This window comes from Capra hircus, chromosome 25 (assembly GCF_001704415.2).
Source record: "Capra hircus breed San Clemente chromosome 25, ASM170441v1, whole genome shotgun sequence".
Lineage (NCBI taxonomy): Eukaryota > Metazoa > Chordata > Mammalia > Artiodactyla > Bovidae > Capra > Capra hircus.
In genome coordinates, this window is record NC_030832.1 from 36,927,920 (window position 1) to 37,061,099 (window position 133,180).

A 133,180-nucleotide genomic window follows, 5' to 3' on the forward strand; every position below is an offset into this window, starting at 1 on the left:
ATTGCTTATGTCTAGATGCTTGTATGAGCAAGAAATAGCCTCCCATTTCAGTAAAACCGCTGTTTGGGTTTGTTTTGAAGTAGTTAAAAAGACATCCTTATGAATAAAGGGCACGTGTGAGAGAGAAAGGATGCAGGTATTTCTGCCTCCTCAGACTGGACGTGATGCCGTGAAGCCGGGCAGCCTTAAACATGGCAGGTGGTTTGCGGGGAGGATAACAAGTGCAGGAAACTGACCTGTTCTTCTGGAGCCAGGAGAGAGGTTGGAAATACTAGTCTGGGAACCACATGTGCGTATATGATTATTATAACCTTCAAAAAGGTATGATCATTCTGGAAGGACACATAAGTGCAGAAAAAAAAGGAGTCTAATTAGCCAAGTATATCATGAAACGCTGAGAATGCAAATGATCATGATAATTATGACCACTGCTGAAGCACTTCACTATGAGCCAGGCAGGCTCTGAGCTAAATGCTTCAAGTGTGTCAGTTTAATCCTCAGGATAACCCCTTTGGTGGATACCATTAATCCAATTTTACTGAAGAGAAAACAGGCTTAGTGGATGACAGAGCTGGGATTTGAACCGAGGTCTGCTGCTGCTGCTAAGTCGCTTCAGTCGTGTCCAACTCTTTGCGGCCCCCTAGACGGCAGCCCGCCAGGCTCCCCTGTCCCTGGGATTCTCCAGGCAAGAACACTGGAGTGGGTTGCCATTTCCTTCTCCAATGCATGAAAGTGAAAAGTGAAAATTGAAAGTGAAGTCGCTCAGTCGTGTCCGACTCTTAGCGACCCCATGGACTGTAGCCTACCAGGCTTCTGTCCATGGGATTTTCCAGGCAAGAGTACTAGAGTGGGGTGCCATTGCCTTCTCCGAACCGAGGTCTGATCGACTTCAAAGTCTACGTTTCTAATCTTTACTCCATAAATCTAAGCATAGCTTTTTGGGGTTTTCTAAACTTATTTTTAATTGGAGGATAGTTTCTTTACAATGTTGTGCTGTTTTCTGCTGTACAACAACATGAATCAGCTATGAGAATACATATATCTCCTCCCTTTCGTGTCTCCCTCCCACCCCCGTCCCCTAGTGTTGTATTTTTTTTCCCTTAACTTTTGGATGCAGGCATATAGAGTTATCCAAACTCGTCAAACTGTAGACTTGAAATGGGTATGTTTTGTTATATGTAAATTACATGTCCATGAAACTGGTCTAAGGGCTTCCCTGGTGGCCCAGTGGTAAGGAATCCACCTGCCAACGCAGGAGACACAGGTTCAGTCCCTGGTCCGGGAAGGTCCCCTGCAGAAGGAAATGGCAACCCACTCCAGTATTCTTGCCTGGAAAACCCCATGGACACAGGAGCCTGGTGGGCTATAGTCCATGGGGTTGCAAAAAGTTGGACACAACTTAATGACTGAACAACAACAACAAGATCTAAAAAAATAGAAATGTGATTTCAGAGCTTTCATTGTGCATGCCTCAGGGGTCAATAACTAGTTGTTAACAGGACAGAATATAAACTTAAAATGTTAGCAAGTGATAAAGGTTAGAACTGAAGGAAGATTTTTGTAATTCCCCACCCCCACCCAGTCTGAGTTAGAAATAAGAAGTCTTACTGTCACACTCAAAAAAATACAAAAACTCGTGGATGAAATAAAGCTGTTAGGTTATACTATAGGAGTCTCAAGGTACCATATTCTAAAGGTTAAGATACCCTAACTCAGGGCTGCTCAACTGCAAGACTCAAGACTTTGGAGTGCTGTTGACATTTTAGACCAGAGACTTCTTGCAGACCAGGTGCTGGTGGGGGAGCTGTCCTGTGCCTTGTAGAATCCTTAGGCAGCCACTCTGGCCTCTACCTGCCAGATGCCGGGAGCAATTCCATTCTCAGTTGTGACAAACAGTCACAGATACCCCTTGGGGGGCTAAATCGCCCAGATGAGAGCCATGCGGTTAGCACATCACTTGGTGGTGGAGTCTCCCCGTGGGCTACAACATGGCGTCCACTGGGCCCATCGCAGGTGCGGGCATCCCTAGGTCACTTTCTGGCCCCCTGAGCTCTTCACACTTGCTCTCCTGGGAGGGATAGAGTTTCCTCCTTGGCAGGATGCATCTACTGCTGCGCCCTATCCATCTTCTCCCTGCACTGATCTGGTGGTTCGATGCCGTTTCTTCATCTGCACCTCCAGGAGCGACGGCTGTCCCCTCTGCTGTCCCCTTGAACCCTCCTCCACTGCACACACTGCAGAGCCCAAGTGGTCGCCCCTTCCACAGTGTAAAGAGCCATGGTCTGCTGGTGGACGGGGCAATGCCCCTTCTCCCAAAGAGCCCCCTGTCCCCCACTTCAGAATGGCAACGGAAGGCAAATCTTCCATCCATCACTGGAAGGGTGGGCTTGGGGCAGGCCTCTTTCGAAGCAGTGATTGAGGGCGGCAAGGTTGGGTGGGCAGCCTTCTACTGTTTTCTTGGGAAGGAGGTAGATAATCCCCACACTGACCCCAGAAGGGAATTCTAGAAGTTGACTTTCCTTCCCACTCCGGGTGTATGGCTTTGCCTCGGTACAAAGTTCCTACTAGGAGCTGTCTTGTTTCTCTTGTCTTGGGACCTGCTAGGTGGGAAAAGTGAAAGTCGCTCAGACGTGTCTGACTCTTTGCAACCCCATGGACTATACAGTCTATGGAATTCTTTAGGCCAGAATACTGGAGTGAATAGCCTTTCCCTTCTCCAGGGGATCTTCCCAACCCAGGGATCAAACCCAAGTCTTCCACATTGCAGGTAGATTCTTTACCAACTGAGCTAGGTGGAAAAAGAAGAAAAACGAAGGAGAGGAGAACTTTCCCCCACAAACCTTACCACTCACCCAGCCCCCACCTCAAAATAAAGCAGGGCGGCATCCTCCAGTTTTCAGATTTCCTTATCTCTAAGAAGACCAACCATGACAATTTTATGACCCAAATGCAAGGATGCATTTTTTGGTTATTAAATGAGCCAAGTGATTTCAGATCTGAGTGGGCAGTGAAATAAGTAATATATGTATATTTAAAATTTTCCCTCTGTTTCTAATTTTCCCGGAAAGTCTCCCTCATGACTCTGAAATCTCTGGAATGTGTACATCTCGCCATTCCACCCATCCCTGGGCTTTAAGGCAGGAATGTCAAACACAATCAGCATAAGGTCACCACTTGGTCAGTGGAAATTTTTGAAATGGTGGTGACACCATCTCTGGTGCCTCCAGCCTGCTATTTCTGGCTGCCAGCCATTTTTGGTGGCAAAAGACTGCCCTGGGGTGGTGGCAGAGGCCAGTGGGTGGCCTGGATGAGTCCCCAGGCAACAGGCTCCTCACTTCATCCTGAGGGCAATTCAGAGATGGCAGAGGAACAGTGGAAGCTAGACCCTCTGGATGGGCTGCCCCTCTGAAGGTGCATCTATTGGGGCACCTGAGTATGACTAGCAAGAGGCTCTTAACTCTTTGTGCCTAAAACGGTAGAGGCCCCTTGAGGGAAAAACCAGGCATTAGGGAGTGTGAGTTATTGTGAGAGTCCTTTGGACAGCAAGGAGATCCAACCAGCTGGTCCTAAAGGAAATCAGTCCTGAATATTCGTTGGAAGGACTGATGCTGAAGCTGAAACTCCAATACTTTGGCCACCTGATGCAAAGAACTAACTGACTCCTTAGAAATGACCCTGATGCTGGAAAAGACTGAAGGCAGGAGGAGAAGGGGACGACAGAGGATGAGATGGTTGGATAGTACCACTGACTCAATGGACATGAGTTTGAGTAAACTCCGGAAGCTGGTGATGGGCAGGGAGGCCTGGTGTGTGCTGCAGTCCATGGGGTTGCAAAGAGTCGCACACGACTGAGCAACTGAACTGAGCTGAACTGAAAAAAAGACCAGAACCGCTCGCTCTCCATCATGTGAAGAGACAGTAAGAAGATGACTAGCTGGCTGCAGGCCAGTAAGAGGCCTCTCACCAGGAATGGACTCGGCCAGCACCTTCATCTTGGACTTCCCAGCCTCCATACACATCTGTTGCCTAAGCTATCCAGTCTATGGTGTTTTGTTATGGCAGCCCATGCTAAGACACCAGAACACTTTGGGGTACAATTAGGGAAATATACATATAGCCTGGATATTAGATAAGATAAAACCTATTGACATGAGGAAGTAGAGACCATTAACAGAGAATGGCAGCTTTCAAAACATCAGGTGCAAGATAATCTCGTTTTGTTAAAAAACATATATGCATAGGAAAAGTTCTGCAATGTTACACAGGAAGCTGTGAAATGGTAACCTCTGGGTGATGGAAATACGGTGTTTATTTTTTCTTTTCAGTATTTGGTAACTTTCTACAATGCATATATATTGCTTTGTAAAAATAAAAGGTTATTTTAAATTAGACAGGGAGTGTGACCTGGGAGGGACTTCCTAGACTGTGTACTCACAACCCTCATTTTTTTTTCAAAGGAGGAAAATTTTTGACTCATCACACTGACTTTTAAAAACACAACACTTTTTATTGTGGAAAATTTCAAAGAGACTCAAGCATAGACAAAACATTCTACCAGCCTCAACAATGATCAACTCATGGCCATGCTTGTTTCATCTACCGCCCCTCCCCCATACTTTCTCCTTTCCCTTTTTATTTTGAAGCCAATTCCAGACCTCACATAATTTATCTCATTAATGTTGCTGTACTGTCTCTTTAAGGACTCAAAAATATACAACCACAATACATTATCACGTCTAAAATAAAATAATTCCTTAATATGATCAAATAGCCAGCCAGTGGTCATAATCCGGATTGTCTCATAAATCCAAGAAATCAATTTTTAAAAGTTTATTTGATTGAACCAGGATCCAAATAAGGTCTGTAAATTGTAATGGACAATATCTTTGTCTTTGAATCTATGGGTTCTTTCTCCATCTCTGTGTTTTCCCTGGAGGAAGATTTGTGGAAGAATCCAGGTGGTTTGCCCTGAGGTGTTTCCCACAGTCCAGCTTTTGTTGATGGTAGCCCCTGATATTCAATGCGTTCCTCTCTCCTCTGTATTTCCTGTAACTGGTAGTGGCATCTTGAGGCTTGATCATAGTCCTTGGTTCGATTTTGGAGGGGCAGAACACATCATAGGTGGTGGTGCCTTCTTCTAACAGGACATAGAGAATGTCTGATTGTCTCTTGTAATGTGTGTGATGTATGGTGTTAGTTGTTAAAACTCAATGCCTGGATCCATTCCTTCATGGTGATACTCCAATTCTACAATTCTGTCTTCATTTATTAGCTGGAATAGTCCCCCCAAAAAAAAACTCCTCTTCAGTGGCATCATGGAGGCAGACAGATGCTTGACTTTTCCCTTTACTAACAAGTTTTCAAAATAACCAAGTGATGCTCTAGCGTCGTCCACAGGTGAGCAATTTCTTGGTCATTACTCATGAATGAACTCATGAATTTAACCATATTCATCTTTCAGTCTTTCGCAGTTCTTACCCTTCTTGCTGCTCAAATTATTCCATCCTTTGGCCACTGGGAATCTATTCAGGTTTGCTCCTGAGTCTTTTTGACATGATCCTAGTAATCTTTGATAGAAATCTCCCTTCAGAGGTGAAATATGATCTCAGTGGGCAAAATGGGCCATGAAAAATAAGGCAGGGTATTATTTCTGAGGCCTTATTTTTCCCCTCCCCTTTGGTTCGAAAGCATTGAAGGTCTCCCCCACTCAGCTCCTGTCTCCTTGACTCCAATGTTCCAGAGCCCTCTCACCTTTGACTGTGCTGCCCAAGAGTTCCCTGCTTTGCTGGCATTTCAAAAGTGGGAAGTCAGCATTGGAAGTGCCTTAGTGACCCCAGAAAGGGATGTGGAGTCCCAGGTGAGTTTAACAGGCGTCATGTAGGCAGGTGGAGAAGAAAATGGCAACCCACTCCAATATTCTTGCCTGGAGAATTCCATGAATAGAGGAGCCTGGCAGTCCATGGGGTCTCAAAGAGTCGGACACAACTGAATGACTAACACACACATGCAGGCAGGGCTGGGTCCAGGCTGACCTCGCAGGGGATAATCATTCTTCCAGCCGCTTTGCGAGGTTTATAATTCCAGTACACCCTGTTCTTTCCACTTCTAACTCTTTGCAGGCCTCTGATCTTGCAGAAGGGTTGCGTGCATGCTCAGTCATAGTGGACTTCACTGTTTGTGACCCCATGGACTATAGCCCGCCAGGCCCCTCTGTCCATGGGATCCTCTGGGCAAGAATGCTGGAGTGGGTTGCCATTTCATCCTCTAGGGGATCTTCCCAACCCAGGGATGGAACCGCGTTTCCTGCATCTTCTGCACTGGCAGGCGGGTTCTTTACCGCTGAGCCACCTGGGAAGCCCAGAAAGGCTGTGTAGCCCTGGCTCAAGTCAGCCTCAGCAGCCCACCTTTGACTGAGCCCCTCATACCCCGACTCTGTCCAGTCCTGCCTCTCACTTCAGGTTCTAGCTTCTTTCTCATCTCCCTCAGCTCCGTCTCTATCTCTATGCATCTGTCTTCATCCTCAAAGGAGACCCTGCGCTTTCTTATTCAATCTCAACAACCCTCTCTAATTGTTCCCATTCTATAGATGAGGAAAGTGGGAAACTTAGATGTTCGTGCTGACCTGGGATTTAAGCCATATGTGCCAGGTCCACAGCCACTGACACCTCGTGCCTGCTCTGCCTCTTGGTGCTGAGCACTACTTACTTTTCTTTTTTAAAAATAATATCTCTGATTTTGGAGTGAAGACATACACATAAAATACAAGCAGTATAAATTTTATTATTTTTTTGAAAGTAAAATTAAGTCCCTTCTCTTCTCAGACCTCAAAATTATCACCATCAACCATTTGGTATATTTCCTTCCAGACTTACATAAATATTTACAAATAAATGACTTTTTAAAAATGTGCTTTCTTTGTACTTTTCTGCACATTGCTTTATTCACTTATTAATGTATTGGGAACAGCTTCTTGTGTTTAGAACATCTATATTTCCTGCAATCTATTTAACAGCATCAGCTTTCCATTGTTAACAAAAATCATTTAGTTAGTGCCATACCGGTGAACTTTGGGGTTGTTTCCCATTTTTCATTATTTCAAACAATGCTGCAATTAGCACCTTTGTGCATTTAGCTTTGCACACTTGTCTAAGTATTTCCGTAGGATAAATTCCTGGAAATGGAATTTCTGAGTCAAAACCATGCACATTTAAAATTTTCACAAATATTTTTAAACTGACCTCCAGAGTCTATATTAGTTTACATTTACACAATGAACGTCTGTTTTCTGCATACTTGCCAGACTGATGCTGTGAATCTTTTTCAGTTTTGTCTGATAGGTGACCAGTATTTTATTATTGTTTTATCTTGCATTACTTATTGTTAAGGTTGAACACGTTTGTTGGTAATTTCTCTTTCTTGGGTGGATTATCTATTCACATCCTTTGTTCACCTTTGTTGGGGTTGTTTTTTCTCTTATCAGCTCACAAATGTTTCATACATATCATATCAATCTTTTTCATATGTGTTAGAAATAGTTTCCTGGTTTATGTTTGTAGTTTGACTTTGCCATATAGAAGTTTTAGCTGTGAATGAAATCAAACTTACAAGCCTTTTGGTTTATTTGTTACTTTAAAAAAAATTTTTATTGGAGTATAGTTAATTTACATGTTACCGGTCTTCATATCATTTTAGAAGGGCCTCCTCCCTCCCAAGGTTGTAAGAACGTTCACCCACTTTTCCCTTTTAATAATTTGCTTTTACATTTAAGTCTTTTGATGCAATGAATGGAATAGAAATCCAGCTTCCCACACTCTCCCTGGACTATTCAGTTAACAATTCTCAAATAATCTTTTCCCCACCATTCAAGTGCTGCCTTTATCAGAAGCGTGCTAAGTTCCGGCATGCATCTCCTGCTCTTTCTGAAGCCTTCTGATAGGCCGTGCCAGTCCTGTGCCAATCCCAGCTCACACGCTCTCAGTATATGGTAGGCCAGGTCCCCCCAGTACTCGTCTATTCAGAAAGGTCACTGACCATTTTCATTTTTCTCCTTATCATTCTGGATGAACTTCTGAACTATTTCGTCAGATCTCCCAAATTATCCTTTGGGGACTTAGAGACTGCATCAAAATCCGTCTAGTCAAGGCTATGGTTTTTCCTGCGGTCATGTATGGATGTGAGAGTTGGACTGTGAAGAAAGCTGAGCGCTGAAGAATTGATGCTTTTGAACTGTGGTGTTGGAGAAGACTCTTGAGAGTCCCTTGGACTGCAAGGAGATCCAACCAGTCCATTCTGAAGGAGATCAGTCCTGGGTGCTCTTTGGAAGGAAAGATGCTAAAGCTGAAACTCTAGTACTTTGGCCACCTCATGCGAAGAGTTGACTCATTGGAAAAGACTCTGATGGTAGGAGGGATTGGGGGCAGGAGGAGAAGGGGATGACAGAGGATGAGGTGGCTGGATGGCATCACTGACTCGATGGATATGAATCTGAGTGAACTGTGGGAGTTGGTGATAGACAGGGAGGCCTGGTGTGCTGCAATTCATGGGGTCGCAAAGAGTCAGACATGACTCTGCGACTGAACTGAACTGAGGGAAAACTTACATCTTTTACCTTATGGTTTGGTAATAACTAGTAATAAGAACTAGTTATTACACTGTAGAACTAGTTATTACTCTGTTTATTCAAGTCTTCCTTGGTTGAGTAACTCAAAAGACTTTATAGTTTTTTATTGATTAATCAAATAGAGGTCCTGTACTCTTATTAAAATTACTCTTAATATTTTATGATTCTAGTTGCTCTTATAAATGAGATAATTCCTTCCATTAAATTCCTAACTATTAAAAAGCTATTGAAAATCCTGCCATTTTTGATAACATGGATGGATCTCGAAGGCCTGATGCTAAGTTAAATAAGAAATACAGAGAAAGGCAAATACTGTACACTCTCACTTATATGTAGAATCTGGAAAAAAAAAGAAAACCAAACTCATAGATACAGAGAATAGGTTGAGGGTTGCCAGAGGTGGGAGGGGGCGGTGGGGAAAAATGGGTAGAGGTAGTCAAAAGATACAAACTTCCAGTTATAAGATAATTGAGTCCTGGGGAGGGCATGCACAGCATGATGACTATAGCTAACAACACTATATTCTATGTTTGAAAGTTGTTAAGAGAGTAGATCTTGAGTTCTCATCACAAGAAAAATAATTCTAACTGTGGTGATGGATGTCAACTAAACTTATCGGCGATGAGCATTTCACAAAATACACATGTATCAAATCATTATTTTGTACACCTACATTGTTATATGTCCATTATACAATTTTTAAAAATGTAAATAATTTAAAAGCTATTCCTGGTTCTTAACTCTTATCTCTTGTCCACAATATCTCTATAGAGCTCAGTCTTAGCCCTGAGTACCATCTTTATGTTGATGACTCCTAACATCCACATGTTTGTCAGCCCTCTCAAACCATCATTTTATCCCTAACTTGGTGTTTCCTAAATTTCAAATATTCTCACACCAGTGTTATAATTTTTCATAATCTGAGTATCACCTGTACTATTATTTCTTTGCTTACTATTTTCTTTAAACCAACTCATTAAAAATATATTTAGCCTCATCTTGTGCATGCAGTAATCGACATGAAATAACAAATAGTCTGATGTGCTGATTGTCATTTCTGTCAATATGCATGAAAAGAAATACAAAACTATTAAAAGTTTTTCAAAATGTTCTTCATATCACTTAAAAGACGTCTCTGGTATCATCCATTATATTTTTGAATCTCTGATCTAGCTGGTAACAAACCTGAATATTTGCCGTTGTTCAGAATCAACATTCTTCCTCAAAGTCCCTCTCAACCCCACTTTCCATGGGTTGTCAAGCTGACCAATTCCTCAGTCATCTGAGTGCCAGCCTAGGGCTTCATGGATTCCCCCTGTAGCTCCTTGGTCTCTAACTGGAAGATGTTTTCTTTCAGCTGCGTCTTGCCATCTGTCCCTTGCCCGCCATTCTCTGAGACTCTCTTTGTAATCATCCTCCCTGGATTCCTTCTTGAGGACCAGCCTCTTGGGCTTTGAGGCCCCTCTTTCTGCACCAGCTTCATCAAGGTTGACCCACTGCCATCTGCATATTTAAACACAATTGCTGCCCCCACCCCAGCCCCGCAGACAGTCATGTTGTGAGCTTGGGACTTTCTCCCTGCTCATCCAAACCTTACCTGTACTTTTAGGTGCACTGTGCAGGAAGCCTTGTCAGAAGAGTCCAGCCCTCTCCCTCTCTTAGTCCTGGAGCATTGTCAGCAATCTCATGCCCCTGAACAGACTACAAGCTGCTGGAGGGCAGGCTTCAGTCAGAATGTTCCTGCTGCCTTGGCACAGGGCCAGCACACATCAGATGCGCAGTTAATATCTGTGGAGTCAGTGCACGGTGGCATTCCCAAAGACTTACCTGCAGCTGCACCTCTCCCGCTCACTTGCCATAATAACCCTCCCTGCACAACCTCCAGCTCCCACCAACCAGGGGCAAGAGGGAAAAGAAAATAGGTGTAAAAAAAAAGGCGGAGCGCACTGAAATATAAGAAGCCACTTCTAGGATCGTTAGTCTTTTAATATATTATTTCTGAAAAGAAAGGAATTAAAAAAAAGTTCCTGACATCTCTTCTGGGTTTTTTTTGTTTGTTTGTTTTAATTTAAATAAATACCCTGCCCGCCCCCCCACCCGCGAAAATTCCCCTCTTTCCCCATCATCCCGCCCATCCCTGGTGCTAGACCCTCACCCTGGAGCTAAATAAGATGCCCGGTTCGGAGCAGGCCAAGCTCACTACCCAATACTGGCGACCGGTAAATACTGTGAATGAGCCCTCTGGCCCTCCTGACTCGACTCTCCACTCTTACAGCCCCTCCCTTCTGCGGCCCCACTGCTCTCCAGACCTGTCTGTCCCTGGCTTGGCGGGGAGTGGAGGGGGCGGGGAGGGCACAGCGTGGATGGCGGGGCCTCTGGGCACTGGGGAGAATGCCAACTTGGTTCCCTTTACTTGCCCGCGATTCCCCACTCCTTGTTCAGGAGTGGATCAGACGGGCCCAGAATTGTCCACCAGACCGAAATAAACAACAAAATAATTACCACCTCCCCCACTCTCTAAGAGAGCCCCTTCTACCTCTCACTCTCTGTCCCTCGCTGACCCGACCCCCTTTCCTCCCTGACCCTTCCCTCCTCCCCCATGCTGGCCTGGGGTGGGGAGGTCTACTTTGCTCAGAGGGGAGAGCAGCAAGAGGCCCTCACTCCCAACTTCAAGCAACCCCTCCCTCACTTTCCTGGGGTTTGCGGCTTGGCACCCCAGGCCGACTCCCCGTCTCTGGGGGACGGGGGTTAGGGTGGAGGGCAGCGGGGGCTTCTCCCCGGCGGCTCTCTCTCACCTGGTCCTTAAAGCGCCCCTCTTTCGAGGCCAGTCTCCGGGAGAGCCGGGAGCCCCGCCCGCCCCTGGGCCCCGGCCGCCCGCCCCCCTCAGATGGCCGTGTCCCAGAGGACCGTGTGCTGCCGGCGGCAGGGCGGCGTGCCGGACTTGCGGGGCTCCGGCCCGCGCCGCCAGCTGGGGAGGATGGGCATGCTCTCCTGCTTGCAGAGGCCGCGGTCGGGCCGGTGGCGCGCCTTGATCTCCTTGCACACGCAGCGCTTGCGCTCTATCACCTCCAGCAGCTTGCCGTCGCGCTCGCGGGCGGGCTGGGGCGGCAGGGGCAGCGGCAGCGGCAGCGCAGGCTGGGTCTGCACCCTCTCCTCCCGCCGCCGGCCCCCGACGGGGTGGGGTGGGGGAGGATGGAATGAGGGGGGTCAAGGACCTCAGAGTCACCAGGCCCCGACCCCACCGCCGAGACCCCACCAAGATCAACGCGTCGCCCAGAAACGAGTCTTCTCTTGCCCCCAAGGCCTCTTGTCCTCTCCCCCTGCCCCCTGGTGCCAGGGAAGGCCTGTCTCCCCCAGGAAGGGCTTGCCTCTTAAAAACTGTCTTCCCAGTAGAACGAATCCTTCCACCGCGGGAACGTCTTTTTCTAAAGGCACCAAGGCCCACGGCGGCCAGTGGTGCCAGCCTGGCTACCCACGTTCACCCCACCCCCTCGTTCTCCATCCATCCGTCCCTGTCGCCAGTGAGTCTGTGCCAAGGCCCCAGCCTGACCTCTCTCCTTTCTTCCCACACCAGGGTCTTCTTCCCTACCTGCTTCACAAAGAAAAAGCCCAAGCCCGTCTCCATCCTCACCTGGCTCGGGGCATCCCTGGGCTGGCTGCAGGGCCGGGGGGTGTGGAGCGCAGCCTGCCGGACTCCGGAGGTGGAGGCAGAACGCCCCAGGCGGTAGCCTCCAGTGAAGTCTGAGGCAGAAGATTGAGGGATGAGAAAGGAAGGGGGCACCAGGTTCCCCTCTCCCAACGCCCTGAGGATAGGAGAGGCCCCGTCAGACTGACCCTAGCCTCATCCAAGGAGGGGATGAGACCTGGTATTAGGGTTATGGCCCAGAACCTGGGTCCTGGGAGATTCCCCCAGCCCACCCATCTGTGTGCGGGGGCAGATGGTGTCACCTCCGTTGCGGTGGCAGGCGGGGAAGGTCTGGCAGGGTATGGGCAGCGCCGTGCGGCCTCCTCCTCGGTCCCCTCCGTGGTGGATCCTGGCCAGCAGGCCCTCTGCCCCCTGGCTCCTCACCGGGATCCCTGATGCCACAGGGCCTCTGTCCTCACGCTCCACCTTGCCTATACCCTCAGCACTGCCATTCCAGGCCCGGGCACCATCCTCGATCTCTGCTGGGTAACAAGGAGAGCTCAGAAGCTGTACAATGGGAAGGGTCTTGCTATCCCCCCAGCTACACGCACCACGACCTGGCTGGACCAGGACAAAGAATTGCCCCGTTGCAGGTCACAGCTGGGAAGGCAGGGCCCCGACATCACACTTCACACACACACACAGGAGGGACGCCAGCCCTGGCACCACCCCTGAGCTGAGAATTGTAGCTATTTACTGCTGCCAAACCCTTTTTGCTGTTCAAGGGGTCTCCCCTACCCCAGCTTTAACTTCAGAACCCCTCCAGCCCCCTACAGGGCCGGAATGATCTCTGAAGCGGAGAGCAGCGGAGGCTCTTCCCTAGCAGAGGGGAGAATCCCAAATTCTGAGCTGGGGTAATGTGAAGGGGGGCCTTGGGGGAAGGGCTGCATGTGAACTAAGCTCATCTCTGAGTAGGCCTGGCAGAGCATTGCGTTGCCAGGCAACGGTAGGGGCCTCCCTCTCCTCTCCCTCCTGTCTGGATGGGTTGCCATGGTAACAGCTGGGAGGCAGCTGTGTTTAGCTCCTCGTGTGCGCACACTCACAAACACACACACCCCTGCAGCCCAGTGGAGGGAGGGGCAGGGAGTAGAGCGGGACAGGACCGGAGGAGGAGACCAGATCCTGCCCCCTCCCCACTCCAGGTCTTCCGGCCCTGCCAGTGCACACACGGGGACCTCAGCCCTTCAGTCTGCTGCATGCCCCCATCCCTCTGATCTCCCAGAAAAGTTCCCAGTTCAGGACAATAGGCTGTGGCTTCCAAGTAACCCCTTCAACACCTCCACCAGATCATCACAGACATCCCCCGGGCCTCCCCATTCCCCCTCCTCACTCACTGTCCAGCTCCTTTGCCTTCCTCCCTCCATACAGGACCTTCCGCTGCAGAGCCCAGCCTGCCCCAAACATCGAGGCGCCCATCTCCTCTTCCTCCTCCTCTGGCGTCCCTGCACTGGCGATGACGTGGGCACAGGAGATGCTGGCAAAGGCCCCCCCATCGGTCCCTTGCTCTTGCAGCTGGATCTTGACCATGGGGGACGGAGCTCCCATCCCACAGCCCTTATTCAGCACCCCCCCAGCCTTGAGGCTCTCATAGGCAGGGGGTCTCTTGAGCCCAGCTACTGCAGCTGGGTAGGTCCAGAGGGGGGTCAGGGGGCCTGTGGTTGGATCCGGAAGGCTGTGTGGGGAGGCCAGGCAGGCGCGGTGGTGGAGAACCCCAGCTGCTGCACCCAGAGCCCCGCTGTGGGGGCTGGACTTCCCGGGCACAGGGGGCCTCGAGCTGGTGCACAGCATCCCATGGAGGACTGCGATTTCCTTCTCCGTCTTTGGCTCCCCAGCACCCAGGGGCGGGCCAGCTGGCAGGACGGAGTGCGTGGTCACCTTGACTGCTGAGTACACCATGGTGTAAGACACGGCCTTGTCCTTGGGGGCGCCGGGGAGCAAGGCAGCCGGGGCAGGAGGGGCTGCTGGCGCCCCTACCGCCTTGGGGCAGATCATGCTGTGGGAATTGGGGAGCTCCCGCTCCCCCCGGGGCTGGCCAGAGCCCTGGGGCGGCAATGGTGTTGAGTGGCTCCGGGCTCGGCCCGAGGGTCCCAGCAGCAGCAGGTTGGCAGCGGGAGGCGGAGGCGGTAGGGGAGGCGTCTCCCGCTCCCGGGCAGGCACTTGGGGAGCTGGGGTGGAGCCAGCTGGCTCCTTGGAGTGGCAGAGGACCGGTAGCCTCGAGACCCCGTCCCCGGGGGTTCGGGAAGCAGACTTGGCTTGGGGGAAGGCCAGGAGCGGAGGCCGGTGCTGGAGGAGGTTGGGGAAGGGCGGGGGAATTTCACAAGAAGTGGTCTTGGTGGGCGTGCCATCCCTTCGGCTCGGGAGGGCTGAAGCTGGCCGGCGGTGGGTGTGGGGCTGAAGGGCGTGAGGCTGGTGTGGCGTGGAGGCTGCAGTCAGTGCAGGGACCCCATTGGCCCGGCCTTCCCCGGGCTCCTCGGGCAGCGGGTACTTCATCTCCTCATAGATGGCCTCACTCTCATCCGAGTCCGAGTCAGCGCCAGCCGGAGGGGTCGGGCCCCCACCCCCCAGAGGGGGCCCCGTCAGGCCTCCTCCACTCCGCCCTCCGCCCTTGAAGACATCGCCCACCATCTCGATGTACACGGGCTCTTCTTCCTGGGCGCCCGCCTCAGGGTCCCCGGCCACACAGGAGCCCCTGCTCAGGCGCTGAAGGGGCAGGTTCCCCCCTCGAGGGGAGGGGGCTGGGGGACAGGACTCATCGAAGGAGACCGACAGCTGGGTGTTGGGGCTTCGCCTGGGCTTCTGCGGAGGGACCTTCCGGCCGGACTCGCGGCCCTCGGGGGTTGGCTTCTGAGAGCCTGGGCAGGATGGGAGAGAACGAGACACCAGGCTCTCAGTCGGGGAAGGAAACGGGGAGACCCACTGTGGCCTCTTGACTCATCTGCAAGGATGAGTCCCCAGCTTTCCTCAACTCACAGCGCCAGTGGGTTCCTTTCCTACCAGTTGGCCTTGGCGCCTTCTAAAGAACTTTCCAGAGTCTGTAGCTCGCACCCTCAATTCTGCCCCCCGCCAACGCCCTTCAAGGCCCCTCTTTTCCCAAGAATGAACTTTTCAAGGAGCTTTTCCTGCCCTTGAATGGTTCATCTGAGGCCCTTGCTAAAAAGAACCCCCCCCCCACATTCCCTGTGAGAATGGAACCTTCCACTTCCTGGGTTCTTCCCTGAATGAACCCTACAGGCAGGCCTCCCCCGGCCCGCAGTGGATCTTCCCGGTTCCCCCTGGCTGGGATGGTGGGGGCGGGTGTCTCACCTGCTTTCTTGCTGGGGGGCGTCTCTGCCCCCGACCCGGCCATGCTAAGCTTGGTGCTGGGGTGCCTCCGGGGCTTGGCCGGGGGTCTTCGGGTGCCGCCATCCTCAGTGAGGCCCCCGCCGCCCCCGCCAGGCCCGCTCCCCACACTGTCCATGCTGCCCACCGAGTGGCAGGACAGGGATCGAGGGGCCATGGCGCTGCGGCAGGGGTGGGGGGTGTGCTCCTGGGAGGCGGGCATCGTCATGAAGCCCATCCTGAGAGAGCGGCGCAGCGAGGCGATGTCCCGCACGCGGACACCCGGCCCTGGGCCAGCCCCGGGCCCCGCCGCCGGGCCTGTGGGAGCCACCTCCTTACTGGAGCTGGGGAGAGAAGACCCAGGGGGAGCAGGGGTCGGACCTCAGGCCTGGGCCTTCCGCTTCTCTTCCACCTCAAGAGCGAGGAGGAGCGGTGGGCAACCCTGGGGCCTCCCAGGGAGGAGGGCGGGGGCCGGGGTGGGGATGGGGAGAGGTCGGGGAGAGGTCGGGGAGAGGTCGAATCCCAAGGCCCTGAGAAAGGGAAGGAGACTGGGGACAGGGATGAGAGAAGAGGTGAGCCCGTGTGCAGGGGGACGTCCCTGGAGCTGGTGGGCCCCAGCATGGGCACCGCACATGTGGACGGCTCACAGACGGAGAGAAACGCTGGCCAGGGCAGCACAGCTCTGCATGGCACATGCACCTGCCGCCCGAACTCTGTTCCTTCTCCCTCTGACACGGGCCCACGCCCGGCCTCTGGCCTCCCCTCTTGTCCGGCTGCTGCTGCAGCCTCCGCTCCCACACCGAGTGGGCGCCTCCTTTCCCAGGCCCAGGCTGTACCGCCCGCCGCATCATCAGAGAGCCTCCCCCGGCTGATCTCTTTTTCCTCCCTGCCTCTCTCTCTCTTTCTTTCCCTCTTCCTCCATTGTCATCCTCTCTCTGTTACCCTCCCAGGCTCACCCCAGTTCCCTTTCACTGTCCCTGAGTGTGAGTGAAAGGGGGGCGGCTGGCAGGGAAGAGGGGCGAGCCCTTGTGGGGTGGGCTCTCATTAGGGCCCTGTCTACTAACCCTTCATTAGGGAGAGATCACTGCAGTGATAGCTCTGATTAATCTAATTAACAACAAGAATTAAACTCCACAGTTTCGAGGGGGGAGAAGGGAGCAAGGAGGTGGCTCTGACTCAGGCTCCAAGAGGATGTGCCATCAATGGGAGTGAAGAAGAGAAGGGAGCAAGACGGAAGAGGCCAGGCGCCAGGTCCCTGGGGGGACAAGGGAAGGGGGCAAGCAGTGTGTGGGGGGTGTCAGTTCCAAGCCCTGCCTCTTCTGCAGGGCCCAGCCTGCATGTCCCCCACTACACACACACACACACACACACACACACACACACACACACAATCCTGTCACTGGGAAGGGGCCAAGTGGATTGTCTCTGGTGCCCCTCAAATGACTCCATCCTGGACCATGAGGGCAGCAGGGCCTGCCCCTTCCAAGGTCAGGTGACAGGGGAACCAAGAGCCAGCCCCATACTGTCAGAGAGGAGATCACAGGCCAGAGGTGATCAGGAGGGAGTGACCTGGGCCTCTGGGGATGGGGAAAAGCCAACAGGGGGCCCCTGAGCCAGAAGCCCCCTCAGAGGCCAGGGCAGGGGCTGGAGCCAGGAGCCATGAGCAAGACAGAGACAGGGCGTGTGCAATTCCAGCAATTCTGTACTGAGCACAGACTCTGAGATCAGACTGATGACCAGGCTGCTGGGCTCAGGAAGGACAGAGAGGGATGTGGCCCAGCCGGGTTGGGGTGGGGGAGAGAGGACGTGGGACAGGAGAGGGGGCGCTCTGGGGCTGCAGCCTTACCTCCTCTTGGCCTCCTCTTCCTTGTGCTGCCTCCACTCCAGCTTGGTTTTTCGGTAGAGGAGGTTCATGTCGTGGGGCAGGAGGTGGGGGCTGGGGGGCCCTGCTCAGTGCCACCAGGCCCGGGGGGCGACCCTCCCTGGGTCCCGGATCCACTTGGTGGAGAGGGGAAAGGAAAAAAAGAAATATGTGGGGTGGGTCGGGGCCAGGAATGAATGAGAGAGAGAGAAAGGAGCAGAGATGTGACTCGGGTCCTCAGAGAGAGGAAAACAGATGCAGGCACAGAAAACCCAACTCCGCCTCCAGGACCCACAGACAGACAGACATGTATAGAGTCACACACCCTGACAAAGGTGTCAGAGCCACACACACACTCTGGAGTGATCAGACTGATACAGCTCCCCATCCTGTAAATCCAGCCTGATCCACCACTCAGACAGGCCCCACAGACCTACAGCAGCCCTGCAGGCACACAAACACACACACAGACGCCCAAACCACCGGGTCACGGCCCCATCTCTACAAACAGAGGACCAGACACACAAACTGACATAGGTAAACACAACCTAGATCAGCCAGACACAGAAACATAAACACCCCGACACACCCACAGCACACACAGACCTCCAGATACACACAGATCGGCTGCACCGAACTGGACGTACCTATAGACAAGGAGTTATGCCGGGGCCTACTTGTCTACACTGCACCCGGCTGGGGAAGGGGGAGACAGTCAGACTCCCTACCCCTTCTTGGGACCTGAAGCTGGGGTTGGGGGGGGGGGTTGTCATGGGGGCAGGGCGGGGACGCTGGAGAAAGGGTGGAGGCACTCTGAGTTGGGCACCTACAAGACCACCCATCCATGTCTCTCCATTCCCTGCCGACCCCCTCGCCAGACCTGTGCCTGGGGCCGGGCTTCTATCCACCCCTATTCCTGTACCCTGGCCCCTCAGCGGCCGTCCCCGCCTCCCTCGCTGATGGCCCAAATCACCTTCCTCCTCCAGGATCTGGGAGGCTCCCGGCTTCCTTCTCCCAGTCTCCGCCCCTCCCTCTCACCCGGGGGTCTCCAGTCTGGCCCCATAGCTGCCTTCGGAGCGGCGGCCTCCATACCTGCTCCGGTTTCCCTTCCCCCAAACACACTCTCCTCTGCGCCTTCAGCCTCGCCTCTCCTCCTGGGCGCCCCTCCTCACTGCCGTCCTCTCCCTCCCCTGTCTGTTCTAAACCTGGTCGGCTTCACCCCCTCTCCATCCGAAGGCCCCAGGTTCCCGGGCACCCCTCCCCTTCCCCTTGTCCTGCTACCCTGGGTTTCTCCGTCTCTTGCCCCGCCACTCCTCCCTACCTCTTGTCCCCCCATCCCACCTCCCGGCACCAAGCCTCCCCAATTTTTACATCACCGTACCTGGCTTGCCGGGCGCCGGCCCCCCCATGCCGGGCTCCGCCCGGAGCTGGAGGAGGGAGGAGGAGAGACAGAGACCAGGGGGAGCCGAACAGGGCCCTGCCGCAGAGACAGCCCCGCCTCCGGGTCCGCCCCCAGACCCGCCCCCGGCCCCAAACCCACCCTTCCACACCCTCCAAGGACGGAGTGGGAGCGGCGCGGCCGCGCTGTGCTGCTAGGCTGGGGTGGGGGGCATGGAGCCAGCGGAGCCCGCGGGGGGCAGTCGGAGATTTGGGGGACCTGGAGCCAGCCCGCCCCGCTTTGGGGCGTCCGCTCCTCGCCGCCCCTCGCCCCTGCCCGGCCGGGCCGCGCTGAGTTCGATGTCCAAGGCCCCGGCGGAGCAATCGGGGGTGCGGGGTGCCGCGCGCAGCGGCGCCCCCCAGCGGCGGCCCGGGGCCTGCACACACGCGCGTACCCCGTGCGCCCGGCGCTCGCCGGGTGCGCACCCCGCGTCCGGCCGGGGCGAGGCTGCGGCTGCGGGGCCCGGAGTGCAGTGAGGCGGCGAGGCCGGCAGGTGGGGCCGGTTTCCGGGCGGAGGGGCTCTGAGAGTCGGCAGCCGGACCATCCGCGTCTTTGTCCAGCAGGGGGCGTGCTCCCTTGTCCGCGCGGCGTCTTCCAGCCGCCCCCCAGGTACAGGAGGGCAGCGAGGCTGTTTCGCTGGGTGCTCATCGCCTTATCCCTGCAGCTTCCCAGGAGTCCAGACCTTGTTTCACCGCCTGGGCTAACGTCTTCTGCCCATCCGCCCCCATGGCCCAAGTCATCCTCCCAGTAACCTTTGACTCCACCAAATCATGAATACAGCCTTGTAGGTCGTAAATTGCCCCACATTTAATAGAAGGCATTATAAATGCCCCTGGGAGAGTTAACTCATCAAAATACGTAACTATGGTTTCATATTTACACATCTTGGTGTGAATGAACTTTTATCTATTCACTCAACGAACATTTCCACAAAGACCATCAATGTCCCTGGGACTGTAGACACGGAGGAGCCCAAGTTGATGCCGAGTGTCTGAGGTGGTGGGAAGGGGAGGATTCAAAGATAAGTTTGAATAGTTTGTAGCTAGTCATCGCGGAAGGAAGGAGGCTCTGGGGGCGGAGCCGCGGGGCTGTGTTGTGAATTTTGCCAGAGGGGAGAGAGTGGGGTGAGGGGTTGTGTGGGAGGCTGCTTCCTGGACCTCACCACTTGGGAGGCCTCGGGATCTGGCTGTGGTAGCCGTTGTTGCCATGAAGAGAGAGAGAGGAGTGCAGATGCATGTTAACAAAGAGATAAAAAAGAAATATATAAACTGGGGGGAAGGGGTTTAGGTTTGTTTTTGCTTAAAGGGTGGTTAAAATTTTCCATGAGCTAACCTGAGGAAGGAAGGATGGGTCAGCTAGTCTCAATGGCATCAAATGCTAACTCTGAGGCCTTGGGCAAGTAACCCAAGCCTCAGTTTCCTCAGCTTAGACACTGGAGCTCAAAACCCACCCCATGTCTGCCCTGGGCTGTTTTGAGAATCCATGAGCTAATTATGTGAAATGGACAACTTTGAAGAATTTTAATATGCTTGGAAAGAGTTCCATCTGACGAACCTGGGAGTGACAGCAGATGTGGTCATTAAATCCTGCTTTTGCTGAAACAGTTCGCTTCAGAATGTTGCCAAGCATATGAAAGTGTGTTAGTGGCACAGTCTTGTCAAGCACACAGTAGGCACTTAATGAGTGTGTGTGGCTTCTCCATAGTGAGCAGGGGATGGGAAGGGTGAGAGGTGGGGGTGAGAGAAAGGGTCAGGGTTTGTGGCCAGCCAGGTTCCTCCTCCAGGCGGGCATATCTGTATGGGTGCTCATGTGTGAACAGCGGTTGGTAGAGAAAATGCAAGTCAGCACCTTCCTTAGCGCGTCTTCCTGGTTTCTCCCTATCTAGGGAGCCAGACAAGGACACACCTGAGTGAGAAGTGTCCCTGCGCCACCATTGACAGCCTTTTTGAACCTCCTGGGTCTCCATTTCCACATCTAACAAGAGGAACAGTGCGATGTTTGGGGTTTGATGCAAATACTCCAGCACAATACCACGAGAGATTTTGAGGGTATAGATGAAACAAGTTCGGCTGTGAGCTGAGAATTGTCGAAACTGCATCTCGGGTCCTTTAGGAGTTCCTTTTATCGTTTCCTCTACGTAGGGGCATGTTTGAAAATTGCCACAAAGATCCACTTGAAAAAATAAGAGCAGGGGAGAAAAACGGTATCTCCCTCTTTCGGTTACTGTGAAAGCCAGCGAAGATATGACAATAGCAGCTGCAGCAGCACCATAACCAACTTACTGGGCGCTGATGGGGTGGCAGGCACCCGGCAGAACCCTGGTTAAGTTCCTTCCCACTCCTCCGCGCGTCCCGTAGGCCAATGGCAGCAAGTGCCTACAAGTAAGGGAATCCCTGGCCTCCCCGCAAACTCCTCCCCCTTTCTCTCCGCCCTCCGCGGCCCCTCCCTCCGAGGAAGCGCTGGGCTGAGGCCCAGCAGGTGTGGGGTTAAGGCAGCCTGTCCCGCGGCCCCCGCAACAGCAGCAGCGGCCGCGGCGACTGCACCAGCAGTGGCGGTGGCAGACCTGGCCCCGCGCCAGCTGGCCGGGAGCCCCAGGAGCGAGAGAGGGCGGAGGAAGGGGAGGAAGAGGGGAAGGAGGAGAGGAGCAGTCAGCAGGCCCGAGGAGGCAGGACTTCCTGGTGTGGGGGTTGTCAACAGCCCAGAAAGAGAAAGACCGAGAGGAGCGGAGAGAGACCCATCAGTGCCACGCGGGAGGAGACTTGGGAGGGCCCGTCGCCGCGACGACCACCGAGGCGGCAGCACCTGTGGGATCGGGGGGAGGAGGCTGAGCCGCTCCTCTCTCGCTTCAGTCGGCCGAGCCTGGGGACCTCAGAGGCCGCGCCTGAGCTCCGCCAAGGAGGCGGGAGTTCCTTCTTTTCTGGACAGCAAACTTTCTGCGGAGATGCCTTGCGGGGCGAGGTGCAGCCCCCGTAGAGATCCCGACAGCCTCTGATCGCCGCCTGCGCGCCCCCCACCCCCACCCCAAGCTGCTGGGGCCAAGGAGGCCCTGGGGAAGGGACAGTCCCACACCTTAGGCGGCCGGGACCCCCGGCCCAGCTTGGTAGCCGCCGTCGAGAGGTAGGACTCTAGGCTGGGAGGGGCACCGGGGCAGAGCCTGCCCGGGGGATGGGGGAGCTGGGGTGTGGGGGGTTGGGGGAGTGGTGCTGGGGGAGCGCTCGGAGGCCCAGCGCAGGCCTCCCCGCGGCCTGGCCGGGCTGAGGAGCAGCTTCACCCCTGTTCACCCAGACCTTGGAGCCCTTGCTCTTGCAACGACTTGGGTTCGCACGAGTTTGAATCCCAGGGAGAAATGCCCAACTTTGGGTCTGAGCTGCCTCTTCCTGTTCTCTGCTCCCGCCCGGATCTGCTCGGGTTCTCTGTCATTTCTGTCTTTGTCTTGGGGTGTCTGGCGATTTCCCCTTCCTCCCCCATTCTGCTCCCCAGAGAGGAAGCCCCAGAGGTAGCCTGCCCACCGCTTTCTCACACACACACACTCTCTCTCTCTCTTTCTAGTTTGCAAACTCAGCTCTGGAGTTCAGCAACGACAGCAGCAGGAAAAACCTGCCCCTGCCCCCCCACTCCTGCAGCCTCCCCTGCCTTGTTCTCCCTTCACCAACCAGGCACCCCCCAGTTCCCGCAAGGCCCTCCTGCCATGTCGGACCCAGACATCCGCAGGGGCCCTGATGTCCCCGCCATGTGGCCCCCCTGCTCCAGGGGTGCCTGAGCCCCTTGAAGAGCCACCACCAACCCCCTGCCTACTTTGGCCCAGTCCTGAGCCCCAGGGACCATGAGTGGGGGCAAGAAGAAGAGTAGTTTCCAAATCACCAGCGTCACCTTGGACTACGAGGGCCCAGGGAGCCCAGGGGGTTCAGATGCCCCTGCCATGCCGGCACCCCCTGGGCCACCGGCCCCTACAGGGCCATCAGCCCCAGCCCCCACCGGGCCGCCACCCCGCCTGCCCAATGGGGAGCCCAACCCCGAGCCAGGGGGCAAGAGCACCCCCCGGAACGGGTCCCCGCCGCCTGGGGCCCCCGCCTCCCGTTTCCGGGTGGTGAAGCTGCCCCAAGGCCTGGGAGAGCCTTATCGCCGAGGCCGTTGGACGTGTGTGGATGTTTATGAGAGAGACCTGGAGCCCCCTAGCTTTGGCCGGCTCCTGGAGAGTATTCGAGGGGCCTCAGGGGGCAACGGGGGCAGATCTTTGGATTCCAGGTTGGAGCTGGCCAGCTTGGGCCTGGGCGCCCCTACCCCACAGCCAGGCCTGTCTCAGGTCCCCACCTCCTGGCTCCGCCCGCCCCCCACCTCCCCTGGACCTCAGGCCCGCTCCTTCACCGGGGGACTGGGCCAGCTGGCAGTGCCCGGCAAGGCCAAGGTGGAGACACCCCCACTGTCGGCCTCCCCACCCCAGCAGCGCCCCCCAGAGCCCGGGACCGGGGATAGCGCGGGCCCTTCCCTGGCTGCCACGCCCCTGCCCACCTTGAGGGTAGAAGCAGAGGCAGGAGGTTCCACTGCGGCGGCAGCAGCGGCGGGAACCCCTCCACTGTCCCGTGTGAAGGATGGAGCCCTGCGGCTGAGAATGGAGTTGGTTGCTCCAGAGGAGATGGGACAGGTAAGAGCTGGGTTCCAGGGTTTGGGCAGACACCCAAGGGGCGGTGCTTGGCCCCCACCTCTATACTGACCTTCTATACTGACCTCTGCCTGCTCCCCGGTCAGCTGTCTGTCAGATCAGACTGCCTGCCTTTTTTCTTCCTGCCATCTCACCTGGAAGCCCATTTCTGGTCCTTAGGTGGCCCTGTTTTCTCTCTTAGGCTTCCTCTTCCCCACTTTCTGTCCTTTCTTTCCCTTTGGCCTTCCGTGTGTTGCCTTTGACCTGAGTGTCCATCTCCACGTAGCCCAGTTCCATCTGTTGTGGAGATGTGGCCTCCTCACTTTGGCCTTCACCTTCTGTCTTGGTCTCACTTCTTCAGGCTTTGAGGGTGGAGACTCCAGGCAGTGCTAGGGTAGTTGGGCCTCTGAAAGCTGCTGAGGCTGGGGAACAAGAAAAACAGTAGGCACTCCGCTGTAAATCTCTCCTCTACGGTCCCCTCTCCAGGTGGGGAAGGGGATCTTCTTTCTTTTTACTAGCCACCCTCCCAGCCCCATCTCTAGCTTCATCCCAAGACATTGAAGAATTGGGTGGGGGTGAGGGAACCTGTTACAAGGATGGGACTTGGGCTGGTTTATCCTTTCTACCCCCAGTTGTCTGAGCCTCTCCAAGATCAATCACTGGGGGTGGCCACCATGGAGCGGGAGAGAGGTGGGAGGCGGCCAAGAAAGAGCTCAATCCTTTGCTCATTCTGCTTGCTGCCTCCTAAAGAGGAACAAGTCTGGGCTGGGAGGCAGGATGCCTGGGTCCTTGGGGGGTGGGAGGGGGTGGGCAGCCAGTGGCGGGGGAGGGGGGTGTTGGATGCATCTGTCCTGAAGGAGAAAATAACACCTTGGACGCAAGGCAGGGAGTGTGAGGATGAGAACTTTTCCCCTTCCTGGCCTTGGGCACAAACCACAGTATAAAAATAACCTGAGACTGTGTGTCTGGGCCTTGTCAGGACCAGTCAGGACCGGCTCCCCCCACCCCCTCCTGGCCTCAAACTCACATCTCTCATACCACCCCCCGCCCCAACTTTGCTTGAGTTCTTCCATTCAGTTCCTACCCCACAGGAGATGTGTGTCCTTTACTGGTCCCTCTCCCCAAGCGCTTCCAAAACAAGCCCCCTCTGCCCCTAGCCTCTGCTCTCTCTATCCTTAAGCCCTGCCTGAGCGTCCCCTGGGCCTGCCTTCCCCTTCTGTGCGCCCAGCTCCCTTTCCTGCCCGCAGATCCCCTGGGCCTGCCCTCCCTCTCTGCGCCCCCAGCCCCCTTTCCTGCCCGCACGCCCTGATCTCTTCCTGTGTGCAGGTATCCATGCTGCTGCTTCCCAGCCCCCAAGTCTGTCTCCATCTCCACCCCCCCCCCATGCCTCTTCTCCCTGGGTTGCTTCGAACAGGGGCCTGAAGGAGGGCCTGGGGCACCACCTGGGCCCCCTTCCTCTGTTTAGTGCGGCCAACCACCTTGGACTCTCTGTTCTTGACTTTTCCGAGAAGCTGGGGCCTCCTGGGGCCTCACAGAGGCGTCTTGTTCCTGTGGCCCCCGCCCTTTTGCAGCCACCTCTAGCGCCTGTTGGGCTGTGTGGGTCCACGCCCAGGCTCCACCTCCATCCGTCTCCGTCTCCGCAAGTTCTCCCCTGACCAGCCCCCGAGAGCCAAGCTCAGGAGCAGAACTTCACCTGAGTCCCTAGAAGTTTGAGAGGAGAGACTAAAATGGGCAGAGGCGGGGTGAGCGGGGAGGAGGCGGAGGACCAGTTTCTGAGGATTCATTCATTCTACAAATAGCTATTGAACAAACTATAAGCTCTGCCCTCTGGAGCTTACCTTCCAGCAGCAGAGAGGCAAAAATAATTTTATTTCAGATAATAGTAGGGACTATTAAAAAAAAAATAGAACAGCTTAGTGGAACTCACAAGTCAAAGGATGCAGAAATGCCCCTCTGAGGAAGTGACGTTTGAGTTGCCTTAAGAAGTCAGGTGACAGAAGGCATACTCTCTGACTAGCCTCTGATTAGGGGTCCTGGCTTAGGTGGGGGAAGGGTACTGGAGGGCAGACCAGAGCCCCTCTGTGACACCCCATGAGCCACTTTTTGGAAGCCAGTCAACCCAGTCCTCAGGATGGCCCCTGTTTCCCTTGCCTCCAGTACCTGCCCAGTGCCTTCCTCAGAGCCAGGGGAAGGAGGTCTGTGGGAGAAGGACGCCTGTGTCCTCAGAAGACAGAGGGGATGAGTGGGGAGAGCTGGGGAGGGAGGAAGACCACTAGGCAAGTTGTAAGGTGGCTGGATCCTTTCTCTTGCTCAATGTGACCGTTCCTACCTGTCTGTCTCTAGGTACCCCCGGTCGACTCTCGCCCCAGCTCCCCAGCCCTCTACTTCTTCCCCGATGCCAGTCTGGTTCACAAGTCTCCAGACCCCTTGGGAACAGTGGCTGCCCAGAGCCTCAACTTCGCCCGCTCCATGCTGGCCATCAGCGGCCACCTGGACAGTGATGATGATAGGTAGGTGGGCTCCGGCTCCCCCGACACACAGCACCTGGGATAACTGCGGGGAAACTGCCTGGTAGGTGTCCTGCCCCCCAGCTTGAACTTGGAGAGGACTTCTTAAACAGAGAAGTCTGGCCTGGGTATGAAACTAGGCAAAGCTGATTTGAGACCTACTCCCCTCTCTGTGGAGAGAGCTGGGTGGGACTCCCTGGCTTAAGACTCAAATTGTAGACTTTTTTTTTTTTTTTTTTTTAGTTTGAAGGGAGTCATTGTTGTCAAATTCCAGAGCTCTTGCAGATTTAGCGATCATCTGGCCAACCCTAAGAATTTACTGGCAACTGTGCAGGAGACCAGAATGGGGAGCTGGTCTCCTCCCCACTCCCCCCCTCCCTTCCAAGGGCCGTGGGACTCCTGACGGTGGAGGTGACATCCTCGGACTCCATGCAGACTACTTTAGGGTCCCGGGACCTCCGGTGCCAAGAAAGCAGGTCCCTAAGTTTCTCTTCTCTGCGCTAGGGTCACCCTGGGCTCTGAGCCCTTCCCAGAGGCCAAGGCCAAGCCCGAGCCGTGGAGAGGCTGACTGTCGGTCACAGGGAAGGCACAGCAGAGCAGGATCTGCTGGGGTTTGCCCTTCAGGAGAGAGGATCCTGTTCATGGCACGGTGGGCAGAGGGCCAGGTTTCAACATAGGAATGTCAGCAAACCAAAAGGGGAGGGACAAAATGGAGAGTCAGATGGTCAAGCGACTGCCTTCTGGCTGTGGACTGACAGGAGCCCAGGAAAGGGGCCAGGGAGTCACCACTTCATTTTGGAGGGAGGAGTGGGACTTCCTGTTTGAAGCCCTTGGGGGGGAGGGACTTCCTGTTTGGAGGCCACCAAGGGGCAGGGCATTGTGGGTGCCTGGGGATTTGTTCCAGAGGGGAATCTCTCCTTCCTGACTTGCACTCAAGTGGTGTCCCCCTCCCCTTGAATCAGGGACCGAGTGTTTGAGGTGGGGGCAGAGAGGAAAGAGAAGGGGTGATAGCCAATGGAACGGAGGGGTGAGGGGCCTGCTGGGGGCACCTGGAGAATGAGGGACAGAGCAGGGGTGGGTCGGCCGCCTCTGGGTTCCCTCCTCTAGGGAATGAGTGAGGTGCGAGGTCGGCTGGGAGAGTCACCTGCTCTCATGGCTGCTATTCTCAGCGTTTCCCACCCGCTCCCCCTCCCACTCCCACTTGGGAGGTTTGCTGGCACGGAGGGCTCCCTTCCCTCCTCCACCTCTGTTGATTTCAGAGGCCAGCCTCCTTCTTTCTCTTAGCGAGTTGTGCTTCCAGAAGCCTCCTGAGCTCCATTCTTTTGGGCTGTTTCTCCCTCCCTTCCTCCCACTGTCCCACCCCCTCAAACACCCCAGTCTGACCGGTCTGCCTCCCAGCCTCCACTTTACCCTGCTGAGCTCCAAGCCTCTGGGGCTCAGGCCCAGCCCAGCCCCTCCTGCTCCACCCTGCTGGGCCAGCGGGTTTGGGTTGGGCTACCTCCTTGGCCCCCTGGAATGGGGTGTGTAGCCCCCATCTCATTTCTCTGGTGTGCCTGGAGCTGGCAGAACAGGGTATATGAGTGGCATGGGGCCTCCCTTTTGATTAGGGACAGTGGGCTGGGATATTACATGCCTGAATCCCAGGTGGGGAGTTGGGGGTGCCTGACCATTCTAGAAATCTGGGGATGGGAGAAATGAGGGTGCATGGTGAAATCAAATTGTTCACGTGCTCCTGGGTTGCAAGAACCTTCCTACCCCAACAGGGCCTGGAGGTTGAAAAGTACTCGAATAAATGAATGGATGAATGGATGAGGGGATAGGTGGATGGTTGGATAGATGGCCAGCATGGGGGATCTGAGTATTACAAGGAATAAATTCTAGGAACTCAGGAAAGAAATGGTGCATTTGTTTATTTAGTGCTTCCTAGGGGTCAGATTCTACTTCTTATCTCACATAATTCTAAGAGCAACTCCATGATCCCTCTTTGTAGATGAAGAAAACTGAGACTCTGAGGAGGGAAGTTTTAGATACTTGTCCAAAGTCATCCTGCTAGTAAGTGGCAGGCCTGCTGTTGAAGCCTGGGTCGGCCCCCAAAGCCACTTTCTCTCCACTCTCCTACTGAAATGCCTGGGTCCCAAGAGGAGAGGTGGAGACAGCCATCTCTGGGATGCCCTTTCTCTCCAGGACAGAGGCAGAGACGGCTCTCCCAATCCGGGCGAGGAGCCATCCTCCGCTCTCTGGCCTGGCCCCACCCCAGAGGCACCACAGATCTGGGAGGGAGTATAGACAGGGCAGCCGGATGCCACTTCTTTGGCCTCTGGCCCAGCCCCTGGGGCTCCTCAAGACACAGTGAGGAGGCAGGGCTGGCCCTTGTCCTCAGCATCGGAACGCCCCCCCCCCCCCCCCCTCTCCTAGGTGTCCAGTTTCTTCCTCCGATCCTCATTTTGAGGCTGTTTCGTTTGACCTTCAAAAAGGAGGACTAGCCTCACTGCTATCCTTGCCCCAGGACCTAAGAGTCCTGCAGGGCCAGAGTCCCCTGTTAGGTACTGCACAACTCCAGGGGGCACCACTCAACGCTTGAAGTCACGACAGTTTTCTAGAAGATGGCGATAAGTGTCTTGAAAAATTTTATTCTGACTCACACAAAGTTGCTTTGGTGGCTTGTGGTGAAGGCTGATCCCATCCAGTCAACTTCAAGCTTCCCACTCCAGACCCTGATCAGGAATTCCAGCACAGTGCCAGCGGTCCCTCACTCGGGGGTTCTCAAAGGGAGGGCTTGGGTTGCCAGAGTCCTGGTCCCTTGAAATGCTAATGTTAGAAAGTGCCAGTGGAAAGTGCTGTCAAAACCTCTCCAGCGCTAGACAAACAGGAGATAATCATCTATCAGCCAACAAATGTTTATTGTATTTTTCCTTTATTTCTGGCAAGAAGGAACAACTTACTTGGCATCTTTACCGAGCGTCCGCCAGGCAAGGCCAGTGTCCGCCTGTCCCTGCGGACCTGCCCTCTTTGCTCTCTGTGTGTCTGTGTGTACTGCTGGGGGTGGGGGTTCTTGGGTGGCGCAGTCTCCACCCAGGTGTCTTGGTTTGAAACACCTTGAAAACTGCTTAGATGCTCCAGCCGGCTGGCCCTTCCTCTGCTCTTAATCTTGTCCTCTGCCCGCAAACCCTGAGTGTCCCAGATGTCCTTCCCCTACCTCACCCTATCCTGCTCTCGCAGGCCTGGTCACCCTGTTGGTTACTCCACCTGTCAGCGGCTTCCGCACCCAGAGCTTAGATGGGAAATGGAAAATTCCCAGTGCCCTCGTGCTCTCTTCCTGGCTGCAGGGCCCCATGCAAGGGTCACCTTGGGTTGAGTGCTAATTCCCCCCACGGGGAAGCAAGTTAGAACTGACAACCAGGAGAGAGGGCTTGTCAAGGGAGCACAAGGGCGAAGCATTCAGCATGTGGGGGTATTGGGGCCACCTTTCCCTGAGAGGGGCAAAGCTGGGGGCCAGAGGTCAGGATTGGGGCTCCTGCGGTACTGGAGTGGGGGGTGGGTATGGGTAGAGGGCTGAGGTGGCCGAGGCAGAAGCCTGACAGGGCGGGTGGCGAGCCACGGGGTGAGGAGAGGGAGCCTTCGAGGAGAGGACAGGGTGCAAAGGACAGTGCAGGCCCTGGGCCATGGAGAGACCAGCTTGGGGGAGAGCCAGATTCTGGGACCCAGAGCCTGGCCCTGGGGACCATTGAGCCAGGCTTGAGTCGACCTCTGGTGGCCACTTAGTAAACTGCAGCCAGACCTGCTCTCCCCTCCCTGCCCTCCGCTCCCAGGAATCTTCAAAGCACCTGCACCTCTTCCCCAGGATCCCACCTCCAGCCTCCCCTTCCCACCTCCTCTTAAGCTCTTGCTCCATCCGAGATCCCAGATAGCAGACCCAGGTTCCGGGTCCATAGGCTGGTACTTGTCTTTCAGGCTCTTTCTGTTGCCGTGGTAACCTTTCCCATTCCTCCTCGCCCTCACCGTAGGAGGTGTGGGGCACCCTCTGGCTGGGCCCCAGGGGCCACCCCTGATGTGGCCTTCGTGCTTCAGGGAGGAGCTTCTAGTCCAAGGGAGACCACATGCACATCAGAGACGCCCCCCTACCCCATCACCTCCACTCCCTTTCTCACCTCCCAGCCGAGAGCAGCTGGGGCCTTGAGGGAGGCCAGTGTTCATCAGAGGGGGCAGGATGGGGTCAGAGGTGGAAAGAGGCCTCCCAGGGCCAGGCTCCCCCTTCACAGCCCTCCCTGACCCAGGCTTCTGGCCCCACAGCCCCTCCCCCGACTCGGCCCACCAGCTGACTGTCCTCAGCTGGCCCCCTCCCCTCCGCGCTGGGATTGGTGCCAGGGTGAGAAGGGGACACTGGCGCTGACCGTGTCTGGGAATTCCCGCCCACCATGGAGCCGGCGGGAGGGGGTCCCCGTGTCTTTGAGGAGCCAATAGCAGCCAGGCTTTGCCCTGGGGGGTGGTGTATATCTTTCACGCCAGCACCCCCTAGGCACTGTCTCCCTTCTGCCTGCCTGGCACCAGCCAGACTCTGCTCTGCCCCGGGGGGCTTTGAGCCCCCCAGGCGGTCCTTCTGCTGCAGCCCTCTCTCTCTGGGGAGGCCGGAGGACCCTTTCCCCTCGGGCATGGCCCAGCCAGGGGTGTCTGTCAAGTCCCTGGTGTCCTCCTATGAGACCCGAGTGGTGGGGATGGCTCCGGCACCTCCCCGGAAAAGGGGCTGTGTCTCTTCTCCTTGCTCGCCTCGGGGAGTGTCCCCCATCCGAGGGGCATCTGGACCCCCACCCCACCGGGGCCTCGGGGGGCCTGGGCAGCGGCCCTCATCCCGCCGGGGGATGGACAAAACCCTCCTGTCCCTGATTCTCTACTGTCACAGGTACAGGCAGGGGTCTGGGTGGGAGGCTGCAGCAAATGGGGCTCGTGGAGGACGCCAGAGCCCATGCTGAGGAAGCACCTGGAAGGCAGTGGGCTGGGCTGTCCAGACATCTGGCCTGGCACCTCTTCCTTCTCACCTCTCGTCTCCCTGTGTCTCTCCAGTGGCTCCGGAAGCCTGGTTGGCATTGACAACAAGATCGAACAAGCCATGGTAAGAGAAGCCATCTAGATCCCAGCAGGTCCCAGTCCGAGTGCTGATGCCCAGGCCCTGGCCCCGAAGCTCCATCCCCTCCATCATTAGGGATATACTGACTCCCAGCTGCTCGACCTGCTCCCAGCTGGGTTCCCTTGGATCCTCCACCCCCTCTTGTCTCCACCTGAACCCTCAACGTACATTGGTTCCTAGCCTGCTTCAGGCCTCCATCTCTGTCTTTGAGCCCTGACCTTGCCTCTGTCCAGCGTCCTTACCCACCCCTGTCCCCCACACCCTGCCCCTTCCCTGGCTGACTCCTTCCCCAGCACTCCCCCGTCATCTGGGAGCAGGGGCATCTCTTAACACCCATCTCCTCAAGGCACTGGGCAGGGGCTGAGGGTGGGGTGGTGGCCTGGGACTCCTGACACTTTTTTGCCTGTCCCTGGACCCCCCAGGACTTGGTGAAGTCTCACCTCATGTTTGCGGTCCGGGAAGAGGTGGAGGTGCTGAAGGAGCAGATCCGGGACCTGGCGGAGCGGAACGCGGCACTGGAGCAGGAGAACGGACTGCTGCGTGCCCTGGCCAGCCCCGAGCAGCTGGCGCAGCTGCCTTCCTCGGGGGTCCCCCGGCTTGGACCCCCAGCGCCCAACGGGCCCTCAGTCTGAGCCTCCCTTCCCTCACAATGTGCCTTTGGGGGGCCACCACAGCTGCTAGGCCTTGTGCCAGCTGCCTGCCCCCTCTTCCTATGCAGCTTTAATGCCCCCTGATCCCCGGGGATGGGAGTCGAAGGCTGAGAAGGAGCCTGGCCCCACCCTTCCTTGATGTCCCTGCAATGCCCGGGGACTGGGCTAGGGCATCCCTGCACATTGACGGAGGAGGGAGGACATTGGGATGGGACGTTGAACAGAGCCCCCCTCCTCCCTTCCCAGCCGTCAGCGTTCCGGGACCCCCAGTGATAGATGGCTCGGGGGAGTTGGAGGCTCCCTGGCAGCCGTCCCCACCTTGTTCCCTGGAGTGCGCCCCCCCCACCCCCCCCCCCCGCTCCTCTGCCAGGAGAGGGAGGACGGACAGTGTATCTGAAAGTTCTGGGATTCAGGTTATTATTGAAATAATAATTATAATTAAAAAATCCGAAGAGACTTGAATCTGGAGGTTGGCATCTTGTTGCTTGCGTCCAGATGGGGGACCAGCACCACCAGTTTCCACTTGTGGGAGAAAACCAGGCTGTGGGCTCCTCTGAAGCTCTTGCCCAGGCCGGGGAAGGGAAAGGTGGCTCAGCGTGGAAATGTGGGAGGAAAAGGGAGCCCACGGCCTGGGTCCTGGGAAGGGGCAGGCCAGGCAAGGCAGAGGGAGTGGGGAAGGGGGGGCGATGGCCCACGTGCTGGTGGGGGACAGGGGAACAATGGGGCCTTTGGTGATTGTGCCGGATCCTTCCCCCCCCACCCCCAGCTTCCCAGCGTGTCCCCTCTGTGGGCTGGATCCGGGTGGCTGCTTGGGGGCGGGGCAGGGGGCCCTGAATGGGCCCCTTGTCTCAACGCTGGGTGTGGGCCAGGCTCCCCGGGCACACTGTGCCCTTGCCAGGCCTGGCCAGCCTCCATGGCCTCCCCCCGCAGCTGGCTGACGCTGGGGCCCTGTGGGTAAGCAGGCCCCTCCCTGACGGCCTCAGCTCCCGTCCCAGACAGAAGAGGCAGGTGGGGAGAAAGACCCCATCTAGTGGGGAGGCGGGGAAGCAGCAGCCACCACTCGGGAGGGATCTTGGGGTTTGGACTCCCTGCCCTGTGGCTCCCTAGATTTATGACTTCAGCAGGCTCTCCTGGTTTCCCCGAATCTCAGCTTCCTCCTGGGTGAAATGACCCTGACAAAAATGCCTACCTGAAGGGCAGCTGGGAGGGGTTACATGGCCCCATACATGGGAAATGCCCAAGGAGCACCAGCGTTGTGTTCACTGAGTTTCCCTTCCTTGGATTTGGGGGAAAGAGGGTCTAGGGTACAGGGATTGGCTCTGGGGGTCCTGGAAGGGCCTCGGGGGTTGGGGTCAGGGCCAGGAAGACTCTCACAATGGTCTAGAACTCTCTCTCCCTCTGGGTTCTCATCCACTTTTGACTCCTCTCCCTGTCTCAGGGAGGGGAGGAAGGGCCTAGGATGACTCACTGCGGCGATCTTTCCTCCTGGATTCCCTATTTCTTTCTTCTCTGCTGTGCCTGAAGTTCCCCAGAGACCCCTTAGGTGGCGGCCGCTGGCCCGCAGCCTCTCCCCCTCCCCGTCCCCACTGAACTAAATGCTCATTCTGTCCCCTTCTTGGGACTCGTGTAATCGGGAGAAATGGCCGTGGTTATTAAGTTCTTCCGATGGATTTGGCAAAAGATTAGCCGCTGGGTAAGTTTCAGAGCCCCTTTCTCCCAACGTGCTGGGGTGGGGGATGCTGGTCAGTGACCTCCAGGTCACAGAAACACCCCACTCCCTCACCTGGCCTCATGCCCCTCCTGGCCTCTGGTGGCCACACAAGCCGGGGAGGGAGGAGGTGAGGGGTGGGACAGCTGGGGAGGAGGCCGGGACACTCGCTGCCCCTTCTCTGGGCCTTCCCTTCTCCTGACAGTTTTCTCTTGCTCTGCCGCCTCACTTCTGTCCCTCCTCTCCCTGTCTCGGTTCGTAGGTTTTCTTCTGGAAACACAAAACTAAGTCAGTCATCACGGATCATACTGACTCCAAGAAAAATGAGTTGAAGGCGGAGAAGGCTTTCAAGGTGTCTGAGACTTTCAAGTTGGTTGAGCCCCCCAAGGAGGCTAAGGTCTCCAAGATGGATGTGTCCCCAAAGGTGGTCGACCCCTGCCTGTTAGCCAAGACCACCACGGATGGGGCTGCGGTGGAGGCGGGTCGCCGTCGGAGATCACTGTTGCAGCTGCCCCAGGTGGCCGTCAAGTCCGTCTCCATGCTCATGGCCTCCGCCCTGCAGTCTGGCTGGCAGATGTGCAGCTGGAAGGTCAGCACTATGTCCCCTTTGTCCCCAGCAGCCCCTCCCTCCCCTCCTGGATCCCCCTTGCTCATTCATGCCGGTGGGAATGTAAAATGGTGTGGCCACTCCGGAAAAACACTTTGGTCACTTCTTATCAGACTAAACATGCAGTTATTGTATGGCCTGGTGATTGTACTCTTGGGCATTTATCCCAGATAAACAAAAATTCATGTTCACACAAAAATCTGTACATGATGTTCATAGCAGCTTGATTCATAATAGCCCCAAACAACCCACATGTCCTTCAAAGAATGAGTGGTTAAACTTCGCTATATCCATACTCTGGAATGCTGCTCAGCCATGGAAAGGAACAATATTGATACATACAACAACCTGGATGGCTCTCAAGGTGAAAACAACAAATCCCAAAAGCTTGTATATATATCATATGACTCCACTTACATTATATACCATTCCCGAAATAACAGAATTAGACAAATGGTGATCCGATTAGTGGTTTAGTGGTTTCCAGGGGCTGTGCTACAGAGAAGGAGTTGGGGGAGGTGGATTGGTTATAAAAGGGCAACATGAGGAATCCTTGTGTGGATGGAAATCTCCTGTATCTTCACTATGGTCGTTGGATACATGAACCTGCACATAGGATATAAAATTGGGTAGAATCCAACACACAACAACACACAAATGAGGGCCAGTAGAACTGGGGAAATAAGGGAAAAATGCAGATCAGTGGGGTGTATTGATGTCAATATCCTATGAACTAGAGATCTGAAAGATTTTACTATTGAGGGAAAATAAAGGGAATAAAATATTTACAAATAAAATCTTTACAAAAGATTTTACTATTGTAAACAGAATAAGGAATTCATTTCTCACAAGTTGCATGGGAGTCTACAGTTACCTCAAAGTCAAAATTTTAGTTTAAAAAGGGAAATGTCGAGCTCACTATCAAGTCAATTTATTTTGGTTTTGAATAATGTATTACTACATTAATAATAATTTTTAAAAGTTCACCTTGGGAATTCACTGGCAGCCCAGCGGTTAGGACTTGGAGCTCTCACTGCTAAAAACTGGGTTCAGTCCCTGATTGGGGAACTAAGATCCACAGTCAAAAAATAAAATAAAAGTTCACCTGGCACCCTGTGGAGGGAGGTCAGAAGGGGCCAGGAGCAGAGAGGCAGGAAAACCCACTGGAGGTGCCTGCAATTCAGGTCAGCAGGGAAGAATGTTCTGGATGCGGAGGGAGGCATCAGGTAGAACAAATTAATGGGTTGGAGGGATATTTAAGAGGTAGAATTGTTGTGCCAAGTGCTTGATTGGGTGGTGGTGAGGCGAGAGGGACAGAGGTCAAAGCAGGCTGGAGCCGTTCACTGGGAGCAGAGCTGACTTAGGGAAGAAAGTGGTGAGTTTAGGGCGTTGGGACAGGATAAGTTGAGATGTCAAAGTACATCTTCAGGGAGATGTCTAGGAGGCAGTGGGAAATACAGGCCTGAGGTCAGGCGAGAACTTTGGGTTGGAGACTGTCCTTCATTTCTCCATCAAACTCTAGTGGGGACTCAAAGGTAGGTCAGACATGGTCCCTGGCTTCCAAGAATTTGCATGCTGGTATTGAAAACAGGTGAGTCCACAGAACAAATCGTGTATAAAATGTGGTGTAACGGGGCAAACCCGAGAGTAGAGATAGCCCCAGAAGGCTTCCTGGAGGAGGCAGTACCCAAGCTATCACCCAACAGAAGAGGCGGTATTAAACAAGCCTTGCTGTTTATCTGCAGGTGTTTTCACCAGCAGGTTCTCCCTAGATCACACTGTTCACCTGTGCTCATCTTCTCTCTTCACAGTCATCTGTGAGTTCTACCTCAGTTGCCTCCCAGATGAAGACCGGGTCCCCCATGGAGTCACAAGAGGCTGCGATGTTGAGGGAAGTGTACCTGGTGCTTTGGGCTGTCCGGAAACAGCTGCGGCACCTGGCCCGCCGGCAGGAGAGACGGCGCCAGCGGCACCTCCGGGCCCACATGGGCCCCCAGCCTGACCCAGTTCAGGGTCTGAAACAGGATGCCCGGAGTCCCCTCTAGGGGGGAAGCCCACATCCTCAGAAAGCCCCCGCCTCACTCTTAGGTAAGGTTGATGGGAGAGGTTAGAGCAGCAGGCCAGGAGTTGTGGGTGAGGAGAAGTTGTCACACCGTCACCTCTCATCGAGACCTGGAGGCCTGGCCCGGGGCGGGGTGGGGGGGGGCGGTCCCACATACACTCCCCTTCATTCCTTTTATTCAATTTGTAAAAAGAATTATCAAAATGTTGGGAAATAATATCAGATATTTCCGAGTAGATGTAGAGTCTTTGTGGGTGGCCAGAGGCCACGAGGGGAACCTGGGTGGGATAGGGGAGGGCGGCCTGAGGCTCCAGCCTGGACACCTGTGGGAGTAATCTCTGGACCTGCTGCGCCGGGTGGTGTGTGGCGGTGGAGGGGCGTCTGGCCCCGGGTCCACAGGCTTCTCAAGGCTGGAGGCCTTTGGGGACTCTGCCCCACCCGTCACGGTACCAGGTATCGGCACCGGTTCATTGAGGACACTCTCCCTGGAAATCCTGCAAGACTGACTGTTGCAGATGCCTCGGGGCTCGTCCAAGGCCCCTCGCCGAACGAGACCGCCGAATCTCCGCCTCTGCAGCCAGCCCACTTCTCGGCCTCTCCGGCCCTCCTGGGCCGGGCCACAGCGAGGGTCAGGGTCCCGCACTTGACAGCCGCGGACACGCGTCAGGGCCGGCGGCCACCCCGCCACCCGCTCCTGCCAAGAGCTGCCGAAAACTACATCTCCCAGGGTTCCCGGGGGCGAGGTGGGGCCGCCGCGGGGAGAGGGCCCGGGCCCGGGCCCGCGGGGTCGCGGGCGGAGGGCTAAGCTGGATGTCCACCTGCGCCTCGGGACCAGCGGCGGGAGGAGTCCGCGGCGATGTGACACGAGGTTGAGGCGCGGGAGGCCACGCGAGCTAGGGGAGGCCGTGGAGCCGCAAGTCCCTTCTCCCTCCTTAGCTTGCCCTCTTGCCCGGCCACGCGAGGGCGCAGAGGTGGCTCCCCAAGTTAAAGCAGCGTATTTTGCAAGGCGACAAAATTCAGGGATGCTTTCTTGGTGGCCCAGACGGTAAAGAATTCGCCTGCAATGCGGGAGACCCAGGTTCGATCCTTGGGTTGGTAAGATTCCCCTGGAGGAGGGCATGGCAACCCACTCCAGTACTCTTGCCTGGAGAATCCCATGGACAGAGGAGCCTGGTGGGCTGCACTCCATGGGGTCGCAGAGATTCGGACGCGACCGAGCCATTAAGCACAGAGTCCCCAGGCCTTGGAGATCGGGGAAGGAGCAAAGGTTGGCGACCGCGACCGAGCCTAGGGGGCCGCAGAGGCCCGAGGAGCGGGGGAGGGACGGCTGTGAGGCGGGTCTCGCTCAGCCAGAGGTTAGCTGCGAGTAGGAGGCGATGGGCGTGAGCAAAGCTGGGAGCCGGAGAGCTGTCCCAGGAACGGTCTTCGGGAAGAACCGAATTCACTAAAAACGGCAGCAAACTCCTCCTGCCCGCTCCCCATCCCCGGCAGCTCTGGCAAAGTTGGGCCCCTTGGCGGGGGACTCGGTGGCCTTTCCCAAAAGTCGGGAGCAACCCCGGGCTGCTCTGCCCTGTGTCCTGCAGTGCTGCTACCCTGAGCCTGTTAGCTGTGCACCACACCCTAACGTTTACAGCCCTGGTGATGCCACCCACCCCTTATTAAACACCCACTGTGACTATTTTTATGTCTTGTTCTAAGTAATTCTCACAAATGGCTGTTATGATGACATATTATCACTTCCATTTTTTAGAGAGGGAAACTGAGGGACAGGTCGTGTTTAAGGTCGTGTCGCTCGCTGTCATTCATTGAACGAATGAGTCTAGCGCACAGAGGACATGTTACATGCAAGTTACACACAGGTACATGTTACATAGCAGGTGTTCCATGTGTGAATGCCGTGACTTCTCCAGGAATGAGTCCTGAGTTTAGCCTGAAGCCAGGCAGGGACTCAAAACACTAATACAGAGTGGCTCAGTTCTGGGGCTCTCATCACATCTCCATCACGTGCCAGGAACTGTTCTGGGGTGGAGCAAGCCATGGTGGGTCTGGGTCCCAGGAAGCCTGGAGCCACCCCATCCCCCCACCACCAAATCCTAGAAATGAGCTCCTCCTCCTGTTGGGGATCTAAGGTTTCAGGGATGGGCGGGGAGGATGAAGGACAGTTGCCCCTGAGGATCACTGGTAAATAACCTTGCAAGTACCTACAGGCCCGGGAGCCAACGGGCTTGTGGCTCTCGGAAGGAATGCTGCTCCCATTCTTCTGTCTTTAGAATGTGAGGGGAGGGAAGGAAGAAGATGAGTTCAGCCAGCAGCCAAGGGAGGGGCTGGCACCTCCCACGGTCTCTCCCTCTCCAGACTTGATGGAGTCCTGTCTGGGCTTGGCCAAGCGGAGAAAGGAGACTTATGGGAGAGAAGGGGGTGGGATGGAGGGGGAAAGTCCATGGAACTGACTTTTCCTCGATGTCTCAGTGCACCCAGGCGACCTCCTTCCTCCCCACCCCAAGTAATCCAGTCCAGAACCATGGAGAAGGCCTATGTTGGGATGTGAGAAAGAAGTCCTCAACTCCAGGGAAGGCATACAGGATCTCCTGGGGTAGAGATTTGTGTTGGGGGGCGGGGGGGTGGGATTCTTACCCACTCAGCCCTTTCCTGTAGAGAACAGTGGGTAGCAGTGTGACCCCTGGAGAAATCTATCTCTTGGTGAGAGTCTTGAGCAAAAATCTCACCTTGGTCAAAGAAAAGAAAGAAAGAAGAAAAAGAGACTTCCCTGTAGTCCAGTGGTTAAGACTCAGAGGTTCTATTGCAAGGGGTGTGGGTTCAGTCCCTGGTTGGGGAGCGAAGATCCTGCATGCTGTGTGGCATGGCCAAAAAAAGAAAAATCCCACCTTGGACACCTTGCCTTCCTGTCCCCATCAGACCCCAGGCATTTCACCTTCCCCCAGGCTGCTAGACTCCATGAGGCAGAAGTGGTAGGGCTATGGATGGCCCCAGTGGGGACCAAGGGTCTTTATTTTGAAAACCCTATGAGATTGATTCGATGGCATCATTGACTCAATGGACATGAGTTTGAGCAAATTCTGGGAGACAGTGAAGGGCAGGGTAGCCTGGCGTGCTGCAGTCCATGGGGTCACAAAGAGTCAGCCATGACTGAGTGACTGAACTACAACTCATCCTATTAGAGAGGGGGCGCCCTGGAAGTGTGGGGAGCAAAGGAGAGTGCTGGTCCCAGATGCTCCAGCTCTGTTCCCACTTCTGCCCCATCTCCCCTCCTCCCTTCATCCTCAGACTTCCTGAAAATGTTGATCTTTTCTTCCCTGGGATCCCCTATAATCTACTCATTACACAGCAAAACATGTCACTCCCCTACATAAATTCTCCAATGGCTTCCCATCACCCTTGGGAAGAAGCCCAAACTGTCCCCTTTGTTTACATTGCCCTTCTCTCAGATCCTGGCTTGGTGGGCTCCTTACACCAAGCCAGGATCTGAGAGAAGGGCATTGTAAACACTCAATACAAATGTGGCTACAACTTCGTGGACTCTCTCTGACCACACCCAATCTAGAAATCAGGAGAGAGCCACTGTCAAGGTCATCCTGTCTCACCATGATTTAGTTTTTCACAGTACTTATCAGTATCTGAAATTATTGTCTTGCTTTGTTTCCCCGTGTACTAGGGTGGCAGCAGTGGAAGTGGTTTACACGAACACTTCCTGGACGTGCAACCTTGATTAACTTCTCTGAGCCTCGCTTTCCTCATTTGTGAAGTGGGCATGGCAGTGGTGCTGGTGTCACAGGTCTGTCACGAGGGTCAGGGAGATGACTGGCACACCATAAGGGCTCAATAAATGTTACCTGCTATTATGATGCTATTGGCTACGATCTACAGCTTATGATTACTATCTCCGTGGCCTAAAACAGGGCTGGGTGAACCGGAAAGTAAACCTTCACCTAGAGTGAGGGAAGCACTTTCCAAACAGCCCTCTGGTGGAGGGAACACCACTTTCGGAAGTGACAAAGAATGCCCTGGGCAGTGAGTAGCAGGAAGAGCACTTGAGCGAGAGTCAAGAGACATTGGTCCTTGGACCTCCCTGAGGGTCCAGCAGTTAAGACATCATACTCAACGCAGTGGGCCCAGTTCTATTCCTGGTCAGGGAACTAGATCCTGCATGCCCCAGCTAAGAGCCCCCATGCCCCAGTGAAGAACCTGCCTTCCGCAGCTAAGACCTTTGTTGTTCAGTTGCTCAGTTGCGTCTGACTCTTTGGGACCCCATGGACTGCAGCATGCCAGGCTACCCTGCCCTTCACTGTCTCCCAGAGTTTGCTCAGACTCATGTCCATTGAGTTGATGATGCCATCCAACCATCTCATCCCCTGTTGCCCCATTCTCCTCCTGCCCTAAGACCTGGTGCAGCCAAATAAATTAATTTAGAAAAAAAGAGAGAGACCTTGGTCCTGGTCTCAATATTGCTGCCACTTTGCTACAAGACTATTGAGTCCATCTGCTTCCTTGGGCCTCAGGCTCTTGAAATAGAATGATGGGTTGAATTGACTCATTGCTCAGCTCCCTGCCAGCTTCCAGGGGGTCCAGTCAAGTCCTGTGCTCCCTTTATCCACTGCAGACTCTTCAGAGTTGGCGACATGTGGTGCCTTCAACTCCCCCAGCTCTGCTTCCTAACAGTTCAAAGTTCAACGGGGAGAGTTGACTTGGGTAAAAGATTCTCGGTTTAAGCCTTTGAACCCAGAGACAGAGCCTCAGCCCTGGACCTCAGATCTTCTTTCTACCCCTGTCCTTCCCTCCCCTTCAGCCTCGTTCATCTATTTATTTGAGCCCCAAGGCAGGGAGGAGAGCCAGCCCTGCCTGAGCCACACCATGGGCTGGGAGCAGGCATGAAGGCCTTGGCCTGAGACGGGCAGGCAGGGTGTGTGTGCAGCTGTTTAAGTGCACACGAGCAGGTGCCCCTGCATGCTGCGAGTCTCTGTAGTTACATTTTAACTTGTTCTTGTTTTCTTCTCATGAGCGACAGGACTTCGATTCACTAGAGGAGAAGGTACTAGGATGGCGGGGCTGGCATTCTCTCCCCGAGGGAAGAAGTCACCTGCCAAATGAGGTGTTAGTCTCTAGGACTGCTGTGGGGCTAGCTTCCTTGGTCTGCCTGCCCCCTGCTCCCCAACTATGCCCGTGATCCACCAGGACTTGGGGGGGAGGGGGATGGGAGGGGTCACCTCTGGGACCCAGAGGGCTGGAGCTTTTGCATGGGGCCAGGAGGGTGGCAGGCCTGGGAGCAGGTGTTTCTGGCGATGGCTTCATGCTGAGCCAATTTGCCACTGCTGTCCACTCCTTCCTGGAGCTGCCTTTCTGCTTACTGGGTCAGTCCGGGGGCTGGGTAGGCGGCTGGGAAGATCTCCAAGTTGGGGGCTCTCCCTTCCTGTCTCCATCTTCTTTGTTTCGGAAGCTGAGCCCCCCCACCCCACACCTGTCTCACCTGGGATGCTGTGTCTGTCTCCCCGTTAAAGCTCAGGCTTGGCCTTCTGCCCGTCTCCCTTTCCCTCAGTGCCTCCTGGAACAGGTGGCTGTAAAGGGGAAGGTTTTGGAAGGCGGGGCTTGGTCTTGAGGGAGGAGTCTGTGCCTTCTGTAATGAGATGTGGCCTGAGCTGGGCAAGGTTGGTTCCCTGGGTGCAGGGAGGTCTGCACCTCTCTTCTCTGATTTTTCTCCTCTAAGTTGAAGACCCATTCACTTTTCCTTTACTGTTTTTTTTTTTTTTTTTTTTAGATATTTGAAATACAACTTTATTCTGATTCTAAACGAACAGGAAGGGAATGACAGTAACAAACAAGATTCCACCTCTCAATATTGTCATGTGACTATAGCAGTCTTATATTTGAAACTCAAGGAGGAAACAACTGTGTTCCAAAACACCTCAATATGCAGGTCCAAAAAATGAAGGTATTTTTTTTTTAAACTGCCACATTCACTCCAAAGCCCATCCATCTCCTTCAGCATCCAAAGATTAAGCACATGTTCTGCTTAGCTATATAATAAAGTGGCGAACAGGCTGCACCACTGACATCACAGGGCAGTTGCCTATAAAACTAGACTTCTGACGCTGGGCCCCAGCTTCACTTTCTCACAGGTCATCATCTTCATCCGGGAGAGTAGTTGTCTGAGCAACCTCTAAATAGTGCTTGTACTGTGCTGCCAAGGCTGGGTCCATGCCCACCTCTGGCGGGGCAAAAGCAGGCATGGCGGCAGACTCCAAGTTAGGGTCTCCAATCAGTTTTCTAGCAAGCCAGAGGAAGGGCTTTTCAAAGTTGTAGCTACTTTTGGCAGAAATGTCATAGTACTGAAAATTCTTCTTTCGGTGGAAGACATTTGACTTTGCCTTAAACTTTCTGTCCTTGATATCCACTTTGTTGCCACACAACACAACTGGGATGTTCTCACACGCTCGTACCAGATCTCTATCCCAGTTAGGCACAGTCTTGTTTGTAAGTAACTCTTGATGTTACGTCAAACATCATAATGGCACACTGAGCTTGTATATAATAACCATCTCTCAGTCCACCAAATTTCTCCTGACCAGCTGTATCCCACACATTGAACTTAATAGGTCCTCTGTTGGTAGGGAACACAAGAGGATGGACCTCAACACCCAAGGTAGCTACATACTTCTTCTCAAATTCACCAGTCAGATGACGCTTCACGAATGTAGTTTTTCCAGTACCACCATCACCAACCAAACCAAGTTTGAACTGAACTTGGGGTTCTCCTTGGGCAGCCATCGCGATGTTACTTCCAGAAGCGTCTCCATGCCCATCTGACTGACTCCTTGACTGTTCATACGCACTGACAATTCTTCCACTGGGTTGTGGATCTTTGCTAGAGACCTACAGAGTTTGAGTTTGTATTCTGGAACCAGAGTGCTGGGTTTTGAATTCTGGCTCTGCGCTTACTAGCTCTATGGCCTTGGGCAAGCTGCTTAACCTGTCTGTGCCTTGGTTGCCTCACCTATAAAACTAAGATGATGTGGGAAGAATTGTTTTTTTAGAACGAGAATTTTAAAAATGTTTATTTCTTTATTTGGCTGTGCTGGGTCTTAGTTGCAGCCTGTGGGATCTTTTAGTTTTCTTCTGATCTGTATGCCTTTTATTTCCTTATCTTGCCATTTTACGCTAAGACTTTCAGTATAACATTGAATCAGTGTGGTGAGAACAGACATCTTGCCTTTTCCTTTCATAGGGGCCAGGTGCTCAATTTTTCATCATTAAATGTTCAGTTCAGTTCAGTCGCTGTCGTGTCTGACCCTTTGCAACCCCCTGAATTGCAGCATGCCAGGCCTCCCTGTCCATCACCAACTCCCGGAGTTCACCCAGACTCACGTCCATCGAGTCCATGATGCCTTCCAGCCATCTCATCCTCTGTCATCCCCTTCTCCTCCTGCCCCCAATCCCTCCCAGCATAAGAGTCTTTCCCAATGAGTCAACTCTTCGCATCAGGTGGCCAAAGTACTGGAGTTTTAGCTTTAGCATCATTCCTTCCAAAGAACACCCAGTACTGATCTCCTTTAGAAGGGACTGGTTGGATCTCCTTGCAGTCCAAGGGACTCTCAAGAGTCTTCTCCAATACCACAGTTCAAAAGCATCAATTCTTCAGCGCTCAGCTTTCTTCACAGTCCAACTCTCAACATCCATACATGACTACTGGAAAAACCATAGCCTTGACTAGACAGACCTTTGTTGGCAAAACAATGTCTCTGCTTTTTAATATGCTGTCTAGGTTGTTTATAACTTTCCTTCCAAGGAGTAAGTGTCTTTTAATTTCATGGCTGCAATCACCATCTGCAGTTAGCTATAGCTTTTTTGCAGATGCCTTTGATCAGCTTGAAGGAGTTGATTTTTACTCCTAGGTGGCTGGAAGTTTTGTCATGGTAGATGTTTTGTCAAGGTTTTTCTGCATCTATTTATATCATTAAGTGATTTTCTTTCTTCAGTCTTTTAGTGTGGCAAATTAATTGATTTTTGAACCACTCGTGCTTTCACGGAATAAACCCCACTTGATTGAGGGGCACTGTGATTATTGCTGGATTTGACTTGCTAATATTTTGTTGAGGATTTTTTAATAAGTAGTGGTCTGGTCCTAATTCTTTTTAAATAATTTTATTTGTTTATTTTTGGCTGTGATGGGTCTTTGTTGCTGAGGGAACTGTTCTCTAGTTGCGCACAGCAGGGGCTACTCTCTAGCTGCGGAGGGCTGGCTTCTCATTGTGGTGGCTTTTCTTGTTACAGAGCAGGGGCTCTAGGGTATGCGGGCTTCAGTAATTGGGGTGTGCATGCGTGCTAAGTCGTTTCAGTTGTGTCTGACTCTGTGTGAGCCTATGGACTGCAACCTGCCAGACTCTTCTGTCCATGGCATTCTCCAGGCAAGAATCCTGGACTGGGTTGCCATTCCCTTCTCCAGGAGATCTTCCTGACCCAGGGATTTAATCTGTGTCTCTTATGTCTTCTGCATGGGTAGGCGGGTTCTATACCGCTTAGCCACCAGGAAAGCCATAGTTAGGCCACATGGGCTTATTAGTTGTGGCTTGCAGGCTCCAGAGCACAGGCTTGGGATCTTTTTTTTTTTAGTTGCAGCATGCCAACTCTTAGTTGTGGAAAGCAGGATCTAGCACCCTGACTAGGAATCAAACCTGGGCCCCCTGCCTTGGGAGTGCAGTCTTAGCCACTGGACCACCAGGGAAATCCCTAATGTGAGAATTTAATGAATTAATGCATCAAAAATAAAACAGAACAGTACTTACTACATATTATATGTTGTATACATGTTTGGTTTTATTATTATTTATCTGGAAACTATGTGAGGGACATCAGCCCTTTATGATATGAGTTGCAAATATTTTAACACAGTCCTCCATTTTTGTTTTTACTATTTATTTTGAAATAATCTGGACTGATATGCAATCGTCAAAAATAATGGAACTCTCGTATACCCTTCATCCAGTTCCCCCCAGTGGTAGCATCTTGCGCGACTATAGTACAATATCACCACCAGGAAACTGACATTAATGCAATCCGCTGACTTTTTTTTCAGGTCCCATCTTTTTAAGAATTTTTCACAGTTTGTTGTGATCCACACAGTCAAAGGCTTTAGTGTAGTCAACGAAATCAGAAGTATATGTTTTTCTGGAATTTCCTTGCTTTCTTTAGGATCTCTGTGATCTATGCCATCTCCTGCAATATATATACATACATATATATCTGTAATACTTTGTATGTAATATATATATATATGTGTACTTTGTTGGAGATGTCATTTGCAAATATAATCTCCCAGTCTGTAGCTGTCATTTCATGGTCAACACTTGTTATTTCTTGCTTTTTGATTATAGCCATTCCAACAGGGGTGAGGTTATTTTTTTTTTTTAACGATGCAGATATATATATATTTTTAAGTTTATGGGGTTAGATAGAGATTTTAGTGTAACTCGGAGCATATCATCACTCCATTTAAGATCTTCTCAAGGGATCCTGTAGCATTTAGGATGAAATCCAAACTTCAGTGTCTGGCCAAGGAGCCTGCCCTCCTGCCTGGCCTTAACTCTCCAGGTGTCCCTTGCGGTCACTTGGTCACTTCCACTGTGCTTGGCTAGCCTCAGTTCATTTCCTCTTGCAAATGCTGACTGTTCTGCTTTGAAAGTGGTTCCACCACATTCTTCACTGGCTTGCTCTCATTTCTCCTTCAGATTTACTGTCTGCTTCAGAGAGCGGTGCCTTTCCTGAATCCCCACCCCCGTCCCCTGGGCTTTGTTCAGGGCCGTGTCCCAGGGCTCATCTGGGTGCCGGGGCAGTAGTGTTTGGGGGAGGGAAGGATGACTCAGGCGGGAAGGACATCCCCACTGCGTCCTAGCCTGCCCACCCAGTGAGTTCAGACTCCCTCCCTCCCAGGTCCTGTCTCTGGCTCCCCAGCTGTACTCCCTTTCCAGGCTGTGCTCCCCTCCCCAAGGGAATGGTTACGACCCAGGAGCCAGTGAGGAGAAGCAGAAAGCTGGGGGCTGCGAGGAAGAGACAGAGGAGAATGTGCAGTGTCCTGAGCGAGCTGCTGACCCCCAATCTCTGGCCCACTCCATAGAAGTGGAGGTTAGGGGGTGACAAGGGAGAAACCCAGGTCTGATGTAGACGGGAGTAGGAGGTCTGGAAGGGACTCCTCATCGCAAACAGCCCACCTAGATTTGTTATTTTCTTCACCACCCGGCCCTTCACCTGAGGCCCCACTGAGATGTGGTGCTCACCTCTCTACCCCATCCGCAGCTGTGACTTGACCTGTGTGTCCTTGCCAAGGACAGGCTTCCTCAGGGGCTTGCCCGGGCAAAATCTTCAGGCAGCACTGACCAGGTGCCCTGGCGCCTGTGTGGCACCACCTCTCCTTTCTCCTCTGCGGACCCAGTGGCCCTGCCTCTCTCCGGCCCTTCCTGCAGCACCCAAATGCCCTTTCTTCTCCTAGTTCCTGAGGGTCATCCAGGAGACCCTGGAGCCAATCAGAGAGAAGTCAGGGGAACTTCCACTCCAAAGTGAGGGACAGTGAAGGAAGGAGGGGTCAGGTGAAAGTAAAAGGCGCTCAGTCATGTCTGACTCTTTTCGACCCCATGGACTATAGCCCGCCAGGCTCCTCTGTCCATGAATTTCTCAGGCAAGAATACTGGAGTGGGTTGCCATTCCCTTCTCCAGGAAATTTTCCCAACTGAGGGATCAAACCCATGTCTCCTGCATTGCAGGCGGATTCTTTACCGTCTGAGGTCAGGACCACATGAGGAACAGGCTTCTCTAGTCTCTCTTTATGAACTCTCTGGGCAGAAAAGCTGGTACCCAGCAGAGTACTGGTCCCCAGAAAAGCCAGTACCCTGAACTCAGGCTTCAAAATGCCTGGTTGAGGTTTAGAGACAGAACAAGCCCTTGGGAAGGGATAACTAGCAGTGCACAGGAGGCTTGGCCAGTTGAGCCTTTGGATTCAGAAAGACCTGGTTCTGAACCTACCCTTCCTGTCTATGTGACCTTGAGCAACTGAGTTAACTTGTCTGAATCTCACTTTCCTTATCCTGAGAATATGGTAAACATTTATTTCACACAGCTGCATGAATGTGAAGTGCCTTCCACAGGAGCTTGGTACCCAGTGAATCAACAACAGGTGGAAACTCTTCTCCAGAATGTATCATTAAAGAAGTGGTACTCGAGTGTGGTCCTAGACCAGCAACCTCAGCATCCCCAGGGAAAGGTAGAAATGCAAACTCTCAGACCCCACACTTCAGACCTCTGGAAATCAAAAACCCTGAGGGTGCGGCTCAGCAACCTGTTTTAACAAGCCTGCTGAAGTTTGAGAACTCCTGCTATTTGAATACGAATGTCAACATTCAGATTCTGAAGCCTAGGAGACTTCAGAACCACCAGAAAGCTTGTTAAAAGTTCAGATTCCTGGCCTCAAAGCCAAGGGTTAAGGTGGGGCCTGGGAATCTATATTTTAACTTGAGATGAGTTTGATGAGGGACCTTGCACCAGAGGCTGCCCTGGGGGAAGATCACGGAAAGCGTTTCGGGTCATAGCCGGCTCCAGCCTGCGGAGCTGAGGGCTCCCCACGGGTAGAGAAGGGGGATTTCTAGCTGGAGAAGGGAGGAATCTGGACTTTACCCTGAAGTCACTGTGGAATGGGGAGGAGGAGTGTCCAATGAGGGAAGGTCGTGCCCTACGTGGACACCTGCCCAACTCTGACGTCACCCTGAGAGGGCGACGCTCCGTCCGAAAGGGGCGTGGCTCTGGGAGGCGGGGTCTCTCCCGCCTCCGCCCGGGGTCTGGTGGGACATGCCTCCTCGTTCTGTGGGTGTGGGTGGGAAGAGGCCTGGCCAGAGGGAACCCAGTGCTGGGTGGGGGCCTTGCGGGGGTGCCCCCACCCAGCGGGGGGCGACAGAGGGGCGGCGGGGTATCCGCGGCACACTGCACGGCCGGCCACCCCGCGGTCCTGAGCTCCAGGAGGCGCTGCGGCGCGCTGACGCCGTTATCCCCGCGGCGCCGCCATCGCCCTCTGGTCGCGCCTTCCTGGGCCTGTGGATTAAGAGTTCCCTGCCTCCTGGCAGGGATGGCGGCGGGGGTGGGGTTGCGTGGCGGTGTCCGTGAACAGGAAGGCCTACCTTCGCGAACCCCTGAGCCTGGACCGAGGGCCTGTCTGCCCCCAAGCCCAACCGCCAGTCCCGACGGCATTAGCCGATGGAGGATTATAGAGGAGCCCCCACCCTGTACCCTTAAATACTGCGGCTCACCCATGGTGACACGGGCCACTGGCGACACAGGTTTCACAGGACAGTTAATTTCTAGTTAAAACAGCTCCTCAACAAGCTAGTGAAACCATGTCCGTGGATCCGGGAACAGTCGGCCTCTCTCTCCCTCTGTCAGCTCTCCGTGTCCGGTTACTATGGCCGGTTCACCACCATTGAGGCACTTGTCGAGCGAGCTTTGTGTCGCTTTATTTAATCCTAAGGGAACGTCAACTCGCCCTAAGAGCATCCTCCCCATTTTCCAGATCAGTAAGTGATGGCTTAGAGGGGTTCAGTAGCTCCTGCAAGTTTCCAGTTAGTGACACTGGAGGGGAAGCAGGTCTGCCAGGCGGGTGCCCTTATCACAGGCCACTGCTTTCACCACCTCTCTGAGCTTCCTCCTCCATCCCTCACGGTCACCCCTTGGCACTGTGCAGGTTGTATGCTGCACAACTCCACAGTCCACCAATATATAGAACCTCCAGAGCAGTAAAGAGCTTCGAGGAAGGGGCATAATTTTCTCATTTGCACAAAACAGGCTTTGGAGCTGGCCTGCTGTCCCTGCAGCCATCTCCCCACGTTTCTTCTTCCTCTCTCTGGCACAGAACTTGTTGCTGGCAGAGGATCTGACCTCTTCCACTCCTTAAGCTCTCACTGCATCCAATTTATGCTGCTAGGGCTTTCTTTCCTGCCAAGGAGCAGCTGATCTTCAACATCCAGCATCCCCCAGACCTGCCACTTCTGAGCTGTATCAGGACACCTGCTGCTTCCTGCTGTGTCTGGTAGACCTGGCTGTTGTGGGCATGCGCTCTCTACCCTTTATCCTGAGCTGGTGCTGCTGGGAGTGAGGCTGGAGAGGGCTGGATGGGGAGGCCATCTTGGGGGAAGAGGGCAGATTCTGGAGTCCTGGGGAGAGTGGGAATCCTGGGTAAGAGAGAGGAAGGGGCTGGCTGCAAGAGATGCCAAGGAGAGGGGACTAGCCCCAGGGTGGTGGCAAAGGACTGAAATAAGGGGTGTGTGTATGATATTGGGGGATATTGTCTGAAACAGAAGCTGCTCAGAGATAAACTAGAATAGCCTTCACCATCCCCCCCCTGCCCCCCATTTTACAGATGAGACTGAAGCCCAAAGAGGAGAAAGGGGGTGTTGCTGGGCTGGGGGGTGGTGGGATTCTCTGACCTCTGGCCCCAAGCCCAGTCCTTTATGGGATGTGAGTCCTTCCTACTCCTCTCCCTGTCCCCCAGGAGCAGATTTTGGACCTGGGACTGCAGAGGTGGTCTGAGTGCTGTGGTCACAGCACACTGGTCACTGGCGTAAAAGGCCTTTTTCTTCACCAAGTTCACTTCCTGCTGGACTACCCAGTCCCTGCCTGCAGCCCCCTCTATGCCTTCAGCCAAGAACCAACCCAGCCTCAACCTTCTGTTGCCAAAGTAAACAGTGTTTCTTCAGTCTGGGGTGCCAGCAGGAAATGTACTGGGCATTGAGGGGTTTTCTCAGGTTGAAGGACTGGCATTGTGTGTGTGGGTGGGTGGGGGCATGGAATAACCTGTTGGGAGGGGGCTGGGTCCTGATTCCCAGGGCTCTCTAGCAGCTTAGGTTTTAGGAAACCTACGTGCTAAGGCCCCTGTTTCTTGAGTACCCTTCTGGGTTGCATGTCATGACACTTGTTGAGCATGATTGGTGACCAGCTAGGTGGTCATACTCAGAACCTTAAGATCTTGGGGGCCTCTGGGTGGGCATGGCTAGACACAGCCTTCCCTGTCGCCCTCTGCACACAGCACGCCTCCACAGGGCCGCCTCTCCATCTGTACTGTCTTGGCTCCTGCTTCCTTCTCCCCACAGAGGGACCCACAGTGATTATCCCTCTGTGATCCCAGCACCAGGCCTCCCTCCCCAGTGCCTCCAGCGCTCCTCCTGTCTCCCACCACCCAGGCTTTCTCCTCCTGCCTTGGCCCTGGTTTCCCTTGGCAATGCTCTGGGGCCTGGAGAAGCCCTCAAAGGAAGGATGGTCCTTCATGGCCAAATCTTTCCCACCATAGAGCCTCCAATCCTACCCCCCTAGGAGTGGAGATGCTGTAAGGTATGGATGAGATCCTGGGAGATTGTGGTCTGAGCCTGAGGTGCAGCCCAGAACTTTTCTTCAGCTGTATTAGTTTTCCGGGGCTGCAGTAACAAATTGCCACCAACTTGGTGACCTGCAACAACAGAAATTCATTCTGCCAGTGTTCTGAGCACATTTAAGGTAGGCTAGGCTAAGCTATGATGGTCAGTAGGTTAGGTGTAATATATGCATTTTTGACATATTTATATCTCAAAATAACCCCCTCATAAGTGGAGGAAGATCTGCAGTAGGAATGGGCATACTTTCTTATTCCTGACTTTAGCTGGAAATCCTCTAGTTTCCCCATTGAGATCCTTGAAAACGTTTGTAAAATATGGGTAACTATCCATTCTATCTGATCTTCCACAGCATTTCTTGGGAAGATAATGAATAGGAAAACAAATTAAAAAATGGTACACAAACATTTCTGTTGACTGTTAACCCATTTTGGGAGAGCCTCAAAAGTCTTGAACGCAGACTACTCTTACCCAAGAAGAAACAGGCTCAGAGAACAGAGAGAGTCTACCTCAAGGAACATGAGGGAAGGAGGTGAGAACTCCCATCTGCCCTGCAGTCCAGGAGTCCAGGGTAAATCCCTGAGCCTTTTTTTTTTAAATGGTACTCAACATAGATCTTTATTTTTTATGTAGATGAATATTTTTTAAAGTATTTAATTGGCGGCTAATTACAATATTGTAGTGGTTTTCACCATACATTGACATGAATCCTGGGTGTACATGTGTTCCCCATCCTGAACCCCCCCTCTCACCTCCCTCCCCATCCCTCAGGGTCATCTCAGTGCACCAGCCCTAAGCACCCTATCTCATGCATTGAACCTGGACTGACAATCTGTTTCACACATGGTAATATACATATTTCAATGCTATTCTCTCAAATCGTCCCACCCTCGCCTTCTCCCACAGAGTCCATAAGTTTATTCTTTATATCTGTGTCTCTTTCGCTGTCTTGCATATAGGATCATCGTTATCATCTTTCTAAATTCCATATATATGCATTAATATACTGTACTGGTGTTTTTCTTTCTGACTTACTTCGGTCTGTATAATAGGCTCCAGTTTCATCCACCTCATTAGAACTGATTCAAATGCATTCTTTTAAATACCTGAGTAATATTCCATTGTGTGTATGTACCACAGCTTGCTTATCTATTTGTCTACCGATGGACATCTAGGTTGCTTCCATGTCCTGGCTATTGTAAACAGTGGTGCGATGAACATTGGGGTATAGTGTCTCTTTCAACTTATAGATGAATATTTTAGCGGACCTTCGAAGAGGAAAAAGTCACAAAGGGCCATTCACCCAGGCCACCACCTAGGAAGGACCCTGGCTGGAGTCAGCGAGCCACGCCCTCACTCACACTGGGTCTGGTCAGAGTAGGGAGGCGATGGAACACCCGGAGATGCCGTGGAGGCACGGAGTAGGGAGGTCCAGTGCAAGGGCGCTGGGCCGTTAATTATAGGTGTTCCACTTAGCGCCCTGGCAGGGAGGACTGACACAGTCCGGATTCCAGCAGAAGCCAGGTGGTGACGACTGGACAGGGCGAGGAGTCTGTAACTCGTTTCGAAATGGAAAGGGCCCTAATGAGGACCCTTAGGGCTTCCGCGGGTTTGCGCTCTAAATCCCTGGCCTGGGGGGCGGGGCGAGGTGGTGCAGGCGGAAGCCCGTTGGGAGGCGAGGGAGGAGGCAACGGAAATGACGCTTAGGCGCACCAATAGGGCGGGTCAGGAGTTGGTCTCCCCGCCCCCTTGGGTAGGGGCTGACGGTTTCCGGTAGCGGCGTCTGAGAGGGCGGGGGAGAAGAGGTGGCGGTTCCGTGACCCTTACCCCGCACCCCTGCAGACGCCGGAAGATGATGGTCTACGATGAGTCACAGCTGGAGTCGGTGGGAGGGGGAGAGGCCGTGGCGGTCCCAGGGCCACCCCCAGAACCCCGCGCTCCCGAGCCCGGAGCCCCGGTGCCGGAGCCTGGCCTGGACCTGAGCCTGAGCCTGAGCCCGCGGTCCGATAGTCCCGGACGCGGAAGGCCCAACTGCAGCCCTGGACGGCGGAAGGGGCGGGCGGACCGGCGGGGCGGGGCCCGCAAGGGGCGGCAGGTGAGCGCGGGGAAAACTTGGCCGCCAGCTCGCTGACGAGCCCCCGGCTCACCCCTTCACCGCCCCGTTCTCTGCTCCCAGGTCCGCTTCCTCCTGGCGCCGCCTTCCCCGGTCCGGTCTGAGCCGCCGGCGGCCGCCGCCTCATCGAGCGAGAAGCCCGAGGCGCCGCAGGACTTGGGGGCGCCGGTGCAGCAGAGTAGCCTGGCCCTGAGCCTTGAGCTGCAGGCCGCAAGGGCCGCAGCCGGGGGCCAGTTCGATGCCGCGAAGGCCGTGGAAGAACAGCTGAGAAAGTCGTTCCAGACCCGCTGCGGCCTGGAGGAGAGCGTGACCGAGGGTGAGGGGGACAGGCGGCCGGCCGGGCGCGGGAGCGGGGGTGCGCGGCGCCGCTCACCTCCGCCCCTCCTGCGGTCTCAGGGCTGAACGTGCCGCGCTCCAGGCGGCTCTTCCGAGATCTGGTGAGTCTGCAGGTGCCGGAGGAACAGGTTCTGAACGCCGCGCTGAGGGAGAAACTGGCGCTCCTGCCGCCGCAGGCCCGAGCCCCACCTCCAAAGGTGAGGCATCTGGGCTGTCACCCCTACCGCTCCCCCCCCCCCCGCCCCCAAATGCCAGGGATTCAGCTCCCTTTGTTTGTGCTCCAACAGGAGCCACCTGGCCCAGGGCCAGACATGACCATATTGTGTGATCCGGAAACATTATTTTATGAATCTCCACACCTGACCCTGGAAGGTCTGCCCCCACTCCGGCTTCAACTCCGGCCCCGCCCTTCAGAAGATACCTTCCTTATGCATCGGACGCTGAGGCGATGGGAAGCGTAGACCTGGGGGCTCCCTGGATTGCTAGTTTGTATTTTTTGGTGTTGAAACTATTTATCAGAATAAAGTGGTTTTGCTAATAAATGGGACTCTTTTTTGGGAGCCTTAACATGCGGTCAAGACTCAGGTTGGAAGCGGTCAGAAAGTCGTTTTGGCCTCCTTTTAAAGAAACTTGGTAGTGATGAGAAGCAGAGCAGGCAGGTTCTTGCTAAGTCGTGTCCGACTCTGGTCCTAGAACTGCCTTCCTCTGGTTCCACTTCCTCCCTGGTTAACTCTTCCAAAGTCAGCCTGTTCCCAAAGCTTCCACAAAACAAATTTTGTCAGTGGGTTTTTTGGGGGGAAGGTAGATGGGTTCTTCAAAATTCACATTATACCCCCTTTTCCTGGCTTAGGGTTCTCTCTACAATTAAGTGTAAATGGCAACCCACTCCAGTCGCCTTGCCTGAAAAATCTCAAGCACAGAGGAGCCTGGTGGGCTACAGTCTGGAGGGCAGCAAAGAGTGGGACACAACCGAGCACACGTGTAGAGGGCTCACTGGCATCCAACAATCTTCCCAACCGCTGAAAAGTGTTCTCTTCCGTAAGACTCCAGTTTGGGCAGAGAGGAAGCCCAGGTTCTACCAGGAGCCACCATCTATGCCCCCTCAAACTACAGTGTGCCAAACACAGGTGTGGGGGCCGCTGCCCTAAACATCAAGTTTATTGTGCTGTTCTCACATTCGGAACCCAACCACCTCTCCCAGTGGGGGACAGCAGAGGGAAGGATTTTCACAGTACCTGCATGCCTCCCCACCGACATCCCCCTCTTAATCTTCAGCCCATCTATCCATGGTCTGTTGAAACGCAGCTCAGGACAAGGGCCGAGGAGAAAAGAGTCTCTCTCCTTGGGAGAACAGGAGGAAGAGGCCAGAGAACTTGATACCCCCCAACTCCCATGCCCTAGGAAATTAGAGGGCGGCAAACAGTCCATGCCATCCAGCCCAGTGGGCTGGGGGAGAGGAAGATGATGGTTCCAGCACAGCTGGGCTTGCTGCTTAGGTGCCAGAGGTGTAGGGAAGAGGCTGGGGCAGCAACACAGGAAAAGCTTTCTCTGCAGATCCAGGAGAGGAAACTATTTTTGGAGCCAGAAAGGAAAGACCTTGAGATACTTTCCTCTCCCCCTAGATCCTTTGGAGCAGCAGGCAGCTTCTTCACACTTTCTGTTCAGGGGGCCACTTAGTGGCTGGGGGATTGGGCCTTGTGGAACAGGTACACAGGACGCTGGAAACCTGAGGGAAGAGTGTGCACTCAGTAGGGGCTGACGGGGCCTACAGACCCCAACACCGGTCTGCACCCTGCTTCAGCACTGGCCTCCCTTCCTCCCCAGACAAAAGAAGCCAGCCTTACCTCTGGAGGTGTTGTTGGGTGTGGCCACGAGCTCATAGCTGGAGAAGCCCACCTCTGGGGATGTCAGGTAGGAACTGAACTGCTCTGGCTTCAGCTGAATTCGAAAGTAGTTCTTGTAGATTCTTTCCTAGGGAGAAAGGTAAGGGACCACTTCAGCTTACTGCCTTCTTGGCTAGTGAAGGTAGGCCCACTTGGGGGGCCCTTTTCACCTTCATCAGAAAGTCTCTCTGCTTCCTTGCCTCAACTAAAGGACTGCCCCAGTTTCCACAGAAACCCGCACTCACTGTGAGAGTCTTTCTCCGGCCGTAGGAAGACCAAGGCTGGGGCTCCAGGACTAGGATGCCCCCAGGACGTAGGTGCCGATAAATCCGGCGAAACATGCGCTTCAGTCCCTCGTCTCCCCAGTTGAGATGCACCCACTTGGTGAGGCTGAGGCAGAGCACCACATCATACTCAGGTTTCTGGGCCTCCACCAGCTCGTCTCGATCCAGCACATAGTTACCCTGAGGGCGAGAATTGGGGGTGAGGATGAGAGGTGAAAAAGAACCACCGCCCCTTCTCAACCCACTGTGCAGCCCCACTTGAGTTCTTGGCCAGGCTTCTGACACTCCTCAAAACAACTCCCAAATGGTGCCCTCTTTGAGTCTCATTTTCTTGCTCTGCATTGGTGGTAAGCCAATCAAACATAGAGGGAGCTTGAGTAATCTTAAATTGAGCAAATTATCCACAAGGCAGTCAAAGCTAAGTTCAAATTGCAGAGAAAGAATGCTGGGGTTCTCCGAGGATCCTGTCCAGTACTTATTCCCCACAGGCATTTAAGCTGAGAGATTCAATGTTCTGCAAAGGGGCCCAACTTAGGTTGAAAGGGAGACCTGTGGGTTCCTTCCCTAGGTGGAACTGTCAAAGTTTCAGGCCTATTCATTTTTTCCAGAGAAATGAAGACCTCCATCTCTCAGGAAACCTTCTAGATAATTAGCTCATTACCACCCCTCTGCAAAGTCCATTCTTCTGGATGTAACTGAATACACTGCCAACTATTCCTGTAGGTGGACTAACTGAAGCATTTTATGGGGACTGATGTGCAGTCAGGGGACAGATACTTAAGACTTGGTACTCTCCTGCACGGTTTCCCATCCCACCATCTAGGGTCAGTGTGGTGATGATCTAAGGCCAAATCGCTTGGGTTCCTGGCCACTGACAATCAACTCTGTGTGTAACACAAATGAGGTCCCTATCAAAGGACAGAACATAATTAGCCAGCCACTACCCTAATCCTCCGCCCCATCCCAAGACACTGAATGTCGGACACCCATCCCTTCAGGCACCTACAGAAGGCCGGAGAACAAGTTTTCATCTGGACCACATCCCCCAGTGAGTATGAGCAGCAGCCCCCAAAGGAAAGTGGATGGGTCTAGATTACAATACTGCCCAGGAGCAGAGCAAAAGGAACCTGCCCCTATCCTGGGGCTCGTCATGAGTAAGGACTCCAGGTACAGCCCCTGCCTTTCCAGGTTATAGGAGGGCAGATACACCAAAATGGAATCAATTGCAGATTCAGACCATTCTCTTGAGCACCTGGCTTCTCCAGGGAGGGGTGCATGCACAGGAACCCTCTGGGTCATAACCCTCCCTGCCATGTTCTCATTCACTCTCATCTTCATGCCTGACCCCTATTCCCAGGAGCCTGGGGACCCTCTTACCGTGACGAAGACAACGTTGTTGGGGAAGACCGCTGTGTCGGCTCCATCCAAGGGCACTTGGGGTGCAGCGATGGGACCGCGGCTGGCTGTCAGCGAGGCTGGGAAGTAGCTCCTTTTTCGGATGGCTGTGGTCCCTTCCTCACTCTCTGCTCCTGGGCTCCCCTCAGAAGTCTGGGGTGGCAGACGCAGTTCTTCAGACAGGTAGTGTCGGATGTTCTGGCGGGCTGAGTGGATGAGCTGGGCATCGATATCCAGGCCCACCATGCGGGATGGGCCCCACTTACAGGCAATGCTCAGGGTCAGGTGGCCCACATTGCAGCCCAGATCGAGGACGTCCCGACCCCGAAACCACTCAGGCTTCAATACCCGAAGGCGCCCATCCTCACAGGAAGGATTGCGGTACCCATAGTACTTGCAATAATTCCCATATTGGAACTTGCACTGTTGCTTTTTGAAGGTTGCAGCAGGTAGTGGCTGGAGGTGGTGGCGCCCTCCCCCAGTCCCTCTGCCCTTTTCCTTGGATCCCTGGCCTCCACCCCGAGCTCCTGCCTCTGACTTGCTGGAAGTCCTGCGTCGTTTGCGATGTCGTGAGGAGGAAGACGGGGGTGCAGAGGTAACTGAGGCAGCTGGAGGGGCTGAAAGGGAGCCTGAGGGACCCTGGAGGGCAGATGGAAGGGGAGACACGACCTCATCCCTGCAGTTGATGGCTGTGTTGAGTTCATAGGGTTGGGGGGCGTCCCGGTTCTGGCCCCCATGCTGCTGCGTGGTGCCCTCCCCGTGGAGTGAGGAAGTGAGGGGGGCTGTGGGCAGCGCGGAGTGGCTATCATTCCCTCCCGTTGCCTGCTGCTGCTGGTGGTGGTGCTGTCCCCGGTGTCTATGCCGCTTCCGACCAGTCTTGAGTGGCGAAGCAAGGACAACTTGGGCCTCATCAGTGCAAGTATTGAGACTGAGAGGGTCTGTAATATCTTTGGGGATGAGGATCTCCACTGGATCTCGCCCCTTGGCCGGAAGCGGGGATGACTTAGGGGTCTCCGCATTGAGTGCACGGCTCACTTCCTCATCCAGGAGACTATTCAGGTTCAGGGGATCAAAGATATTGCCCCCCAGGAGGAAGTTGGAGGGTAAGACAGAGTCACAGTCCGAATTAACCCGCCTGCGTCTCTTGAAGGCCGGATGTTTGAAGCCTCCACCACCTCCCCCTACATGACAGCTATTTCTCCTCTTGCCCCCACCTCCCCCTGGGGGCCGGTGGGGCTGATAGCCATTCCGGGGTCGAGGAGGAGGAGGGGGGCCCAGTTCTGTTCCGCCTCCTCCCCGTCGCTCCTCCCCCACGTCCGGGGGAGCGGCTCGCCCGTGCGGATCCGACAAGCAGGCCTCCCCGTGTGACTGCGCCTGGGGGCCGCCCCCTCGTTGCTGCTGCTGCGACTGACCGCCTCGAGGGGTGGATGCAGCCCCGGGGCTCTCCTTGCCGGCCATAGAGGCCGGGGATCCCGCCGAGTGAGCGCGCGGGCCCGGCGCACGCTGCGTCCCGCCGCGGAGCTCCCCGGAGGCGGCCTCTCGGTGCGGTTGCACCGTGGGGCCGCCCCCTCCGCCCGACTCATCTTTGAGCGGCGGCGGTGGGGCCGGCACCAGAAACGGCTCCTTCTCCGCCGCCATCTCGATCATTTCCTCCCCTTATTCCGTTCCAGTCGAGGGCAACCAGGGGGGCACCGGGGGCTTAACCCCCCTTCCTAGACCACGCTCCCTTCCCCCCGCCTCCTTCCCCGAATGCGCGCGCAGTGCTGCTCGTCTCCCCTGGTCTCGCGCCCAAGCGCCTCCCCGGAAAGCTCGCCCCACTCGCCCGCGAGACCAAAACAAGATGCCCGCGAGACCCGAACAACTCGAGGACTCAACCGCGCGTGCGCCGACCCCTTTCTCCTCTACCACTACCGCTCCGGCGCGAGCGCGCACGGCTGGGGCGCGTTCCTCTCTCCCTGGAATCACGCATGCGCACTCTGCCACCACCCTGATTGCGCGCGCATCGGAGTACGAACCAACTTAACGGCTCCGGGAGTTTAAATATAGCCCTTCTCAGCCCGCCCCCCACCCGCAGAAGCCCACCACCCCAAACTGACACCCTACTTCCCTTCGCAGCTATGTCCGTCCCTACTGATATCCTTTTGTCTCTGCCGCGCGATCCCACCCACCGTAGGCGGGGGACGGGGAGCTGGTGTGAAAAGGTCTCCTTGACACCCGACCCTTGTTCCTGAGGAATGAGTCTCAGCGGTCTCCGCCCGGCTCTAAACCCAGCAACCTCCCCACCCCGCCTCCTTCCTCCCCCTAGCGAGCAGCGCCTGCGCACACCCTTTTGGGCTTGCGCGGGTAGATGCAGCACGTGCTGGAGATGACGCCCCGCCCTCCGTGCTAGGGGCGGGGACTGTTACGTTACTTCCTAGGGTTTGGAGCACGCAACATGCGTCAGCACGATTCGGAGGGCCGTGGCTAATGGGCAGGGCGGTCCTTATGAATTATTCATGACCCAGTTGCCCCCCCTGTGCCCACCTATTTAGAAAGGCTTCCGAGGGAGCGGAGGGGTGCACCTAAAAAGGAGAGGAGGGGAAGGAGCGGAGCATACTGACCGTCTTCCTACGAACTGTTCTCAGTATAACACGATAGATCATTTTAACTCATCCCCCCCCTGGAAAACAGTCTCTGCTGAACTGGAAAAAGAAAAAAAAAAGCACTAAAACAGGCGATGTTGTCTTAACTTCCTCTTCCCCCTAAACAGCCGAGTCGTTCTCTCGCTCCCCGATCGCGATCACCTGGGGACACCACGCCCTCCTCTCCGCCTCCACACCCACCTCCCGAACACCAACGCCTCCGCCCACCACCCGACGCCTGCGCACGAGCCCCCCCCCAGCCCGGAGACAAGCTATCCGACGCCCACTACAGCTGCCAATAGCAGTACACGCAGCACCGCCGCCCCCCCCCGCCCCCCACTCCGTACACAGGCTTTCCCCAGCACACGCTGCGGCTCCGAGCCGCCTTATATAAAAACGAATGTGGGCGAGGAAGAGATTTCGGTCCGCTTTGGGGGCTCCCTGCCTTAGCCTATGGGGAGGAAGCTACTGGACAGCCTTTCCACTGGGTGTTTGGTGGCTTGATTTCCTTGCCAACAGCGCTTGGGGTGCGGGTCCTGTGGCTGAGAAAAGGGTGGAAGAGGCGAGAATGAGGTTAAGGATAGATCTCAAATAAAATATCAAAATAAGGGGATGAAGGATACTAAGAAGAATGCGAATGAGGGCACGAAAAGAGGACGGAAAAGGCAGTCTGGGGCAGAGAGAGAAGTCAGTAAAAGGAAGATGTGCGTCTTGAAACATCAGGCGCTACGGCTGCCACCTAAAAAAAAAAAGCGAGGCCAACGGGGATTATGGGATTTGTAGTTTTATAGGGTATTCGGTTGGAAGATGGCGGCAATGACTGCTGCGCAAAAGCAGAAACAGCCTCCAACTGCGCATGCGCATTAGCCCTGCGAGCACGCCGCCGGAGGAGGTGGAGCTTGCGAGTGGCCTCGCGCCTAGCCTTGTTGGCGGGAAAACTGGTTGGAGGTTCGCGCGGCTGGTGGAGTCGCTGCAGTAACTCTGTCTGCTCCTCACCCTTAGAGCCTCTACGCACCAGAAGGTAGTTGGTGTTTTTCCGCTTGCACCTGAAGGTTCTAGGCTTGGCCAGTCTTGGCACCTGTCGCCTGAGGAAAAGTTTTCTCCTCAGGGTGATGGCTAGCTCTTATCCCTCGCCTCAGAATCTCTAGCCGCAGACTTGCTCCAAAGAGAAAACCAAAACTAGGTCAGTATTACGGTGCGCGATGTCGAGCTGAGCGAGAATGAGAATCCTGGTGTCTCCGTGGGTTGAGGGTGGGAATGGGGAGGGGGAGCTGAGGGGAAATTGTCTCATGGAGGGTGTTTCTTGATGGTGAGGAGAGGTTAGAGAGCCACTGTTTTACCCGTAGAGGAGTCATGGACTTCTGGCTCTGTGGTACCTCCGGTCTGAATTGCTGTGCTTTTAAGAGAGAATTGGTGAGGAAAGAGGAAAAATGTGGGTGTCTCCAAGTTCTTCCCTCTGGTTTTAAAAGTGAGAAAAGTGAGATTAGGTCTTTTATTGTTCCAAATCTGGGCACTCTGTGAGGGGAAATGGTGCAGTGGTCTGGGAGTTCATGGGCATGGCCCCTTGGAAAGCAACACAGAATGGCTAGTTTGAGGTTGGCATTATTCCGGGCACCTGTGGAAGCTTTTCAGCGGTTAGATAGAAAGGGTCTGAACCAAGATCAGGGTACTAAAGAGTCTGTCTTGGTGATAATTGACCATGTCTCTCTGCTTCCTTGCACTCTCTGAACTTAAAGCTTTAGTCACCATTAATTTGAAGATTCGTAAAAGGTTTTACTTAAAGTAGTTACGACAGTAAATGTCTTGTTTCATTGATAAGTCGTGTCAGACTCTTTTGCAACACCATGAACTGTAATCTGCCAGGCTCCTCTGCCCATGGGATTTCCCCGGCCAGGATACTGGAGTGGGTTGCCATTTCCATTTCCAGGGGATCTTCCCGACCCTGGGATCAACTCACCTCACCTGCATTGGCAGGTGGGTTCTTTACCACTGAGCCACCAGGGAAGCCCCAAATGTCTTGTTAGGCAGCCTAGTATGGGTAATAAGGGTAGCTGGGATCAGTTTTTTTCCTTCTGTCTTGTTAAACGTTTAGAATCATGCTTGCTGAGCGCACATCAGAGAAGGAAGGTGGAAAGAACAAACTTATTGATGGAGGCATGAAAAAGAAGAAATCTACGTACCATTAGACATTAAGACAAAAAGAAATCAAACTCCAGCTTAAAGGAGAGTTAAAATATAGTCTTTATCTTATTTTTTTTTTTTTTTTGGAGAGTTATATTTTATTTGGTGGACATTCTGAGGAACTCAAGCCTGGGAGGCAGCATCTTAGGTAACCCTGAGAAAAGTGCTTCCTCTGAAAATATAATCTTTATTTATTTTACAATATATATATTTACTTGTTTTGATCATTGCCTAACTACTCCCACTAGAATGTCAGCTCAGTGAGAATAGAAATTTGATCTTTCTTTTTTTCTTCTCAAAATATAGTTTTTAAATACAATTTTTTGAGGCTCACAGAGTCTGTGTTAGAGGGCAATTCTAAAGGGCTTATTTTTGTTCTCTTAGACCAAGGATTCCAGGGACAATATAAAGAGGGAGTAACTGGATGCTTGGGAGAAATTTGTGAACACATTCCGAGTGGAAGGAGGAGGATTAAGGCTTTTTGAAAAATACTGACAAGACTGAAGTAAGTTACTTAGCTAAGTCAGCTCTCAAACATTTTGGTCTGGGAATCCCTTTATTTTTAAATTAAATTTACTTATTTATTTGTGTCTGTTCTGGATCTTCATTGCTGCACAGGCTTTTCTCTAGTAGTGGTGAGCAGGGGCTACTCTCTAGTTGTGTCTGGGCTTCTCACCGCGATGGCTTCTCTTGTGGAGCAGAGGCTCCATAGTTGTGGTGCAAATGCTTAGCTGGTTTTCAGCATTTGGGATCTTCCAGGATCAAGGATTGAACCTTAGTCTCCTGCATTGGTGGGCAGATTCTTTACCATTGAGCCACCAGGAAAGCACTGGAATCCTTTTTATTTAAGTTATGTTTTAAAAGGTTTTTTTGGTTGTTGTTGTTTGCCTGCATGGGGTCTTGGTTTCTGCACATGGGCTTTCTCTAGTTGGGGCAGCAGGAGCTGCTCTCCGGTTGCCGTGCATGTGCTTCTCTTTGCGGTGGCTTCTTGTGTTGTAGAACGTGGGCTCTAGGGCACGTGGGCTTCAGTAGTTGTGGCTCTTGGCCTCTAGAGCATGTGCTCAGTAGCTGTGGTGTATGGGCTTAGTTGTCCCACAGCATGCATGCAGGTCAGGGATCTTCCCTGACCAAGGGATCAATCCTGTGTCCACTGCATTGGCAGGCAGATTCTTACCCACTGGACCTCTAGGGAAATCCTCTGAGAATCCTTTCATACTCTTAAAATTTTTGAAGGACTCCAAAGATTGGTTTATATCTCTTTACCTGTGCATTGATACTTAAGTATTAGAAATTAAACTGAGAAAAATTAATCTATTTATTAATTTAAAAATGATGATAGTAAACCATTTACATAATGTTAGTGTAGATAACACTTAAATGAAAATATAATATCCTAAGTGAAAATTTAATATGAAGAATGGTGTTATTTTACATTTCTGCAAATCTCTCTCATGTCTGGCTTAATAGAAAACAGCTGGATTTTCATCTGTTTCTGAATTCAATGTGTTGTGATATCTTGTTTTGGTTGAAGAATATGAGAAAATCTAACACAGATAAGTAGTTGGAGATCTGCTGAGCTAGGTGATTTCATCTTCTAATCAGTGTGATGATTTTTGGTGTTCTAAATGAAAGAAAAGTATCTTTTGGAACACCTCATTCACCTTCCCTTGGGTCACTTTATTACTTCTAAGTTATTTCCCCCTCATTATTCGCCTTTCTTATGTCAGTTGAGGAGTTAGGATCTGGTTATGGAAGTTCTTTTACTTTGACATTTAAATTTGAAGCTTTATTGGATTTTTTTCCCAATATTTTTCATCTAAGGTAAGAAAAGAGAAACTAAAATCTCAAATGTTATTCCTGGGTTTAGAGCCCCCAGTCATTTCGTAGCTAACCAGGTAAAAGTTGGTGGTATTTTGTATATTTATTAACTATCTTTAAATTTGTCTTTCTCTCTCTGAAGTGAATTTCAGTATTCGTTACTGTGGAAGAAAATACTTCATCTGAAACAGAGGAGCAGAAATTTGTCAGACAGTGACTTCCAAACTTTCTCTTCTCTATTGATCAGGATAGAGATTTTCTTTAAAAGTAATGTTCTTCATCACACCCTCAACTCTGCATGCATGCTCAATCGTGTCTGACTCTTTGGGACCCTATGGACTGTAGCCTGGCAGGCTTCTCAGTCTATGGATTTATCTGGCCAAGAACACTAGAGTGGATTGCCATTTTCTTCAAGGGATCTTCCTGATCCAGGGATCGAACCCACATCTCCTTTTTCTCCTGCATTGCAGGCAGATTCTTTACTGTTTGAGCCATAGGGGAAGCTTATACATTTACTGCTGCTGCTGCTGCTAAGTCACTTCAGTGGTATCCGACTCTGTGCGACCCCATAGACAGCAGCCCACCAGGCTCCCCTGACCCTGGGATTCTCCAGGCAAGAACACCAGAGTGGGTTGCCATTTCCTTCTCCATTGAGTAAAAGTGAAGTCGCCCAGTCCTGTCCGACTCTTAGCGACCCCATGGACTGCAGCCTACCAGGCTCCTCCATCCATGGGATTTTCCAGCCAAGAGTACTGGAGTGGGGTGCCATTGCTATACATTTACTGCATCTTATTAACTTAACAGTGATCCACAATTTTATCTAGTTGGTTGGGGCTTCAGTAACACACTTTGGCCTAGAGAGGTCAGTATAGGTTTAGATAATGATTTAAACTTAACTCTTGGAAAACTTTTGCCTCTTTAGGTTGATCAAAATACTCTTTTTAAAATTTTATTTTAAAAATAGAATTTAAAAGTCGCTTTGAAATGGCAGTCTATGTATAAAATACTAGAGTTACACAAGAGGCTACAGTAGAGAGCTCGTTTCCACTCTCAGCTACCTGTTTCCACTCCACTGAGACATTTTTGTCAATTTCTTGTGTATTCTTCCAGAGATAGTTAAAGGATACTCAAACATATTGTATAGATGAAAATTGTTAAAAAATCAAATTTTGTCATCTCAAGTACACTAATTTCATTTTGCTTTCCTTGTTCAGTATAGTTTTGTAATTCTGATTATCTTCATAGGGACTTCTCATGGTCATTTTTGGAATTTTAGAGTCTGGGAGAAGATATGTTTGTCATTTATTATTATTATTATTATTATTCCCTTTGTGGCCTAATTTTATACAGTTTGTACCTTCTATTTAGGGTTATCATAAAGAAAGAGACCAGTTTGCTGTAGTGATTCTCCCCCAATTTCCTACTTGCTTTTTCTTTCATTGTCAAATAAGTTTGGGAGTTGGCGGTGAAACATTAAGATGGAAACCGTGATAAAATGTGCTCCTTAAATTGGGCTTTCCTGGTGGCTCAAATGGTAAAGAATCTGCCTGCAATGCGGGAGACCCGGGTTCGATCCCTGGGTTGGGAAGATCCCCTGAAGGAGGGCATGGCAACCCACCCCAGGATTCTTGCCTAGAGAATTTCATGGACAGAGGAGCCTGACGGGCTATGGTCCGTGGCGTCACAAATAGTGGGACACAACTGAGCGACTAATACACACTAGACGAGTATAAACGGAAAGGAATTACTGCAAACCAGCACATATCAATTATTTGCATTTATGGAATTAAGGATTTTTCTTAAAATACCAAAAATTTTTTAAAAGACATTATATTCAGCCATGCTGTGGCCACACCAAGTCAAGTCCCCAGTAACTTTTGAATTCATCTTGGAATCTGGAGGGTGGAATCCTACACCCTGAACAACTGAGTGTTTAAGTTGGCCATTTGAGGGTCATAAAATTTTCAGCCCCTTTAGAGAGAAAAATATATGAACCCAAAGATCCATTTTATGCAACTTTTGGATCTCTCTCTTTTTTATTACTGCTTACTCATTTTCTTTGTTTCTTTGTCTTTGTTGTCTCTAGTGTAATGAGCGGGGGCTACTCTCTAGTTGTGGTGCACAGGCTTCTCATTGTAGTGGCTTTTCTTGTTGCAGAGCACAGGCTCAAGGTGCAGGGGCTGCAGTAGTTGCAGCGCGTGGGCTCAGCAGCCGTAGCGCCCATGCTCTGGAGCGCAGGCGCAATAGTCCTGGCACCTGGGCTTAATCGCTCCATGGCATGTGGGATCTTCCCAGGTAAGGGATTAAACTGATTTCTCCTGCATTGGCAGGCAGATTCTTTACCACTGTGCCACCTGGGAAACCTCTTGGATCTCTTTATAGTGGGAGATAGCAGAGTTAAAGGATTGAGTTCCAGGTCCAAGGCCTTCAAAGTACTCAAAATCAACAGCCAGAAATCAGATCACTGAGAAGAATAGACATGTTATTAGAATTTAGAAGCCAAAGACCTGGATTCATCTTACTCTACCATGTATCAACACTGAGGTTTTGGCAGACCACAGCTGGGTAGAAATAATATCAGTAGTGGAAAGTGAAGACTGGAAAATGTATAAATTCTTGGAACATCATAAGATGAGTCTTGGCACCGTGCTGGGTCACAAATGACATACAGCTAGAGATATTAATCTTTTCAGCCTTTGGTGTGGCTGGAGGCCTCCCTCTCTCATTCCTCGGTTGTCTGTAGCTGTGAGCAGAGTACCTAGAACACTGTTTCAGTGTTTACTTTTAGTGTATGCTTTAGCTGTGTGCTGTGATGTTAAAATGGGTGTGAAGCACTGAACTGCTGAACTAGACTCCTGGGATGTACTGTAGCGCAGTTCATGATGCAAACATAGATCAGACAGATTCTAATCCTGATTTTACCATTTATCAGCTACTTAATATCTCTGACTCCTTCTCAGTGCCAATTTCCCCAAGTGTAAAATGGCATCAATCTCAGATTTATTGGGAGAATTAAATGAGATGACATATTCAAAGATTATAGTCGGTGCCCAATAAGTGTATTTATTATTAGTCACAATTTTGGTAGCAGTAATGAAACATACTGATGTTGTGTAGAACATATCTGAGTAGATAGCTACAGATAAACTATGGATATAGAATGAATATGCTAGATTCTTATTACTAGCTTCTCTGGAGACCTCTGTGTTCAGTCACTAAGTTGTGTTTGACTTTTTGTGACCCCCATGGACTGCAGCATGCGAGGCCTCCCTGTCTTTCACTATCTCCCGGAGTTTGGTCAAATTCATGTCCATTGAGTCAGTGATGCTATCCAAATATCTCATCCTCTGCCACCTCTTCTCCTTTTGCCTTCAACTTTCCCAGCATCAGTCTTTTCCAGTGAGTTGGCTCTTCACATCAAGTGGCCAAAGTATTGGTGGTTCAGCATCAGTCCTTCCAATGAATATTCAGGGTGGGTTTCCTTTAGGATTGACTGGTTAGATCTCTTGCTGTCCAAGGGACTCTCAAGAGTCTTCTCCAACACCACAGTTCAAAAACACCTGCTGGTTACTAAATATTTCTGAGCCAGAAAATTAATAATTTTCTGAATAAAAATTATTAATATAAGAATCTAGCACATTGGGAAATTTATTGGACTAGAAGATCTAAGTAAAAGGAAGATAATACATTATAGTGATGTTAAAAAGGGGGTTCTCTATGCGTAGGGATGTCTGAAATAGGTAAGTGAGTCTATAGTGTATTTGTTTTGAGTATTTAGAAGAACCTTGTGAAAGGTTATTGCTCTGAAAAAAAATCTCACTGTTTAACTCCAGGACTGTCTACACTCTAATGCCACTACTCTACTACTACTTTCACTTTTGGCTGTTAAAAACACATCTTGTTTTAATAAGAGGCACCTAATGGGGTTGCTTATGCTAAGCCCCCTATCACTAAACCAAGACAATTTAATTACAGTTTTGACTCTCAGAAATGGAATCTTAAACCAGTCAGTCAGGAATTGCCTGATCAGCACTAGTTGGGTAATCTGCCTGATAGACCCTTAAAGGAAAGTAACCTTGTATAACCAATTTGCTTTTTTCTTTTACTTTCTTTCTTTTTTTTGCCTAGTATTACATCTGTGTTCCTTATCTCTTCTGCCTGTAAAGGTGTTTAATTTTGTATAGCTCCTTGGAGCTCCTATCCATCTGGTAGATTCGATGCTGCCCAATTCATGAGTTGTTGAATAAAGCCAATAAGATCCTCAAAATTTACTCAGTTGAATTTTGTGTGTGTGTGTGTGTTTTTTTTTTTTTTAACAAATCACTACCACTGTCTTTTCCACCTACCTATAAGTGCCTACCTCATGTTGGACATAGTTCTGAACACTTAAAACACTAAGGATTGTTGCTAATCTTTAAAACAACTTTCATTATCCTCCAGCATTTAATTGGCACTGCCCAGGAGTATGATTGTAGTCAATAAGGCAGAAAATGTAGGTTAGGCATCCTAGGCAAAGAGACCCTGAACCCAAGAAGGCAAGAAGAGGAGAAAGTTTAAAACCATGTTTGATCAGTACTGTGTGTGTGTGTGTGTGTGTGTGTGTGTGTGTGTGTATTTAACTGAATCACTTTGCTGTGTAGCAGAAATTAACATTATAAATCAACTATGCTTCAATAAATAAATTTTGTTCATCAGAGCATAACAGTTCGTTTCTTTTTCAGCAGAGGCATAAAGAAAGTGTAGCTTCTGAGCTGAATGATGCCAACCTTGGAGAGTAAAGAAAGTGAGTCAAGAGTCATTTTCCTGTTCTTTCTCAGTCAGGTCGTCTGGACGCCTTTCCCACCAAAGGGAAGCTCAGTTCATTCGTATTTCATATTCACTTTGTTAAAGTTACTGCTTTTCTAGTCACTTTGAGTGAAATATATTTGACTTAGAACAGTCTTACTCAAGAAATGTATGAACTTGTAGGAAGAGAAGAGCCATTTAAATATTTATAAATAACTTTGAATGTGGTGATAGATTCAAAATATTATGGAATCTCCGAAGAAAGATACATTTCTTATGTCCCGGATTTCTTATGCCCGGGAGGATCAGTACAATTTTCATTGCATCCTTTGTAGATTTTAACTAATTTTTAAAAAATTTCCTCTAATTTCCCATAACACTTTGTGCAAAGTTTTTAAAAGCAAATTTTAAAAATTTCGTATTTGAATATTTCCATTTTCCGCATACTTTTATCACTTTTGAATTACTCAGTGGTTCCTAAACCTGGAAGTGCATCTGAGTAGCCTTATAAAATTACAGATTCTTGGGTCTCACTTCAGACTACTTCATTACAATCTTAGGGCAGGGGTAAGAAGGTGGGGGCCTGGGGAAGTTTGGTAAGGAGAGGCCTGGGAATCTGAATTTGTTAAAAGGTCTCTCCAGATAATTCTGATATTGTCCGTCAGTGTGCAGTGTTTGGCAATTTCTGTGTTAGATTCCATGTTTCACAAATTACATTTGATGACAAAATTTCTTTCAGAATGTGGGAAAGGACCAAAAAATACCTTTGCCCCGCCTGCACAAAAATTGCATAGCCTGATGCCCTATAACCTTAACTCATCGAAGGAGGAGATCCCGGAGATCAGTTCCCCACAGGCAGAGGTCAGGCCAAGCCTGCTAAAGGCTGGGTTAGAGAAGAAGAAGGAGAAAACAACCACAGAGAATGGCCCAGGCAGTGGCCAGGAGGTACAAGGAAAGGCTCAAGACAGCAAGAACACAAAGAAAGAAAAGGTAAAAATCAAAAGGATGGCTGTAGTGGGATAATTTCTCTTGTCATCCAGCCTGGGCAAACAAGATCTTTCCATTTCAGAAGACATTTAAATATTTATAACATAAATTTGAATATAGAAAATATCACAGGGGAGATTCATCCTATAGTTTCAGTGTTTTTTTTCTTGTGTGGGGGTGTCTATTTTCTCAAAGAGGTAAAAAATGTTTTAATGAAAGCATTTAGCAGGGAATACTGGGCAAGTAGGGGCTGAGGTGGGATGTAGGTGAGAGTAGAAGTAGAGAATTTATCAGTGTTTTCCTTTTCTTTGACTTCTTACTCCCAGGCGATCTGTGGTAGAATTTATGGCATCTTTAGGTTGACTTCATGCTCTCAGTTTTGTGAACTTGCTGCCTCATCCAAAGGAGGCTTCCTCCTTCCTAGAGAGGAGGAGTGGGGAAAGACGAGCAGTTTTCCTCCCCTACCTGTCTCTCTGCAGGAAAAATCAACTCTTACCGACGCAGAATTTGAGGAGATTGTCCAGATTGTGCTACGGAAGTCCTTCCAGGAGTGCTTGGGTATGGCTTTAGTGAAAGAGTTTCAGTTAGGTAAAGAAATTATCTGAAGGGTGGAGTAAGTTAATAGATTCTCTCGTTCTCTCCATCTTTCTACATAAGGAAATATTAGATGAGACTTCAAAATAGTTCTAAATACTCATCTTTTATCAACAGGACTATAGCTAAACCATCTTAAGACAGAAGGTATAGACTTTTATAAAATTAGATTACATTGACTTCAGAATATAAATATACCCTCATCTAGATTTTTAAAAGTAATTTAAATTTATTTTTATATGTTTACAATTTTCATAGAAAAGATAAATTATTTTTCCCAGATTTGAAGACCTTAGGTTCCATTTCTTGTTTATTTCTATTTCCAATACTGTTTTAACATCTGCTCAGGAATTTGATTTTTAGAATAAGAAACTCTGTAGTATAGGCCCTGAAGCCTTTCTCCATAAGGTCTTGAGGCTAAGGACAGTGGTTTGACATTTTCAGCTTTTCTTAGGTATACTTCCACTTCTAGAGAAAGCTTGAGGGACAAATGATATAAAAGACGATACCTAAAGTTTCTGTTATGTACCCAAAATTAACGTTACCTGACTATCCTAGAATAGGCAAATCCATCTGGAAAAGCTTTCAGAAAGATACAGATTTGTGGTTTTTCCTGAGAATTAAAAAACTTGAAAGTTCTATGGTATGGCAAAAGTCTAAAGGTAAGTTCTTCCAGGCAACTGATGGGAGATATGTTAATGAAAGGTTACAGTTTGGAAATAATGGAGTAGTTATTTTCTTTGGTTGCTTCTCTGCTTATAGTATTTTGTTTTGGGAGGATGGAATCTAGCCTTGATTTTTCAGAGACTTCCTGTACCCAGCCTACAAGATGTACCCAATTAGACAAGGAACCAGGAATTGCTTCTTCTAATACTTCTGATAATAATAATGCTGATGGGTAAGTTTATCCCAGTGTGGCGAATTGATCACAGGGTAGACTTTACTGATAAATGATTATCCATCTATCTGTCTTTCTATCTAGATGTTTTTCACATCTTGGTAGATTTCTCTCATCTTAGGAAAGATACTTGAACTGGGAAAATAGGCCAGTAAATGAATAAAATGACCCCAGGAGGCCATGGAGAACTTGCAAGTCTTCTGTCCTCCTAAATTTTACCCTTGGGTTTTTTCAAAAGAGGGGTACTAAAAATTTCCCTTTTCTATCTTTTAATTAAAAATCTTATTTGCAGAGACAGAGTAGTGGTACCTCCTATTCTAGAGATTTCAGCCTCTCAGGAAGATGGAATAATCCCTGAGATAAAGATATCTAAGCCAGGCCAGCCAGATTCTGCATCCTCTGAGAAGAAATTCAATAAACTCTCCTTAAGCAAAAGAAAGAAGGAACCTCGTAAGTATAATCCGATATACTTTGACATCTCAAGTACTTATTCCATGAAATTAGGGAATAGGACAATGGGCATACTGAAAATTTTTAGCCCAAGACTTAAAACTAATGAACTGTGATTCTTCTTCCTTCTTTTACTATCTACAAATATTCTCTTCATCTCCTAACCCTATGATGTTTTTCTTTTATCTTCCCAGAAGATGAGAAAATGGAGAAAGACCAAAGTGAACATGAGTACAGACAGGATGACCAACATAAGAAAACTATCCAGGATCATTCCCAGGACGGGGACCAACAAAAAGGAGAAGGAAATGGTTTTGGTAAGTTCAGCCATGGTTTGACAAACCTACTTGAACTTGAAAATTGGAGGTGGAGGAGATGGGTAACGACCAGTTAGGATGTTAGAGCAAATTCTGCAGACTATAGTTTATTTCACACAGCTACTTGTTAAGAGGATATAGTGCTGAGGAAGAGAGAGAGCTATTTCATTCATTCAGTTATTCAGTCATATAATCCATAGTTGTTGGAGGAAGTTTATTTTTTGGCAGTGCTTATGGGTTGAATTGTGATTGTAGTGAATGTGTAGGCCTCTTACTATCAGTGAACCACTCTTACAGTTTTTTTACAGTTGTCAAGGAGAGATGGGTACTCCTGGAGTAGGTAGTAGAAAGGGAATATCCAGTAAATAAAATTTGCTTTAAGTTCTGTCAAGGGAAGGAAAACAATGTCCTGAGAGGAAATGGTAGAGATCTAATTAAGATAGGGTCAGTCAGAGAATGCATTTGGAAGGAAATAATGTTTAAGCTGAAACCTGTAGCAAGAGTTAGCTAACTAAAGTGTGTAGGAGAAAGTTTTAGATAAGGTGAAGTTTGGCTTACTCTGGATACCAACAGAAACCTGGTATAACTGGGATTCAGAGAGCAAGGGAAGCAAGGCTGCAAAGTGGCTCTAGATAAATGTAACTGTTATAGCCACGCGTTCTGGGAAACAAACTCAGAAGGACAGTGCAGATAATGGAGTGCAGTTTATTACACCAGCAGGTCCAAGGCAGAGTCTCCCCTTAGCCAAGGACCCTGACCAGTTTTTGTGAAAACATTATGTACCCTAAGTGTACATGCACAAACCCACCTCCCTAAATTCCCTGAAACTAGTCTGAACAAAGGAAAAGAAAGATACAATCAAAGTTAACTCTGATTCATATGCCTTAGGCCTAAGTAGTTAACAGTGGACAATTATCAATAGGCCTGTGGTCATACCCCAGTAAACAATAGAATGTATGATTCTGTTCGGTTCCACAGTTAATTAGGGGAAGGAGAGTCTAGGTATGCGCCCTGGGGCTCTTCCTTCCAGGGGCTTGGTTTTCCAGTTGGTATGTCATTTCCATAGATACTGGGCATATAGCTCAAAAGTTCACAGTCCAGCCCAAGATGGAGTCCTGTTTCAAGATGGAGCCTGTTCTGTCTGTTTCCTCCTTCATAAGGAGGTAGCAGTGGCTAGCTCAAAGACCATGTTACAAAGTGAGAATTTCATCTTAAGTATAGTGGGAAGTCCCTGGTGGGTTTTAACCAGGGAAGTGAACATCCTCAAATTGATGTTTTAAACAGATCCTTTTGGTGATTAATTGGAGAATGGAGTATGAGAAGCCAAGAGTAGACCAGTTAAGTTAGTGATAGGATTAAATATTTTGGTAGCTTGGATTAGGATGATGAAGGAGATGAAAAGCAAATGGTTTTAAGATATGTTTTGGAGATAAGGTTGTCAGAACTTGATGATGAATTGAATATTGGAAAGTGAGAGAGAAGAGGGTTTGAGCAGTTGTGTGAAAGGAGCGGGTGAACAGCAGTTCTGTAGGATGAGATCAAGAATCTGGGTTTGGACTCACTGGGTTTGAGATTGTTGTGAGACCTCCAAATAGAGATGTCAAAGAGCAAGGTGGCTATAGGAACTGGGAGCTCAGAACAGAGGCCACTGGCATACATTTCTGTGTTGTCAGGTATGAAAATGGGTTTCAAACGGAGGATATGGGTGAGCTGACCTCCAGAGAAGTGCGGCATGGGAGTGAAGACCCATGATTAGGCTTTGGGACTCCAGTTTAGAGATTGGACAGAGAATGAGGTGAACCCAATTTGGAGACTGAGGAGGGAGTTACCAGAAAAATGAGAGGGGAGGGGGGAAAAGGGAGAATGAGAGATAATAGAACCCAAGGAAGCTAGTGTTTCAAAAATTAACAGTCAACTGAAATGCTCTTGACCTGTGTGTCTGTGACATCAGCCTTCATTAACACAGAGCCACACGTGAACTTCAAACAGTTTTCTAACACATCTTCTCTTCTAAGTTGTTGGAAAGGAAACTTTAAGGAACTGTATGTCTTTAAAACTGTCATAGAAATTTCATCCTAAACCATAAATACCTAGTTTTATAGCATTAGGATGATTTTTTTCCCCACTCATTTCCTCATGAATATTTATATTTTTATAACCACCATTTATTTTCTGGATCCCTGTTCTCTTTTATGCTCCCTGGCCCTTTCTCCCACTCTCTTTTCTAGCTTTGCCAGGTCGCCTCTGTAAACATCTACAACTGTCAGTGGCAACTCATTTCAAACTAATACATCATTCCCAACCAGTACTTAATTATTCAAAATAACTGAGAAAGTGATCCATAATATGAGATATTTTGAAAGGACCCAAATGTAAGTCATCTACTTTGCTGAGGGATGATTTTGGTGGGATGGAGGGCATCCCTTACGTTTCAGCATTTAAGGTAAACTGTCAGTGGGAGAGTGAACTTACTAGAGAAACATATTGGTTGGTATCGTTAACTGAATATATGGTGTACCTGGTCAGTGATTTTCTCTAGCAAAGCTCAGTTGAACAAGTGTAGGCATAGAAAAAGAGTGGGTTCATTCAGAATTGTGTTTGCCAGCTGAGTCGGGGGAAGGACAGGGAAAGGGAGTTGATGACGTCTGCAAGAGAATCTAAGGAAATCAAATGTGCGTAACTACAGAATAAAGAAAAGAGGTTGCTACTAGTTGAGAGGAAGGTGGGGCCAGTGGATTAGAGATCTAGATAAAGTGAAAGTTGCCATGAGTTCTTGGAGCAGGGTGGAAGGATGGGGCATTTTTATCAGAGAAGAGTTTAGATAAGTGATTCAGGGGAGTGTGCAGTCCCTGCAGATGACTAGGGGAGGGCGGGCATGCAAGATGGGAGTGGGTTCCTGAGGTGAAGGGCTACTGAGGTGGCATGGAGGAGAAGGTATGGGGTGCTTGTACATTACCCTTGTGGATATATGGTAATCTATGAGGGCAGGAGGCAGAGAGAAGGAAAAGACTGAACCAGGTAGCAGCATTGTCATTGCAAGGGAGATGAGAGGGCAGTGTAATCTCATGGCCTGGACCTTAAGGGAGGGAGTGTTTTTATAGAATGGAGGATAGTAATGGTCTGCAAGTGTCAGTGGGCGGAAAGGGTGATACTGACCCCACTTCCTGGCCTGGGGGATGTGAGAAGGACAGCGTCAGCATCACTAGATTTCTGTATCACCAGATTTCAAAAAGGAGGCAGAGCTTCAGAGAACAGGTTGAAGATATGTGGATTTTAGTTGCTCTTGCCTGGAATTCCAAAGAATATTAATTTCATTTTCATTTCCAAAGAATATAGTAGAAGAGTTTGGGAGGGAGAAAGGGCTGTGTGGAGCTTTGGGTTAACCTAGAAGATGTGGGGTAGAGAAAAGTGGGGATGAGAGTTTGGAATGTAATGGATAAAAAGAGTGTTTGGCCTTTGAGCAGGGCCTGAAGTAAATAGTTGACTGAGAAACGATAGGCTTAAACCTGTCTTTTGGTGAGGGGTGAACTCAGAGCTCTTGGTCCAGAAGGCTGCAACTTGGTGATTTGGTGACAGGTTTATTCAAATAGGATAGGTTAGTTCAAATAGGAACTCTGGATGCTGTGCACAAAAGAGATGCTGGTTAGTCCTTCAGAAGAACCTTTTTTGTTTTTTAATTATTTTGTTATTGAAGGATAATTGCTTTACAGAATTTTGCTGTTTCCTGTCAGACCTCAACATGAATCATCCATAGGTATACGTATATCCCCACCCTTTTAAAACTTCTTCCAATCTCCCTCCCCATCCCACCCATCTAGGTTGATACAGAGCCCCTGTTTGAGTTTCCTGAGCCATACAGCAAATTCCCATATATATGGTAATGTAAGTTTCCATGTTACTCTTTCCATACATCTCGCCCTCTCCTCCCCTCTCCCCATGTCCATAAATCTATTCTCTATGTCTGTTTCTCCATTGTGGTCCTGTAAATAAATTCTTCAGTACCATTTTTCTAAAAAATATGGAACGCTTCACAAATTTGCGTGTCATCCTCGCGCAGGGGCCATGCTAATCTTCTCTGTATCGCTCCAATTTTAGTCTGTGTGCTGCCGAAGCAAGCACAGTCCTTCAGGAGAACTTTTTAGTGGTGACATGCCAGCCGGGAAATGAGGCAGTAGCCCAAAAGATGCCAGGCAGCCTTTTAAAGAAATGTCAATACACGAAACACTCCTTTCTGCCCTGGGGGAGAAGAGATGATAGCATGGTTCAGGAAAACGACTGAGATGCGAGACCTGGGTTCCACGTTCAGCTTTGCCACCAATTTAGACTGATCTTTAGCAGTCAGTTATCTCCTCCGAGCTTTTGGTTTTACTGTTTGTAAGTCAGGGCTTGAACAAGTTGATCTCTAGGGCTGTGTAATTCTTGCAGAGGTGGTGGTGGCAGGGAGTATATTGATTTTAAATTGAAGAAGGAAGAACATATTTTTGAGTCTCTTATTTCAGGTTTCTTTGCTGTGACAGGTCAATGTCTAGTCTGGGTCCAGTGTTCCTCCCCACACTGTGAGAAATGGAGGCGGCTGCGTGGGAACATTGACCCCTCAGTCCTCCCAGATAATTGGTCCTGCGACCAGAACACAGGTAAAATGGAAATTTCTTTTCAGTTTTTATGTTCCTTTCTTTCTTTCTTTCCCTGCTTTCAACCTTTAGATTAAATATGACAAAAGTATAGTTATAACTCCAGGGGCCCTTGTAGTTAGCATTTGGGGAGAGGCGGGGATCTTGCTGTCTTTTCAAAATGAATTCGGCATAAAGGGATAGAGGAAGACACTCTGAAGAGTAGGGAGGGTCCTGGAATCTAAGTTTCTGAGTAAATTCCATCTTCTTCTGCATTGGTTTGACCCTATTAGTCTGACTAGACTTTCGGTATTGGGTTGGTATGGGATATAGGAGGAAAAGCCAGTGAGAGAGATTCAGTAGCTTAGAATTCTAGAATGTTTGAAACTACTTAAAAAAATTATGAAGATCTAGTCTAGCCCAACTATTTTACAGATGAGAAAACAGAAAAATATTGGAGAAATTACCTTCATGATGTTACACAGATGGAAGCAGGGTCAGACATGTGGGATGTAGGTGGAAGTTTGGGATCTCTTTCTATGGAACACAAAGAGCCAACACTCCTGCTTCTAGCTCTAGCTGCATTTCCTTCATGAGCCTTTATTCATTCTCCAGGCCCATCTCTCAGGTGTCCTTTTGGTCCTACCTGCTACATATAACAATTTCTTCTTGACCTCTCCTCTGCCCTCATCCAGATTTTCACCTCATGAGGCTCTTTCTTTCCCTGCACTCCTCCTCTCTTTTGGCAGACTTGCAGTATAATCGCTGTGATATCCCTGAGGAGACCTGGACTGGTCATGAAAGTGATGTGGCCTATGCCTCCTACATCCCAGGATCCATCATCTGGGCCAAGCAATACGGCTACCCCTGGTAGGGTGCCATTGTAGAGTCAGAGCATCCTTCATAAACTTGAGAGTGGTAGCTTCAGGCAGAGAGGGAAGAAAATGAAAGGGATTTATAATGGAAATGTTACCTGCCTTAGAAAGAGCATGGGTGAGGGAGAATATAAAGTACTAATCTTAGAGGCTTTGAAAGAGTGATTTCTAGAGATTTCACGGTGGACATGGTGTCTCCTTGGGGAAAAGGGCCAGCCAGTTCTACCCTGAATGGGTAGAAAGAGATGAGTGGCTCTAAGATATTTTTTTAGACATTAGGAAAGGAGAGATATACAAAGTAAAGAGAAAAGGGAAGGGTGGAAGAGTTTCTCTGGAGATGTCCCAAGTCAGAAGATTTTTGTTCTCAGGGTTGCCAGGAGGCCTAGAAGATAAGATATTTTTTAGTAGGAAGATTCTGAGCTTCTTTGTACATTGATGGAAGTTACCTCAGTCATTTGGTAGTGACCACTGTGGAGGGATGACAGAGGGGTCTATTTGGGGGATCCTTTATTTGCAAAACATACTGTCCTTTTTGTGTGCTAACTCATTTCAGTTGTGTCCTGACTCTTTGCAACCCTATGGACTATAGCCCTCTGTACATGGGATTCTCCAGGCAAGAATAATACTGGAGTAGGTTGCCATGCCCTCCTCCAGGGGATCTTCCCAACCCAGGGATCAAACCCAGGTCTCCCGCATTGCAGATGGATTCTTTACCATCTGAGACACAAGGGAAGCCCAGTGCCCTTTTATATACATGTATATTGACGAGTTTGTGTTCTGTTCATCTAACCCCTTCTCTTCCATCCCCTACGTCTGTCTGTCTTCTCCAGGTGGCCAGGCATGGTAGAACCTGATCCTGACCTGGGGGAATATTTTCTTTTTGCTTCTCATCTTGATTCCCTGCCGGTGAGTTTTCCTGGTTCAGGGTGGGTAGGTGCTCAGGGCAAAGTGATGAACAAATCCATCCTAATAGATACACAGAGATAGAAATACAGACATAGCCAGCAGACACAAGCAGAAACAGATTCTTAGCTAGAGTGACAAATGGATATAGAAACAAACAAATATCTAATTAAATATTTGTTAATTACTAGGACATTTGTGATTTTGACAAATAGGCTTTGGTTAGGATATCTGAGGTCAGGATGGAAAAACAGTGGAGTGAGGTGGGATAGATGGGTCAGGCTTAAAGGAACAGACAAGGCCCAGCACTTCCTTCCTTGTGAATTCTCAGCTCTTCTCCTGCCTTTTCCTGGCTAGTGGGTCAGAGTAAGAAGAAGGACAAGAGGCTATAACAAAGCTATCTTTTATTACAGTCCAAGTACCATGTGACATTTTTTGGAGAAACAGTCTCTCGTGCTTGGATCCCAGTCAACATGCTAAAGAACTTCCAGGAGCTGACCCTGGAGCTAAGTGGAGTGGTGAGCAACCTTCAGGGGTCATTTGTGATATAGGGAACTTGAGAAACAAAATCTTCCCTTTATTAAATGTGACTTTTCCTGGAGGAAGCTGTGCCAGGAGGAAGTCGCATGTCTGACCAAGTATGCCAGGATAAGGTTATTCATGAGGAACAATTCTTTCTACCATGATTGCAGCAGGAAAATGAGTTTTCTTAGTTTCATTCCCTGTCTGCAGATGGAGGGGCTTCATGAAGACCATGGTTTTCTGCAGGTTAGCCAAAGCAAGTGTGATAGAAATGAAGGCACAGATTAACTCAGGGTTTCTCAGTCTCAACACTGTTGACATTTTGGGTCAGATAGTTTTCTATTATGAGGGGCTGTCCTAGGCATTATAGGATATTTAGCAGCATCCATGGGCTCTAATGGCACCTAGCCAGTAGTAGCCCTCACCCTAGTTGTGACAACCTAAAAATTGTCTCTAGACATTGTCAAATGTCTTCTAGGAGAAAAATGAAGTCTCCCCTGGTTGAGAACCACTGAAGTAACTAAATGATATTTCCTCCTGGAATTCTCCAGGCAAGAATACTGGAGTGGGTGGCCATTCTCTTCTCCAGGGGATCTTCCCAACCCAGGAATTGAATCCAGGCCTCCCGCATTGCAGGCAGATTCTTTACAATCTGAGCCACCAGGGAAGCCCAAGAATACTGGAGTGTGTTGCCTATCCCTTCTCCAAGGGGTCTTTCCGACTTAGGAATTGAACCAGTGTCTCCTGCATTGAGGCAGATCTTTACCCGCTGAGCTACCAGGGAAGCCCGTAATCATTTTGGGCCTTACCAGCGAGGCCCAGGAGCTCAGGGACCTTAGATAATCAGGCCGTGAGTATTAAATCAAGCAGCTGGATGTGAAGAAACTTGTGAGAAGCTTAAAAGTACAGTCATCTGAACTCCTTTAATTTTGCCTTTACAAATTTCCATGGGCTTTACTTTGAGAGGATGCCAAAATGTTGGTTGAAAATACTGCTAGAAATTGATGAAAGGTTTGTTTGGGTACAAGGGAGGATTGTGTTTCTGAGCTCAAAAGATTAGGAATAGGAGTATCATATCAATACCAGTAGAAATAAATGTAAAGATAATGTCTGGTGAGTAACAGTATGTTGGAGTCACTTCCCTAATGTTTATCACTGACTCTAATCTTTCATTTCAGAGAAAGTGCAAGAATAAGGACTGCAGCCAGAAACTGGGGGTAGCCCTGATGATGGCTCAAAAGGCAGAGCAGATCAGTATTCAGGTGGGAAAGTTTAGATCACACCCCTCCTTCTCTTTGGGACTTGGGATGCAAAACAAGTCATACAGTCCCTCCTGTAGAAAATTGGCTCTCCTTCCCTCTTACACAGTCTTAGTTCTAGAACTAGTCTTTTCTTCCCAGGCCAAGTTCCTTTGACTCTTTAAACCATCCATTCTTTTCCCTACCCTTGGACAAATGGAATTTTTTCTCTGTCCAAACAGAGACAGTTTGTGGTAGAGGGAATCCCACCACCCTGTTTAACTTCAAGTCTCAGGTGTATGTACCTTATTCTGTGGAGTTAGTTTTTACCTTCAAATCCTGCCTTTGGGTAGGGGGTGGAGAATAATAGACAGTTAATTTCCTCTTCCCAGTTATTAACTGAATTATAAACAAACTGTAAAAAGAAGTTATAATAATATTGTATAATGTTATAACATACTATGGTAGTTAAGCTCTCCAAAAATTTAGATAAACCTAAATGTGAAGTTTCAAGTGAAAATGGTGTGGAATATGAATACAAACTCTATAACTAGAAACCTTGAAGACAGGGGACAAAACTAGCCCCTGGGAGACTAGTGGATGATGCTTTTGTTTCTTGGTTCCCTCAGGAGCGGGTTAACTTGTTTGGTTTCTGGAGCCGATACAGTGGACCTGACAATAATGGGGAAGAAAAAGGTAGGATAAATAGGAGGCTAAGGACCAGAGAGGGAGGGAAGGGATTCCTTCATGAGGGCAGCTACTGAAGCTTTTATTTTATATCCAGTGCCATCAACCTAGTTCGGATTCTATAATAGGAGGCTTTACATAAATGCCATTGAGCAAATGTCTGGGATGGATGGATGGACACATGGGTAGAGAGAGGAATGGAGAAAAAAGGGAGTAGGGAGGGAGGGTGCATGTTGACTAGTGATAGGACTTGGAAGAGGGTAGAACCATGATAATCTGACATCAGATTTTATGGAGAAAATATGACTTGGATATGAAAGACAGAGTTTGAAGATTGATTTTCTGGGATCAGTTCCACTAACTCATCACCTGTTTTGTTGGATAAATTATTTAGCCTTTCCTTCCTATTCCTGTTTTAGACTTATCGCTCTCTGGGACTAGCAGCTTAGATTCCTGCTTGGAGAAAGAAGAGAAAGAGCCAGAGTTGGAGGAGGATGAAGAGGAGGAACAAGATAAAGCAGTAAGATTGATCTTGGGGATTCCTTTGAGGAGATAGCTGTAGGGCATCTGGTTAGCATGGATTTGTATTTTCTAAGGAACTGTCCTGTCCCTACATCAGGGTAGCCCTGATGGGCTGGTTTTCTCTCTTAGGACTCTTCAGGGAAGAAGAGCCTCCTCTGTCCTCAGTTATTCTCTCTAATACGTCATATCTCTAGGAACTTATTTTTTGATGATAATCTCATTTCCTACTATAGTTCTTTGGTTCTTACTGGAGCAATTTTACAGACTAGCAGGTTGCCTCTCTTTACTTTCTTCCCTGTGTGGACACTTAGGATATTCATTATTTTATTTCCTTAGTCTCTTTTCAGGCATATGAAATGTAGATATTTTTCATCTTTAAAGACTTTTTAAAAGCAGTCTTCGGTTTACAGGAGAATTGAGAAGAATGTACAGAGAGTTTCCATGTGCCTCCTGCCCCCACGCATGTATAGCCTCCCCTGTTAGCAACAGCGTCCACCAGAGTGGTACATTTGTTTGCAGTTGATGAACCTATTCAGTACACTGACACATAATCACGCAAAGTCCATCGTTTACATTAGGACTTCCTCCTGGTGGGGTATATTCTATGGACTTGGACAAATGTGTAGTGACATGTATCCATCATTATGGTATCATATACTGGTACACAATAACTTGCTGGGATTTTGACTGAAGTTAGATCAGTTCTGTAGATGAAACTGGGAAGAATTAGCATCTGGAACTTAAGGACACCCATCATTTCTGTAGCATCCTACTCTATTAAATCACAATTATATGACTTCATTTATATTTTATTTTTCTCAGGATCCAACTTTGCTTAATCCCAAGCCAGCCAAAATTCAAACAAAAAAACCCAAGGCAAGAGGTAAGCAGGATAATTGGAAACGAGACATGTGTTCCTGTTAAGGCAGGGCAGAAGCAGAAAGTGCAAGGGGTCTGCAGGTGGCTGGGCCTTACTGACCTCTTGGCTCCAGAAGCTAGAAAATGGGCAAGACTCATGCTAATATGGTCAGGGAATCTGTAGCTTCTCACTTCTGTGAGTTGAATTACAAAATCTTAGGTTAAAGGTGGAATGAATATTTTAAATTTTTAGCCAAGAAGGATGACTTCATGGAGAAGGCAGGTTTTGAGGTGAACTATAAAGAGAAGACGACCCAGGGAGAAAAAAAAGAAATCTTTAGGGGAAAAGAAAGGAACCAGAAGGACTCACTAGATTGAAAATGAGCAGAAGACCCAGGGCAGAGACTAAATGCTTGGAGTTTGTGGACCCTAACCACACTGTCACTCAGAAATAAACCAATGTCCTTCAGGATTGGGGGTTGGGAGTGATGCCGGAGCAGATGAACGAGATGGGACCCTGAAAAGGAGAACAACAAAGAGAACTCTGTTAAATGAACCTGCACCTCCACCTGTGCCCATAATGGGAAGGAAAAAAGGGCATGGAAATTCAGGACCTGAGCAGCCGGGTAAGACCCAGACTTGGGGGCTGTGGGGAGTGAGGCTCACATCTGCAGCTTTCCTCCTTTGATCGTTCCTTAAAACTTCCACAGCTTTTCATTACTTTGGAAAAAACAAAACAAAACAAAAAAACACACAAAAGTTTAGCCAAAAGGGTGTCATCTAAATTGCAGAACACAACACACACTGTAGAAACATTTTATGGTTATTATCTGATTTTATTCAGGGACATACAGGGATACAAGAATGGTAAGGAGGTGAGAAGTAACATTTATTGATATTTTTGTGGGCTGGCTGGATAGATACTTCTATACTCGTTCCCTTAAGTTCTTTCAGTGTCTCTATCACTGGATATCTGCCGTTTTAAAGATAAAGAGACTGAGGTTCAAAGGGTTTAAAGTTTTCTTGAGGTCCATGGATCCAAGTCTTTCTGATTCCAAACCCCATTTTCTTTCTATAAAGAAAAGTCATCTTTTCCCAGAGATTGTTTTGGAAATAGAAGGTTTAGGAGTTGGACTTACACAAGGTTAAGGACAGATGACCCGATAAGACTCTCAGTTTTGTCACTTTTTCATTTAGACCCTAAGAAAAAATTCAAAGCTCCCCAAAGCAAGGCCCCAGGAAGCAGCCTGTCTGAAGAAAAAGAAGCTAGACTAGTGCCAGAAGTCCTGACCCCACCAGCTCCTTGTGGGGCCTGTCGTGTTGCTGGGGAAGAAGGGCCTGAACCCCAGGATGCTGGAAGTGTCCCTTCTGACGATGGAGCCTCCAGTGACCTGGATCTGGACCAGCTCATGGAAGATGTTGGAGAAGAGCTGGAGCAGAGGGAGGAGCCGCAGCACAGAGTGGACACGGGGGAGCTCGCTGTGGCCTTCTGTGAGGAATAGCTGTGGACTTGTGCCTCCTGCCTGCTCTCTCACGCCTTCCCGGGTGAAGAGCCTCTCGGAGGATCCTTAAGAAGCTGATAAGTGTTGGGGTTGTTCATTGGCTGTGAGGTGACCTGGCTAAAGTCAGAGTTGTGCAGTTCATGTTAATAAACCAGGCTGCTGGTTTCCTTGGTTTGGTTTGTCTCTAACTGCTTGCTCACTTTTGGCTTCTTCCTCTTCTCCTCCATGTCACTGGGCACATGGTGCCTTCTGGTGGGAGACCTGTCAGTATAGGGATCTGGGAAGGCGATGACGCCTGAGTCCTGGAGAAGGACATCGAGAGGGCAGGTCTGGGTTCACAACCTGCCTCAGCCACTTACTAGCAGCATGGCCTTGGGAAAAGCGCTGTGGCCATTCTGGTTCTTACCCTCTCAGATGGTGCATCCAGTGCCATATAGGGTGATTGATGATGCTGAAATGCGGCCATGCATGTAAAGCATGAACACGACACATGCTAGTTATTATCCTGAGGAAAGTAGAAGGGCTAGATTAGGGGGACAGACCTTGGGTTCCAGATTGATTACCAGCGTTTGGGGATTTATTTGTCTCTGGCCTGAGGCAGTCACTGAACAGAAGTACTAGGGGACGGATCTGGGTGTGAGCTAGCTATCATGGTTCATTTTTTTTAACTTCTGGAAAGACAGAAGTTGAAGGTGACATCAGCTTTCTCCTTAGATGTGTTGAGGGAAATTGTACAGGTAGTTTTATTTCTGTGGTGAAAGGCTGGGAAGTTGAAGAGGGAATTGGAGCGGTGGTTCTGTGGTTCTCGGGTCCTTGGTGGCCGTCAGCACCTGCCGGTTTCTGAGTGATCTGTGTGTGGCCGGGGTGATTGTGGGGAACTGAGATCCCTGTGCACAGCTGACTTGAAGGAGGTCCTCACTCAGTCCCACTGCTTAGGTCTTTAAGACAGAGTATAGGGTCTCTTCCTGGGGGCGCCCATGGGGAGGGGCCAAGGGAGGCGCTGCCACTGCTGGTGAGTTTAACCTAGAGAGGGCGAGGGAGGCATAGAGGACTCCTCCGCCGCCACCACCATCATCCTGGGGGAGAAGGGAAAGAGGAGGGGGTGAGACAGTTGAAGAGGGAGAGTCCCATCTCAGAGCCACAGTCCCACAGCTGATGCCCTGACTACACCACAGTCCCTCTATTCTTCCACCCCCTGCTTCTCCAGACTTCCTCCTCATCCTTTCAGGCCCTAATCTGCACTGCTTACCTTGGTATCCGGCTTGGGGTCTACATGTTGTCCTAGAAAAAATCAACATGTGCCAGGATCAGGTGACCAGGCAGCCAGGGTAGAGAAATGGGCAGGGGCTCCAGCAGTGAGGTCATCTCTAGGTCAGGACCAGGGTCTCAGGGGAGGGTGGGTGAGGCAGGGGAGAGGGGAGGATGCTGAGGGCACCTGTGTAGGGTGGGGGTGTGGGGAGGAGAAGGAAGGCCCAGGTGAGAGTGGGGACGGTGGCAGCAGGACTTACCTTCATTCCCGGTGTTCTCGTAATTCTCTTCCGTGTTTCTGAAGGACTCCCTGAGCGGGAACAGGAGGGCAGTGATGTGTCAGAGTCTGGGCAGAAAAGAGCTACCACCTGCCTCGGGCTGCTCCTCTCACTGGAGGCTCTGTGACCTGCCCGGTCACACTCGGAGATGAAGGCAGAGGTTTGAGGCTCTCAGACGGAGGCTGTCTGGACGGGGATGAGGGGCTGTTTGCAGTGTAGCCCCGTCCCTGAGAGCTGACTGGGGTGGACTCTTGCAGAGAAGCGGCTTTACTGAGGGGAGCAGGGAGGAGAAGCAGGAGGGGGTGCCCGCCCTCTGTGGCAGCGCCTGGGTCCAAACCGGAGCGTGAGAACCAGGGAGCTTCTCTCTGGTCCCCTGGGTGGTGCTCAGGCCTTGGTCCCTGAGGAAATGCCATCTGGGGAGGGGTCCCGGGAGGACACTGTCAAGAGTCAGGAAGGCAAGAAAGGAGGGAGGGGCTGTGAGAAGGAAAAGCCTGGATGTGGCAGAGAGGATGAGAAAGGAAAGCGGTGGGCGGTGAGGAGAGGGAGCCAGGCTGGGGGCCGCGAGGGAAGCCGCTCTGAGGAGAGACAGGGCGGAGCAGCCAGAGGCCCCGTGTCACAGGGCAAAGGACAGACTGGATGAGGAGCAAGAAAGGGGACAGAACGTGGAGCAGGCAGGTGTGTTCTGGAAGGACGGTGTTCAAGGGGGAGACAAACCTGGATGAACAGAGGGAGAGGCTGAGACCTGGGGATGGAAAGAGGAAAGGCGGGTGCCAGAGACAAAGGGAGACGTTCTGGGAGAGAGTCAGAGACAGTGCTGGGCCACGGCTCTGACTGTTTAAGGATCGGGAGCCTCAGGAAGTGAAGAGCCTGGCCTGTGGGGACTTGGGAGGATGTGGATGGAGGCCCAGGAGGGGAGGCCCGTGAAAGGCTCCCTGGTGCTGCGCTCCGGAGGAAACTCCTTGCTCATAAAATAGCACCGCCCCCCACCCCCCCATACTGGAGGACAAGCGCTCACCTGGCTGGGGTCCTGGCTTCAGTCTGCACACCTGCAGGAGGACCAACAGCGAGTCACTGTGCCATCCACGGAGGCCTGTTTCCTCCCTGCCTCTCTGCCCGGTCCCCTCCCTGGGAAGGGCCTGGGACTCAGAGCCGCCACCCTGCAGGCACCCTGAGGCTGCCCGCACCTGTCCTGCCTTGTCTTCACCATCAGTCAGGAGAGCAGCTCTTCCTGCACCCAGAGCCCCGTCACCTTCTGAACAGGTTGGACTTATCCACCTCCCCCAACTCTAGTGACCTCAGGCCCACTCAGTCACATCCTGGACTTTTTTTTCCCCCCCACTGGGACTAAGAACTCTGACATAGTAAACACTGGTATCATTTTTATATTTCAAAATTCCTTCCGGCTCTCTTCGGTCATCATCCCTCGGTACCTGTGCGTGACCTCGCTGCACTCCTGTGCTGATGATCCACTCTCTCAGGTTACCCAAGCCGCCTGCTGAGCCCTCTCCTCTCCACCTGTGCCCTCTAACGGGCTCCCGGACCCCCTGGGGCCCCGTGTGCTTCTGCCACACTTGCTGACACGTTTCCAATCCTGGCTCTGCCCTGGGGCAGAGGATGCTGTTTGTTTGCCCCATATCCATTCCCTTCTTATTCAGTTACAGAATGTTGATTTTATTTGGAGTGTCAGGGTACGCCCCCCACTACAGGCAGATGTGGACCTATGGTGAAACCTAGCTGATGATATGTTAATATAAGGGGAAGTTGTGGATAGGATTTTTCAGCTCAGTTCAGTTGCTCAGTCATGTCCGACTCTTTGCAACCCCATGGACTGAAGCACACCAGGCTTCCCTGTCCATCACCAACTCTTGGACCCTACTTAAACTCATGTCCATCACGTCGGTGATGCCATCCAACCATCTCATCCTCTGTCCTCCCTTTCTCCTCCCACCTTCAATTTTTCCCAGCATCAGGGCCTTTTCCAGTGAGTCAGTTCTTTGCATCAGGTGGCCAAAGTATTGGAGTTTCAGCTTCAGCATCAGTCCTTCCAATGAATATTCAGGACTGATTTCCTTTAGGATGGATCTCCTTGCAGTCCAAGGGACTCTCAAGAGTCTTCTCCAACACCAAGGTTCAAGAGCATCAGTTCTTCGGTGCTCAGCTTTATAGTCCAACTCTCACATCCATACACGACTACTGGAAGAACCATAGCTTTGACTAGATGGACCTTTGTTGGTAAAGCAATGTCTCTGCTTTTTAATATGCTGTCTAGGTTGGTCATAGCTAGTCTCTCAAGGAGTAAGCGTCTTAATTTCATGGCTGCAGGAATTTTAGGAAGACTCTTTAAAAGGAGGACAGACAGCTGGAGAATAGTCTTTTTGTCTTTTCCTCCTATGCCCTGCTTCCTGTTTAGATTCACAAATCTGGCATCCTAGCAGCTGTCTTGCACATAAAGCAACCTTCAGGATAGAAGTCAGTATCCAGGACAGTGAGTAGACTCAGTGTCTTAGTATCCTCTGCTTTCTGCCTCCAGATCCTTTTAGATGAGAGGGAAAAAAATCCCCTCTGTGTTATTTGCCCACTGTTATTTCTGTTCTCTGATGCTAGCAGCTGAACACAACTATCTTTTTTTTTTGGCCATGGCACAACTTACAGGATCTTACTCCCCCGATCAGGGATTGAACCCAGGCCCTAGGCAGTGAAAGCGCAGAGTCCTAACCACTGGACCACCAGGGAACATGGATTTTAATCAGTAATTTCTAAAGGTTTTAGTTGAATACTGCTGAAAAGGACCACAATCAAATACAATGATGCTCATACAGATTCACGGCCTCTCATCTGAATTGATCATCAAATACCATTGCATTTTCTCAGTGACTACATCACGGTTTTTTCTTCATCTCAAACCCTCGTCCTTAGTCTCAGGACACAACCACTATGGTTTTTGCTCTGCAGAATAAAATAACGATTTCAGAGTGACCCCAGCCTGGGCCCTCCACCATAGACTGTGTATCTGCAAGGCCAAGCTGAGGTGGCCACTTCTGCTTCACATTGTTTCTGGGGTCAGAGGCTCTGGGATGTGATTTCCAAGGTCGTCTTTTTTCATCTGGCTCTTCCACAGCCCTGAGCTACCTACAGTCCCTAGAATGCCTTCCTTCCCCTGGAAAGACAGTGACCTCTATACCACCCTCACCACCTGGCTATTCTTCTTCATTCTTTGATAGTTTTGCACTTCCTCTTCAACGTCTTCCTTGATTACCCTCCCTTCCTCCCAACCTACCACAGTTCTTTCCACATGAGGCCGTTAGCCCTTGAGGCAACTGCTCCCCTCATCCTCTCGGCCTCCAGATCCTTGAGAGCAGGGCCTGCGCTTTATTTAGTTTTGCATTTCCAGTTACAAGCCAGGCTCTGGAAAATCGGTGTCCAACCAGTACTTGCTGAGTGGAGCCACCTTCCTGTCCCTTCTTTCTCTCTCTTCTGTTTCCCAGGGCAGGCCCTCCCTCCCCAGGAACCGAAAGGGAGACTGATGAGAAATGATTAAGTCAGGAGACAAGAATTAGAAAATTATCAGGTTTGGAGAGAGGGACTGGTCTTGAGCAGTGGGTCCCAAACTTGATGACACACAAATACCACCTGAGGAGGTAAAATGCAGATTCCCAAGCCCAGACCTCAGGCCCAGAAGGAATTTGCATTTTTGCTGAGCAGCTCTGGGTATTCTGATGCAGGAGGGTTCTGAGAAACACTTAGCTGGGAATCTTGGGGAGAGGTTGAGGGTCCTGGATCACTTACTTTTGCTTCTCTTGCATCTAAGGTACACAATCAGCCCCACAATCGTGGTTACGAGCGCAGCGCTGGCCAGTGCCAACCCAACGATAGCTTCCGCACTTCGGAGCCGAGACAGTGGGCTCTCTCCGCCCTGTGAGTCCCCAAGGCGAGCAGCAGTGGTGGCAGCCCTGGTGGTGGGGTTCTGGGTGGGTGTCTTGCTGCCTGGGAAGACAGGAGAAACAGGCAAATTATTCACTGGAGGGCTGGAAGTATCTGGGTGAAGACTGTCACATCTTGTTCCCTAGTTTGGGGAATGTGGGGAGTGGGGAGCAACTCTCTGAAGCTCTCGCACAGAGAGGGGAGTGACAAAGGGAGATTCTGGAAGCTCCAAATCTTCACTCTGTTTGAATCCTGACTCTGCCACTGATCAGTGCTGTGATCTCAGAACCTCATTTCATTACTTACATATAGGGAGAAGTAAATCACAGGATCAAAACCAAATTTTTTTATTGCGGTAAAATATATGCAACACAAATTTACCATTTTAACCATATCTAAGTGACATCAAGTCGATTCACATTATCATGCAACCATCATCACCATCCATCTTCCGAACTTCTTCATCTGTCCAAACTAAAACTCTGTCCCCGCTAAATACTGACCCCTCCTCCCCCCAGGCCCTGGCATTCACTGTTCTACTTTCTGACCCTAAGTGTTTGATTGCTCTTGGTGCCTCAGAGAAGTGGATTCAAACAGTGTTTGTCATTTTATATGATTGTCTTAACAAGTGAGAAAACATCTGTAAAGCACCTAGTATTATTGGAAATATATTATTGTTAAATGAATATATATTGAACTTTACTTACTATAGACATGCTACCTTTGTAGACGTTTAAGGCACCATTAAAAAAACGGGCATGATGGTAAGCCACATACAAAAAACCCAACTTCAGTAAAATCTTGTGTGGACTGAATTCTCTGTCCACTTAGTAGAAATTAATAAAGTGTGAATCCTATTTCTCAACTGAGACAAAAAATTTAAATTCTTAGTCAAATAAATATATATAATGACATGCTATTTAGAAAATAAAAACAACAGCAATATATACGCATATTTTCAAAACTCCTGGAATATGACTAAAGCCAAATTCTAAGTTAAATTCATAGTATTAGATGCTATAATTATTTAAAATGGGATGAAAGTTTTAAAAGGAATGAAATAGTCAATTTCCAAAGAAAAAAGTTACCAAACAGAGAGGAGCTAGCTCTAAGGAAACTAAAAGTAATGAAAACCTATGTAGGAATAAATGTTTTTAGGAAACAGGACAGCAGAAAGAATCATAAATGTAGAAAGTGGTTAGAGAAAAAAAAAAAAGCCACAAACAAGAAAACAGACAAGACTTGTAAATCGAACAACAACAAAGAGTACTGAAATCATGAGTGAGTATGTGCTCAATTTATAGGTTGATAATTCTAAAAACCTCTGAAATGGATTATTTTCTGAGACAAATAATAATTTTTTAAAATGCATTTAAGAAATAGTAACCATTAATGGATTAGACAAAGAAGAAATTTAGAACACTAATTAAAGAACTATTTTTCATAAAGATTTCAAGTTCAGAAGGTTTAGTGGAAAAATTCTTGTGAAAATTAAAGGAACAGATAACTCTCAGAAGATTCTAGAACAGAAAAATATGGAAAACGGTGCAATTCTAATTCATTTCATAAAGTGATAACATAATCCTGATGCTAATATTCATTCATAACTTTTAGAAATGTAGACTAAAAGAATAAAAGGCTATCTTTGTTTTAAACTGACCTGAGTCAGGGGAAAATACCTAGTATTGACACAACCTCTGGGAAAGGTTTGGGTATATCTATCAAAATGTAAAATATCCGAGTGTGCCCTTAGACTCAGTGATTTCTATGCTAGGAAATTATCCTATGGACGTGCTGGTACAAGTATTCAAAGGCCTGTGTTTGAAGGTGTTCTCTGCAGCTTTATTTGTGATTTGGTAGCAACCTAAATGTCTTTAAATATGAGGCTGATTAAGTGAACTACAATCCATTGCTACAGCGGGAGACCATGCAGTCATTTAAAAAGAAAGGCGTAGAATACGTGCTGAAGTGGAAAGATACTTGAGGTCCATGAAGTAAACACAGCAAGCTGAAGATCGGGAGAGTGTGCAGCTTGAGCCTCTTATGTTCCATCTCTGTATATCTGTATCTGTGTCTCTTATCTGTGGAGAGAGCATTTCTGCAGAAAGGGGAAGTAGCTGAGAGATAAAGAGGAGAGGAATGTGTTTTTCATGTGATTCCCTTCTGTGCTGTTTGACTGTTTTAAAAACTATGTGCAAGTATGTATTTCCAGTACTTTTATTTTTCAAATGTAACATCTATATTTATATAAGTTGTATAGGCACAAAATTTAAAGAATCAAACTCCCCACAGGTTATAATAACAGCACCCTCTCCTCACTCCTTTCCCACTCCCCAGATGGAACTGTTTTTAGCACCTCTTGCTGTTTCTGGCATTAACCTCACATTTCTAAATCACAGGCTTATCTGGGAAGTGAGTATACAGAGAGGAGGTCCTGGGACTGAACCCTGGGACTTCCTTTCTCCACACTGGGATAATCTCTCTACACTTTCACAGAGACACTCAGAAATAATGTCTCAGCAACTGTCTGGCCGTCCCTCAGCCAGTCAAATGGACACCAAACTCTCTCTCTCCCCAGAGGTTACAGCTCCTTTCTAGGTCCCAGAACCTACTTCCTCCCCTGCTTCTTAGGCCTGTGGCTGGTCCCAGGGGTCTCACTGTCCCTGACTGGTTTCCACACCCTGAGCCCCCCATCAAAACTCTCAGTTACCCTGTTGGAGCAGCTGCCTCCTACCAGGACTCTGACTTATGTCCCAGCAGCCTTCCTGTTCCATCTGAATAAAGCAGCGCCCTAGCACCTCTAGCCACTGATTCTGCTTCATTTTCCTGCTTTTCTCTTTCACCACCACCTGACACACAGAATGAATTTGTTTGTTTTTGTGTGTGATATTCTTTCTACACTCAAGTGTAAGTTGTTACACTCCAGTGTAAGTTCTACACTCAAGGGTAAGTTCCATTGTTAAGGACATTTATGTTTTGTTCTGTATTAACTGCTCTTTCCTCAGTGCCCAGCTTAGGACCTGACACGTAGCAGGCACTCAGTATTTGCTATTTGATTTGTTAAAGGATTAAACAAAATAAATTTCCCTTGGAAATTCACAACACTCAACCATTGCCTTTCAGTATCCTCTATTGCTATTGAGACAGCCAAGCCACTCTAATTCCTGACTCTCTTTATGTGTCCAGTTTCTTCCCTCCTTGGAAATGTATTGGATCTCCCTTTATCAGCTATGTAGATGACACCACCCTTATGGCAGAGAGCGAAGAAGAACTAAAGAGCCTCTTGATGAAAGTGAAAAAGGAGAGTGAAGAAGTTGGCTTAAAGCTCAATATTCAGAAAACGAAGATCATGGCATCCGGTCCTATCACTTCATAGGAAATAGATGGGGAAACAGTGGAAACAGTGTCAGACTTTATTTTTGGGGGCTCCAAAATGACTGCAGATGGTGATTGCAGCCATGAAATTAAAAGACGCTTACTCCTTGGAAGAAAAGTTATGATCAACCTAGATAGCATATTCAAAAGCAGAGACATTACCACAAAAACCATTGCCAACAAAGGTCCGTCTAGTCAAGGCTATGGTTTTTCCAGTGGTCATGTATGGATGTGAGAGTTGGACTATAAAGAAAGCTGAGCACTTTTAAACTATGGTGAAGACTCTTAAGAGTTCCTTGGACTGCAAGGAGATCCAACCAATCCATCCTAAAGGAAATCAGTCCTGAATATTCATTGGAAGGACTGATGCTGAAGCTGAAACTCCAATACTTTGGCCACCTGATGTGAAGAATTGATTCATTTGAAAAGACCCTGATGCTGGGAAAGATTGAAGGTGGGAGGAGAAGGGGAGGACAGAGGATGAAATGGATGGCATCACTGACTCAGTGGACATGAGTTTGAGTAAACTCTGGGAGTTGGCGATGGACAGGGAGGCCTGGCACGCTGCAGTCCATGGGGTCGCAAAGAATCGGACACGACTGAGCGACTGAACTGAACTTACCCTTGGTGTTTTGAAATTTGTATGTTGCAGTACCCCAGGGTTGGTCTTCTTATTTTGACTCATGTTGCTGGGTTCTTTCATTCTGGAAAATTTCTATAGTAGTTTTGTTGATATTTTCTTCCCCATGGCCTTCTTTTTTCTCTGTTTTTAAAACTGTTGTTCAATCATGTACACCCGTGGGAGATTCATGTCAATGTATGGCAAAACCAATACAGTATTGTAAAGTAAAATAAAGTAAAAATAAAAAATAAATAAATAAATAAATAAAACTGTTGTTCAGAGATTGGAACTCTTGGACCAATTCTCAATTTGTCTTATCCTTCCTTATAATTCCTATATTATATTTCTAAGGCTGCTGTGACAAATTGCTGCAAACTGGGTGACTCTAAACAATAGAAGTTTACTTGCTCACAGTTCTGGAGGCCAGATGGCAGAAATCAAGGTGTCAGCCAGGCTGCATCACTCAGGAGGCTCTGTGGTGGGGGGGAGTCTGTTCCTTGCTTCTTTGGCTTCTAATGGCTGCTTCACCCCAGTCTCTGTGTCTGTGGTCACATTGCCTGCCCTTCCATCTGTGTCCAGTCTCCCACTGCCCCCCTCTTATTAGCATCTAGAGTCCACCCAGATAATCCCAGATAACCTCCTCATCTCAAATTCCTCAACTGAATCACATCTGCAGCCATATAAGATATTATTCACTTGTTTGGGGGCCACTGTTCAAACCACTACAACAATATCCAAATCTTTGAGTTTTCTTGAACTACAATATCCAAATCTTTCAGTTTTCTCCCACCTTTTAAGATATGTCCATGAACTTCATCTTTCAATCATATATTGAGTTTTCCATCTTTGCTAGTATATTTCTAATTTCTAAGATCTCTTTTTTTGTTTTGAAAGCTCCTTTACAAAGCATTCTATTGTGTCATATACATGAAATTCTTTAGCTTTACGAGGATGATAGTTCTTTGAAAATTTCAGTCTCCTTTCATTGTTTTGGATTCTTCCAGGTTCCCTTCTCCCTTGATTGTTCTGCTCTCTACATCTCATGGGACAAGCATTTCTTAAATGTTTAGTTCAAAGCTTTTAAAAACAGACTCTCTACCTCAGGCATCCTGGGCACAGCTGAGGTGCGGGTACAGTCCTCACTGCAGGGGATTTGGTACAAGGCCAAGACCCCAGCCACCCTGTCCCCTTGGCTCCCAACATGCACGAAGATGTGAGTGTGTTATAGCAGAAAGTGCATGTCAGATCACTTTACAGTGAGTAGGACAGTATGACTCACTCTACGTGAGTAGAGTGATGTGTTAGATCTCTAGATCTTTTCAGGCCCATCAGACAGCTATTCCGGAGAAGGGTCTCCTGATTGTCTGCCCTTAGTGGCTGCGTGGTGTGGGAGTACCAGCCTGGCTGCCTGCGTCCTGGGAGGCCTCTGCAAGGGTCAAGGTATTTCAGGTCTCATCAGTTCACCAAATCTCCAAATTTAAGAACTGAACCCTTGTCCTCAGGTGTGCTCCAGGGTACCCCCAAGACTCCCTGTGGATTATTGTTTCTAGAACGCATATATCTAGTCTTTTGCTGGGGTGAGGTGTGAGGGTGCGGAGGTGTCTCTGCTTCCTAAATACACTTCAGTTAGTCCTCTAGTTTCCAGGTCCCCTTCCACGCCCAGTTTCATGGGTACTAGGAGTTGCTATTCCTGACCCTTTAAGGGGTTTTGCAGTATAAATTGCCTTCCTTCTGGATGTCTCCACTGTTGACTTAGGGTTTAATTCCTCCGGTCTATTTCCCACTTCCAAAATTTTGTTTTTGTCCACCTAACTTGCAAATGTTTTTGTCCCTCTGGGTTTTTGTCTTAAAAAAATTCCATTTGCTGTCATTTTAGTAGATTTTTGGAGGGAGTGGAAGTAAACATATGCATATAACCTAGCATCTTGGCCAGAATTTATGCATTACTTAATAAAAATAAAGAATATAAAAAGTCTTATGAGACACATGATCTTTGGAAGAACACTACAAAGGTTAACTTAGGGATATAAAATAGGACCTGTTCCTCAGCAAAAAGATTGTGCATTATACTGATTTCAATTTCTGTCAGTTACTTTATAGATTTAATGCAATTCTGATTTTAAAAACCAGCAGGAATGTTTTTCTAGAAACTTGGCAAACTTATTCTAACATTTGTGTGGAAGAATAGGCAGGCAACACTAATGAAGTTCTTGAGGAAGAAGGAATGTGATTGTGATGGGAAAAGTCTTAACAGCCATTGAAACATGATAAAGTTATAATAACTAAACAGTGTGGGGCTAATATAACAAAATATAGGGACTTCCTTGGTGGTCCAATGGCTAGGACTCTGCGCTCCCAGTGCAGGGGGCCCAGGTTCCACCCCTGGCCTGGGAACTAGACTCTGCATGCCACATCTGCCTCCCACACACAACGAAGATCCTGCATGCCGCAACAAGACCCAGCACAGCCAAGTAAATGAATATCTAAAAACAAGAAAACACAGACTAGTGAAACAGAATAGACAGACCAGAAATGGATGCTACTTTACAAAAGAACTTAAAAGCTAAAGCCTATTAATCAATGGAAAAAGGGGGAAATATTCAAGAATAAGAAATAAAACTGAGCACCGAAGAACTGACGCTTTTGAACTGTGGTGTTGGAGAAGACTCTTGAAAGTCCCTTGGACTGCAAGGAGACCAAACCAGTCACTCCTAAAGGAAATCAGTCCTGAATATTCATTGGAAGGGCTGATGCTGAAGCTGAAACTCCAATACTCTGGCCACCTGATGTGAAGAACTGACTCCTTAGAAAAGACCCTGATGCTGGGAGGGATTGGGGGCAGGAGGAGAAGGGGACGACAGAGGATGAGATAGTTGGATGGCATCACCACCTCAACGGACATGAGTTTGAACAAACTTTGGGAGTTGGTGATGGACAGGGAGGCCTGGTGTGCTGCAGTCCATGGGGTCGCAAAAAGTCGGACACAACTGAGCAACTGATTGAATTGAACTGGTTCAATAACAAAGTGAGGACAATTGATTTGTTTCTTGGTATAAGGATCAACTTAGTTCTTTATCTCACACCATTTACCAAGATAAATTCTCACTATATTGAAGCGCTTTATTATGAAAAGGGATTCCCTGATAGCTCAGTTGGTAAAGAATCCGCCTGCAATATAGGAGACACCGGTTCGATTCCTGGGTTGGGAAGATCCCCTGGAGAAGGGATAGGCTACCGACTCCAGTTTTCTTGGGCTTCCCTTGTGGTTCAGCTGGTAAAGAGTCTGCCTGCAATGTGGGACACCTGGGTTTGATCCCTGGTTTGGGTAGACCCCCTGGAGAAGGGAAAGTCAACCCACTCCAGTTCTGGCCTGGAGAATTCCATGGACTCCATAGTCTATGGGGTCGCAAAGAGTTGGAGACGACTGAGCGACTTTCTCTTTCACTTTTTATGAAAAGTAATCAAATCTTACCAAAATTAGGAAAACTATTTTTTACCTCTAGTGAGATGTGGGGTTTTGGATTTAGAAATAAAAGAAAAACTAAAAGTGAGAATATAATTAGATTTGGCTACGTAAATAAAATTACTATTTGTAAAAAAAAATAAGCCAATCTCAAACTTATGAGTTATGTTTGCTACAGATATTCCTCTGGTGTGATGTTTTTGCAAGGTGGTACTTCACTTGGATTAAAAACATCTCTATTCCCTGTAAAAATGAGCATGACCATCCAGTTGATTGAATTAACTGACAAAATTAATTTACTGATGAAAAAACTCATAGGAAATGTGGCTGAAACAGAGAAAGGAGAAAAAGAAGGAAGAATTAAGAAAGGAAGAAGAGGGATTTAAGGAGACCAAAGTCCCTCAAAAAAGGCCATTTAAGGGAATTTGGAGGAGGTGCAGGAAATATTAATCCAAAGCTATCTTGCTTAATTCAGATTGAGTCACATACTGCTTAGAATCACCAGCACAAGTGATTGCAAAAAGCAAACAAACTTAATCAATTTTCAGTTTTCAAAAAATTATCTACTGGTGACACACTTCGTTATTGCCTGTGCCTAGAAGAGAACCCCTCCTCCCTACCGTGGAGTCAGATACACTGTTCAAGTTCCGAAGCCCCACTGAGTGACAGATGCTACACATCCATTATTAGGTTAAAAATAGTCAAGACAAGATGACAAGTCAGTAGGTGAGTCCAAGCAGCTCATGGTTAAGAAGGGAGGCTCTGGGGCTAAACTGGGGTCAAACCCCACCCCAGCAGGAGTGACTTGGGGCAGGTGTTTGCTGTGCGAGCCTCGGTTCCCCTTCCTGTGACCGGAGGACAGCGACAGGACCGCTGTACTGGGGGTCGTGGGGAAGGTCAGCTGGGGTGATGCTGCCAAGGTGCCCCCCTAGGATGCAGGGCACAGTCAGGGGAGCTGCTGGGCCTGCTGCCTCATCATGACCAGGACAGAGGGGCACGGTCAGGGTGGACTCGGGGACAGGGTGACTGGAACCACATGGGGGGATGCTGGTGGGGAGAGAGGGAAGGAGGTAAAGGGGATGCAAGGAGGGAAAAGGAGATGGAAAGCGAGGAGAGATGGACCGAGGAAAGGATGATTGAACTGATGTCCTGGGGTTCAGAGCAGAGAAGGAAGGGGAGATGGGAAAACAGGTGATGGGGACACGGGGCCCCTCGGCACCTGCTGTGTGTGTGGGCTGAGCTCATGGCTGTTGGGGGACAGACATGGGGCAGCTGGGGCTCCACAGAGGACTGAGGACAAAGGGGAGGAGCCACACCCCGAGGATGTCAAGTCACCTGGAGGACGTGGGGCGAGGGCAGGGGGCCAGGTGGAGGCCAGCTTGGAGCAGAAGGGAGGACAGCTAGGGGCACAAAGGGTGTGGGGGCCTGGGGTGGGGGAGGGGCTGAATCTGGAGGGCAGAGAGGGGGATGGGCAAGGGAGGTGGTCCTGGGTTGGGGAAGATTAAGGTGAAAAGGGTAAAGTTGGCAGAGCCCTGGGGAGGTGGGCAGGGAGAAGAGTTTGAGAAAGCAGAGTCAGGAAGAGAGTGCCTGAGTCAGGCCTGGGGCCCAAGGCATCAGTGGCTTCCAAGAGCCTCAGGCAGGACAGCTGGACTCACGGGGGGTGATGGTGAGTTTGGTCCCCTCGATGGACTGCCACATCTGCTTGCCGTGTCTCAGTGTGACCAACTGCACCCGGCAGAAGTACACAGACTGGTCCTCCCTCCGCAGGTTTGAGATCCGGAGGGAGCCGTTCTTCTCAGGCTCTGTCCAGGTCAGGGAGAGCCGGTTCTTAAAATTATTATGGATGAACTTAGGGGTCGTGTTGTAGATGAATTCCCCATGGAAGTGTTTCCATCTCCAGGATATTTTCATGTTGGGAATCTTGGCTAATTCCCAGAGGTGAGAGAAGGAGAAGGGGATGAGGATGGAGCCACCCTCGGGGGCTGAGAGATCCGTTGGTTGCTTCATCTCATGGGAAGGCTGTAGATTTCTTTGTGCCCAGTGACCTAGAGGAGGGAGGGAGAGACTCTGAAGCCACGAGGAGAGACACAGAAGGTGACCCCAGACCACTGGGCACCCTCACCTGCAGGGGCACATGTGACGGGGTAGGACTGGCCCTCTGGCCTGTGTGATCCCCTCTCCAGGCTTGGGGCAGGCAGGAGGGTGAAGGGTTGGGGACCCAGCACTGTGGGAGCCGCCCTTTGTTTGTTGGGGGTGGGAAGCCAGGCCGGCTACCCCAGGGGACCCTTCTACACATACCCAGCCACAGCCCCTCCCTGGGGTCCCTGGCAGAGCAGGACAGTTCCGGCCACTCACCAGCCCACAGAGACGCCAGCAGCAGCAGCAGGGGCAGCAGCAGGCGTAGCCCCATGGCCTTGCCCTCCTCCCGGGTGAAAAGACAGGCAGAGCCCTCAAGGCCAGACGGGAGGCCTTGGGGGGCCCCTGGGGGAGTCTCAGCACCAGGAGTGAGGACCAGGCTCCTTCAGAGGACGGAGGAGGGTGGGGGCCTTCCCCAAACCCGCCCACCCCGACAGTGACGGGCACTTCCTTTATCAACCTGGCTTCTTCTTTTCCTTTATTGCAAAAGGGCCTCCCTGTGGTCAGTGCACAGGGAGCCATGATCTGGGGCTCCCCGCCCCCGTCTTCACGCTGAGGGGCTGGTCCTGACCTGCGCCCGCTGGGCCTCCTCCCCCTCAGCTCCTGCCTGCCCTCCTCACAGCTCCCTGGCAGTCGGTCTCTGTGTCTCTCCTTGTCTCTGCTTCTGAGTGCCTCTCTCCTCCCAGGGGAAGGGGCGGCAGCAGGACCAGCTGAGGCTCCTTCAGGGACAAGTGGGGACCGAGTCCCTGCCCAGCTTCAGCCCCTCGGGTAGGAGCAGGGGGGAGGCGCTGGTGGTCAAGCTCAGCCCGCCTCAGACACGGGGCGCCAGCCCACTCTGGGCCCCTCTCCCTCCAGGCAGGGGCTCCCCTGCAGTGTCTCCCCGCTCAGTCTTCAGGCAGAACCAAGGCCCACCAGGCCCCTCCCACCCTGGTGCTCCCCGTGTGCCGTCTCACACCGCCCCTGAGGGGAGGAGTGAGGGGGCTCAGGTTCCCACCTGCCCAGGGGGTGGGCCTTCTGGAGGCCACGCCTCCACCCGCAGATGGAGGGCTGGATCTCCAGGGCCCTCTGCGCTCACTCTACAGGGAGTAGACCTGCCCGACCCGTCCGACCCCACGTCCAGAACTCTGAGAGTGGGACCAGCACTTGAGCTCCAGTTCTGCTGAGCACACAGAACCGTCTCCTCCCTCTGGAAGCTTCCTCCTGGTTGCACCTCAAAATCTCTGGGCCTCACCCTCTGCAGAGGTCTGGGAGGTGACTCCCAGGAGGCTGTCATTACTAACACTCCTAGGGAATCTGTCTGCAGCTGTGAGTCCCTGGTTCATCCAGGGCCTTCCTGGACAAAGGGGAGGAAAGTCAGAGCAGTCATGGGTCATCCTGGTGACAGTCCCTGGGATCATCTCTGAGGGAGACACTGCCAGCCTGTGTCTGGTGGTGGGTGGAGTGAGAGACTGGGGGCTGGGACCCTTGGTGACTCCCAGGCCTGGCTGAGAATGAGGCTGTCTGAGCCTCCCCAGGCTGAGTCAGCATTGGCTTACTGAATGGACCATGGGGGTGGAAGGACCTTTCATCACAGGAAGGGGCCTCAGTTCTAGAGGTGGGAGTGAGCAGGATGACTTCTTTTCTCCGGTTTAGTTTTTCGTCCAGTCCTAATAGTTTTCTCCCATGCTCTCCCATGACCAGCCAAGCAGGCCCCGCCCTCCCTCTGTGTCTGCTTTTCTTGCCCCTCCTCCCAGGCCTGAGAAGAAAGGTTCTGCATTTTCATGGAATCCTCTTATCCGAGTCAGGCCCTACATCTGTTTTTTCTTTTTCAGCTTTACAACATTCTGTGGTGGATGTGTCCTTGTCTCCATCTCACCCAGGGGAAACTGAGGCACAAAATCATATCACAGAGTCCTTTGGGCTGTGAAAGGTGCTTGGGCTGAATTGTAACAGTTGGAAGTGTGTGCAGAGGAGGACAGGGGCCTGCTGGCTTCTTGGCAGTGTCTTCAGAGAGTACCTGTGTGGGGGTGATCCCGGGGTCCCATTTTGGCCTCACCCCGCTAGCTTGGGACTTGGAATGTCTCTTGCTTGCCTGGCTTTCAGAGGAGGCAGCTGCATCCTACCAGGGGGCTCCACTGCCTACTCTGTTGGACAGCACAGAACTTTTACAAAGGAGGCTCTGGGTAACTTGGCAGAGCACTGACTGTCAGGTGCCCTCAGGCCCTGTTGCTTCCGCATAAAGTCTCCCTAGATGCAAGTTGAACTTCTTACATCATGTTCGGGCTCTTAGACCCCAGTTGGGCCCCCATGAGTTGAAGATTTGGGATGTGTGGTTTCTGCTAGGTGATGGCGTGTGGTCATCCTCCTTTCCCCTCACAGGAAATCCAGGGCCTGGGATTCTGCCTGGCACTGTGGCTCTACTCCCAGAGGAGGAGGAGGAGGAGGAGGGCCTTGTGGGAGGAGATGGGTGTGGAGCTGTGTGATTTAAACATGAGCAGGACCTAAATGCAACCCTTTAGCCCAGCAGGTGGCCCTGAGGGAGAGGCCAGAAGCTGTGGGATCCGCAGCAGGGACAGGTGAAGGCTATGAGCTGTGGACCACAGCGTGAGACCCACTGCCTCAGGTCTTGCTCACTTTCTCCCAAGCTTCCGTCCTCCTTTCCCCATTGACCACGTGCATCACTGCCCCACCCCTTCCCCCTCCATGGCACCTCCTGTTTCCCCGCAAGGTTAGGGAGTAGGCAAAGGCATCTGTTCTCACTACCTCCATTCATTGTGCTGGAATTTTCTAGTTCATGCAATAAAGTACAGAACAAAGTTGTTCTAACCGTATTTTTTTAGATTCTCTATTTTTCTGTTTGGCATACATTTATTACAAGGTCAGTTTTGCTAACTGTATTTTATTTTTTGTGTTTTTGATGCTCTTACAGCTGGGGCCTCATGGACCAGGGAATTACTGCTAATTCTTAAGAGATACCATAGAGATTCCTGGGAGCATGCTTTTCATTATACAAACTAACCACTCCAGAGCTCATACTCTAAACCACCTCCTTTCTCTCTCATACACCAATCTAGTATTTCCCCTGCGTTAAATCAATTCATGGCCAGGTAGCAGGCACCTATAACCCAAAGCCGACCAGAATCATTCCAACTACCTGATCCCAAACTGTTTACCTCTCCTGCATTGCTTTTCCCACAGAAAGCATAATAAAGACTGTGTTTTCTTTATCTTCGTTCTTGCTTCTGTCTCTTGAATGACTATGGTGCTTCCCCACCTATAATGGGTGGTGAACCTTATAGGTAATACCCTCTTTGGGAAATGTAAATAATGAAAATCTTCTTTCAGTAGCATTAACCTCTGTGAATCATCATTCAGTCCTCTCTGTAAATTAAAGTCCTGCAGGTTCAATAATTGGAGACAACACAGATTGGAAGGGAAGAAGTAAAAATTGTCTTTATTCACAGATGACTTAGTTGTTTATGTAGAAGTTTCAGTGGGATCCACAGAAAAGCTACCAGAGCCATTAGTGAATTAAGCAAGGTTGCAGATACAAGATCAATACAGAGGAATCAAATGTATTTGTGTATATTAACAACAAAGAATTAGAAACTGAAATAAGAACAATGCCATCTATAATATCAGTGGTATAAAATATGTAGGAATAAATATGACAGAAAATGTACAAGATCTGAACACTGAAAACTATAAAATATTGCTGAAAAAGATGAATAGGTGGATACTTCTTACATGTGAAGACTCAGTACTATTAAGATGTCAGTTCTCCTCCCAATAATAAGTAGATTTAACACAATTTCAATCAAAATCCCAGTAGGTTTTTTTTTTTTTTGTAGAAATTGACAAGTCATTTCTTAAATTCCTATCGAAATTCAAAGTACCTAAAAAAGCTACAAAAAACTCTGCAGTTGAAAAATGTTGGCGGATTTACCCTGACTTTCAGACTTCTTATAAAGTTATTATAATCGAGTCATTTTCACATCAAGGAAGACAAATAAATCCATGGAACAGAACAGAGAGGAAAGAAAGAGACTAGCAATTTATAGTCAATTAATTTTCAACAAAGATGAAATGACAATTCAGTGAAGGCAGTCTTTTAAACAAATGGTACTGGAACAATTTGACTTTTATTAATATATTTAAAAACCCCTTTAATCCATACCTTGCACTATATAAAAAAATGAACTCAGTGAATCATAGGCCTAAATGAGTTCTAAAATTATATAACTCAAGGAAAAACAGAAAAGCTTTGTGATCTTGGTTTAGGCAAAGATTTCTTAGATTCAACACCAAAAGCATGAAACATAAAAGAAGATCTTAAAAAATTGGAGTTCATAAAAATTAACAACTTCTGTTCTTCGAAAGATACTATCAAGGAAATGAAGGACAAGATACAGACAAGAAATATTTGCAGGTCATCTAAATGACAATGGACTTGTATACCGAATGTACAATGGACTCTCAAAATTTAACAGGAAAACAAAATTCCAATTAAAAACATAAGCTAAGGATGTGAATAGATACTTCATTAAAGAATATATGTAGGTAACAAATAGGCAAATGAGAGGATGTATAACATCATTTGTCACTAGGGAAGTGCAAGTGAAAACCACAGTGAGATATCAACATACGTCTATTAAATGGCTAACAGTAATAGACCGACCATAGTAACTGTTGGCAAGGACATGGAGCAACCAGCACATTCATACACAGCTGGTGGGAATGTGAAATGGTATGACTACTTTGACCACGCCTTGAAAAGTTGAAGAAACATCTACCGTATGACTTAGACATACCCCTCACAGGTATCACAGTGTTGACCAGCAGCATCAACCCGGTGGGAAATGCCAATTTTCAGGCCGCAGCCTGACCTGCTGAAGCTTGAGAACCACGGCTCTGGGGCAAGGACACTGGGAACTTGCCTTGTGTGTTCCCTTCACTTCTCACAGCAATACTGTGAGATAAAGGAATTTGATTCCCATCTGACAGAGGAACAGACTGAGGCTCAGAGGGGTCACCTCACAGGCTCTCATTCCCTCCAGGACTGGACTTGGACCACACTCAGGTCTGTCTGCTTTGTGAACTTGGCTCTTACCCAGATTGCGCCTCCTCCACCAACCACCCCAGTTAACCTCCCTTACTTCCCCTTCCTCCCACAGCCCAGACTAGAGGGGGTCATTCATTGTATTCCATTCAGCTGGCCACTTCTCAGGGTGTGGGGAAACAAAGGCAGGAGGGATGTGAGCGTGACCCCTGAGGCGAGGCAGGACACAGGAGGCACAGAAAGATGATGAGGGGTTCCTGTACTCTCTCTGCGGGCCTCTGCTGACATCAGCACCCTTTATTTCCTCTTTTTTTTCCCTGGGGAAGGGGCCCAGAGAAGGCTTGTCCTGCCTTGGTTGGGTGCAGTGAGCCCTCCACGACCTGGAGTCCAGCTGGGAAGGGAAGACCCACAGCATGAAACAAGCAGAGGGAGACCCAGGCCCCACAAAGTTAATGTTGAAACAGGCAGGAATGGCATCTCCCACTTACTGGGTGCTGGGTGCCTTGTACTCACATTGACTGTGTTTTCTTATTCACTGTGTTCCTGATGCTCTGACATCTGGGGCCTCAGTGACCAGGGAGAGACTGTCCCTGCCAGGGCTGCCAGTTCTTAGAAGAGCAATGGACGTGCCCAGGAGCTCACCTGTCAAATACAAACCAACAAGTCCAGAGCCCATGCTTCCCACCACTTCCTCCATTTGGCTCTTATGCTCCGTGAGGCCCATATTCTTCTGCCTTATTCACTCCAGGGCCAGGTACCAGGTTACCAGTGAGAGCCCCTAATCCCCAGAGCCTGCAGACATTGTTCAAACCAGCCAATCCTAAATCCCCCTGCTCTCCCTTGCCTGTCTTTCTCAAAGAACCTACAGCAAAGGCTCCTGCCCATGATTCCCCCTTGCTCTCTCTGCTTCCTGACTGACTCTGGTGCTTCCATGCATCGAGTGATGGGCATCTCATTTTTAAGGAGTTGCGAATATAAACTGCATTCTTCATAACAATTATTTGTGTGCTTGTCTTACCATACCTGATTAAAACAGATCCAGATTTTATTTTAAAATACAAAAATATTTTATATTAGGATTTTAATAATATCAATGTAAATCCCCAAATTATACAACTGAAGAAAAAAAAACTAGGAGAAAATCTTTGTGACCTTGGGTTAGGCAAAGATTTCTTATATTCAGTGCCAAAAGTATGATCCATAAAACAAAATATTTAAAAGTTAGAGTTCATCAAAATGAACAACTTCTCTTAACTCTCTCCACCAACCCCAGGAGGTAGGCAGGGTCTATTTTGATTCTCATTTTGTGCGGGGAGAAACTTGGGCCCAGGTGAGACTATGAGATTCAACCGAAGTCACACTGTATGTGAATGCTGTTGGTGGTGTTCGGTCTGAACCCAGAGCCCATGCTCCCGACCACTTCCCCATGCAGTGACAAAGATCAGTAGCCCTCTGGCCACATTAACAACCAACGCTTCCCTTTTCTGTATTGTCTTCCTGCTACACACAGAGATGCTTGAGGATATAATGGGACAGTGGCTCAGGGGGCTTTGGGTCCTTGCCACCCAGCACAGGGTGTGGGGTAGTTGGTGCTGACCTAAAGTTTATGGAAAGAAGGAGAGATCTTTAAAGGACGGGTATCAGTGTGATGATCCATGTAGCTATCCAGGCCGTGTGCAGAGCCCTCTGTGTTATCCTGTCCTCACTGGGCCCCGCCAAGGGAGGTCCTGTTACTACCCCCACTTTGCAGATGAGAAAACAGAAGCTCAGAGGAGGGAAGTCCTCTGCCCCACAGTTGGCTCCAGAGCCTGCATCTGCAGTTCCTGCCTCTGCCACATTCACGAGGTTCATCTTTGTGTGACTAGGTTTCCTCACGTCACTTGCTCCTGATCCACCTGACAAATGCTGCTTGGGCTTCCAGGAGATGAGAACAGAGGGCGAAGAACTGGGGAGTAAAGGCTGACCCCTGACCTTGCTGAGCTTCCGGGCTGGGAGAAGTGAAGGACAATCACAAGAGTGGGACCAGGGGGTTGTTTTCTGCACTTCCCCTCAGAGCAGTGTGCTGGTGAGTGTTCGCCAGTTTTCAGAAAAGGTGTCCTGATTTGTAGGTTTTTACAGTTTCCATGTGTAAATACTCCCACAGAGTCAAGTTAACTATTGTGTGGACTGACTGTGTCCCCCCCCACCCCAAATTCATATGTTGAACCCCTAACCCTTCCGTGTGTATTTGGAAAGGAGGGCCCTAAAGAAATACTGGAGGTTGAATGAGGTCACGAGGAGGGGGCCCCAGCCCAATAGGGTCAGTGTCCTCATCAGAAGTGAGCCCAGAGCAGCCCCTACTCAGAAGCCATGTGAACACATGGCAAGAAGGCGGCCGCCTACACAGCAAGGGAAAGAGGCCTCAGAGTGAGACCTGCCTTGTGAGCACCAGAGTCTTGGGCTTCCCACCCGCCAGAACTGTGGAAATCAATGTCTCATTCTTAGCCACCCTGTCTGTGGCATTTTGCCCTGGCAGCCAAAGCAGGTAATACAGCCACCAACGGGAAGTCACTGAACGTGAGTCGGGAAGCAACGTGCAGTACATGCCACGTGCAGCCTCCCACCACGCAGGTACAGTAAGTAGCGCAGCAACCTCGAAAGCATAGAAAGTAGAGGAATATGATGGAGTAAGTAGGCAGGGATGAGCGTCCCTCATTTTTAATACGATTTGTTTAATTGTAGGGCTTCCCAGGTGGCACTAGTGGTAAAGAACCCACCCGCCAGTGCGGGAGACTTAAGAGACGCGGGTTTGATCCCTGGGTCGGGAAGATCTCCTGGAGGAGGGCATGGCAGCCCACTCCAGTATTCTTGCCTGGAGAATCTCATGGACAGAGAGCCCAGTGGGCTACAATCCATGGGGTCACACCGAGTAAGACATGACTGAAGTGACTCAGCATGTGCACACATTTAAGTTCACATTTTTTCTTAATTAAGATTTTTAATATGCAAAATATACCTAACATAAAATGTACCGTTTTCACCAAGTGGCATTAAGCTACTGTTGTACAGGTACTATTTAATTTTTAATAAGGCTGTATTTAACAACTGGCTTGCAACATTCCACAAATTTAACAATCAGCTCCAGCACATCCCTGTCCACATAGTCTCCCCACCAATCTTCAGGATGGTCGGCAAATTTAGCATAAAAAGCCATGAAATGACCTTATTTATGTGCATTTCAAAGAATTCAAATTTATGATGAATTATGATTGACATAAAAATCCTCCTTTTCTTTTCTCTTCCCCCTTTCTTCCTCCATCTCTCCCACCCTCTCCTTCTTTCCTTGTAATATCTTTTTAGTAAACACTCATTCTGAACAGCTGAGTAAGAGTTGCTTATAAGGACTGAATTGGCAAATGGATCTCAGTCAAGGTCCTGAACCCCAGATACAGTTCATCTCAGCCCACAAAATGTCATGTTATAAGGAGTACATCAAGGCTTTATATTGTCACCCTGCTTATTTAAATTATATGCAGAGTACATCACGAGAAACGCTGGGCAGGAAGAAGCACAAGCTGGAATCAAGGTTGCCGGGAGAAATATCAATAACCTCAGATATGCAGATGACACCACCATTATGGCAGAAAGTGAAGAGGAACTAAAAAGCTTCTTGATGAAAGTGAAAGAGGAGAGTGAAAAAGTTGGCTTAAAGTTCAACATTCAGAAAACAAAGATCATGGCATCTGGTCCCATCACTTCATGGCAAATAGATGGGGAAACAGTGGAAACAGTGTCAGACTTCATTTTTCTGGGCTCCAAAATCACTGCAGATGGTGACTGCAGCCATGAAATTAAAAGACACTTACTCCTCGGAAGGAAAGTTATGACCAATCTAGACAGCATATTCAAAAACAGAGACATTACTTTGCGGACTAAGGTCCGTCTAGTCAAGGCTATGGTTTTTCCAGTGGTCATGTATGGATGTGAGAGTTGGACTGTGAAGAAAGCTGAGCACCAAAGAATTGATGCTTTTGAACTGTGGTGTTGGAGAAGCCTCTTGAGAGTCCTTGGACTGCAAGGAGATCCAATCAGTCCATTCTAAAGGAGATCGGTCCTAGGTGTTCTTTGGAAGGACTGATGCTAAAGCTGAAACTCCAGTACTTTGGCCACCTGATGCGAAGAGCTGACTCATTGGAAAAGATTCTGATGCTGGGAGGGATTGGGGGCAGGAGGAGAAGGGGACGACAGAGGTTGAGATGGCTGGATGGCATCACTGACTCGATGGACGTGAGTCTGAGTGAACTCTGGGAGTTGGTGATGGACAGGGAGGCCTGGTGTGCTGCGATTCATGGGGTCGCAAAGAGCGACACGACTGAGCAACTGAACTGAACTGAACTGATTGCATGTCACTGGCCCCTCATATTTATCTGGCTTTGGTTTAAGACAACAGAAATTTGTTCTGTCACAATTCTGGAGGCCAGAATCCACAGTCACAAGGCTAGCAGTGCCATATGCCTCCCAACAGCACATGGGAGGAAGATGCCTCCCAGCCTCTTCCAGCTGCTGGTTCTTCCAGTGTCCTCAGCATTCCTCGGCTTGTAGACGCGTCGCCTCAGTCTCCATCTCCCACGCCTCTTTCTGGAAGTAGTAGTATTATTATTTGGCTGCTCTGTGTCTTTGGTGGGGTGCACAGGCGCTCCCTTGCTGCACGGGGGCTTTCTCTAGGCAGCGAGCAGGGGCTGCCCTCTAACTGCGGTGCACAGGCTTCTCAGGGCACTGGCTTCTCTGGACTCGAAGGTGCCCGGGTTTCAGGAGTTGCTGCCCTTGGGCTCTAGACGCGGGCTAAGTATTCGTGGCACTCAGGCTTGGTTCCCTCACGCCTGGTGGGCTCCTCCCGGACCAGGGACAGAGCCCGTGTCCCCTGCACTGGCAGGAGGACGCTTAACCAGTGGACCCCAGGGAAGTCCCCAGGTCTACTTGAGTGTTGCGACTGGGCTTCGCTGCGTTCCTGGTTCACAAAACTGGATCAATGGCTCCAGCGTGATCCTCTGAAGGGCAAATCGACATTGTGAGGAAAATAGTTAACACTGAACTGCAGACAACACAGGCGTGTGAAAGCTGAGGAGACCCGGGGGAGCGGGGAGGGAGTTTGCTTCTGCAGAGACGAGTGAGTGAGGGCAGCAACACCAAGGACCAAGGGGAGAAAGGCTTCTCCGAAGCCCAGGGATGGTGTCTGAACGTTGGGAGAGACCCGTGAAGTAGCGCCCGCGACACAGCTCTCGCTCCTCCCCCTCAGGATGCAGGTCCCGAGCAGACTTGCTGGACTGGCGTGGCCCACCGCCCTGTCTCTCAGCGTCCGCTGGTGGCTCAGTGGTAAGGAAGCCGCCTGCCCATGCAGGAGACGCAAGCTCGATCCCTGAGTCAGGAAGATCCCCCGGAAAAAGCAAGAGCAGCGCACTGCAGTATTCCTGCCTGGGAAATCCCACGGACAGAGGAGCCTGGCAGACTACCGTCCATGGGGTCTCAGAAGAGTCAGACACAACTTCACAACTAAACAACAGCACCCTGCCCACCCCTTCTTCTCTAAGCACCCCTTTCTTCAGCTCTCTTCAGCTGCCTTCATCTGAGAGAGCCACCTGGTTCCAGCCAGGACGGCCCCCAACTTCATGACAGAGTCTGAATTCACCGTTGGCCAGTGTGTGGTAGGTAGAGAGAGAGGTGCTCCGATTTTTGTCTTATTTGTTGCTGAAAACCCCCGCTGCACGAGAGCACAATGTAGGCTGGGAGTGTAGGCAGGAAGGAAGGGGCTCTGGAGCCTCCTGAAGAAATGGCGGCTGTGTTTCTTCAGCCTCGGACCTGGAGCGCACGGTACGGCAAACGCAAACGCGCCCGACTGTGTGAGGGACAGCCCAGGATGCCGGCGGCGGAGCGCAGCGGGCGCTCTGCCCTGGGTCCTGCAACGCTCCAGTGCGGATGCTCCTGGTCACAGGCTTGCAGGGCTCTCTGCTCCCATCGGTGACTCGGGGAGCCAGGCTCCTTCCGCCTCACCTTCTCTGGTTCCTTCGCGTCCTCTCTGTTCACCTGGCAAATGGGGGACAGAGCTTGGAGGGCTGCTCGGGGGAGCCTGCACCGCTTCCTGTGGAGGTTACATACTTCCCTTCCTTCCACACTGCGTCAGCCAGGGATCAGACGCCTGACCCCACTCTGTGTGTAGAGAGGCTGGAAAATGTGTTTAGATGTGGGAACGGGATTAGGGTGAGGCAGGCGGAGCACTCACCCCAGACTGAGGGTTTCAGGGGATGCCAAAGAACTCAGTAGGCTTTGGGTGTCTTACTGATGCTTTCTTCCATTAAAGCCAGGAGGTCGAATTATAATAAATTCTGGTTTTGGTATAAATAGAATTTTTAAAATTAAAATAGTGTTGTGAGTTTTAATAGACCTTTTCAATTTTTCAATATTTTTTCAACTCTTCGGTATTCTGTTAAAAGTTATCCATTAAATATAGATGGATTTCCCTGCCTGCTCTGTGGTTAAGACTCCCTGCTTGCACTGCAGCGGCATCAAGTGTGATCCCTGGTTGGGGAACCAAGATCCCACCTGCCATGGGGTGTGTCCAAGGCAATATTTTTTTAAAGCACATGAAAGCGTGTACCTCAAGGCCCACACTCCTGTGTGTCTGGTAGGAAAGGGAGCTAGACCTTAAGGAACACATGAGAGTCTCCACCAAACCCCATGCTGTGTTCTCATCCTTTACCCATTTCATCTTTCTCCTTTTTTATTTTTTAGCCATGACAAGCAGCATGTGGGATCTTAGTTCCCTGTCCAGGTATCAAACCCTATGCATTGAAGCACAAAGTCTTAACCACTGGACTGTCAGGGAAATTCCTCATCTTTCTTGTTTGATCACAAATGCCTTTAACTCAGGCCACTTTCCTCTGCATACACACTCATTGTGGGCAAGGTTTTGGTGACATGTTGTCCTTCTTATTGCTTCCTAAGAGGTTTGTTATTTCCCTTTTTTCTTTTTAATCCAAGAGTTATTTAAGAGTGCATCACTTCATTTCCCAGCTTCCCTGGTGGCTCAGCAGTAGAGAATCCACCTGCCAAGGCGGGAGATTCAAGAGAAGCGGGTTTGATCCCTGAGTCGGGAAGATCTCCTGGAAGAGGGCATGGCAACCCACTCCAGTATTCTTGCCTGGAAAATCCCATGGACAGAGGAGCCTGGCGGGCTACAGCCCATGGAGTCAGACATGACTTGGTGACTAAACAACAACAGCTCTTCATTTCCAGTATATGTAGTGAAGAGTTTTTGGTCCCATTAAAAAAAAATCAGCCTCATGTACAGGGTATGGTTCTGTGGTGTTGGTACACTACATTATTAAGTTTTAATTCTTGTGGTAAAATATACACTATGTAAAGATTTTACATTTTAACCCTTTTTTAGAGTACAACTCAGTGGCATTCTTACACTCACAATATTGTACAACCATCCCCATTTCCTCCTTACAAATTTTCCATTACCCTCGACAGAAACTTCCTTCTTTTGCATGTAGATATCCAGTTTTCCCAGCACCATTTATTAAAGAAAACTTGTGTAGTATTTTTAGTGGTTGTTCTAGGATGATAATATGTGTACTTAATTTTTGTGTGTGATAATATGTGTACTTAAGAGAAAACCACCTCTTCTATTCACCTGGATAATTACCATTTCTGTTGCCCAACCTGCAACCCTGAAGCACCAGGTTTCCCTGGGGTTTCGTTTCCCTTCCCTGTAAAGAATTTCCTTTAGCATCTCTTTTAGGGCAGGTTTGCTGGCCAGGAGTCCATTCGGTTTTTCTCTATTTGAAAGCACCTATTTCATCTTTATTACTGAAGGATGTTTTTGCTGGAGGTGGAATCCGGGTTGACAGCGCTTTTCATTCAGTACTTTGAACATGCAGTTCTGCTGTCTTCTGTCCTCCACGGCTTCTGATGAGAAATCTGCGGTCATTTGAATCTGTCCCCTGTGTGTAGTGCTTTGTGATTCTCTGGCAAGATTTCCCTCTCTGTCTTTAGTTTTCTCTGGTTTGACTATGATGTGTCTGGACATGGTTTTCTTTGAGTTTGTCCTCTCTGGAGTTCACTGAGCTTCTTACATCTTTAAATGGATCTCTTTCAAGCATTTGAGAAGTTTGCAGCCATTGTTTGTTCAAGCGTTTTCTTCTGCATCGATCCCTTTCTCCTCTGCTTCCAGAATTCCACATTCCCTCAGACCTTACTTCCTCCTGCTATTTTTATTTTGTCTGGAAATGGCTTTATTTTGCTGGTGTTCTTGAAAACAACTTATCCGGGTACATGATTCTAGATGGATGTTGTTTTTTTCCTAACACCTCAGAGATGACATTGCACTGTCTTTTGGGTTTCATAGGCAGCTGGTTCATTCTGTACATACTGATTTTTCATCTTGCCTGCTATTGACATCTGCTTTGTCTTTAGTATTTTACAGGTAGACTAGAATGTTTCTGGTTGTGGAATTCCTTTTATTTATTTATTATGCTTGGAAGTTATTGGCCTTCCTGAAAATTCATTGTCTCATCAAATACTATTTATTTCCTACTTTCTCTATACTCTGTTTCTGAAGGCATATTATTAGACACATCAGATTTAAAAATTTTTTTATTGGAGTATAGTTGATTTACAATATTGTGTTTGTTTCTCACATACAGCAAAGTGAATCAGGTATACATAAACATATATCCACTCTTTTTTAGATTTTTTGCCCATATGTAGGCCATTGCAGACTACTGCACAGAGTTCCCTGCCCTGTACAGTAGGCAGACACGTCAGACTTGTTTACTCTTTTATGTTTGACTTTTTTTATCCGTCTTCTCCCTCTCTGTGCATCTAGGCTGCATTCTGACAATGTCTTTGGACTTCTCTTAAACCAACCCACTGATTTTTATCTCCAGCTGTATTTAATTTGCTGTTTAGCTTATCCATTTACTCTTTTATTTCAATTTTCATATTTCACATTTGTAGAGTTTCTATTTGTGTTTGCCCCCATCCCTCCCCTAAATCTGCCTGGTCAGTTTTACATTCTCTTCTTTCATCATATTTCTAATACTTTTTTATTTCTTTACACCTATTTGATTTATGAACAGTGTCAGATAACACTAATATCAGCAGTCTTTGAAGGCCTAACTTTACAGCTGTTTCTGCAGTTTGTTTGTCTTTTTTTCTGCTCATGATCCCTTGTTTTGTTGTTTTTGATGGTTTTTACCTTGATATTACATCTTACTTGGAACTTAGTTCATGGGAATTCTTTGAGGCCTTGAGGTAAGTGCCTTCGTCCAGAGGCGATCTGTGTTTACATCTGTTGGGTATAGGTGTACACCCATTTAGGGTCACTTTATTTATTTTTATTAATTTATTTAATGTGCTTATTATCTTTGGTTGTGCTGGGGCTCCGCTGCTGCATGTGGGCTTTCTTTAGCTGCAGTGCGAGAGCCTCTCGTTGCAGTGGCTTCACTTGCGATGGAGCACAGGCTCTGGGGCATGCAGGCGCATGGGCTTAGTTGCTCCACAGCATATGGAATCTCCCCACACCCGGGATCAAACATGTGTCCCCTCTATTGGCAGGTAGATTCTTAACCACTGGACCACCAGGGAAGTCCTCCAGAGTCACTTTAAGTGAAAAATTTGGCTTTGTACTTTTCAAGTCTCATAGGTATTGTGGATTCTGGCCTAAACCTTCTGGAGTGTGGGTGAGGATTAGGGATACTCTGGAAGATTTTTTCATTCTTTTCTCGAAAGCTGTTGCTGAAAAATCCATCTCCACTTCCTCCCCTTTCAGGCAGTTCTTTTTCTGCTGCCTCACTGTCTGAGGGTCAGTGATTTAGGGGCCCCAGCTTTATGCAGAGGTCTCGTCTGATTCCCACCCTGCTCTGGCCCAGGCTTTGTCTCTTGTCAACAGTGATTGGGAAATTGGTTAAAGCCCAGGCTTTAAAGATCTTTAGGCCCCTGGGGATTGGATGATTGATGGTATCTTCCAGAATATATTCATTTGCAACTTGCCTTTTGCTCTTGCAATATTGTGATTGATAAATATATATTTAGTCATTCAGATGACCAGAACATATTTCTCGTATTTATTTGGTTTTCATTTACAGTTCCCCAAACCCTTTGTTTGGAGAAGGTGATGGTAGCCCACTCCAGTACTCTTGCCTGACAAATCCCATGGACGGAGGAGCCTGGTAGGCTGCAGTCCATGAGGTTGCGAAGAGTTGGACATGACTGAGAGACTTCCCTTTCACTTTTCACTTTCATGTATTGGAGAAGGAAATGGCAACCCACTCCAGTGTTCTTGCCTGGAGAACCCCAGGGACTGGGGAACCTGGTGGGCTACCATCTATGGGGTCACACGGAGTCGGACACGACTGAAGCGACTTAGCATTTCAGTTCAGTTCAGTCGCTCAGTCGGTGTCTGACTCTTTGCAACCCCATGAATCACAGCACGCCAGGCCTCCTTGTCCATCACCATCTCCCGGAGTTCACTCAGACTCACGTCCATTGAGTCGGTAATGCCGTCCAGCCATCTCATCCTCGGTTGTCCCCTTCTCCTCCTGCCCCCAATCCCTCCCAGCATCAGAGTCTTTTCCAATGAGTCAACTCTTCGCATGAGGTGGCCAAAGTACTGGAGCTTCAGCTTTAGCATCATTCCTTCCAAAGAAATCCCTGGTTGGATCTCCTTGCAGTCCAAGGGACTCTCAAGAGTCTTCTCCAACACCACACTTAGCAGTAGCAATAGTAAACCCTTTGTTTACAGAGCTCCCCAAACCCTTGGAATTTCCTGAGCCATAAGAGCAATAGGAAGATTTTTTTGTTATAAAATTTGGTCTCTTATCCTCAGTTCTGATTGTTTCAGAGCCATAAAGGTGAAATGGGCATCTTGTTATTCACAACAAGCCCCTTTTCACCATAACTGGGTTTGTGTTGACGAGGTGCCTTTTAGAAAGCATGTGAGGATGAGGGCTGGTTGCCAAGGGAAACAACCATGACCACATCCCTTGATTTCTGTGGTGGGCATAGAGGCTGATGTCTGAATTAATCACCAATAACCAATAACTTACTCAATCATACAAATGTAATGAGGACCTCCCTGTTGGTTCAGCGGTAAAGACTCCGCCTGCCAACATATGGGACTCAGGTTCAATCCCTCATCTGGGAAGATCCCACATGCTTCAGAGCAACTAAGCCAGTGAGTCGCAACTATGGAAGAACACAAACCTAGAGACCATGCTCCCCAGCAGAAGCCACTGCAAGGAGCCCACACACTGCCCGGCAGAGGAGCCGCTGCTCGCCCCAATTAGAGGACGCCTGCACGCGGGCTGAAGCCAGCGCAGCCATAAAAAACACGCATATTTCAGTGTGAATAGTTATGGTGATCTGCTTATTCATTCTTCATTCTCCCGTTGATGGACACTTGGGTTATTTTCAGGCTTTGGCTTTGGTAAATAACGCTGCAGTAAACCTTGTTTACGTGTTTCTTTCGGTATGTGCAAGCGTTTCTCCAGTGTATATACCTAAAACTGGAATTTCTGGTTTGCAGAGTTTGTGCACTTGAACCTTTTGAGATTATATTTAATTTCTCTCCACATGTAGCAAGACAGTCTTCCACCACTGTTCACATTGCCTCCAACAGTCCATTAGTCACACTTAAATGTTTAACCAATCTGATGTGTGTGAAAATGGCTATTGACATGTCTTTGATTGCCAGAAAGAAGAGCATCCCTCATGTTTTCACCATTTTAGCCTTCTCTTCTGTGAACTGCCTCTTTGTATTGTGTATGTTGGAAATCTCAGGGTGATCATTAGTTAGATCCGTCACACCTGCCCTCACTGAGCAAGCTCATTTTGTTGCTACAGAAGGTTTGCATGGCCTCCAAGCTTCACGTAGCCTATAGAATAAAGATATTTGCCCAAGTTGGTTTTTTAGTAGCTTGGAGTCAGCTGTGTCCAGTTTGAGCTTGAACTGGCTACGACTGTTAAGACCACTGACCCTCTAACTGGGCATGTTCAGCGAGTGACCACTCAGGGAGCTTTAGATGACAGAGGGCCCAAACCGCACCGCCTCCCCCTACCCCAGCATGGTAGCACAATCATTTTCTGCACGTGTGCCCCGCGAAGCAGCCTTGGCTTAGCTATGCCTGCGCAGAAGGACGACTGCCTCACCCCTTTCTCTCCAATCACGTTCCCCATGTTCCCCAGTGCCCAGCTTTATCCCATCAGTCTCCTGAGCCCCTCCCGTTCCCGGAGGCAGATTTGGGGTGTTCGCCGCTCTGCTGGCGTGGCTACCTCGTGAAGATGCTTTTTCTCAGCTCTAAACCTCGGAGTCTCAGTGTTTGGTTTGCTGCCTGTTGGGTGAACAAACCAGGTTCAGTACTGTGTCTTTCTTTTTTTTTTAAAGTTAGTTAATTTATTTTTGGCTGTGCTGGGTCTTCATTGCTGGTAGGGCTTTTCGTTAGCTGTAGCAAGCAGGGTCTGTTCTTCGCGGCGTTGCTCGGGGCTTCTCACGGTGGGGTCTTCTCTTGTTGCAGAGCACAGACTCTAGGCACGAGGGTCTTCAGCAGTTGCGACGCACAGGCTCAGCAGCTGCGATCCACAGGCTCAGCAGTTGCAACGCACAGGCTCAGCAGCTGTGGCGCACAGGCTCAGTTGCTCCCATGGCCTTTGGGATCTTCGCGGATCAGGGATTGAACCCATTTCTCTTGCATTGGCAGTGGGATTTACCACTGAGCCACGAAGGAAGCCCGTTTTTCTATTTTAAAATTGGTTTGCCAATCATTAGATATTTGGAATTTTAATTGTCAGTCATATGTGTTACAAATGTCCTCTTTCTGTCTGTTTCACTTATCTGACTTTTGAGCTATAGAAATTTAAACCTGATCTCAGGTTCATCCATCTCCCTTTATGTGTCTTTGTAAGAAATCCTGTCCAACTCTTAAGGTCATAAAGACAGTCTCCTGTATTTTGCATTAAAGACTGAAAGTTTGCTTTTCATATTTAACTTTTTCATCCAGTTAGAACTGGTTTTTGTGTAAGGTATGAAGTTGTAACTTTTTTATTTTTTTCCCCAGATGAATAGCCAGTTGTCCTGGTCATCCCTGCCCATAGAATTGTAATGCCATCTCAAAGTTTCCAAAAGCACAGGGATCTGTTTCCAGGTTTTCATTGCCCATTGCTCTGTGTCTGTCTCTATGCAAAGCCACATCTTGTCTTTTTTAAAAATTATTTTAAAAACTGATTGAAATATAATAGATTTACAATGTTGTGTTAATTTCTTCTGTACAGCACAGTGATTCAGCTGTTGTTCAGTCACTAAGTCATGTCTAACTCCTTGCCACCTCGTGGACTGCGGCACCCCAGGCTTCCCTGTCCTTCACCATCTCCTGGAGTTTGTTTAAATTTATGTCCATCGAGTTGGTAATGCCATCCAACCATCTCATCCTCTGTCGCCCCCTTCTCCTCCTGCCCTCAATCTTTCCCAAAATCAGGGTCTTTTCAGTGAGTCAGTTTTTCCCAGCAGGTGGCCAAAGCATTGTCAGCTTCAATCCTTCCAATGAATATTCAGTATGTATATCTTTTTCATATTCTTTTCTATTGTGGTTTATCACAGGATATTGAATATAAGCCTCTGCTATACAACAGGCCCTGTTGTTTATCCAGTCTTCATATAACAGTTTGCACGTGTTAATCCAAGAGGGCTTCCCAGGCGGCCCTAGTGGTAAAGAATCCGCCTACCAGTGCAGGAGACATAGCGATGTGGGTTAAATCCCTGGGTTGGGAAGAGCCTCTGGAGGAGAGCATGGCAACCCACTCCAGTCTTCTTGCCTGGAGAATCCCATGGATAAAGAAGCCTGGCAGGCTATGGCCCACAGGGTTGCAGAGAGTCGGACGGGACTGCAGAGGCTTAGGATGCATGCACCATCCCAAACTCCCAATGCTTCCGTCCCCCACCCCTTCAACCCCCTTGGCAACCACAAGTCTGTTCTCTCTGTCTGCAAGCCTGTTTCTGCTTTGTAAATTTTCATTTGTATCATTTTTTGAGATGCCACATATTAATGATATCATACAGTATTCGTCTGTCTCTGACTTACTTTGTTTTTACTGGTATGTCCTTGATGGCTAGAGAGAACGTGTCTCACGTTTCCCCCGTTTTAGTTTTCTGTCAACTCTTTGTATTTATCTTGTTTATACTGGAAACTGAGGGTGATCGTTAGTTAGGTTCACTACACCTGTAACCTGCCCTCACCGCTCAAGCTCCTTTAACTGTCGCTGCAGAAGGTTTGCATGTTCTCCAAGCTTCCCTGTAGCCTAAAGAATAAAGGTGTTTGCCTAAGTTGGTCTTTTAGTAACCTCGAGTCAGCTGTGTCCATTTCAAGCTTGAGCAGGTTATTAAGACCACTGACCTTCTAGCTGGGCATGTCCAGCGAGTGTTCACTCAGGGACCTTCAGCCAGGAGAGGACCCAACCACGCCCCCTGCCCCCGCATGCTAACACCATCATTCTCTGCAGTTGCCTCCAGTGAAGCCGCTTTGGCTTGACTGCACCTGCGCAGAAGGACGATTGCCTTACCCATTTCTCTCCAGTCACCTTCCGCGTGCTCCCCCAGCCTCAGCTTGGTCGCATCAGCATCAGAATCCTGAGCCGCTCCGCTTCCCTTTCCGGAGGCAGATTTGGGATGTTCTCCCCTCTGCTGGCGTGGCTGCCTCATGAATACACAAACCTCATTCTTCTGCCAGTTACCTGTCCAGCAAACAAACCAGGTTCAGTAACGTATTTCCCTATTTATAAACTGGGTTTGCCGTTCACTAGATATTTGGGATTTTAATTATTTGTTAATCTTATATGTTACAAATGTCCCCTTCGGTCGGTGGCTTGTTATTTCACTTGACGTTTTTATTTGGCTGGGCTGCGTCATTGCTGTGCACGGGTTTTCTCTAGTTGCGGGGAGCCGAGGCTACTCTTGAGTTGGGGTGGGCTAGATTCTCGTTGTGGTGGCTTCTTCGTTGCAGAGCACAGGCTCTAGGGCAGCGATTGTGGCCCATGGGCCTCGTTACCCCGAGGCATATGGGATCTTCCCAGACCAGGGATTGAACCCGTGTCTCCTGCATTGGAGGACAGACTCTTAACCACTGGACGACGAGTAAAGCCCTTCACTTTACTTTTGAACTATAGAAATTTAAATCAGATCTCAGATTCATCCGTCTCTCTTTGTGTGTCTTTGTAAGAAATTTTGACTGCTCTTAAGGTCATAAACACAACCTCCTGTATTTTGTGTTAAAGATGAAAGGTTTGCTTTTCACATTTAAGTTTTTCATCCAGTTAACTTGGTTCTTGTGTATGGTGTGAAGTCGGAATTTAACTTTTTCCAAATGGATAGCCAATTGTCCTGGCTATTTTCCCCATTGAATTATAATGCCATCTCTCTAATACATGAAGTTTCCATTTCTGGGCTCTCTTCTCATTGCTCTGTTTGTGCCAAAGCCACATTGTCTTAATTTCAATAACTTTAAGTAATATCAGTATGTGAGACCTGGTATTTGAGACCCTCATCTAATTCTGGTTCTTCAAAATCTCATTTAGTCTAGGTGTTTTGTTCTTCTATTTGCATTTCAGAATCTGCTTGTTGATTTCCATGACAAGACCTGTTGGGATTTTTATTGGAACAGTGTGCATTCATGGACTAATTTGAGAAGAATTGACGTATTTATGATACTGTCTCTATCCATGACCATGGTGTAAAATTAAATTTCAATAGTTTCATACATTTTTCAAAAAGGTCTTACATATCTTTTGACTTATTCATTTTATTCCTATTAGCATTTTCTTAAGATAATTGTATCTTTATTAATTCAGGTCTGTCCTGTACTTTACATAGAGTAAACTGTATCTTTTTTAGGTGTTACAATTCATTGAACTTTTAAAAGGTATAAGGTTCTGTAGCCTCCATCACAGTCAAGACATGGAGAGCCCCACTGCCCCGAGGTCCTTCATGCCCCCGTGTAGTCAGTACTCTCCTCCCATGTCTAGCTGTTGGCAGTCACTGCCCTGAATTCTGTGTCTGTACTTTTGCCTTTTCCAGAATGTCACATAAATGGAATCATGCAGTATGTAGCCTCTTGAGTTTGGCTTTTTTTCACTTAGCAAAATACTTCTGAAATTTGCCCACATCTTTGCATATTGGTAGTTGATGTCTTTTTACTGCTGACTTGTATTCACTGTTTGGACGTGCCGTGACTTACTGACCCACTCACCAGTTGCTCAGCTGAGGGACAATCTTCCCTTCATTGTGAATAATTATGAGTAAAGTTGGAATGAACATTGGTGAACAGATTTGCACGAGAACGTGTTTTCATTTCCTGGGGTAAATACCTGGCAGTGTGGTTGTTGGGTCATATGATAACGTGTATTTACATCTATAAGAAACTGTCAAAATGTTTTTCAAACTGGTTGTGCCATTTTTCATCCCTACCAGTAAAGTATGAGAATTCTAGTTGCTTTCCATTCTCACCAATTCTTGGTACTATAGTCTTGTCTCTTTGTGGTTTTATTCTGCATTTTTCTAATGACTTATAATTTTGCACTTCCTTTTATGTGATTGTCATCTGTATCTCTTCTTTGATAGAATAGCTGTTCAAGTATTTTTCCAGTTTTTAAAACTTGGGATTTTTGTTATTGAGTATTGAAGTCTACATGTTGTGTTACAAGTTCTTTATCAGATGTGTGTTTTATAAGTATTTTCTCCAGTTTGTAGGTGGTTTTTTTATTTTCTTAATAGCATCTTTTGAAAAGCGGAAGTTAATTAATTTTGAAAAAGTTCAGTTGATCCATGTTTTTCTTTTATGGATGGTGGTTTTGGTATTGAATCTAAGAAATCTTTGCCTAATTCAAGGTCACAAAGATTTTCCATTTTTCCCTCTAAAAGTCTTAAGTTTTTACATTGTCTATAGTCTGTTCTTATATTGTCTGTAATCTGTCTTAAATTTTTTAAAATATAAAATGGAAAGCATGGGTCAAGGTTCAGTTTTATTTCTTTGCACCTGGACATCCAGTTGGTTCAGCACCACTTGTTAAAAACACTATTCTTAACTTATTTAATTACCTTGGCACTTTTGCTGAAAATCAATTGAATATACAGTCCTTTGGTATCTGTGGGCTTTTCTGATAGTTCAGTTGGTAAAGAATCTGCCTGCAATGCAGGAGACCCTGGTTGGATTCCTGGGTTGGGAAGATCCGCCGGAGAAGGGATAGGCTACCCACTCCAGTATTCTTGGGCTTCCCTTGTGGCTCAGCTGGTAATGAATCTGCCTGCAATGCAAGAGACCTGAGTTCAATCCCTGGGTTGGAAGATCCCCTGGAGAAGGGAAAGGCTAACCCACTCCAGTATTCTGGCCTGGAGAATTCCATGGACTGCATAGACCATGGGGTTGCAAGGAGTCAGACACGACTCTTTGCATATCTGTGGAGGTGATTGGTTCCGGGACCCACCCTGTGAATACAGAAATCTCAGGATGTTCAAGTCCCTTATATAAAATGACATAGTATTTGCATATAACCTACACAGTCTTCTCATACATCTTAATTATTTTATACTTAAATACAACTGACATACAATTTGTTTCAGGTGTACATAATGATTTGACATTTGCATACATTATGAAATAATAACCGTAAGTCTAGTAACCATCTGTCTCCATACAAAAGTTTTACAATATTATTGAAAGTGAAGTTAGCCATTTAGTCACATCCAGTTCTTTGCAACGCTATGGACTGTAGCCTGCCAGACTCCCCTTTCCATGGAATTCTCCAGGCAAGAATACTGGAGTGTGGGTAGCCGTTCCCTTCTCCAGGGGATCTTCCTGACCCAGGCATGGAACCTAGGCCTCCTACATTGCAGGCAGATTCTTTACTGTCTGAGTCATCAGAGAAGCATGCCCATGATTTATAGCTGAAAGTATGTACCTCTTCATCTCCTTCCCCCATTTTGTCCCCACCCTCAACCTTCTCGTCTCTGGTAACCATCAGTGTGTTGTTTGATTCAATTTGTCTTTCATTTTGTCTTGTTTTTTAGATTCCATATATAAGTGAGGTCATGTACTATCAGTCTTTCTAGGATTTATTTCACTTAGCGTCATGCCCTCTCCATGCATCCATGTTGCTGCAAATGGCAAGCTGTCATTTTGTTACGGCTGGGTAATACTCCATTCTTTAAATATACCACATCTTGATTCATCTGTTGATGGACACTTCGGCTGCTTCCATATCTCAGCTACTGTAGCCCTGCAGTGAACATAGGCATGCAAATTCTGTTTCCAATCAGTGTTTCCATTCAGATAAATACCCAGAAGTGAAATTGCTGTATCATATCCAGTTCTGTTTTTTAGTATTTTGAGGAACCTCCACCCTATTTATAGTGATTACACTCTTACATTCTCAGCAGCAGTTCACAAAAATTTCCTTTTCTCCACATTTTCACCAACACTTCATTTTTATATTCTTGATGATGGCCATTGTGGCAGATGTGTTTTTCGTCATTTTGTTGTGGTTTTGATTTGCCTTTCTCTTATTAGTCATATTGAGCTTTTTCCCATGTGTCTGGAGGCCATCTGTAGGTCTTCTTTGGAAAAATGTCTATTCAGATCTCCTGCCCACTAAAATTTTTTCAATTGGATTGTTTGATTTTTGATATTGAGTTGTGTGAGTTCTTGGTATATTTGGATATTAACCCCTTATCAGATGTACCATTTGCAGTGATCATTTCCTGATTCAGTAGGAGATCTTTATGTTTTGTTGATAGTTTCCTTCTCTGTAAAATAGCTTTTCAATTCAGGGTAGCCCCATTTGTTTACTTTTGCTTTTGTTTCCTTCGCCTGAGGAGACAGATCCAAAAAAAAAAAAAAAAAATTGCCAAGACTGATGTCAGAGAGTCTACTGACTATATTTTCTACTAGAAGTTTCATGGTTTCAGGTCTTGCATTTAAGTCTCTAATCCACCTTGTGTTTATTTTCATACGTGGTGTGAGAAACTAATCCAGTGTTTCCTTAGCATGTTACCTTGCTGCTGAGTTTCCCCAGTGCCATTTATTGAAGATTCTGACTTTTTCCCCGTTGTATAGTCTTGCCTCCTTTTTGATATATTTATTGCCCGTATAAATGTGAGCTCATTTTCTGGTCTCTATTCTGTCCCACTGATCTAGGTTTCTGTTTTTATGCCGTGCCATACTGTTTCGGTTACTGCAGCTTTGCAGTATGGTTTGAAATCAGGGCATGTGATACCTTCAACTTTGTTCTTACTCAGGATTGCTTTGGCTATTGGGGTCTTTTGTGTTCCACTGCAGATTTTAGAATTATTTGTTCTAATTCTGTGAAAAAATTCATCGGTATTTTGATAGAGATTGCACTGAATCTGTAGATTTCGTCTGGTCATTTTAACAATATTAATTCTTTCATTCCATGAGCATAGTGTACCTTTACATTTGTGTCAGCTTATGTGTCTTCTATCAGTGTCTTACAGTTTTCAGAGTACCAGAATAAGTCTGGTTAGATTTATTCCTAAGTGCTTTATTCTCTTTAATGCAGTTGTAAATAGGATTGTTTTAATGTATTTTTCTCATAGTTCATTTTTAGTCTATAGAAATGCTGCATATTTTGTTCTATTTTGTATATTGCACTTCACCGAATTCACTTATTCTAGTAAAGTTGATTTTTGCTATCATCTTTAGGATTTTCTGTATATAGTATCATATCATATGAAAACAGTGACAGAGTTACTATTTCCTTTCCAATCTGGATTTTTGTTTTCTTTACTGACTTCTGCAGCTAGGATTTATAATATACTATGTTGAAAAAAAGTGGTACGAGTGGGCATGCTTGTCTTGTTTCTGATCTTAGAGGAAGGGCTTTTAGTCTTTCACTATTGAGTATAAAGTTGGCTGTGGGTTTGTCATATATGGCCTTTATTATACTGAAGTAAGTTCCCTCTGTACCAACTCTGTGGAGACTTTTTATTGTAAATGAATGTTGAATTTTGTCAAAAGATTTTCCTGCATTTGTTGAGGTTATCATGTGATTTTTATCACTCAGTTTGTTAATGTAATGTAACACATTGATTTAATGACATTGAATCATCCTTACATCCCTGGAATCAATCCCATTTGATTTTGGGGTTTGATGCTTTTAATGTGTTGTTTGGTTTGCTAATATTTTGAAGACTTTGCAACTATGTTCATCAGGGATATTGCCCTGGAATTTTCTTTTTTGTGGTTCATTTATCTGGTTTGTGTATCAGCGTGATTCTGGGCTTCTAGAATGACTTCAGAAGCATTTTTTCAATATTTTGGGATAGTTTGAGGAAGATAGGTTCCTAAATGTTTGGTAGACTCCACCTATGAAGCCGTCTGACTCTGAACTTGTGTTTGTTGGGAGGGTTTCTTTGCTTTTATTACTTAACTCAATTTCATTACTGGTAATCTGTTCATGTTTTCTATTTCTTCCTGATTCAGTCTTGGGAGATTATACTTTCTAGGAATTGGTCCGTTTCCTCTAGATAGCCCATTTTATTGACGTAAGTTGTTCATAGTAATCTCTATTGTGATCTTTTATCTTGTATATTATATCCTTTTTGCTCATTTATTTCATGCACAGTACTTTGTATCTTTTAATCTCTTACCCCTGTCTTGCACTCCCCCCCCCCCGCCACTTCCTACTGGTAACCACTAATAACATCTGTGAGTCTGTTTTGTTATATTCATTTATTTTATTTTTTTAGATTCCTCATACAAATGTTAACACACAGTATTTGTCTTTCTCTGTCTGGCTTATTTCATTGAAGAGAATGCCCTCTATTTCTGTCCACGTTGTTGCAATTAGCAGAATTCCCTTCTTTTTATTGCTGAGTAATAAATACACTGTGACGTGTACGTGCGTAGGGGCTTCCCGGTGGCTCCGTGGTAAAGAATCTGCCTGCTAATGTGGGAGATGCAGGTTTGATCCCTCCGTCAGGAAGATTCCTCTGGAGAAGGAATTGACAACCCACTTCAGTATTCTTGCCTGGGAAACCCCATGGACAGAGGAACCTGGTGGGCACAGAGTTTCATGGGGTCACAAAAGAAACACGACTTAGAGACTAAACAGCAACTGTTCATAGTACTCACTTATGATTTTTTGTGTGTGTCTCTGTAACACTAGTTGTTATTTCTCCTTCCATTTCTTATTTTGTTTATTGGGTCCTTTTTCTTGATGAGCCTGTGTAAATGCTTATCAATTTTGTCTTTCAAAAAAACAGTCTTTTGTTTCATTGATTTTTTTTTTTCTTTTGGGTCTCTATTTTATTTCCTCTCTGGTCTTTCTTTCTGCCAAATTTGGGCTATGGTTATTATTATAATTCCTTTAGATGGTAAGTAAGGTTGTTTGAGAGCTTGTTGTTTCTTGAGGAAGGCCTATGTAGCTATAAACTTCCCTCTTAGAATTGCTTTTCTGTATCCCCTAGATTATGGAAAGTTGTTTCCCTCTTCATTTGTCTGGAGGTATTTTCTGATTTTCCTTTTGGTTTCTTCAACCCATTTTTTTTTTTTTTAGTAGCATGTTGTTTAGTCTCCGTGTGTTTGTGATATTCCCTTTTTTCTTCCTGTTATTGTTTTCTGGTTTCATACCATTGTGGTTAGAAAAAATGCTTGATATAATGTCTTTACTCTTAAATTTGTTGACACTTCTTTTCTGGCCTAGTGTATGATCTGTCTTGGAGAATGTTTCATGTGCACTGAAGTGTTGGGTAGTCTATTCTTTTTGGATGTAATGTCCTATAGATATCTATGAAGTCTAACTGGTGTAAGGTGTCATTTAAGACCATTCAGTTCAGTTCAGTCACTCAGTCATGTCCAACTCTTTGCAACCCCATGAATTGCAGCACGCCACGCCTCCCTGTCCATCACCAACTCCCGGAGTTCATGCAGACTCACGTCCATTGAGTCGGTGATGCCATCCAGCCATCTCATCCTGTGTCGTCCCCTTTTCCTCCTGCCCCCAATCCCTCCCAGCATCAGAGTCTTTTCCAATGAGTCAACTCTTTGCATGAGGTGGCCAGAGTACTGGAGTTTCAGCTTCAGCATCATTCCTTCCAAAGAACACCTAGGACCGATCTCTTTTAGAATGGACTGGTTGGATCTCCTTGCAGTCCAAGGGACTCTCAAGAGTCTTCTCCAACACCACAGTTCAAAAGCATCAATTCTTTGGCGCTCAGCTTTCTTCACAGTCCATCTCTCACATCCATACATGACCACTGGAAAAACTATAGCCTTGACTGGATGGATCTTTGTTGGCAAAGCAATGTCTCTGCTTTTGAATATGCTATCTAGGTTGGTCATAACTTTCCTTCCGAGGAGTAAGCGTCTTTTAATTTCATGGCTGCAATCACCAGCTGCAGTGATTTTGGAGCCCAAAAAAATAAAGTCTGACACTGTCTCCACTGTTTCCCCATCTATTTGCCATGAAGTGATGGGACCAGATGCCATGATCTTTGTTTTCTGAATGTTGAACTTTAAGCCAACGTTTTCACTCTCCTCTTTCACTTTCATCAAGAAGCTTTTTAGTTCCTCTTCACTTTCTGCCATGAGGGTGGTGTCATCTGCATATCTGAGGTTATTGAAGACCATTCTTTCCTTATTATTTTTCTGTTCGAACAGAATGTCCATTGATGTGATGTGTTAAAAGTTTCCTACTGTTTCCTTATTATATTGTCAGTTTCTACTCCTAAGTTTAATATTTGCTGTGTATAAATGGTGCTCTTATATTAGATGAATATATGTTAATGAATGTTATAGTTTCTCGTATTAATCCCCTTATCATTATATAATGCCCTTCTTTGTCCTTTGTTATAGACTTTGTTTTAAAATTTATTTTGTCTGATGTGAGTATCGCTACTTTTTTGTCATTTCCATTTGCTTGAAATATCTTTTTCCGTTCCTTCACTCAATTTGAATGTTTTCAGCTCTGAAGCAAATCTCTTATAAAGAGCATATAGATGAGTCTTTTTAAATCCAACCAGCCACTCTTTGATTGGAGCATTCACTGACATTTAAAGTGATTTTTTTTTTTTTCGTTCTACCAGTTTATTGCTACCAACCCGTCTCCCTCCACCCTCATGCATGCTCAGTCATGTAACCCCGTGGACTGCAGCCCGCCAGGCTCCTCTGGCCATGGACTTTTCCAGGCGAGAATACTGGAGTGGGTTGCCATTTCCTTCTGCATAAAGTGGTTGCTGCTCTGTATTACTTACTGCCATTTGTCCCTTGTTTTCCGGTTGTTTTTGTACTTCTGTTCTTTCGGTTTCTTCCCCTTTGGCTGGTTTTCTTTAGTGGTGTGGTTGTATTCCTTTCTCTCTAGTGTTTGTGTATGTGTTGTAGATTTTTGACTTGTGGTTCCCACGGAGTTCATATATGTTGACCTATAACTAGACTCACTTGTTTTAGACTGGTAGTCATTCAAGTTCACATGAATCCTAAAAGATCTACATTTTAAAAATTCCCATATGTAGGAGATGTTCAGTGGGGCCCAGCAGCATGCTCCCCTCTGGTCACCAGACCTGTGTGTTCTGGGGTGGCCCCTACGTGCACGCCTGGGCCCTTCCACTGCAGCAAAAATACTGCAGTGTGCTGGTCGGCACAGCATCCCCGCCCAGCGGCTACCAGGCCCACTGGCGGGGGGGGGGGACGTATCCTGCGGTTGGCCTGGGGTAGGGCCTAAGGCCGCTGCTGGCCTGTTGGCAGACAGGGCCTCGGCCCAGTGCTTGTAGGCTAGAGGGAGGATTCCGAAAAGGTGCCCGCCAGCGCACGTGTTACCCTGGTGGAGTGAACTCCGGAAAAGGCGGCTGCCAGCATCTCTGTCCTTAGTGGGGGAGACCTGGTTGCCTTCGGCCTCTCTAGGCGGCTCACCAAGATCAGTGCGTGGGACTGACGCAGGCTCCTTTCGAGCTGGGTCAGTTGTTTTCTGGTTGTTCCTTGTTTTCTGGTTGTTTTTGTAGTTCTGTTCTTCTTTTAGTTTCTTCCCCTTTGGCTGGTTTTCTTTAGTGGTGTGGTTGTATTCCTTTCTAGTTTTTGTGGGTCTGTTGTAGATTTTTGTGTATCTGCCTCCCTACTGGGACTCAGTGTGAGGTTTTGCACTTGCCCTTTAAGAATGGAGTCTGTTTCCTATGGCCTTCATGCTCTCCTGAGCATAAGTCCCACTGGTTTTCAAAGCCAGCTGTTCTGGGGGACTCGTCTTCCCCGTGTAGGACCTCTGGGATTGGGGAGCCTGATGTGGGCCTTGGACCTCTTACTCCTTGGGGAGGACCTCCAGGATTGTGATATTCCTTCCATAGGTGGGTTGTCAGCCGGGGGTGTGGGTCCTGACTGTACTGCGTTTCTGCCCCTCCTATCCAGCTCAGTGTGGTTCCTTCTTTGTCTTCAGTTGTGGGGAATCTTTTCTGCGCATTCTCATAGATAGTGGCTCTGTAGGTAGTTTGGATTCTGGTGTATTCATGGGTGGAGGTGAGTTCAGGGTCTTCCTTCTCCACCATCTCAGTCACCTCTCTCCTGTATAGTTTATTTTTAAAAATTTTTATTGTGATAGTTTCAGATGTATAGCAAAGTGGGTGATTCAATTATATGTGTAAATAAATACATGTATTCTTCTTTTACATTCTCTTCCATTATAGGTTATTCTAAGATATTTCATATAGTTCCCTGTGTTATACAGCAGGTCCTTGTTGATTATTTGTTGTATATATAAAGTGTATCTGTTAACCCCAAACTCCTAATTTATCTCTCTCTACCCTTCCCCTTTGGTAACCATAAGCTTATTTTCTGAGTCTGTTTTATAAATGAGTTCATTTATATTATTTTTTTTTGATTCCACATACAAGCACTATCATATGATATTTGTCTTTGTCTGTTTGACTTACTTCACATAGTGTGATAATCTCTAGGTCTATCACGGTTGCTGCAAATGGCATTATTGCATTCTTGTTATGGCTGAGTAATATTCCATTGTGTACATGTCCTGCATCTTTATCCATTCATTGTTGATGGACATTTAGGTTGCTTCCATGTCTTGGATACTGTGAGTAGTGCTGCAGTGAACATAGGGGTGGATGTATCTTTTAAAAGTATGGTTTCCTCCAGATATATGCCCAGGAGCAGGACTGAAGGATCGTATGGTAGCTCTGTTTTTAGTTTTTTAAGGAAGCTTCATGATATTCTCCAATTTACACTCCCACCAACAGTGCAGGAGGGTTCTTTTTCTCCACGTCCTTTGCAGCATTTATTATTTGTAGACTCTTTCCTGTTCTATACTTTCTTCTCAACCGTCTTGGCCACCTCCCTCCTGTACACTGTAAATCATCTCTGGGTTACTTATAATACCTCATACAATATAAATGTTATGTAGAGTTGCAAACACGTGGCTAATTCAACTGTTGCTTTGTTGAAATTTCTTACAATTCTTTTCCAAATACCTTTGATCCACAGTTAGTTGAATCTGCAGTTGTGGAGGGCTGACTGTAAATATACACGTGAGGGGGTCTATTTAAGACTATTCTGTTCCATTAATCTACATCTGTTCTTCCCCCAATATTCCTCACTGGCTTGATTACTTTAGCTTTACGTAAGTTTTGAATTCGATAATATGAGTCTCCAACTTCATTTTTTTCAGAATTGTTTTACTTTTTCCAAATAAATTAAAGATATAATTGCCACATGATATAGGAATTTTACTTCTGTATTTTCCAAATACAGTCTAAGTTTTAAAATCAGCTGGGCCGTTTCTACAGTGCAGCCTGCTGGAATATCAATTACGAATGCTTTGATTCTGTAGATTCGTTGCATGCTATGCTAAGTCGCTTCAGTCGTGTCCGACTCTATGTGACTCCATGGACAGCAGCCCACCAGGCTCCTCTGTCCACAGGACTCTCCAGGCAAGAACACTGGAGTGGGTTGCCATTTCCTGCTCCGGTAGATACATTAGATAGAAATAGTCTTTAAACAATGAGTCTTGTGATCTATAAACATGGTATATCTTACCATTTACTTAGAACTTTTATTTCTTTCCAACATTTTGCATGTAATTCTTGTCCCTTCCAAAGATGCTGCCTGGGCTGTTAGGAGGCGCTGACATACCTGCACCCAGTTTGAGCCCAGGCATCTCAGCTATCTCAACTTAAGTGTTTATTGGCCCCTTATCACCCTTTCCCTGGGACGTGCTGCTGTCGATCTTCCATCTCAGTGAATGGCATCTCCCCCTACCTAGTTGTTCAAGCTGGAAAACTGGGCTTTACCCATAAGACCATCCCGATCCCTTCTTTCCACAGCCGGGAACAACCCTCTGCCTCCAAAACACATTTTTAATCCATCCACTACTTTTAATCTTTCCATCTAGTTTTCACCATCCTTGACTCAGACACTCCATCTCCTACCTGGATTATGTGGTAGCTTCCTAATTGTTCTTTATTCTCCCTCTCATGCAAGTGTTCTCTACTCAGCACCAGAATGATATTTGTATAATGTAACTCTGATCATCTTACTGTTCTGCTTAAAGCCCAGCAGGAGTGACTCCTGCCCTAACAGTAAAATCCAAATCGCTTTTCTGGGCTTTGCTTACTGCTCTCTTTCTCACCTCATTTCGTGACCTGCCTTGGGCCATGCTAGTGCCAAGCTCTTTTTAACCATGGCGCCTTTGTACATACTTTTTCCTGCCTGGAATGATCTTGCCACAATCTTTGGATAGAGAACTACCACTTGTATTCAGGGTTAATTTTAATTTGGGGGGTGGGTGCTGCACCGTGTGGCATGTGGGATTCTAGTTCCCTAACCAGGGATTGGGCTTCCCTGGTGGCTCAGAGGGTAAAGCATCTGCCTGTGATGTGGAAGACCCAGGTTCGATCCCTGGGTCAGGAAGATCCCCTGGAGAAGGAAATGGCAACCCACTCCAGTATTCTTGCCTGGAGAATCCCATGGACAGAGGAGCCTGGCGGGCTACAGTCTATGGGGTCACAAAGAGTCAGACATGACACTTACTTACACTTAACCAGGGATCGAACCTGTGCCCTCTTCCTGGGAATCGTGGAGTCCCGACCAGGGAAGTCCCTCAGGTTTTATTTTAAATGTCATCTTGCAAATCAAAATGACTATGAGATACCACCTTAATGCCTGTCAGAATGACTGTCACCAAAAGGACAACAAATAGCAAATGTTGGCAAGGATATGGAGAGAAGGGAACACTTAGGCACTGTTGGTAGGAATGTAAATTGGTGCAACCACTGTGCAAACCAGTATGGAGGAGCCTCAAAAAATTAAAGATATAGTTGCCATATGCCCTCAATCTTTCCCAGCATCAGGGTCTTTTCCAATGAGTCAGCTCTTCGCATCAGGTGGCCAAAGTATTGGAGTTTCAGCTTCAACACCAGTTCTTCCAATGAACACCCAGGACTGATCTTTAGGATGTCTGGTTGGATTTCCTTGCAGTCCAGGGGACTCTCAAAAGTCTTCTCCAACACCACAGTTCAAAAGCATCAATTAGTACACCTGGAATTACCATAATATTGTTCCTCAACTGCATTTCAACTTTTCCCTTAAAAATGACTCATGTGGTAAATTTTGTATATTTTGCCATAAGAAAAAAAAAATTGGGGAAAAAAGGTCATCCCAGAGGAGCCCTACTCCTCCTCCTCAGAGCATCCCAATCTTTTGTAATGTCTGTTTATTTTATCCAAATTGCTTTTTGACCCATTTCATGGATGCTGAAATGAAGCTGTTGAGGGGTCACTAATGGAAATTCCAGATGTCATGCCCACCCTCAGCAGGGTTTGAGTGGAACCTGAGGTTGGAGAGCCTTCCCACCCCTGGCTGCGCCAGCAGACATAGTATCCTGTGCTTTGGGGCATCCCCGTGTTGGGGATGGGGCACAGCCTGTGCTTTCTCTCTGGAGAGTCACTCCCCCGGGGCCTAGGAGAGGCCCAGAGACCAGCAGGGAGGCCAGAGGCTCCCCTGACTCTTCAACTCTGCCCCTTCCAGCCCCCGGCTCATCCGGGCCAGCCCTTCTCTCTCGAGGTGCTGGGGCTGGTTAAGCCCTCAGACACCACGTCCGATTTCTGCTCCCTAGGTCCCAGACCCCTCCCTTCCTTTGCTAAGGTCAACCCCAGCTGGTGGGCGCCTGGACTGGACTGGGGGCGAGGCCACGACGTTGCCCAGCCCCTGCAGCGAACCAGCAAGGGTGTGAGGCTCCCCGGACCCACAGGAAGCCCGAGGTCACACCCGGCAGGTGGTGGTGATGCCCAGGGTCCAGCGCTCCGTCTGGGCGGGCAGCAGCACTGGGCCCTGGCAGCCGAGAGTCGGAAGCCTAGAAAAGCCGTCGCCGTGGGCTCCCCGGAGGGAGGGTGGGAGCTGCGGCCCACCGGGCGGCAGGCCGGCTGGGGGGGGTGGTGCTCCTGAGCGCTGGGGACGGGGGGCGGCCTCAGGGCGGGGCCGCGGGGCGAGCCCGGGGTGGGTGGGGCTGAACTGCAGAAGGGGAGCTTGTGGGTCGCCGAGGGGGAGAAGGTTGGGGTGCGCCCCCAGGGGCCCCTGCCCCGCTGTGGTGGGATGGCGGCGGGAGGAGGAGCCGGTGGCCGGGGGTGGCAGGCAGTCACGGGGAGGAAGGGTCCCGAGGGCTGAGGGTTGGGCTGGGGTCGCAGGCTCTGGGGCGGGCTCCTGGGCCAGGTATGCGGGGCTGGCTAGAGAGGATGGGGTCCCGGGTCGGCGCTGGGCCCACAGCTCTGTCGCGCCTTGAGTCCGCCCTTCGCTCCCGCGGGCTGGGCGGCGGCTTCTGCGGAGGGGCCTCCGGGCCGCCTCGCGTGGCCGCACAGTCGCGTCAGTGGCGCCACCTGGTGGCCCCCGCACGCCCGGCCCGCGTCTCCGCCGCCGGCTTTCTGCCGCTCCCCGAGCCCAGCGGCGGGCGTCTCCCCTCTTCCCACTAAGAACGCTTCTGCCTCCCAGCTGTGGGACCTGGGGCTCTGGCTCCACATCTGTTAAGTGGGCTGTTAAACACCCCGAGGGGCAGGTGTTTTCAAAGTAGTAAATAGGATGCTCCGGGCGGAGTTGCTTAGTACCTGGGCCTGGTTCACCATCTCCTCATGCCCCTCGGGCCTTACCTCCCCGAGAGGCGCAAAGTGAGCCTCTTAGAGGTGAAGTGAGCCCCCCGGGCCTCCCAGGCGGGGCGCGGCGTCTGAGGTCAGAACCCAAGCCTTACTCCGGATCGGCTGAGGGCATGTCCCTGATGCCCAGGGGAAGTGCTGGGGCTGGCTAAGTCCTGTCCCCTGGCGCCAGTCCTTGCCCCTTTGGGCCTCAGGGACCCCACATGTTGAACGAAGGCTGGGTTTTGAGGGGGCTGTGCGCAGCCACATCTCGGCTCTCAGCTGGGCCCCTCCCCACCCCTGGCTCTGACTTCCGGCCGGCTAGGAACAGGCCCGCGGCCCAGACCTCCTGGGTCCCGAGGATGAGGGTTTCATCGCCTCCTGAGCTGGCGGACTCTCCCGACTCTGATGGGCCGGTGGCCTGGCTGGGGGCCCAGGAGCCCTCAGAGTGGCCCTCTCCTCCCATGAACAGTCTCTTCTAGGCAAGTGAGCCTTCCTTCAAGGCCTCCCCTCAGCCCCACTGCCCACCCCTCTGTCCTTGGTCTTGATGTGGTCCCAAGGCTGCCGGGCCCCAAGCTACTCCCTTGCTTACATCTCTCTACCTTGGTTTACCATCAGGGACCTCCCCAGCACCCCCACCTCTTTCCCATGAGCCCCCAATCCTACATGGACCACTGAGCTGACCAGGCCAGTGCTGCGGGCTCCTCAGAGGATGCTGATGACCCTCAACCACCCCCTCGCCCTGTCTGGTTCACCCTCTCCCCTGTGTGGTGTAGAGCTGCTGGCTGGTGGGGCTCCCATGGGTTCCTTGAACAATGCCTGCAGGAGTAAGTGAGGTTTCTGGAAGATTCTGTGGTCGTACCTTCTGAGCCAGGCAGAGGAGGCGGTTCCTGGGATGGAGGTGGCACTCCTGGGGTTTCCCACAGGCAGGACCCAG

At 49.2% G+C, this 133,180-nt stretch overlaps 7 protein-coding genes and 1 pseudogene across 10 annotated transcripts; 4 read left to right on the top strand and 4 right to left on the bottom strand.

The window, feature by feature from the left end:
- Positions 10,725-18,973, bottom strand: NYAP1 (neuronal tyrosine phosphorylated phosphoinositide-3-kinase adaptor 1). 3 transcript variants are annotated; one of them, XM_018041020.1, is made up of 7 exons: positions 18,866-18,973; positions 17,470-17,621; positions 15,609-15,967; positions 13,640-15,157; positions 12,569-12,784; positions 12,252-12,361; positions 11,504-11,761 (listed from the first exon to the last, which is right to left on the bottom strand). In XM_018041020.1, the coding sequence occupies exons 2-7, from the start codon at positions 17,535-17,537 to the stop codon at positions 11,504-11,506; spliced, it is 2,529 nt and encodes an 842-aa protein (XP_017896509.1). In that variant the 5' UTR covers positions 17,538-17,621; positions 18,866-18,973. The 3 variants fall into 3 exon arrangements, with proteins under 3 accessions (XP_017896511.1, XP_017896509.1, XP_017896510.1); XM_018041021.1 differs by lacking the exon at positions 18,866-18,973 and adding an exon at positions 18,577-18,741; XM_018041022.1 differs by lacking the exon at positions 18,866-18,973 and having other exon boundaries at positions 10,725-11,761; positions 17,470-17,537.
- TSC22D4 (TSC22 domain family member 4) lies at positions 21,343-32,302 on the top strand. Its single transcript, XM_018040776.1, has 5 exons — positions 21,343-22,039; positions 22,472-23,564; positions 25,905-26,071; positions 31,127-31,175; positions 31,613-32,302. Exons 2-5 carry the CDS (start codon positions 22,746-22,748, stop codon positions 31,820-31,822), a joined length of 1,245 nt encoding a protein of 414 aa, XP_017896265.1. The 5' UTR covers positions 21,343-22,039; positions 22,472-22,745; the 3' UTR covers positions 31,823-32,302.
- On the top strand, positions 32,385-36,482 carry C25H7orf61 (chromosome 25 C7orf61 homolog). 2 transcript variants are annotated; one of them, XM_018040777.1, is made up of 3 exons: positions 32,385-32,848; positions 33,811-34,137; positions 35,967-36,482. In XM_018040777.1, exons 1-3 carry the CDS (start codon positions 32,675-32,677, stop codon positions 36,198-36,200), a joined length of 735 nt encoding a protein of 244 aa, XP_017896266.1. In that variant the 5' UTR covers positions 32,385-32,674; the 3' UTR covers positions 36,201-36,482. The 2 variants fall into 2 exon arrangements, with proteins under 2 accessions (XP_017896266.1, XP_017896267.1); XM_018040778.1 differs by having other exon boundaries at positions 32,385-33,533; positions 35,967-36,453.
- Positions 42,067-43,042, bottom strand: LOC102182751 (annotated as a pseudogene).
- On the top strand, positions 51,826-53,619 carry PPP1R35 (protein phosphatase 1 regulatory subunit 35). The gene is made up of 4 exons (XM_018040731.1): positions 51,826-52,723; positions 52,805-53,057; positions 53,138-53,274; positions 53,365-53,619. The coding sequence occupies exons 1-4, from the start codon at positions 52,481-52,483 to the stop codon at positions 53,536-53,538; spliced, it is 807 nt and encodes a 268-aa protein (XP_017896220.1). The 5' UTR covers positions 51,826-52,480; the 3' UTR covers positions 53,539-53,619.
- On the bottom strand, positions 54,206-58,894 carry MEPCE (methylphosphate capping enzyme). Its single transcript, XM_013974943.2, has 4 exons — positions 56,622-58,894; positions 55,206-55,424; positions 54,922-55,048; positions 54,206-54,803 (listed from the first exon to the last, which is right to left on the bottom strand). Exons 1-4 carry the CDS (start codon positions 58,284-58,286, stop codon positions 54,751-54,753), a joined length of 2,064 nt encoding a protein of 687 aa, XP_013830397.2. The 5' UTR covers positions 58,287-58,894; the 3' UTR covers positions 54,206-54,750.
- ZCWPW1 (zinc finger CW-type and PWWP domain containing 1) lies at positions 59,588-83,174 on the top strand. Its single transcript, XM_005697829.3, has 17 exons — positions 59,588-60,443; positions 67,981-68,042; positions 68,784-69,034; positions 69,511-69,589; positions 70,430-70,523; positions 70,816-70,973; positions 71,168-71,290; positions 75,808-75,924; positions 76,650-76,770; positions 77,606-77,681; positions 78,092-78,196; positions 79,379-79,462; positions 80,068-80,134; positions 80,545-80,645; positions 81,470-81,530; positions 81,976-82,131; positions 82,703-83,174. Exons 2-17 carry the CDS (start codon positions 68,015-68,017, stop codon positions 83,005-83,007), a joined length of 1,926 nt encoding a protein of 641 aa, XP_005697886.1. The 5' UTR covers positions 59,588-60,443; positions 67,981-68,014; the 3' UTR covers positions 83,008-83,174.
- On the bottom strand, positions 82,321-98,467 carry LOC102190927 (paired immunoglobulin-like type 2 receptor alpha). The gene is made up of 7 exons (XM_018040730.1): positions 98,270-98,467; positions 97,570-97,959; positions 88,320-88,517; positions 85,549-85,579; positions 84,516-84,565; positions 84,257-84,288; positions 82,321-84,083 (listed from the first exon to the last, which is right to left on the bottom strand). Exons 1-7 carry the CDS (start codon positions 98,322-98,324, stop codon positions 83,940-83,942), a joined length of 900 nt encoding a protein of 299 aa, XP_017896219.1. The 5' UTR covers positions 98,325-98,467; the 3' UTR covers positions 82,321-83,939.

Bases quoted from the DNA above. Each gene is read 5' to 3' on its own strand.
- PPP1R35 (XM_018040731.1), top strand. From the start codon at position 52,481: ATGATGGTCTACGATGAGTCACAGCTGGAGTCGGTGGGAGGGGGAGAG. The intron at 52,724-52,804 runs GTGAGCGCGGGG...CTCTGCTCCCAG, and splicing joins GGGCCCGCAAGGGGCGGCAG to GTCCGCTTCCTCCTGGCGCC. The intron at 53,275-53,364 runs GTGAGGCATCTG...GTGCTCCAACAG, and splicing joins CCCGAGCCCCACCTCCAAAG to GAGCCACCTGGCCCAGGGCC.
- ZCWPW1 (XM_005697829.3), top strand. From the start codon at position 68,015: ATGATGCCAACCTTGGAGAGTAAAGAAA. The intron at 70,974-71,167 runs GTAAGTATAATC...TTATCTTCCCAG, and splicing joins CAAAAGAAAGAAGGAACCTC to AAGATGAGAAAATGGAGAAA. The intron at 71,291-75,807 runs GTAAGTTCAGCC...TTGCTGTGACAG, and splicing joins AGGAGAAGGAAATGGTTTTG to GTCAATGTCTAGTCTGGGTC.
- NYAP1 (XM_018041022.1), bottom strand. From the start codon at position 17,537: ATGAACCTCCTCTACCGAAAAACCAAGCTGGAGTGGAGGCAGCACAAG. The intron at 15,968-17,469 runs GTAAGGCTGCAG...TTCTCTCCCCAG, and splicing joins GAAGAGGAGGCCAAGAGGAG to CTCCAGTAAGGAGGTGGCTC. The intron at 15,158-15,608 runs GTGAGACACCCG...CATCCTGCCCAG, and splicing joins GCCCCCCAGCAAGAAAGCAG to GCTCTCAGAAGCCAACCCCC.
- LOC102190927 (XM_018040730.1), bottom strand. From the start codon at position 98,324: ATGGGGCTACGCCTGCTGCTGCCCCTGCTGCTGCTGCTGGCGTCTCTG. The intron at 88,518-97,569 runs GTGAGTCCAGCT...CTGTCTTCCCAG, and splicing joins CAAACTCACCATCACCCCCC to GCAGCAAGACACCCACCCAG. The intron at 85,580-88,319 runs GTAAGTGATCCA...GTCCTCCTGCAG, and splicing joins TAGATGCAAGAGAAGCAAAA to GTGTGCAGACTGAAGCCAGG.
- TSC22D4 (XM_018040776.1), top strand. From the start codon at position 22,746: ATGAGTGGGGGCAAGAAGAAGAGTAGTTTCCAAATCACCAGCGTCACC. The intron at 26,072-31,126 runs GTAGGTGGGCTC...GTGTCTCTCCAG, and splicing joins CTGGACAGTGATGATGATAG to TGGCTCCGGAAGCCTGGTTG. The intron at 31,176-31,612 runs GTAAGAGAAGCC...TGGACCCCCCAG, and splicing joins ACAAGATCGAACAAGCCATG to GACTTGGTGAAGTCTCACCT.
- C25H7orf61 (XM_018040777.1), top strand. From the start codon at position 32,675: ATGGGCCCCTTGTCTCAACGCTGGGTGTGGGCCAGGCTCCCCGGGCAC. The intron at 32,849-33,810 runs GTGGGGAGAAAG...CTCGGTTCGTAG, and splicing joins GTCCCAGACAGAAGAGGCAG to GTTTTCTTCTGGAAACACAA. The intron at 34,138-35,966 runs GTCAGCACTATG...CTCTCTTCACAG, and splicing joins GGCAGATGTGCAGCTGGAAG to TCATCTGTGAGTTCTACCTC.
- MEPCE (XM_013974943.2), bottom strand. From the start codon at position 58,286: ATGATCGAGATGGCGGCGGAGAAGGAGCCGTTTCTGGTGCCGGCCCCA. The intron at 55,425-56,621 runs GTAAGAGGGTCC...TCTCGCCCTCAG, and splicing joins ACAACGTTGTCTTCGTCACG to GGTAACTATGTGCTGGATCG. The intron at 55,049-55,205 runs GTGAGTGCGGGT...CTTTCTCCCTAG, and splicing joins GCCGGAGAAAGACTCTCACA to GAAAGAATCTACAAGAACTA.